We start from the raw sequence: 126,916 nt of genomic DNA on the forward strand, positions 1-126,916 counted from the left end.
ATCAGGGTAAAACCTATCGTCAGGTGCAGGAAGAGACTGGAATTCCTCATAATACAGTATCCGACATAATGAAGAAGTATAATTTGATCGGAACAACAGCCACAAAAGAAGTCCAGGGTCGCAAAAAAAAGACTTCTAAGTCTTTTTTTTGCGACCCTATCGCTTTTTTTTACTAAGCGATTTTTCTTGACTTGTAATTATACAAGTCAAGAAAAATCGCTTCATTTCTGCTCGAAAACTGGCTGAGCAAGCTGAAGAGAATTATGGAATCAAATTATCCCATCAGACAATCAGAAATCGTATCCGAGACCAGGGATTTCAAGGACGACTTGTGCGTAATAAACCATATTTGAGTAAGAAACACATGAAAAGAAGATTGGAGTTTGCTAAGAAGTTCAAAAACATGCCGTTAAGTTTCTGGAAAAATATCCTGTGGAGCGACGAATCGAAATTCAACTTAAAGTCATCTGATGGAGCCCAAAAAGTTTGGAGAAAAGCCGGAGAAGCCTGCAAATTAAGCTGCGTGAGAGGAACTGTCAAGTATGGTGGCGGTAACGTGATGGTATGGGGTTCAATGGCTCGGAGGGGTGTTGGAAAACTCCAATTTATTGATACTATAATGGATCAGGTGCAATACAGAAACATATTAAAGCAAAATTTGAAGTCATCTGCTCGAAAACTTCGGCTAGGATCTGATTTTACATTTCAGCAAGATAACGATCCCAAGCATTGTGCCACTAAAACAAAGGAGTGGTTTGCTGAAAATAATGTTGAGGTCTTGGAATGGCTTGCACAATCACCGGACCTTAATCCCATTGAACATTTGTGGGAAATTGTAGACCGAAAAATTGGAGATCGGTCATTTTCCAAAAAAGAAAACCTCAAAGTGGCAATTGAAGAAGCCTGGGAAAAGATTCAATCAGAAGAAACAAAATCTTTAGTCAAATCAATGCCTAGACGTCTAGAAGCTGTAATCCAAGCAAAGGGAGGCCCAACAAAGTATTAAAATAATTGTTTTGTTATATAATAATTTATTATGGAACAAATAATGCGTTTGGTCGAATATTTTTTTGACAATAAAAAAACGACCTAAGTTCATTTATTTAAAGACTGAAAACTTTGTGATTCATATTTTACATTGAAATAAAGAAAATCTATTTAAAAACAGATTTTTTTGAGACACTGTATGTACTCTAGAAGATTAGTTGTGCAAGTTTTGCCTTTTGTAAAACCATGCTGATTAGAAAATAATAAACTATTAGCCTTTAAATAATGTAAGAGTTGGTTAGGTATTAAAAGTTCTAAAGTTTTACAAAGAACTGAAGTTAAAGAAACCGGCCTAAAATTTAAAACTTTATTTCTGCTGCCATTTTTAAACAACGATGTTATGTTTGCTGTCTTCCATAATATAGGTACTACACCTTCGTAAAGTGATTTGTTAAATAATGTTAATTGATTAGAAAAAGCATTTACACATTCTTTTAATACGAAAGGATGAATTCCATCTGGTCCGATTTTCTTGTTTTTAAACCATTTATCATATTAATAACTTAATTTGAATTAATACTAATAAACCGTAGTAAATTTTAACACTTTTTTTAAAGTTTGGTAAAATATCGTTGTTATCTTCAATAAATACTGACTGAAAATATTCATTCAAAGTATCAGCAACCTGCTTTTGGTTTGTAATGGTACACGCATTAGAATCTTTAATTAATTTTAAAATATTTTTATCTTTTCGTTTTCTTTGATATAATTATGCATATTAACACTTAAGTAGCAAGTTTTGTATGAGTCCGTCAAAAAACTACCAACTCCCCCTCTCCCCTAATAGTGTGACGTAATTAATGGACGACCCCTAACTACGTAACGTGCGTGTATAATGATATATAATGTATAATGATATATGATGCATAATGATATATGATGTATAATGATATATGATGTATAATGATATATGATGTATAATGATATATGATGTATAATGATATATAATGTATAATGATATATAATGTATAATGATATATATATATATATATATATATATATATAATGTATAAAGTAATGATATAAATAAAATAGAAAATTTTAACATATATATAAATGACATTATAAAAAAAAGCATTAATGAAAATAAATTATATTATTTAATAGGTGACTTAAACTTGGATTGTTTCCGATACCACACTAATTATGGCATTAAAAAAATTTATAATGATTTATTTGAACATGGTGCTTTTCCCATAATTAATAAACCAACAAGAATAACTTCTACGTCAACAACTCTAATTGACAATATTAGAGTTTTTGACGGAGGAGTTGACAATAAAAAGGTATTATTAAAAGTGACATCTCGGACCACTTTCCTATTTTTTTCTCTATTAATATCAACACAGTAAAGGTGTTGCAACAAAAACAAACGTTTAAAAAACGATCCTTTTCTGCTGCTAATTTAAAAACATCTAAAGAACAATTATTTTTTCTCCATTGGAAACAAATAAATACCTGTGCTGACGCTAATGTAGCTTATAATGCATTTTTCAAAACGTTTTATGAAATATATGATGCTAATTTTTCGAAACATACAGTAAATAGAAAAACTAAAAGTGTAATGTCACCATGGATCACAAAAGAGCTATAAAAATCCTCTAAAATTAAACAAAAATCGTACATAAAATATTTAAAGACAAAAACTGAACTAAGTAAAGTTCTCTATAAAATTCACGCCAAAGAATTTGAAAGACAAAAAAAAATACAAAAAAAAGATACTATTTCAATTTGCTTGAGAAAAAAATCCTAATTCAAGACGTACATGGGAGATTCTTAGAGAACTCACTAGCATGCAAAAATTGAAAACGAGCGCATTGCCTTAAGCTATTAAAATTAATGAAGAAACATCCTATGATCAAAGTGTGAAAGCTGACGAATTAAATGTTTTTTTTTGTATCAGTTGGTCCTAATCTGACCCGAAAAATTCCTGCACCGACAAATAAAATAAACAATTACGCTTTTCCAATTACTTCGTTTTTAAATTCTTTTGAGGAATTTCCTTAAGGAATTTGAACGTTCTTTTAAAATGCTTAAATCTAATAAAACTGGTCATGAAGATATTAATTCCAATGTTATTATCGACTCGTATGAAGTCATTAAAGATATTCTATTTCAAGTTTTACATTGTTCGATAAAACAGGGTATTTTTCCCGACAATCTAAAAATAGCTAGAGTTTTACCAATATTTAAAGGTGGAGATGAAACCAGTGTCTCAAATTATCGCCCAATTTCAATTTTGCCTGTTTTTTCTAAAATTTTAGAAAGAATATTATGTAATGTAATTTTCAACCATTTATCTTTAAATAATATATTAGGGTTGTTCGCCATAAACAAAAACTTTGGAAAATTTCGCATTTTTATCTTCCGTATTTTAAGTTGTTATTGCGGAAGTTGTATTTGCGCAAATTCACCTTCCTTAATGCATTAAACGAAAAAAATAAATAATAATAATTCCGTAAAAACCATTTACGAAAAGAAACTTGCGAAACAAATCATTTCGAAAGAATACTTGCGCAACAGTTCCTTACGGAAGGAGCGTTTCGGGATGTGCGCTTACGGAATAGACTCGAAAGCATTCATTAAACTGTTATACAAAAAAGTGTTATTACTTATTATTTAAATAAAATAATGTTGTTTAATGATTCTTCAATAGTTTATATTTATATATATGTAAATATATATATATATATATATATATATATATATATATATATATATATATATATATATATATATATATATATATATATTTATAAATATATATATATATATATATATATATATATATAAATATATATATATATATACATATATATATATATATATATATATATATATATATATATATATATATATATATATATATATATATATACAAATTAGTAAAAAACACTTATCTAACTTTTATATATATATATATATATATATAAATTAGTAAAAAACACTTATCTAACTTTTATATATTTATATATATATATATATATTTTATATATATATATATACAGAGACGTATTTGAACTTTTGGCGCCCTGGGGGCACTTTTTCTTTAAGCGCCCTTTTTTTAAAGTAACTGTCAACTTTGATATGGGTGATTATTAAAAAACAAAAACATTTTTTATACAAACATATATCAAGTTATATTAAACACTATAGAAAATTATAATTTTCTATGCGAGTTTTGTTTTGCAAATGTATTTATAATGTCATTGAAGTTCATATCTATGGTAAGTGCAGATTCTATAGATAGAATTGCTAACCTATTAAGACGATCACCTGTCATTCGTGACCTCAAATAAGATTTAATCCTCTTTAATGCTGAGAATGATCTCTCGGCTGAACAATTGGACGTTGGACAACATAGATATATTCTTAATGCTATATCTACGTAAGGAAACAGCTCTTGAAGTTTTTCAGTTCTGATCATTTTATAAATATCTATTATAGTTTTAGGTCTTACGCTTTCAGTTAAACTCATTAAATAACTTCTAAATTGTACACACTCGTTAGCAAATGAAGATGAAAGATCATTTTTATATATACTTTGAAGTATTTCTGCTTTTTTGTAAATTTCTGATGGCGATAGTTTTATTATTTGAAATAAATGTTAAATTTTTTATTGGCTTCATCATAGCACAATTTTCTTCATTCTAGCTCAGAATGAAGTTTATCAATAATAGCATAATATGTGTTAATTCTGAAAGAGTCTCGAATTTCAAAATTTTTTTCTCCTTCTCTTTTTTCATCTGCAGTTAGTTTTCTTTTTCTATTTCGTATTTTTCGATATGTATTGTGTCCCGACTTATTAATTGCTCTCTCTTCATAGATATCAAACATACTCCTTAAATCTAATACATATCGAATTAAAGATTCGTATAAACTTACAACTGTTTCTAAATCAATCTCAACTGACTGCAATTGTTTACTAGTTTTGTGAAATCTTTCATGTATATCGCCCCATAATGTGGCCATTATAGCTGTTTCAAGACTGTCTAGTTTTAAATATAGCCCGTTAGCTTCTGATCTTATAATAGATTTTTCTGTTTTATCATCTTTGATAAAAGACAGTGCATTAATTATTTCAATCCAATTTTTGTTTAAACTAATACTTGCATCAGATCTTGCTGACCACCTGGTATCTGATAGTTTTTTAAGTGATATATTTTTTGTTTTAATCAAATTCTTCCGAAGTATTTCCCATCTATATGTAGAGGCACTAAAAAATTTGTAAATATTTTGAAGCAGAATAAAAAATTCAAAAGCATAAATACAACAGTCCACAGCGCATTCACCAACAAGATTTAAAGAGTGTGCCGAGCATGGTACAAGTGTAGCGACAGGATTAACTTCTTTAATGCGAGCTTGAAGTCCTGTATATCTACCAGACATATTAGACGCATTGTCGTAACTTTGACCACGACAATTGTTAATATCTAATCCATGCGATTTTAAAACTAAAAATACAGCATCTGCTAATTCTTCAGATTTATGCCCAGAATTGGGTAAAAATCCTAAAAATCTTTCTACTGGTCAACCATTCTTTTGAACATACCGAAAAATAAATGACAGTTGATCTACATGGCTAATGTTTGAAGTAGAATCAATACTGATGGAAAAGTATTTAGCTTCCTTTATTTCTTTTACTATTTGTTGAATAACATTATCTGCCATTATACTTATGAACTGCTCATATATATTAAATGATAGGTACGATGTTGAACTTTTCCTTTATTTCCAAACTTCTCAATGTGTTGTGCTAAAAAAGGATCAAACTGAGTAATAAGCTCTAAGCTCATCATGAAGTTCCCATTATGAACAGATCCAAAACGGTCATCGTCGCCTCTAAAAGACATTCCACGAGAAGAAAGGGATTTCACAACAGTTACAACTCTTGTCAATACATTTTTCCAATAATATATTTCCGTTTCTACTTGATTCTTTAGCTTTTGATCAACTCGATTTAATACTTCTTTTCTTTCTTTCATATTCATTACACACAATTTGTGGTGTTGTGAATTTTCATGACGCTTGATTTTTTCTTCTCCTTTTTTCCAATCTGAAAAACCAACTGTGGCAAACGATATAGTCCCACCAAATAAATAGCAGGGTGCACAAAATATTGATCCTTTACTTTCTGAGTAAATCAAAAATGTTCGGTTAATTTTTTCACCATTAACAAGAGTAGATACAAAAATTCTTTTTGACAAATATCGAAAACGAGTGCGTCTTTCCCCACCAATTATTTGAGTGTAAACTCTTTTTGACTTTTGGAAATTATTGTTCTCTGAATTTTGGTTAAATCCATTGATTGATAAATAATCTATCGTTTCTTGATTTTTTAGCCAATTGGCAGGATCATTTCTAAAGAGAAAATATGTTTATTTAATATACAAAAACCAAAAAATATTATTCACAGTTTATAACAAATTATATAAAAAAAGTTTTACAAAAAACATTCAAGCATTAGATAATAGAGATAAATGCATAATATAACTGGAGAATATAGGTATCGTTTAAAATGTACAGAGTGTAATATACTTATTATTAATTTATTTTCTTACACAATTTCACATAACAAGCGACTAAAACAAACAGACTACCTATGTACATGTTTATAATTGTAACATGCCATAAAAAAAATTTAAAAATTTAAAAAAGCTTATTCAGGAACAATACATTGTTTAGGAAGACTGTTATGTTCATCCATTGACAAACGTGGTGTATCGTTTATTTCTTCCGATACTGTAGACAATAGAGTTTTATTCGTTTCTGTAATGCTGACATTTGATAATAATAGATTGTCTGGATTTTATAGATTATCTTTATTAACAGTGAATCTGTGATCATTTTGGTTTCTATACAGAAAAATATAATAAATTTTATATAACATGCATGTACCAAAAGATATTATTTAAAAATTATATTAAATTTTAAATAAAGATTTTACAATAAACATTCGGGTTTGTTATGTTCATGCATGGACAAACACGGTGTATCATTTAGTTCTTCAGATTCTGTAGTCAATAGAGTTTTACTAGTTTCAGTACTGCTCTTACTTGATAATATTAATATTAGATCGTCTGGATTTGATAGGTTATTCTCATTAACAATAAAGCTGTAACCATTTTGATTGCTTGTATTATTTACTACATTTTCAACTGAAAACATAAATAACGGTTACTACGCATATCTACATTTTAAATATAAATTATTTACATTAAATAATAAATAACATAACAATATGTATTTATATGTATAATATATTTGCAAAATTAATGAAACGTATGGCTTTCTAGCAAAATAAACTTACTTGGCGATATGTGAGGCTCTTTATCTGTAAAGCTAAAATATGTTTCTAACTTAGCAGTCTTTAAAAGTATTTTCGCTTGAGCTTCATTTTTTGCATGAGATCGTTTTCGGTTTTCTGCGCCGCTAAGCTTTTTAGTATAAACACTCATCGCTTTTTAAAATAAGAATCCTAAAAGGTATGAGTTATTATAAGTTTATACCATGATGCAATAAGCATAATTTTGGATAATATTAAAGATTATATAAAAAACTCACTAGACTCAGTAGGCAGAATACAAGTTATATATGATAACAATAATGTTAATACTAAAACTAAAAAGAATAATCGAAATACAAATATTTACCTTTTTCAAGACTGTATACTGTAATACAAGGCATTAAGCAGACAACATACTGAAGAGCAAATTACTTCGGCCAACAATGAAAAAAACTGACAACAATCTTTAAAATTCCAATTATAATTACAATAATAAAAATATAAATTATATTGTGCACACGCGGTATATACAAGATGGTTACCAAAAGAAAGTATCCCTCAAAAGGCGATCAAAATCCAATTGCTAATTTAATATAATTAATGCGTAATTTATTCTGCCTATTACTTCAAATTATATAAAATAAGATAAAAGACAAACTGATTAGGGCATATTAGCACTAAGTTTATTGAAAGTTTAAAGTATTTTTGAAGAGTTTTTTTTTTTAGAAAATGTAAAGAAAATCTTTGAAGAATTATTTCATTTTTTAAAACTAAATAGCTGAGTCTATGCCTATTTCAATTAATAAAGTTAATTAAGCGTAAAATGAAAATAATAGGTAAAACCCACCATTTAATAATTTCTAGTATGTTATTTACTAATTAATAAATAAGGATCAAATATTTAATCAATAAAAATTAAAAAGCACTTATTCTAAAGAAATTTAGAATTGGTATACTAGTGTGAACAGATCTCGGAACACCGGCGCACGAGAGTAGAACTTATCCATTACACTGTCGGATCATGTTCAGGAGGCATATTTATAATAAATAAATTGTTTTAACATGTTTTAACATTTTAACAGTATTAACCAAGGTTTTTGGATGAATAATTAGCGCATAAATATGTTTAATTTGCAAGTTTATGATTTGGTCATAATAATAATAATATAAAATTTGATTTATGTATGGCCTAAAATATATTTATATATGGTTTATGATTTGGACATAACAATAATATAAAAATTTTTGTGAAACGATATAAAATGACTATTTTTTGATTTTCTAAAATTTTAGCATACAAAAAGCAGGCGCCCTGTCAAAACGTGGCGCCCGGGGGCCAAACCCCCCTGCCCCCTCCGCCCTTAAATACGTCTCTGTATATATATATATATATATATATATATATATATATATATATATATATATATATATATATATATATATATATATATATCTATATATATATATATATATATGTATATATATATATATATATATATATATATATATATATATATATATATATATACAGGACGTAAAAAAGACGTCTTTTAAACGTCTATTGAACGTTTTGGACGTCTTTTGATCGTTCAAAAGAAGTCGTATTTATGTCCTGTGCCCACTGGGTCCTGTCATGCCTTTACTTTTTATTGACAAAGTTCAAGTTAAGAGAGAAATAACTACTAACTTTTTAGGTATCTATATTGATGAAAACCTTAGTTGGAAATATCACATTGATTTATTGTCCAAAAAAACTGCTCGAAATATAGGAGTTTATAAATATAGGATATATAAAGCTAGAAATTTTTTAAATAAGCACAGTTTAACACAATTATATTTCTCTTTAATCCACTGCCACATAAATTATGCAAACATTGCCTGGGGTAATACCAACAAATCTAAACTGCAACCTCTTTATCGTCAGCAGAAGCATATTGTAAAACTAATGCATCTCCTGTTTCTTTTCATAACTTATATACCTTATAATATAACTTAAGAAATGATAATTTAGTTCGGCAACTTTTTTCAATCACTGATTTTGTAAAGTCATGTATCGCATTTAGAGGAGCTTTTCTTTGGAACAAAATAGTTTTGAAAAATTTTGATTTTTCCCATGAATGGAATTACATTTCATTCACAAAAAAACTGAAAGAAATAATTTTATCTTTTGAAGACTTATCTTTATATTTTTAACATTTTATGAAAATATGAAACTTACTATATAATGTACTTAGGTCGTTAGGAAGTTCGTAGAACTTCATCTGTAAAGATACAATGAGACAGGAAATAATTAAATATTTATATATCATTTTAAACTGCGTTTAATTATGAACATTTTAAGTACTTCTTGAAATATTTTGAATGTTTATTAAAAAAGTTATTTAAATTTTATTATATACGTTAAAAAAAAAAATTTTAAAATAGAAAAATTTGAATATCGAGCATACATTAAGACCCGCGCTCTACTTGGAGTTTCAGCACAAACCATATCCGATGAGTTGGTTTTAGTTCATGGTAACCAAGCTCCAAAATATAGTACAGTTGCCAAGTGGGCTACTTTATTTAAAGATGGTAGAGAGAGTCTCGAAGATGATCCTCGCTCAGGGCACCCTGGACCACGTATACAGCTGAGAATATTGAACGTGTGCGAGCCATTATTGAAGAAAATCCGCATGCAACACATGATATAATTGAAGCCCTGACATTGATTAATTGTTTTACAATCAACGAAATCATTCACAACCCACTTAAAAAAAGGAAACTAACATCACGTTGGATACCCCACGAGTTAACCGATCAAAATCGCAAGAATAGAGTTGAGGCATGTAAGGAAAATTTAGCCCTTTTCAGAAACGGCCCGTGGAGACTATGTGATATTATAACAGGGGATGAGTCGTGGTTTTATTTGAGACAAGTTGGACACAAGTCGGCTAATGCTAGTTGGGTCGGTGAAGGTGAAAGTCCAAGAACTATAGTAAGATGCGACAGGTTTTAGCCGAAAAACATGTTCTACATCTTCTTCAAAACAACAGGCGTTGTTCATTTGGGTTATGCTGAAAAGGTAGACACCATTACTAGCGAATATTATATAAAAAATTGTTTGAAATCTCTTATATGCGAATTAAATAAGCAAAGACCTAAAACAGGCACTCAAAATTTCAAATTTCTCCATGATAACGCTCGACCCCATCTGACTGAAACCGTCACAAATTGTCTAAACCAAGCTGGAATTACAATAATTCACCACCCACCATACTCACCAAACTTAGCTCCATCCGATTATTGGCTATTCGACTTGATAAAAAAAAAATCTTGATGACGATACTGACGTCAAAAGTCAAAAAACTCGCATAACGAAGCTACTTCAAAGTATACACAAAGAAGAGTATAAAAAAACGTTTGACAAATGGCTTGAAAGGATGCAACTTTGTATAGATAACGATGGACATTATTTTGAACATTTGATAAAATAAAATTTAAAAAAACTCTTCTTTTTTTTTTAATAGGGAGTTCTACGAACTTTCCTAACCACCTAAGTAATAGGGAGTTCTACGAACTTTCCTAACGACCTAAGTAATATACAATAATATCGGATTTACTATTTATGTGTTTAAGAAATAAGTACTATTTAATACAAACTTTGTATTTACATATAAGAATCAATTATAATTTCTTTACAAATTTATATATTCTTACGAAATTTATGTTTTTCGCAAATTATTAATTTGACATTTTTGTTTATTCTTTATTAAATGTTATTATAATGCAACTAAAGTTCACGAGCGGTTCTCGATGATAAGACCTAAAGGTCTTATGCGAGTCTCTGCGTTTTATTTATTATGTTTTTATTTTTATACTTGTATATTTTATTATATTTGTTATTGTATAACGATTTTTTAATTGTTACCGTATAACGATTTTTTTAATCTTAACTATCTTATTGTATAAATTTATTTAATATTTAAGAAAAGAACAAAAAATTCAAAAAAAAAAAACAGATTTTTTGAACAGATGACTTTATTGACATTTTTTGAACTAAATGTATATAATGTTCTAAGTTTTATGTATTATAGCAAAATGCAAAAAAGTCTTTCAATTTTCTATAGTCTTTACAAAACCAGAAACAAAAACCAGAGTATAAATATTTATTGCATACATATGGTACCCTAAATTTTAAAGTATAAAAATTTAGATTCTGATTTTTATAAATCTATTCTCTGCAAACTTATTGAATAGTTTCTTGTTTTTTATTATATATAAATATATTTTCAACATTGCATTAGTAATAATTGTGCAAATATTAAAAAAAAAACGACATTTGTATAAATATATTTGTGTACTTGTCATCCGACGTTTTTAATACCATAACAATGTAATGATTTTATGTAAAAATTTTGTGAATATATTTATGGCAATGTAAGCGGTTCTTGATGATAAGATCATTTGGTCTTCTGCAAGTTTTCCTCTTTTTGTTACAGCGTTAGAGTAAATTTATTATTTTTGTAAAACCAATTTGCAGCAATTTTGTTTTATTTATATATCCACTATTAACGATTAATTATTATGTAATTACGAATTTGTAATATTAAGGAAACAAAAAAACAAACTTAAAAAAATAAAATAAAAATTGAAAGCTATACGTCCAGTCTTCGACGTTTTGTCACTAAAAAATAGGCTGATCAAACACACCCTTAACTCTTAGTAACAATTTTTATAACAGATAGCAACAAGAAACGCATAACAAATGTAATGTATTTGAAATTTTTTTTTTCATGCTGACACTGAAATAGATGAGATAAATGTATAATCATCTAAAATCAAAAAATTGAAAGGGAAGTGGGGGAGGGGAGGGGGTAGAAGGGGTGTCGAAAACTGGAAGCAATTTATTATGTTTTCCAGTATTCGACAAAAAAAAAATTATTATTATTACTTTATCATATAATAAGGGTTCTGAGTCACACATTTTATGCAATTTTGGCCAGAGATGTTTGAACAGAGATGTTTGAACCAGAGATTTTGGCCAGAGATGTTTGAAACAAACACTTCTTTAAGTTATTGAATTTTATTCCAGTCTTCGACAAGACCGCATTCTTGCCATTGACGGAAATTTTTTCTTTTTTATTGCTAGGTTTTTTAGAGATTTAGTATAAAAAATATTACTTTCTGGGTTGTTATGATTGTTAAACAATGGACTTTTTAAGGTTTCGTAAAGTTTAGAATTATTGATGTTTTGTAAAGTTCTATTTGCACAATCATTAACGATTGCAGGTTGCAATCGTTAATTCGTTGATCGAATGATTTAGAAGAATATAAACACATTTAATAACAATAGAAATATTTATTTATTTGAAAACTCCTTGGTTCGGAATTAATCTCCAAGGGATTAACAGTATTACAGCTGGATACATAGTTAATAAATAAATCTAATATCAATCTTATCTTTATTTTAATCTGTCTCGGCTTTGTTTCCTACTCTGTGTTTTGACATTAAAATTAATTAAGTTAAGATAAAATAAAGTTGTCTAAGATAAAATAAAGATGTCTCCTAAGATAAGCAGTTGCTCCAGAATGACGTCAAGATCACGATATACTGAGGATGATATTGACAACGCAATAGAAGATGTTAAGAGGTAAATTGGACATTTTAAAAGTCGTATTAGTTAATTCTATAATCAGTTTTTACCGTAGTCGAAGCCGTGCTATAACTTTTTGAATATTTTCTGTATAACTTTCTGTATACTATTCAGTAAAAGAAAGTCTATTTCAAAAGCAGCCAAATTTTACAACATTCCTCGGATTTCTCTGCATGATAAAATTATTGGCAAAGCCCCAATTGTTGAAAAGATGGGTCCGAACACATTCTTGACTGGTGCAGAGGAACAAGTGCTTCATATAGAGACACCCAAATATAGTCACACACACCAGCGAATCTTTGAGTGCAGCAAGAATGAATGTTAGCAAGCAAGTAGTGCAGCAATGGTTTGCGGACAGAAAAGCATACTTGGCAGAAAATGATATTCTTAACATAATAAAATAGACAAGCAGGAGTTTTAATATAAATGAATAGTGTTTTCAATTTTCAACAAGAATTAAAAGGGTTTTGGCAGAGAAAGGCTCTAAAAATGTCCACTATGCAACATCAACAAATGCAAAAGAACGCGTTATGGTGCTTGGTAAGTTTAGCCTACCTATTAAATCCCTGTTAATATTTCTCTTATTATGCTTACAGTAAAGCATAATGCTATGGCCTATGTCTATTATTATCTTCACTATGCCAATTATTTTATTAAAATACTGGACATTAAATTGCATTCAACTAGATGCTCATTCTAAAGTCAGACAAACATGAATCAAGAATGAATTATCAACTTGTGAAGCAGCTAGCAGATCTGCAAATACATTTTATCTTGCTTCCTCCAAATATTACTCCCTTCATCCAACCTCTCGATGTTAGGATATTTGTCCCATTAAAACAGGCATGGGACTTGTATGTTAAAGAATACAGAGTAAAGAACAATAATATGTACATTACTAAGGAAACATTTTCTACAGTTTTCTTTCCTCTTTATTGTTCAAAAAGAAAAAAATCAAAAATTCATTTAGAAAATCTGGCATCTATCCCTTAAAACCAGAAGTCTCAGATTACAGCAAACTAACAAAAGGGGTTGAGCCTTCAAGCGAGGCGTTTTTGTTTAAAGGTGATTTGCAAGATCTAAAGGTGGAGCGAAGCACGCAAGTAGATTCCATTCAGAAGATAAATGCTAGCACTCAAACCTTATCTGATAAAAATTGCATAAAAGGTGCAGACCTCATATTGTTTAATAAATAAAAATTTATTAAACAATATGAGGTCTGCGCTTCTTATGCAATTTATATATTTTTTGGTTGCAATAGATACCTAATTTTGCATAACAACAACATATTTTTGGTAGTTGCAAATTTTTTATGTATGCCATATACACTAAATTTAGCACGAATACCATTATGAGGCCTGTGCCCTTTTATTAATATGTTATACTTTTTAATTGGTTGCTATGAATACCATTGAATCCGTATTACATAATAAAATCCTTTACAACATGTAAAATCCGTAGACTTATAAATTCAAAGTCTAGATAACAATATATATATATATATATATATATATATATATATATATATATATATATATATATATATATATATATATATATATATATATATATATATATACATGTTTCGTAGTCTTACTACATTTTCAAAAGATTTAATTTACAATTAAAACTCTGGTAAATAAATTTAAAAACTGAAGACAATACAGAGAAAAATTAATGGACAAATAAACTTGTTACAAACCAATTGAAAATTATATTACAAATTATGACAAAATAAACTTCCTAATATTAAAATATTAATAATAATAAAAACATAGTAAGTTAGATAGATAAATTTATAATATAATGAGATGTTTGTTTATTTAAAGAAGGATTTTCCCATTTAATATGAAGTGCTTCTTTTATTTTTAATTAGTTAATGGTAGAGGCAGTATCTAAAATCTGAAAGCAATCATAATTAGTGTTTTACAATTAATGAATGAATTTAAATGTTTAAAAATATGCGATTGCTTGTCATTCGTAAGATGCTCATTTATCCGTGTTGTCAAATGTCTGGAGTTTTCTCCAATATAACTGGCGTTACAGCCAACGCAAGAAAATTTGAAGACAACGTTAGATTTAAGCATCTTAGGAAGTGGATCTTTTATGCAAAAGTTGTTTTTTAATTTATCGGTTGTGAATATAAATTTGATTATTACATTTTTACAATACTTTTTAATAATTTTATCAATTTTAGTTTTAGTGAAATTTGAGTAAAATCCAATAAATGGAAGCTTAAAATATCTTATATTAGTATTATCAACAGTATTTATAACAGGTGGATTAATCTTCTTTTCAACATATAATTTAATTTCAGTGTCGATAACATTTTGCGGAAATTGATTATTTTTTAAAACTAAAGAAAGATTTTTTATATCCTTATCAAATCCAAACCACGTGTTGTTAATTTTATATGTTCGATCAATCAAGCAACGTATAAGACCAGTTTTGTAACATGAAGGGACAAAACTAAAGAAATTTTGTAAAAGACCCGTGTATGTTTTTTTGTGATAAACTGATGTAGAGAGTGAATTAGACTTATTAATAAGAACATCCAAAAATGGAATTTGGTTGTCTTTTTCTTTTTCCATAGTAAATCTTAAGTTTTTGTGTTGTCTATTGAGATGTTTAAAGAATTCTTGCGCTTCAAACTCTGAATTAAAAATTGCTATTATGTAATCCACATAACGTTTATAAAAAATCGGTATGGAGGATGAGCAATTATTAACTCACGTTTGTTCATGAAAACCGATGAACATATTAGCTAAAATTGGTGCTAAAGGAGAACCCATTGCAACGCCATCTAATTAATCATAAATTTTTCCGTTAAATAAGAAATGAGCCCTGACGTTGAAATTTGAAGTAATTTTTTGAAATGAGTTTTACAAAAATATTTTCAGCGAGTTTCATCTTTAAAAAACAATTCTGTTGCTATATCTATAGTTTCATTAAGTGGAATGTTAGTAAATAAGTTTTCAACATCATAAGAAACCATAAATTTGTTAGTTACGTCAACTTGTTTTAAATCTTCAACGAATGAAAATGAGTCAAAAGTGGTATAATGTTTTGGTGAATATGGAGATAATAAATCTGAAAGATGTTTAGCAAGTTTATAATTATATGTGCCAATAGTTGAAATAATTGGTCGAAAAGATGGTAGAGAAGAATCTTTACTAAGTTTGTGCATCTTAGGTAGAGCATAAATTCTTGCTGTTTGTGAACCAACAGGATAAATTTTATTGTAAAAAAGTTTTTTAAGTTTTCTAAGATACCCTTGTAAAGATACTTCTCTTTTTATAGTTGGATCATCTTTTAATTCTTTAAATTTAGTTTTATCACTTATAATATTATTAAGAGAATTTATATAGTCAACTTTATTTAGAACAATTATACCATTCCCTTTGTCTGGTCTTGTTATTACGATGTTTTCATTCTTCCTGAGTCTTTTTATTATTTTGTGTTTTCTCAGACAACCTTCAGACGGCGTATATTTGTAAACATAATTATTTGCTAAATGTGAAAGTTCACTTTTAGCTTGAGGTTCCGAATCCTTGTTTCTAAGTTTGGTGTTGAGAAATTGTGCAACGCTATCAAATTGAGCAAAAACGTCCGTCTCTTTTATAAACGCTGGTGGTAAAGCAAAGTTAAGACCATTATTCAATAAATCCAGTTCATGGTGTTGTAAAGTGTATGAAGACATATTTTGTACGAAGATTTTATTTTTATAAGGAATGCTAGTAAATTTAGTGAGTGAACATAATTTTTTCTCGTGGGTTTTTATAATTCAATTTTTCAATTTTTTCAATTTTTAATTCAGAGTTTGAAGCGCAAGAATTCTTTAAACATCTCAATAGACAACACAAAAACTTAAGATTTACTATGGAAAAAGAAAAAGACAACCAAATTCCATTTTTGGATGTTCTTATTAATAAGTCTAATTCACTCTCTACATCAGTTTATCACAAAAAAACATACACGGGTCTTTTACAAAATTTCTTTAGTTTTGTCCCTTCATGTTACAAAACTGGTCTTATACGTTGCTTGATTGATCGAACATATAAAATTAACAACACGTGGTTTGGATTTGATAAGGATATAAAAAATCTTTCTTTAGTTTTAAAAAATAATCAATTTCCGCAAAATGTTATCGACACTGAAATTAAATTATATGTTGAAAAGAAGATTAATCCACCTGTTATAAATACTGTTGATAATACTAATATAAGATATTTTAAGCTTCCATTTATTGGATTTTACTCAAATTTCACTAAAACTAAAATTGATAAAACTATTAAAAAGTATTGTAAAAATGTAATAATCAAATTTATATTCACAACCGATAAATTAAAAAACAACTTTTGCATAAAAGATCCACTTCCTAAGATGCTTAAATCTAACGTTGTCTTCAAATTTTCTTGTGTTGGCTGTAACGCCAGTTATATTGGAGAAAACTCCAGACATTTGACAACACGGATAAATGAGCATCTTACGAATGACAAGCAATCGCATATTTTTAAACATTTAAATTCATTCATTAATTGTAAAACACTAATTATGATTGCTTTCAGATTTTAGATACTGCCTCTACCATTAACTAATTAAAAATAAAAGAAGCACTTCATATTAAATGGGAAAATCCTTCTTTAAATAAACAAACATCTCATTATATTATAAATTTATCTATCTAACTTACTATGTTTTTATTATTATTAATATTTTAATATTAGGAAGTTTATTTTGTCATAATTTGTAATATAATTTTCAATTGGTTTGTAACAAGTTTATTTGTCCGTTAATTTTTCTCTGTATTGTCTTCAGTTTTTAATTTTATATATATATATATATATATATATATATATATATATATATATATATATATATATATATATATATATTAGGGATATGACTTTTTTGCAACCTACTAGGCCTGTATCGTAATTCAATGAACTTTTATGTAAAAAGAACGAATAGATGTTTCATTTTGACATATTTTGAAAAAAGGTCACCCCAAAACCAAAAAATCGAATTTTCAATAGGTACACTTTTGTGCAGTAAATGAATATTAAAGGCTGAAGATGTTGTAAGAGTCATACTCCTGTTGTTATTTTATTTATTTATGCAACATGTACTGTGATATAACAAAAAACATTATGTGATATATAATTATACAAGTATTACAAAATTAACAGTATCAAAGCGTCTAGTACAACAATATACATAACTGTCTGTGTCTATAGGCCTACTGTGTTTAGTACATGGGTCACATGATGCTCACGTCTCATAAAGAGTCTAGCGCTTATTACTTAGAATGAATCGAAGTTGCAGTTTGTCTTTCTTTCTGCAGGAAGCATACAGGTCTTGCATCACCTTGATTGCACGTTCAGCTATCTGATTACTTCGTGGTATGTCGATGACGGATGGCTCTTTCTTCCAGTGATTTTTGAATGACTGCAATGCCTTTTTGTAAGGCTTCAATACATCAGATAAATTCTTGAAGTCATTGTCATTGTACTTTTGACTACTAAACCAATGTTCTGCCCACTCATATGAAATGAACCTGCAAACCTTCTCCAAATTCTTTCTCGCTTCAGGCATAAGAATGAACGCCAGAATGGCGAGAATGGCTCTTGAGTTCCATCTGGCATTGCTCATATTAGGAATGTTCTGAAAGTGAATCAGAGGGAAGTTTCTTTGTTTTTCATAGAACCTAAACACTCTTGTTAAATGGTACAAAAACTTCATATCGTCTCTCCACCCTGATTTATCAAGAATTTCTACAGTTCCATTCACAAACTTATCCTTCAGTTCATCATACTTATTCAACAGTTCAGGCACAAATGGGTATTCAATGTTTGGAGATTTGGTATCACCCCCAAGTTCTTCGTCCATCACCAGACGGAGAATCCTGTCTAGTACGTGATGCTGACAACCGATAAATTGTGGTATTGTGACACCCTTTAATTTAAACATACGTTGCAACTTCACAACAACTCCATTTCTCTTCCCAGTATTGACGTTTGTTGTATCAGTGATGATCATCTTAATTGAATTCCACAAATTGTATTCATCAATAAGTTTGGCAATTTTTTCAGCAACAGTTTCAGCTTTGCCATCTTTTAAACGCAGTGCATCAAGTTTCACGTCAGTTCTTTCATTCTGAAGTACAACTACCTGATATTCCTTATCATCTATTCGTTTGCCGTCAAAGTGTAAGGACCACTGTTCCATTTTAAGTTGTTGTATCATTTCTTTTATTAATTTACCTGCCTCTTTGAATATGGACTTGTAAATTGCTGATTGACTTGGAGTTGGAATATCAATACCTTGTTGTGATAATACATTGCATATTTTAGCAGCTTTCTTTGTGGAAACTCCACTTGATGTAACCATACTTACAGCAAATTTACTTTTGTAGTGCTTTCTAGTTTTTTTCTGAGTGTCCTCATCATCGTCTTTATCACCGTCGTCGTCTTCATCATCTTCACTCTTACTTTTGCAGTTTTCAGATTCAGTACCACTGTCTGTGGTAGACAGGACTTGTGATGTGGAAGGTATTGCTGTTCCAGACCGGACTTTCCTTCTCTTGGAAGGGTGAATGGTTTCTTTACTTGCCACTTGTCCTGTTGAGTACCCCACCTGTCCTTTACTTTCTTTTTGTAGGTGGTATAGACGTTTATCTTCCGAGGATAACCACTGGCCATTCACTTTCGTGATGTCAAATAATGCATTGAGAACATCATATTTTCCACGCTTGATACATTCATCATAGACCTTCAGCACCTTCATAAGCTTTGCTCTTATCACTTGATCAGACACACGTGGAAAATTCAGTTTATTGTCCCACAATTTTGTAATTTCCTTAGAAATTTGGTCTATTCGTTCTTTTCTTCCTTTAACATATGCTCCGAGAAACTGGTATCTTCCTACGATCTGCAATTGAAGTGGTATTCTGGATTTTTCATCGAGTGAATGTTCTTCTACAGCCACGCTTCCTCTTCTTCTGTGTGACTCTTGAAATCTCACCAAATTTTTAGTCCAAGTCTTCTTGTTCTTTGTTACTGTGGTATGACTTTTCTTGTGAGACATCATATAATATTGTTACGACTTTACGGATAGCTGAGCGTAAATATCCGTTTAATAAAGTCGTTTAATTAATAAAATACTTTAACTGTATAGTAATCCAATTATAGTTCAATAATCCAGTCAATGTTGATAACAGTTCGATAATCCAGTCCGTATCCTAACGATAATGCTACAACTACTTATACTTCGTACACTTACAGCGTCTTTAGTTCGCTACAGTAGTTCCTTATTAGCTCAGTTACACGCAGAGTACTTCATAGAACTATTCACATTATCAACACTGAGCTCTGACAGCAGCTCGCTTATATAATTATTTAGAGCTTCCAGAATGTTCTACTAAGTTCTATAATCTTCTACAGTCTGTTACAGTCGTCTATATCACCGTGGTAACACAATGACGTCATCACATAACAATTCCAAGTATTTGCCGGCACACGGCCGTTTCGTTGCCATGGTAACGTGTGGCGTTATATTTATAAATTCATAACAAAATAATGAAATAAATAGAATTAAGCTGAGAATTAAGCTTAAGATTAAAACATCGGTCAAAAATGAATGTATAAAAATGGTAAATCAAATTTTTATTTTAGGGGTGACCTTTTCTTGTTGCAGAAAGCTATTTGGGCCTTTTTTCATGATTTTAGGTAAAAGTTCATCGATTTATGATACAGGAAACATTTTATTTGAAAAAAAATTAAAAAGTCATATCCCTAATATATATATATATATATATATATATATATATATATATATATATATATATATAAAATTTAATTTATTATTGCTCTGTTCTTTTAGAACATTGAGCACTCTGTTTGTTGAATACACTAACATAATTTATATATATATATATATATATATATATATATATATATATATATATATATATATATATATATATATATATATATATATATATATATATATATATGTATATATACAATATAAAATGAAATTTTATGATACAATGTGTATATATAAATATACACATTGTATCATCAAATTTCATTTTATATTGTATTGTATCAAAAGTGTTCAAAAATATTTTCAATTGAGAGAATGAAATTTTTTATTTATTTTTGAAGACTGGAAATGTAATCAACAATTCATAATTTGGCAAAATAATTCTATTCCAGAGATATGAACAACGATATGAAATACAAAATTTATTAAATCTTTTTTTACAAAGCGGTTCATTTACAAAATTATTATTTCTTAAGGTGTATTTGTCTTTGGGTTTCAAAATAAATAAATCTTTAAAAACTAAAGGGCATAAATCGTTTTTCCACATATAAATGAAACATAAAACATTAAACACATTTAATTCGTATACATCGACTATTCTCGTTTCCATAAAAAATATTTCAGTGAGAATCGATCTGCAAAATTGATTAAACGCACGGCGTGTTTCTGACGGCGGTAAAGATGTTTTAGCTTACTTTTGCCCGTACTACCCCAGGTAGTAGTTGTATAATTTGTATAACTGTGAACATATGAGTAATAAAGTTGCATTAAATTTTTTTTTATTTAAATATATTCTGGTCTTCTATAAGATTCCAATACTTTTAGTCACTTTAGCGCTAATGTAATTAATATGTTGTTTCCATGTGATATCCTTATTTTTTTGTTTCAACTTGATCAATAAAAATTTACGGCATATTTGTGGGCAGAGACGTATTTTTTTTTGGCGCTCTGGGGCACTTATCCTTTAAGTACCCTCTTTCACAAATAACTGTATGATTTGATATGGGGTGATTATTAAAAAAAATAACATTTTCAATACAAACATATCTATTAATTAAAACTCACCTAAAATTAAAAAAGTAGATATAATTTTCTACGTGAGTTTTTTTTTGCAAAGTATTCATAATGTCAATAAAGTTCATATCTATGGTAAGTACAGATTTAATAGATAGAATTGCAAACCTATTAAGACGATCACCAGTTATTCCCAACCTCAAATAAGACTTGACCTTCTTTAATGCTGAAAATGATCTCTTGGCTGAACAATTTGACGTTGGGTAGCTTACTAGTAGATTTAGCATTAAGGATAGTTATATAGTTCTTCAAGTTTATCAGTTCTGATCATTTTACAAACTTTTATAGTTTTAGGTCTTATGTTTTCAGTTAAACTTTTGAATTGTATACACTTGTTAGCAAATGAAGTCGAAAGATTATTTTTATATATATTTTGAAGTAAACTGCTTTTTTGTAAACTTTTGATGGTGATAGTTTTATTATTTGAAAGAAAAAGTTAAATTTTTTATTGACTTCATCATTGCACATTTTTTTTCTTTCTATTTCAGAATGTATTTTATCAATAATAGCATAGTATGTATTAATCCTTAAAAGATTAATACATATTATCTCAAATTTTAAAATTTACTTATTCGTCTCTCTTTTTTTATCTAGAGCTCATTTTCTTTTTCTTTAGCGTATTTTTCGATACGTTTTGTGTCCTGATTTATTGATTTCTCTCTCTTCATAGATATCAAACATACTACTCAGATCTAATCGAATTAACAATTTGTATAAACTTACAACTGTTTCTAAATCAATCTTAACTTACTGCAATTGTTTACTAGTTATATTGAGTCTTTCTAGTATACCACCCCATAATATGACCATTAAAGCTGTTTCAAGATTAGTTCATAAGTTCTGATCTTGTGATTGACTTTCCTGATTTATCATCTTTGATAAAAGACGATGCATTAATTATTTTGCTCCAATTTTTGTTTAAACTAATACTTGCATTAGATTTTGCTGACCACCTAGTATCAGATTTTGCTGACTGCCTAGTATCGGATTTTGCTGACCACCTAGTATCGGATTTTGCTGACCACCTATTATCAGATTTTGCTGACCACCTATTATCAGTATTTGCTGACCACCTAGTATCAGATTTTGCTGACCACCTAGTATCAGATTTTGCTGACCACCTAGTATCAGATAGGTCTTTTCTTGTTTTAATTAAATTGTTCTGAAGTATTTTCCATCTATATGTAGAAGCACTGAAATATTTATTTTGAAGCAAACTAAAAAATTCATTTCTAATACAGTCCACAGCAAATTCACAAACAAGATTTAAAGAATGTGCCAAGCATGGTGCAAATGTAGCTAAAGAATTAACTTCTTTAATGCGAGCTTGAAGTCCTGTTTACCTACCAGACATGTTAGACGCATTGTTATAACCACGGCTATTGTTTATATCTAATCCATGCAATTCTAAAACTAAAAATATAGCATCAAATATAATTCTTCAGATTTATGACTAGAGTTGGTAAAAAATCCTAATAATCTTTCTACCTAACAGCCATTCCTTTGAGCATACCGAAAAATGAATACAGGTAATGTACACATGGCTAATATCAGAAGTAGAATTAATACTGGTGGAAAAATATCTAGTTTTTTTGTATTGTAATAGTAGAAAATTTTATAGAACTATTTGTTGTATAAAATTATCTGCCGCTATTTCTATGAACTGCTCATATATATTAAAAGGTACGTATGATCCTCTAAAAAAGATAGTATCCTCTAAAAAAGGATCAAACAGAGCAATGCGACTTTTTTTTACCAAATCAACGTTTTTACATAAACAATTTGCGCAAAGTTATGTATAATTTGCAAGTGAACTATTATCGCCTTTTAAATAATACTTTTTTCTGCCAACCATACAAATTTATAATTTGTATGGTTGGCAGAAAAAAGTTAATATTAACGTTTAAAAAAAGATACACGCCCGTATTCTTGAAGGTAGAAAAGCAAATAATTTGGAGATATTTAGTCGGACCATGAGTCGATATATGATTTGGACATGATAATACAAAATTTTTCGTGATGTTAAAAAATAACTATTTAACGACTTTTTAAGATTTTACCATTTTGATGGCTCGCATCCTATCAAAACTTAGTGCCTGGGGCCAAAGCCCTCCCGGCCCCCTCCTCCCCCGTAAATACGTCTCTGTTTGTGGGTTTTCGAAGGAACGTTTTTGGAGAGGGGATGAAAGTGAATCCATATTGTTTTGCTTATGTTTAGGGTTAGTTCGTAAATTTGAACCAATTTAATACTTTTTGCAGTTCATCATTCATATTCGAAAAGAGTTGGTAAATATTATTATTAGAGAGAAATAAGTTGGTATCATCTGTAAACATGATACTTAAGAGATTCGAGGCTTTATAAAAGTCATTTACGTAAGTCAAAAACTAAAGTAGCCCTAGAATAAACCTTGCGGAACAACACAGGATATTTCTAACAATTTTATTTTAATATATATCATTATAATAGACAAATTACTTTTGATTTGATAGCATTAAAACCATTGTAAAACTCTGCTATTTATTCCGTAATGTTTAAGTTTATGGAGCAAAATATCGTGATCTACAGTATCAAACGCTTTTGATAGATCAATAGTAGTAGCAATATATTTAAATAAGTCCTCTTAGATAACATGACAAATAATTAAAAAACAAACAAACAAAACCAACAAATTATACAAAAAGTTATGGTTCGTGAAATATAAACTTTAAGTAAAGAAAAAGCATTTGTTATTTTATTGCAAGTAAGTTGATATCAAAATTGAGAAAAAGAGAAAAAAGATTGCTTTCATTTAATTAAAGTTTTCATCTATGACAAATAGTATCTAAAAAGTCAATATTTGTAGCTGCTAAAGCACGAATTAATAAACGTGCAGCTCATCTTTAGTGAAAAATATACTGTTTGCAGCTGTAGAAAAAAAAAACTTTTCAATTCTATCCTTAAATGCCTTAACTGACTGAGCCTTTTCGCATGCTGACGGCAAGTTATTCCAATCATTGACAATACGATTTGTAAAAAAATTGTGACGAGCATTATTATATGTGAATTCACGCATAAGGACGTTGGAAGATGATCTGCGAATTGGTGGATTATGCCAATTGACACTCTCAAAATCGTTTCCTAGCTTATACTGTTGGATTAAGACGTCTCCTACGAGTTTCCAAAGTAATAAAATTGAGCCGCCGACACCTTTTGAACATAAGGTAATTCTATTAAATCATGAGGTACTTTTGTTGCTTTGTACTGAATTTTTCAATTTCTTTGATGTCACCTTTTAAGTAAGGACATCATACCGGAACAGCAAATTCCAGATGCGGCCTAACATACATAGTGTATAATTTACTTCAAAGCTTCATATCTCTTGATCTAAATGTTTTTTTTTTTAATTGACCAAGTATCATATTCGCATTACGTGTTGCAACCTGTATGTGCTGATTCCATTTTAGATCATTAGATATAAAGATACCCAGGTCTGTATTTCCATCATTCATTACATATTCATGATTACTATTTCATAACCAAGGTGCATAACTTTACATTTTGGAACATTTAACTCCATTAGCCATTCCTTTGACCATACTGTGACAATGTTTAAATCGTTTTGGGGGATCAAGTAATCAGCATCGTGATACTCAGGTCTTATTTCTTGTAACAGTTTAGTGTCGTCGGCATAGATTTTATGAACTGATTTTAACTTATCATTTAAGTTGTTTATATAAATGATAAATAATATTGGACCAAGTACTGACCCTTGAGGAACTCCGCTTAGAACATCGGTTCAGTCGCTAGAGTGTTCACCTAAAACAGTTCGCTGTGTTCTCCTAATCAAAAATGAATCAATCCATTTTAGAACATTGCCATTAATTCCATATGCTTTCAATTTATGAAGTAGTCTACGGTGAGAAACTTTATCAAACGCTTTCACGAAGTTTAAAAATGCATTATCGACAAAATTTTTTTACTTAACGCTTTCATGATGTAGTCGACACTCTCCAATAAGTTAGACGTGCATCCTTTTTTGGACATAAATCCATGTTGATTATGTGAGATGTAGCTCGTTTTTTCAAGATATTTAGTTATCTGTATCCTGATAAACTTTTCCATTACTTTACATGGAACTGATGTGATAGACACTGGTCTATAATTAGCGGCAATAAGCTAACTTCCTTTTTTAACAACAATGCGACGTGTGCCTGTTTGCATGCTGAAGGTGTTGAGCCTTCGGACAGTACTTTATTGTAAAGTAAAGTAAAAGGGTAAGTCATTCGAGCTGCACATTCTTTAAGTACCTTTGAACTAATGTTATCAGCACCAATAGATTTATTCGGGTTCAAACCTTTCAAATAAGCTAGCGTTGCTTCAAAATTAATAATTATATTGCCCAAGCCTTCTTGATAATGTCTTCTCTCAAAAATTGGTAATTGACTACTTTTACTATCATCAACAAAAACTGATTTGAAGTCTCTCTGTTAACGTTTAACTTTTTGCATCAGATATAGCACTAATAGATACATGAAGATTCTGTTGCGCCTAAGCATAAGCGTGCACCCTTTTAGGATTACTTTTATCTGATGCTAGTTGTGCTTCAAATACTCAAACACGACGTTTACATGTTTTCTGCACTTGGCTTTTAGTTTCCTATATTCACGAATGAGTGTCGCTGATCGCTTAGTCGCAAATAAGTAATTGCCCAGTTGTTTTCTTTTGCTTTATCATAGCTAATACCTCCTTATTCATCCACGGCGCATTATGAGTGGTATGGATTATTTTTAACGGATTAAATTGCTTGCTGAGTTTATCATATTTATTGCAGAAAAGTTAATAGCACTCATTAGTGTTTTTATTTTCAAATAATTGCTTCCAGTTAGATTCCATAATCTTTTTACCGAAATTTATGTAGTCAGCTTTATTAAAGTCATATTTTTTGTTTGAGAAATTAGTCTCATTTTTAGAAAGGACGACATAATCCCAACTCAGTATGCGATGACCTTGTGACGAATTACCTAACGGCAGAGAGCTAGATAAGTTGATTACTCTTGTTGATAAGTCTGTAATATTTAAATCCAAAATGTTTTTTGCTTTACCAATAGATGCTTCGAATGTTGAGAAATCAACTAATTGTTCTAGGTTATGATTAGCTAAAGTATTAAGAAGAACACTTGCCGCACTATTTCGATCACTTAGTAATTCAATCCTGTCATCATCGTGTCATTTGATATCCGGAAAGTTGAAGTCACCTGCTAGTAACATACAACTATACGCTTTTCTATCAACAGCTTGCTTAGCCAATATAATTGTTTTATTTATATCATTTATATGCAATAAAGGTGGTCTACAGACACAACCAATAAGAAAAATTTCGTTACCGATTTTAATTTAACGCCATATTTGCTCGGAGTTACTGTTGTTTAAGATCTCTCTTAAATGACGATCAGATACCTCATTCCCAACCAGATCACGCTTGATGTAGATAGCAACATCTCCACCGTGACCAATTCGATTTTTCTTTACTGGTGAGTAGTTGCTCAATTGAGAAGCAGATATTTCAGTAAACCATATCTCAGAAATAAAGATTAAATCATACATGTTTATGTCACAGAGTGCAGATAATTCGTTCTTTTTATCTGCATTAAGAGAACTTGCGTAAGTATAAAAATATTTTTAAAATATATTTTTAGGGTTAGATTTAGCAGATTTTATTTTTGTATTTAATGCATTTAAATAAATATTTACAGCTAAACATTTTGATTCATTGTGTTTTTGCAATTCTGGCTGCTTGTGCATCTCTCTATTGATGAAAGGATACTTTTTACGTCCATTGATTTCAACTTCCTGTGAGACATCAATGCATCGCAATTTATCTCTGCGGATGACAAATCTAAAGGGCTTGTCAAGTTTTCTAAGCTTGTCAAGGTCAGAATTAGCTGCTTTTCTTTCTGAGTTTAATTTATTGAACTCACTTTGTTCTGCTGCTGTGCGGTCAGGGCGTATAAATATATCTTTAAAAATAAAAATAATGCGGTCAGGGCGTATAAATATATCTTTTTTTTTTTTTTTACGTAATAATATTATTTTTTCTGTGTTATAACAATTTATTTATAATAGCAATAATAAATCTTTTCGGAAAAAAAAAAAAATAATATAATAATTAATTTTCCGAAAATATATATAATCACAGATTAATAATGATTAATATATTAAGTATTTTTTAAATTGTCAAAAGCGCAAAAGAGAAAGAATAAGATATATAAAGATCTGAAAATGTTCAAAATTATGAATAAACAAGCAGATAAAAAATCAGGTGCAACGCAACTATTGATGGTAAGTTAAAAAACTACTAGAAAAGAAAATATTAAAACTAACTCGTTTGAAAAGACTTTAAAACTTGTCAATACTCTATAAAAATATAAGCAAGCTGAAGCATAAATATTTGCTTATAAATATATTTTTTTACAATAATTTATAAAGTTGTATATAATAATATATAAATATGTGTATATAATTAAAACAAAAACAAAAAAAAAAACTATATTTGAATAAATAAAGACACGCCGAATCGGATGTAGATAAAATAATATATGTATTATAATGAAATAAAGTAGAAAAGTAAAGAATAGTAAATAAACTTATAAGATGAAGCGAATTGCATATGAAAGTTTAAGTAGATAATAAAATAAATGGAATAAACGGAAAAAAAGATTACATTAAAAAGATTGCGAAAAAAAAAATCACCGAAACTTGCGCTTAAATAAATACGTCTTATTGACTCAAAAGCATGATCTAGAATATAAATTTAAATTGAGAATTTTTAAAAGAATTGGAGATTTTGCGTACAAACTGAATAATTGCATGTCCAGTTGATTTTTTTTTAATAACCAAATTGATTTTTGTATAATAGATTATTAATATTGAAATAGTTAAACATTCTATTGTACATAATTTTTTCTGAAATTTTTAAGAAGATAGAAGGGACGGAAATAGGGGGGGGGGGGGTAATTACTAATATTAGTTCTACCATCTTCTTTAAAAATTGGAATAATTTTGGCAATTTTTAATTGATCAGGAAAAATTCCTTGATCAATAGTTGCTTTAAAAACTTTAAATAGAATAACTTTTAACTTTTCATAACACTCTATATTTATGTTTCCATTAATTTCATCAGCGTTTCATCCTACTGCGTTGTTTTTTTTTAAAGAGATTTTAAAGAGATTTTTTAAAGAGATTTTAAAGAGATTTTTTTTAAAGAGATTTATAGGCTTCTTTAAACTCTTCAAAGGATAAATCAGAAAATAACTTATTAGGATAAATCCAATTAACGAGTCTTCAGGTGCAAGACATTTATCAAAAATTCACAAGGTTAGAATTTCTACAACAAACAATAATTTCAAAGTCATCTATTTCCCAGAAGATTAAAGTTGATAACGTCTGTTCACAAAAAATCCGGACTGATTTCAAATGTACACAAATTGTTCTAAATTTCGAATTTTCGATTTGAAATTTTTAAATTTAATCGGTCAACAACAACAGTTTCATTTTGTGGCAAAATTGAGTTTAAATAATTAATTCAAATAAACATGGAGCATCTAAAAGAGAACGATATTAGAAATGTGATTGGAAATTTTTATAAACAAAACATAAACAGTGGAAATAAAATTTACAGTGGATCATTTTGAGAAAATGGGAAACGCTAAATCTACAATTTATGACATAATTAAAAGGTCTGAAAATAATTTGCCAATGAATAGAAAAATCGGTTGCGGCAGAAAACCTTTTAAAATTACACCAGAAAAGAGAGAGTCCATGATTGCAAGAGCAGAAGAGAGAATCGGGATTTCGCAAAGAAAATTGGCACTAAAATATAAGATAAGCATTTCATACGTAAATAGATTATTAAGTATGCATGGACTAAAGTATACCAAAAGAAAAAATGCACCAAAAACAACAGAAAAGCAAGAAATTAAACAAAAGAAAAACTTATTAAAACTTTCAAAAACTTTTTTCAAGCCATCAAATGAGTTTGAAATCATCATGGACGATGAATCTTATTTCTGTGTAAATGGTGCAAATTGTTCACAAAACTCTGGCTACTATACAAAGGATAGTTCTCAAACTGATCCTAACATTAAATTCAACTTCAAAAAAAAGTTTGACGAGAAAGTTCTCGTTTGGATTGCAATCAGTCGTTTTGGTCATTCATCGCCTTATTTTGCTGTAAAAAACTGTGCACTGGATGCAAAAACTTATTCTAAAGAATGTATTACAAAAAGACTTCTTCCATTTATAAATTCCAAGCATCAAAACATGAAAATTTTATTTTGGCCTGACGGAGCGAGATGTCATTATGCAAAATACACATTAGAAACTTACAACACTTTAGGTATTAACTTTGTCGACGCTAAAGATAACCCCCCAAATGTACTGCAGTTAAGGCCAATTGAAAATTTTTGGGCACATTTAAAAGCAAAAGTTTATGGAAATGGATTTACTGCGAAAAATCTTGACCACCTTAAGAATAGAATTCGATTAGAGTTGAAAAAGTTTGATCCAGACTACTTTTTCAACCTAATGGATTCAGTCAAAACTAAAGTTCGAAAAGCCGCTGATTTAGGACCACTTTCGGTTATAAAATAGTTAACAATGTCCAGTCACTCATTTTAGTTAAAATTTTTGTCAAAAATCGATTAATTTTGTATTCAATTAAGAACAATTTTTCATTCCGGATTTTTTGTGAACAGACGTTAACTGAAGCTCATATATGCTTCAGTTATCAACTTTAATCTTCTGGGGTAAGGAGTTTGAGAATGGTTTTTGTTTTTATTTTCTTTTATTATTTCTCAAGTGCGTTGGTAGTTATTTTTAGCTTTATCAAGATGTTTTGAGTAATAATTTTTATAACTTTTTCAAACAAATATTTGCAGTCTTGGTATGCTTTTTCACGCGTGGTTGATTTTTTTAAAATATTATATGTATAATTTTTGTTTTACTTTGGATGATTTTTAAAAACCTTTAGAAATCCACGGTGAATTTAAGTTTTTTGGGCTTAAAGTCTTTTCACAAATCGAAAAAGTGTGCGTCATAAATGGAATGTTTAAAAAAAATTTTCGTAAATAATGTTTCCATTGCTGCTAAAGTCTATTTGCTTCCAATGCAATAACATTAATTGTTCTTTAAACTGTTCTAAATTAGCGTCGTCAAATACACGTTTATTAATTTTTTTGTGCTGAATTTTTATTTTAGAGCATGATCGAATTGCTAAGAAAATTAGAAAATGGTCAGATATATCTGTAATATATAATCACGCTAGTAAGGCGATTGATCAAGGGTACAGCACGTGCTGTATCCTTGATCAATCGCCTTACTAGAGTGACAGTAAACTCAGCGACTCTACTAAATAACATCATCACAACAAATATCATTAACAATGATATTCAAAAAGAAATTTCACAAACAGATATATCTGACCATTTTCTAATTTTCTTAGCAATTCGATCATGCTCTAAAATAAAAATTCAGCACAAAAAAGTTAATAAACGTGTTTTTGACCACGCTAATTTAGAACAGTTTTGAAGCAGGTACCTGCTTCAAAAGTCAAATTTTTTAATTTTGAAGTCGTTGTTATAGTGAAAACAGTTCATAATAAAATCTCCGATAAGAAAATACTTTTTTTTCTTTTATTCCTTTCTTAAGAAGATTTTGTTGATAAAAAAATGCTCAAGTTTTCACTTACCCCGTCAGGTGGTCCATAACAACAGCTTAATAAAATATTTCTTGTATAATTGTTTAAAATTTCAAAAGTTAAAATTTCTTTAAATCGTTCTGAAGGCAATGCGCGACATTTTCAATTACAAAGAAAAGGACTCCACCACCGCGTTAATTATTATGCTTCTTTAAAGTGAATAATTCAAAATGAGGAAGATGTAAACTTGCGTTATCAAAATTTTTCAAATTAGTCCAACTTTCAGTTAAACAAATTGTATTAAAAAGGTTTTTAGTTTCTTCAACTAGACTGAAAAATTTTTCAGAACTATGACTTAGGCTTGTTAATGTGGAGGTTATGACTTAGGCTTATTAATGTGGAGGTTATGACTTAGGCTTATTAATGTGGAGGATTCTTATCTGATCATAATTTTTGTCATTTTCTTACACAAAAACCTTTTCTCATTCGATAGTGATTCGATGAATCAATATAGTAAATCATGATAGTAATTTAAGTCTGGGTCTATGTTTTCATCCGATGAGAAATAATTAGTTTCTGAAAAGTTCAAGGTTAATTGAATCAAAATATCAGTTATTTCCGACATTTTAATTAGCTTAAAATTAAAATTTTTGTTATTTTTTTGAAATTCTTAACTTAAAAATTACTTTTTATGTTACCTACAAAAAATTGTGTCAAATTTTAAAACGCCATACTTATCTTCTTTTCGCAACTTTATAACTTCTTCCCATAATTCTTTTCGAACTTGAATAGTTTCCTAAGCAAAGTCTTCATTAACGTAAATACCTGTAGATATTTTGACTTGAGGATAGAGTTTAAAGCCATGCTTAGAACATGTATCTTGCTGGCTGACATTTATTTCAGATGGCTAAAAGCTTAGCTACTTGACCAACTAGCTGATACTGGCTGACCAATAAGGTTGCTGGCTTCTGGCTGCGCAAATTGCTCTAAATAATAATTAGTATTATTTTCGACAAAAAGAAAACAAATTTAAGTTTAAATTAAGACAACTTTTATTTTTCAATTAAAATTAAAAATCAAATTAGACTGATATTGTCAATAAAGAGAGCCATGTTCATGTTGGACGAACTTAAATTGTTTCTTTTTGAGTTCAAAATCAATCCAGTTAATAAATAATGGGCTTCACTGATACACTCGAGGTTGGTATACTAAAATAATCTTTTGCAAGCACTGTTTATTGTAGATACTTTGCATGATGATTTCGGCAAAACAATAAGCAATCCAGTTCTTCATCTGTCGCAGGTGTATGAGAGATAAATTGCTCTACTTCAGAATCAATTTGATAATTTTTTTCTGCAGAAGTAACACTTTTCTTCATTTCTGCAGACTTCTATGCTGTCTTTTTATGAAATTATCATCAATTTTTTCTTTACAAGCAATATCTAAATTGTTTGCTTCATCATAAATTTGAATGGGAAATTGCTGCTCTAAATCATCAATGTCTTTCACTTTAGCAAGAATTCGAAGATTATTGTATAATTTTATGTCTGCTTCACGTTGTGATTCCTCTAAAAGTAAAGTTGACTTGAAGTTCAGGCAGATTACAATTCGTCTGCATTATTCTAACAAACATTTTGTTTCAGTACAATTGTTTATGCCATCACATGTCAATATTAAATGCAAGATATGAGCCAGACAATGTTGTGGATCCTTTGAACATAAAAGTCTAGAGGTTTTCATCATATTCGCTGCACCATCGTGCACAGTATGTAGCCTCATATCTCTACAATGCCTCTTAAAAATTCTTGAACAATGTCTTCGATAAAAATACGACAGTTTTCACTTGTATGACTTTTTAAATGCAAACAAGCCAGAATAAAAAATATTTTATGCCAGTTTTCATTAATAATAGAACACTTCAGACCAATATAATTAACTTTTTTGTACTTGTCAGTCCAACCATCAAATAAAATTGTTGCTGTATCAATACTTTTTAAACTTTCCAATACAGATCACCTTAAAGATTTATACATATCAGGTAATGCAACTTGATTCACGGCAGAACCTGTGGGAAGTTTTAACCCAATGTTTTTTTTCAAAAAAAACTTTTTAAATCCTTCATTATCAACATGAGAAAATGGCAGTAGATCTGTAGAAAACCAAAGAACAAGATCACAACTTAAATCATATTTTGATGAACAAGCTATAGAGCTACTGCACCATTTACGTAAAAGTTGATAATTTTTCATTTCAACGGCCGGTTTGTCTGTTAATATTTTATGAACAAGAAATAGATGACTTTCAAATTTTTGTTTGATGTAGAAATTCTAACCTTGTGAATTTTCGATAAATGTTCTGCACCTGAGGACTCGACTTTTTGTTTTTCTATCAAAAAACATTGGCTGCAGTAATAATGTTCATTGTCGATAACTTTACATCTTTGTGTCAATATTTGACCATAATATTTCCATACTAATGATGAATCTGCGGTTGTTTTTTTAAATTAGCTACACAGTTTAATATTCAAGTATTTTAAAGAACTGTTATGTGAAATACGAGATTCTTCTTGATCCACTGCTAAGTAATACAAACTCTGTTTGTGTTTAATTTAGCTAATTTAAGTTGAAAAATGTTAGAGCGATAAAATAAATTTATAAGCCAAGAATAAAAAACGCAGTATTTAAAATATGAAAGAAGTGGCGGACGTTCATGTAATTAAATAAAGGAGGGGGTGCTTTGTTATTATTTCATCTCAGAGAAAATTTACATAGTAAATTGAAAAGCTACTCAAACAAAAAAAAGAGCTCCAAATAACATGTTGCTTTTAAGTTATACAAGAGGACTTTAGGTTATTAAACTCTTCTCTTTTTTTTCCTGCCAACAATAGTGACTTTGAAATTGGCTGCGGCTGAACATATTGCTCGATTGGCGGCTTTGTAGTTGCTAATAACGCAAAGTGGGGGCTGTAAAAGTAGTGCAACTAGTGGCGGCTTCTCGCTAATGGCGGCGGCTTTGACCTCTACTTGAGGAAGATAGTTTGTTTGCCGTTGTATTTTAATAGTTTTAAAACAATTGTTCGCTCTTTTCCTGTTTTTATTGAGCCCGATCTGTGCGCTCTCTTTAAATAACAATTTCTTTATTAGTTTGGCGTTTTTCTGTAAATATGTTTTTAACGATATTTTTACAATCTTCCCAAGATTCACCCGGTAGTTCTTTAACATCATTAATTTGCAAAATTATTTCTTCGGGATCGATCAAGATCATTTTTTTTTTTTTTAATATCTTAAAAAATATTTGAAGTGTTTTTTCATTTCAAAATTTTTTAACTTCGTCTATGCGTTTGTTAGTTTCTGACATTTTTTCATTGAAATCTCTCCTTGTAAATATATATTATATTTTAATTCAATAATATCCTTTTGCATATTTTTTATTTCGTCGTTGTTCAAATCGCTTTCAATTTTTTCGAGTTTTATTATTTTCATAAATCTTAAATACATGGGTGTTTTTTTAACCGTTGAAAAAAAGGAAATAAAGAAAATCAAAAACTGAGTTAATTCTCAATTGTTAAAATAAAGAATTCAAAAATATCAAAAGAAAATGAAGTGTAAAAAAAAACAAGTCATATTATAAACAAAGAAACACTTAAAAAGTAACTACTCAAAATTAACACTTAAAAAAAATAACAAAAGAAAATACGAACATTGATTTGTACTAAGTCGCTACCAACTTTTCTACACCTTTTCTTTTCACCGAAAATAACAAAAATTTATTATTATTATTTTTTTTATTTTGTAGAAGTTTTTGTGTTTTCATTTTCGTTTTGTAGTTTTTGCTTTCATTTTGTAGTTTTTGTGTTTTTTGTCTTTTCGCTTGCGTAAAGTTTGTAATTATTAGTGCTGTTGTTGCTAATTATTTTTATTGATGTTCGCTGTTTTTCTAATTTACTGATTTTTCAACACCTTTTTTTTTCGCTAAAATAACTAAAGATTGTTTTTAATTTTATTTTTTAATTTAATGTAGTTTTTTGTGTTTGCATTTTCATTTTGTAGTTTTTTTGTTTTGCCTTTTCGTATGCGTAAAGTTTGTTTTTATTTGTGCTGTTTTGTTAATTGTTTTTATTTTTGTTTGTTGTTGTTATTAATTGAGTGTTTTCATATTTTTTGTCTTATTATTTTATTTATTATAGCTATATCGTTATTATTTTTAAATTAATTTAATTTACGCATGCTTTTATTTATTATTATTATTTTTGTTTGTTCATTTTATTTAGGTGTCACTCCAATGACTAGTTTTCAACTATATGAGTGACACCTAATCTAATTTTGTAAAATTATAATAAAACTTATAATTTTTCAATTTTTGGTTAAATAAATGGATAAAAAACAAAAAACAAATATAGTAAAATCTTTTACAGCACGTAAAATTATATAATACAATAATAAAAAAATAAAAATAAAAATTAAATTTAGTTTCTATATTCAGTAATAAATTTCTTGAACTACATCATGTCAAAAACGTAATAACGTTTTCAAAAAATTAAATTTTTGAAAAAAAAAAAAAAACTGTCTTAGTCTAAAAATTAATGAAAGAATGCGGCACCAGGCATTTCCATGCTAAGAAGACTCAGTTAACCTCTCTTATGAACATACTCAAATTTTAGTTTGGTAATATTTTCAACATGCTTTTATTTTAAATGTAAAATCAACTTAATTTCAGTTTCTATTGGTGATATATACTATCACGTAATTAGCCCAGATCTAATAAACGGGGGTCGGGGCCTTAATAAAAAGGTGGGACTTTTTTACAAAACACGAATAAAATAGTGTAGCTTGCGGTAAAATGCGCATTTTTTTAACAGCTGTTTCATCGTAATTTTAATAGGATTTAATCTGGATATATAAGTTTTATATTATGGTAAGAAATAAACAAAAAATTAATTTTTGATATAACCAGATTTTTCAAATATTAGTCAGGCTTTAAGCTTGGAGTGGCTGGGATAAATTTCCAAAAAATTATAAACATACCCTCCCGTGTATTAAGCATCTAAGAGTATTCATGTAAAGAAAAAAGTAAATATATATTACGAAATAATAATTTCTATACGACAACCAGAATTTAAAAATATTTAAATATTAGCAAATTTTGCATTCCATTTCGTAGAGCTTTATGTATAACAAAGTAGTTTTAAAATTTTTTGACTTAACTCGTGAATGAAGTTATTATTCCTTTAAAAGAAAACTAAAAGAAATCATTCCTATAAGTGAGAATATATTTCTTAAAATTTTTTATCGCTTCTTAAAATATAACAAGTAGAAAGAAATTTTACTTTAACACTATATTTAACCAATGCTGATATTTATGTTTGGTGAAGCCAATGTATACTTTTACCTTGTTAATATATTTTTATTTAACATGCGAACGGCTCTCGATGACAAGAGCAAGTGGTTTTCTACGAGTCACGCGTACAATATTTAAAAATACATTCTTTAATGATCCTTTTTTTATTTTATTTTTGATGACAAGTCCAAGTGAATTTACGAGTCTCCGCATTTTTTATATTAGGGCATTTCAAAGAAATCACGCACGGAAATTCGTATATACGAGTTTCCGTGCGTGTACGAGTTTCCGTACTCGTATATACGAGTTTCCGTGCGTGATTTTTTGGAAATAATAGACAAAACATATATATGTTTTGTCTATTATTTTCATAATAATAAAACTGGCAATATCCAATTTGCTCTCATTTAATTTTAATCTATATAAATATTTTGTAAACAAAAAATGTAATATATTAGTTATGTTAACAAAGAATGAAATAAGTTTGAAGCGGAATCACGCACAAAACAGAAAAACTCAAGTTTACTAAAACTAGTTACTACATAGTTAAACTTTAATGTTAATTTCATGTATATATTTTTAAGAAAATAAATTGCTTCGAGTATTTTAAGTGAAATATTATACTTCTACGACTCATATTTAATATATTTATTTTTATGAAAATAATATGCTTGTGAGTGTTTCAAGTGAAATATTATACTTCTACGACTCATATTTTATATATTTTCGATGAGAAATGGCAGTCATCAATTATTTCTAGCTAAAGGATAGCGATATTATTACGCAAAAAAAAATTAAAATGATCCAAAAAATATATATTTAACTTACTCAGGTAGCCTAAAATATGACAAAAATAATTTTGCTTTAAATGTTATTAGAGAAAACCATAAAAGTAAACATATTGGTTTAAGTCCCAGCTTCTAGTTGCTAAAACAAAGAAAATTAAATAATCACGCACAGAAACGGAAATGTCCATTAAGATTTAATTTTAGTAATTCTGTAACATAAAGGTTTAAATATTTATCTTATATAAAAGCTTCAAGAGCAAATGAAATGAAAAGAATACTGATATAAAAAAAATTCTTATTCTAGCTGTTGTTGAAAGAGTCCAGGAAAACAACTATTATCTTGCTTAAATCATAAAACTGAATAGTTATAGAGAGTTGGTTTAAAAATATCGTGTTTTTATATGCTGAGGATATTGAGACATTTGCCTCTAATCTGATTCTGAACTTTCTTTAAAATGAAAAATTTTAATTCTCTTGGAATGAGTAAACGGATTGCAGAAAATGTTAACGAAAAAACAATTTTTTTTTAAAGTTATCTAGGAGCACCAAGACATATCGGTCTTATCACAGAGCACTGCGGAGGAACATTTTACTAGGAAACTCATCCCATTTTCCTTACCAATATCGCATATTGGGCAAGAACCGGCGTTCAAAATGGTCATAAATAATTACATCAAAAAATATTTTGACTCGATTTTGATTTAACCAGACAAACGCAAACATGAAAAGTTTGGAAGCTTGCTTTATGTTATTCTTTCTTCGTGCAAATAAAATGCCACCTAAGTCGTTCAGTTTCAGTTTGGTAGACAAAAAGTGTAGAGATAATTTTCATCAAAAAATATTTTATCGACTTAATTAGACACAGCAAAGTTATGTCTAATTAAGTTTTAATTAAATCTGGAAGTTTGCCTAATATCTGAAAGTTACTTTTCTCTCAACACTAATAAAGGACGTGTATATATATATTTATATCCATGGATTGATGTATGTAGTTATATACTAGTAAGATAAAAATAAAACATCGACTGAAAATAAAAATAATTTAGAGAATATTTTAGTAATAAAAAGCAAAAAACAACAAAACAAAACAAAATCAACAGATAAGAACGACAGATAAAAATAAGCCATAAAAGTAAGTTTTCAGAAAAAATATACAGTTGATCTCATTGTTAGCAGGTTAGATACCATATCAATACAGAAAGAAAACAGAATACCATAAAAATAAAGTTTGTTAAAATCCTAATAGTTCGTTAAAATAGATTAAAATCCTTATCTTTAGTTAAGTATAACCCTGCTGAGTAATAAACATGGCAAACAAGTTAACCTAGCTTGGCTAGCTCTGTCGTATATACACCAATGCTTTCCATATCATAGAGAACAAAATATATCTGTTTCAAAGACGATGAAACGACAGTAACAAAGTAATTTGATATTGCTTTTAAGATCGTCTGGGCAGCTAATTGTTTCGGAAAGCTATTACTAAAAAAAAATTTAATTTTTCATTAATTAACTTGTATTCTTAAAACCAATATAAAAATCGAAAATTCATGTAAATGAAAAAAGCTAGAAAAAAAACACTTACATTCCGCTACCAATAGAAGGAAAAGCAATGACTGAAACATTTTTTTCATCAGCTAGAGTAAGAGCATTTTTCACAACGTTCTCAAGATCTTCCTCAGAGCTACCTCCACTAACATAAGTGGGACTATGTACATGAATTATATGTTTAGCTTTTAAGTTCACACTATCTCCAAGTAAAGCTGAATTAAATAAAAAGAATTATTACACAGAGTCAAAGTTTAAACTAATAAAGTTGACGTTGATCAGTATCAAGTCTCACACTTCACCTACATTTTTGTTAGCTCATTCCTAATTCTTCTCACCTTCCCTTTTCTTTAAGCTCGAATAAAAATAAACACAAAATAGAAAAATATTAAACCTGATGACATTGCAAGGTCTCCATGAGAACTATGCAAAGCACTAATTGCTTTTTTCAACTCTTCTCCACCAACTTTCAATAAAGCACTTCCTAAAATAAAATAAAAATTAAGTAATTACAAGATGAAAAAAATTAAAAAAAAATAACAACTCAAATAACATGAAAAATAAAAATAAACTTTATGAAAAATAATTGAATAATATTAATATAATAAAAAGAAGAAAGAATAATAACTGATATGAATCGAACCAGTCATTTCAAAAAGGGTACAAGTCCATTTATTAAAACTTTTAAAAATTAACAAAAACATGATTTTTAAAAAAATTAAACATAGAAGGAGATAAATCAAGAACGTAACTTATGTAACTTTTATTTTTTATAAAAAAAATATAAATCATACAGAAATTTTAAATTTAAATTTACTAACTATTAAAAGTTTTGGACTTGTGCCCTTTTCATAATGAAAGGTTTAATTGTTAATAAAAAAGTATCATGTTATAAAAGTATATTAAACTATACCACAACAATGAAAATACAATCAGAAACATAAAATACAAAATTTTTATATTAAAAAACACGTCATTCTTACCTACTTCCCCAGTTGTGTTAAAAGTAGCATTAGTTGGATGAATGAGAGCATCACACTTCATTTCAGCAATATTACCTTGAACAACTGTCAGCTGAAAAAGTTTATTAAAATCAGTATAATTGTGTATAAAATATACACAAACATATAGAATTACGAACCTACCATTAACACCATTGGTATCTATCTGAACCTTACCATTATGAACCGAAAATCAGAATAACTAAGTCATATAAAAAAAGTTCTACAACAAAAATATACATAAACTGAGAAGTTAGTACATGTTTAAAAATGGTAAAATTATGTAACGCCTTATAAAAACTTGGATGTTTGGTGATAGGACGATATCAGTATGTGTATAATCCAGCTTTTCAAATTTAAAGTTTTAGATTTATATTTAAACTACCTTTTGACCAAGATAAAGATTCTTCTCAGATAAAACAGCAAACACTGGATCAGACTTTGCATTTGTTTTTTTGGGCTAAAATAAAATAGTTTAAAAGATCAATAACATAACTAGTATAACCTATATAGTCTCAGCTAAAGACTCAGCTATAGACTCACCTATAGTCTCAGCTAAAGACTAAAATGTTTTTGATTTAAAAAATCTTTTTGATACAAAAATAAATATTTTATTTTAGAGGTTATCTTTATTACAAAAACTTTTCTACTCATACAGAGTACGAGTTGAAAAGTTTTTGTAATAAAGATTACCTCTAAAATCTTTTTTTTTTTTACTATTTGACCATGGGTGTAATATATTTTAAAAATTTGAACATTTCTAAAATGCAATTAAAAAACTAATCTAGACTCAACATAATAAAAAATTAAATGAAAAAAAATGAAAAGAACTTAACTAAAACTAAAACAAAAAATTAAAATGCACTCAACTAAAATAAAACTAAAAAAATTAAAATACACTTAACTAAAATAAAACTAAAAAACTTGAATGCTAAGATTATTTAAATGAAGTTTTAAATTTGTTTGAAATAAAAGATGAACCAATTTTATTTACTTATGTATTTATAATATTATTGGAACCCCTTTTAAATAAAGTAACAACTCACTTCCATAGATCATCCAGATCATATTTCCGTATAATTATTTGGGTAAAATTGGGTAATATGAGCATACTTAAAGATTTCTTAGATGTAAGCAGTGAAGTAAAAGTTGCTAAGTATTTTTTGAATCAACTTTATGTGGTGATTACAGGAATCAGTACAATTAGCGTTAATCTATATGCAGTAATTAGCGGGTATCATCTAATTAAAACGCTGTCAAATTTTTTGCGTTTTTAAAATAATATTATCACGCATGAATAAATCCGTGGCGCGAAATTTTGGTGCTAAAATAATGAAATTAATTTTTTCATAAAGAAAAATATGTTAGCTAAAAATCCAATCCTTTTTGACTTGAAAAACAATGCATAGAAACATTTAGTTTTGACTTTATTTAAAGATGCCATTTTGGTGTAATATGAGCATGCTCAAATTACCCAGTAATTTTTATTGAAATTACCTAGTTTAAAGTCCTAAAAATGCGGTGGTTTTAATTGGTTATTTGAATAAAAATAAAATATAGTAAAACTTTTTAATATTTTAACAATACTAAACACCTTTCTGTAATTTAAATTCAAAAAAATGGAATTTTTATCGTTCAAAGATTTGAGTTGATAAAATTGAAAAAATAACGAACTTTTTTTCTTGCGGAAAACATAGTAGTATTATTTCAACAAAAAGTTGCTTAAAATTTGATCTTTTAATGATAAGTTTTGTTAATAACGAATCATTATATTCCAAAAATTAGTTCTAATTGTCAGGTTGGTATTTTTTTTACAAAATTAATGTTTTTTTTGTGAGCTAATTTAAAATGCTCATATTACCAAGTGGTCTGGGTAATATGAGCATTTTTGTGACTTTTTTAAAACCTCTGTGTTTTTAGGAAAAAATTTTGGGTGCCCAAATATCTAAGTGGATCATGAGAAGGGATTCCTAAATATTGTTTATTCGCAAAAAATTTGGATCCAGCTTATTTATTTTTGAAATTATTCCAATTTTTGCTTAAGATGCTCATATTACCCTAATCTACCCTACTTCTTATGATAATTCAATATATAGGCACATTTAATAAAAATTAGTTTTTTTTTTACTAATTTCAAAATATAAAGTTTCTATATAAATACTTGCTAGTAAATAATTATGCATATGCAAAAAAAAAAAGCAAATTTAACTCAGAGCTGCTCCAAGAAGAAAAGGGCAACAGGACAATTTTGCCCTATGTTCTGATGAGGACCCTCCAATTCTATTGATTAAAAAAAAATCTTTAAATAAATTCAAATTGATAGAATTTAAAAAGTCACTACATTTAGACAGATATGTTTTATATTAAAACTCAGTAGCAAAAATAAAAAACATTAAATAACATTTTTATAAAATAAAAAATGTTAAATAACATTTTTATGAAATAATATTTTAATGTTTAAGTACCTTAGCCAATTATTTAAAAAGTTTTCAAGTCGTGCAGCTACGTGAAAACATTTGCATAAGTATTTTATAATGATGTAATGATATTTTAACTATTATTAATGATATTTTAAGAAAATGAAAAATTTTACTGTATTTAAATTGGTTTAGGTCAAATAGAAACTCAATTCAAAACAATATAATTGATAAAAAACATTAAGTTACAAATTATTAGCTAACGAAAAACCATTAAATACCTTAAATAATAATAAACATGCAGAACAGCTACAAAAAGTAATGAACACGCAGTTCTTTGTTTTCTTCAAGAAATTTTTGAAAATGCTAATGACACAACGTAATGAGATGTGCGGGAAGTTAAAAATTAACCTTGGTTAAAGTATAGAGTAAGTTAAAGGAAATAATACCCATGACAATATACTTTTTCCGGAATGCCTCATTGAAAATAATTCTAACCACTTATCAGTATTTTTTTCATTCAAATAAGTAATGATCTAGGAACTTAAAAAACACTTACATTTTGAGATTGTGAATATTTAGCTGCATTTGGTCCACTTAGTACAGCATTAAATTTGTCTTGTGATGAAGGTCATCATCACAGTTTTCCTGCCTCAAATTTTAAAAAAACTTTAATAAATGCAGAAATCATCCAATGGGATTGGCTTGTGTATTGGAAAAAAAGCTTTATTTTGCTATTTGCATTTATATTTTTGAAGAGAGATATTTTGAAGATATAATACGATTTCTACAAAAACCTGACAAATACAATGTTTGTCAGGTTTTTGTAAAAATGGTGTTGCAAATAACTGGAGACAACTTTACAACACAGTCGTTAACCACAAAAGCAATCAAAAATACTTAGAAAAATATTTATGGAAGGACTTAGTGAAAGCAATAAATCATAGAAAAGGCATTGACAATTTTGTATTATCACAGAAAAAGAAAAATGGAGAAAAATTCTTTGTACATTAGTAGATATTAAAATGCTTTCAGTAGAAAGTAATTTGCTATTTAGAAGAGCACACTCGATGATTGATCAAGAAGACTGACGACTTTTTTTTTTAATAAATAAAAAAAACCTATATTATGCAATTATTTGAAACTGTACTCCAGATGCTGTATACAGAAATCGATTGGTATTCAAAGTAATATGTGTTTTTTGTGAATGATAAAACCTGGTATATACAAGAAAAATTTGGTTAACTATGAAAAAAAAACAGGCGCTGATATTACAAAAAAAATAGAAGAAATTTCAGTAGTATGCAACTTAGATTTATCATTTTCAAGGATGCAAAAATGCATCAAATATGCCTGGAAAATACAATGGTGTGACAGGTAAAACAATTGAGAAGTTCTCGTAAACTTTTTTTGCTCCATACAGTGCTCATTCCTTGAACTTATGTGAAGTGCACGCGATGAAAACAAGCCCAGAAATAAATTATTTATTGCAAACATTCAAAAGCTACTTAAATTTTTTCTTATTTTAAATTTTCTTATCTTGATGGAAAATTTTAAAAGAAAATACTTATTGTTCAATTTACACAATATCAACTACTAGAGGGAATGTCTAAATCGATGCTGTTTGCCTGTTGGCAAAAATTTGTAAAGGGATTTTAAATTTAGTTGTATGTATAAAAAATGAAGTGAATTCAGCAGCAGATAGTCACGTGGAATCTGTTGGTCTGATTGCATAGTTACAATCTTTTGAATTTACATTGTTTTTATAAAAACAATAAACTATTCTTGGAATGACTTATTATATATTATCAGCCATTCCAAAATTCATGTTAGCAAGTTTAGAGTTTTTACATCCGCATTAGGTAGGCTTTATCAGATTCAAGTAATATATAAATATATACATATATAAATATATCAGGGGTGTACCCTCACGATTGTCCAGTGGCACAGGACGATTCATTTTCTCTAATGGCGTCTTTTGTCAGATCAGGTTATCCTGCTACTGGTAACTTGTAACCCAGTACAGCCTGCTTCATGCCCTGCTGCCTTGTAGGATATGCTTTTTTAGGCAAAGACTAGGAGAAGCAAACTCCGAATTAAAACACCCCCTGCCTTGGGGCTCTTGGTTGAGTAAAAGTTAGAGATGGTGTCTCGATAAAAATACTCATCTTGGGCAGATGTTAAACGCATCCGGCTACTGTCTTGTAGAAGGCCACCTAGGCAAAGACTTAATGGAAAAACAGATTCTATTTGTTGACCAGCCTCGCACCCCTTCTTCATCTATTAGGCTGGCGCAGATGTATTTTAAATACATTCTTTCCAGTTTCAGATGTTAAATGCTGGATCTTCCTAACTCAATGCATGGGTTTTGCTTGTGTCTTTGTTTTTATGACTAGGCAACTCATTCTCCTAATGAGGGTACAGCTCTAAAACTCAGTTTTATGGTTCTGAGGCCGGCTGGTAGTCAGGTTTCCCGAAACTCTGTGGTAGCTCTCAGAGAGGCTGATTCCATCAACAGCTGAAAAATATCAGAGTACTAACAGTGCCATGTTGCGCACGGATGGTGCCTCTGATTGTACTTTTGGTGTGCATTGTTGAGGCCACATTTAAAGCTCTTTGTTACGACTTAGGGTTTTTTAATAGTAATGAAGCATTTGCTTGGACTATTAAATAGTGTACTGAGTACTGTCTATGCCTTGAGTCAAGTTCTTTAAAAATTTTAAATGACTAAAGTACCAAAAACTATAAAACACAAAAAACCATTGTCATCACTAAGTTCTCTAAACCTACCATTCACTAATATTCGTGGTCTTTAAAGTAACTTTTTTTCTATTGAGTCTTATCTCATGCAAAGTTCACCAAACCTACTGGCTCTTTGTGAGACTAATTTAAGTTCAGCTATCTTATCATGTGATCTTAGTGTTTATGGCTATCTATTACTTATAAAAGTGTGTTTATTAATAAAACTATATTTGATCTATAAAAATTTTATTCCTTGCAATTATTTAAATGATAACTTGAAAAAGCATTTCAAGTAGTTGAATTAAGCGGTTGAATTAAAGTGTTGAATTAAGCAATTGCAGAATACAAAATCAGGAAAAATATCTGATCTTCAAAATATTAATTTATACAAAACCGTATAATTTGTTTTTTAAGGGGCAAATCAACTTAAATTTGATAGCTAAAAAGTTATAAAATATAAAACAAACTTATGACTACAAAAGTAATAACACTCTAGTAACAACAAAAGTAATAACACTATAATAGTGTTATTACTTTTATAATTCATTCTTTGTTCAAACAACATGATCCCAAATTTTAATTGAAGTAGAAAAGCATCTAGAAAAAATGAGCAGTTATTCAAATAAAATTTAAAACTAATTAAGGAAATTAAACAGCTTTATTAGAACATACTGTATAAAAAGTTTAGCATTATGAAAAACGTTACTAATGGTCCATAAAAACTGAAAAAATGAAGATTTTCTAAAACTGTAGTAAATATGCGGTAGTGTTGTGGTAGAGCACTTGCTTTGTAAATGATAAATTCTGAGTTAAATCCCGGCCACATTCTTAGTAGCACCATGCTCAACCTGTTTCACTGTGCAACAGACTTAATCATTAAAGCTTGTGTATTGAGTTAAAGGGTTGCAAAAAGTTGTATTAGCTTAAAAAAAATATATATCAATTTTGGTCAACATAGATACATGCAAATTGAATAACTTGTGGTACTTTGATGGTAAAATGGTAATGCAATCTCAATTTTTTGTGACAAAAATACATACTTAATTGAACCTTTTTTTTAAAAAAAAAAAAAAATCAAAACATGTTTGTTTTAATCATTTTAATGTTTTAAATTTTATTGAAAAACTTTATATTAAAGGCTGCATTAAAAAAATTATCATTTATGTACAATATGAAATTCTACGTGTCAAATTTTAAGCTGATACCTCACACTATTAAATATTTAATGATTAAAAAAATCATAAATCAGAAAATTAAAACATAAAGAACTGTTGAGAGATGGCAACTAAAACTTTCAGACTTTTTCTACTTTTTATAATTGTAAATTGTTAATATTAGTATTTTGGATATTGTGATTGTCTTGTTAATTTAAAAAAAAAATAAAAATAAAAAAACTTATTAAATTTCTTTTTTCATAAACATCATCTTTAATTACAAACATACAAATTTTCTAAAATTCTATTCATTGCTTGTATTGCTCAAAACTAAATTTTTTTTTAATTATCTTTTTCATAAGTTGTATCAATGCATTTTCCTTCTTTTTTTTTTTTAAACTATAATACAAGTGAAAAGACTTTATTTATTTGCAATGCTTAAAAAGCTTTGACATTACACAAGAAAAAATACTATGACAATGTCTCAAATATTTTAAACAGAAAGTATCTTATATGTTCACTACTTAATGTAAATAACTGTAAATGTTAAACTTCTATAACTTTTTTTATTTATATTTTAAGGAAAGAAACTAAAACTTAGTTTAAAAAAAAACAATAACTTCTTTTTAATTTTTAAAACTAGGATTTTATCCTTTAAATAATAATAACAGGATAGGATTATTTTCCTTTAAATAATATTAACAAAAGTAAAATAAAAAAAAACAAAAATAATTCTAAACGCACCTTTTCAACTTTTTTACTTGTTGATGCTTCTAAAGCCTTTTTAGCTGCAGTCTTAACAAATTCAGCTTTCTCAATTTTCTTTTTTTTAGGGATTCCAGGGCTTAATGGTTTAAGCACTTGAGGCTTAAATTTCTCTTGATTAGACACAACAAACTTGCCACCATCCTTTTTTTTAAGTAATTCAGGTTGAATATGAGGCATTACACCACCAGATGGAATTGTAACATTTTTCAAAAGCTGTGAAATTTAAAAATTTTAAATAAACCAAAATTTTTCTTTTAATATTAATAGGGCAAAATTGTTTAAAAAAATCATTATTAAAAAATGTCTAAAATGTTAAAGAATAAACTTTCTAAAGGAACTTTACTAAAAACTTTAAATACCATGTCTAATCAATTTTATTTTCAAATAAAAATATTTAGCACCTAATAAATATTGTTAAAATATTAACCAAGTCTTTTTTTTTTTAATTACATATAACAATTACATATAACTGTTTCACTACAGGGTTGCCAGGTTTTTTTTCCTGCAACAAGCCAAAAATAAATAGAAAATAAACCAGAACCAAAAAAAAAAAAAAAAAAACTTGGTTTCGCATTCTGTTTCTCTGTTTACTTTTCACATAGGTGACCTGTGAAAAAAATCAACAAAACAGTCAGAAACAGGAACACATAGATAAGCAAGCCAGTTGCCGGAAATGTTGTGGAAAGTAGGATGTCCAAAAATGTCAACATAGTCCTCAAAGCTATCCAGAATTCAGCAGTATTTATAGGAACTTCTTTTTCTTTAAAATTTTCAGACTCAATCCATTCAATGATACTGATATTTCTGTATTGGTTTTCAATTTCATGACTTTTGTACTCATAAGATGAGGAAAAGGTAGCTTTGAAAATCGAACCTTTTTAACTTGGAAAAGAACTTTCATTGGAGACAGATTTGACAAGCTGTGAAAAATTGATCTGTTCACTGGAAGTCTTTTTTCAAACTCGGTTATTGCCTTCTGAAAAAAATCATGACAGCAAACTTTTACATTTTTTAATGATTCTTCAGCATTCAGTTTTGCATTTGAAGGTTGCCCTTGAATGTAAATCTGGCACTTTGAGGAGAATTTGGCTCCAAAATCAACATACTAAAGAGGGAGTAAAAAGCCCTTGCTATCACAACACACTGCTTCAAGCTTTTTAAACGAGTACTTAGCTCATTCATTAGATTTTCTGGATCAACATTTGATCCTTGAAAGAGAGAGTTAAGATGCTCGAACTCTTGAATAACTGGAGTGAGAAAAACAACATATAGGTAAAAAGGTGCTGTATTGAAACACTTTGCTCATTGAAGAGATTTTGTAACTAATCTCACCCACTGTGAGCCCCATGTAGTCTTTTCCATTTAGCCAGCACTTTCGTGCTTAAGTCTTTTTGCGCTTGCCCACACGCCAGCTAAAACTTTGGCGAGTGCATAAAAAAGCGCTCGCCAAAAAAATAAAAGCGTTTTGTTTAAAATTACCTTTTTATAATAAAAAGCTTAAGATCCATGCAGAATTCCCGCATAGCCACTGGTGCCGGCACCCCACTGGGTGAGGCTCCTAAGCTGTGGTAATTTCAACGTCCCCAGAATAAGATAAACTCTGAAATAAAACCTATAATTTAATTAAGAGTAAAGGTTGGAAGGTTCAATCCTTGTCCCTATACTCTTTTTAATTTACATTAACAATCTTCCAGATATTCTCACATCTAAGGTGGCATTGTTCGCTGATGGTACTACCATTTATTTTTGTCATGATAAGAAGCTAACACTCTCTGATTGCTTGGAGGGGGCATTTCAGTTTGAAAAGGGTCTCACTTCTGCTACAGCATGGGGCTCACAATGGCTGGTGAACTATAATTCAGATAAAACTTTTTAAAAATTTTTTCTAGCCAATCGTTATCGTGATAATTAAGATTTCCTATATTTATGAACGGTAATGTACTCGATGAGTTATCTATCCTTCATCTTCTAGGATTAACTCTTACTTTTGATCTTTCTTTGAAACTGTATATCAAATTCATTGCAAAATTAGCATCTGCTAAGATTGCATCTCTTTATCGCGCTCGGCTACAGCGACTACCATTTCTAATAGTGGTTGCTTGCAGCCTTGTTGGAAGCAAAAATGTTAAAATATATATATATATCTTAATCATGCTACGGCATGGGCAGTTTTCTCTGTTTAAAATTTAATGCCAATGCACGAAATAGTGCTGGTAGAATTGTATTTTTTAAGTTAGCCTGCAGGATTTAAAAAAATCACTTTTTTCTGCTGTTTAAATTTAAATAAAAATAGGGAAAAGAATGCTTTGAATAAATACTAAATAAATTATTTTAAATAAAAATCTAATAAAAAAAAAGCATTTTTCATAAAAGTTGAACAAATGAACAAAAATATTTTTTGTTGCCTTTTAGGAAAAAAAAAATTTACTACATTTTTTAAACAATCAAGAAATTATTTTTCATCCACTTTATTTATATTTTCTTAAACTAAATTCTGTTATTATCTGATTCAAAGTGTTAATTTTGGTCACTGTTAGATTAGTCTATTAGATTGTTAGATTAGTCTATTAGAAATCGAAGTAAACAAGTGTTTTATAGAATTTGTGAACATTAACTAAAATACTTGCCACTCTATAAAAAGACATAACATACCTCTTGTAAATACATCTTATAAATGTCTACTTATGACTTGTTTTCGGCAAAAATACTAGCAACTATTGAAACTAAGAACATTGTTATTACACAAAGTAAAGGGATATCACTTGATGTTGAAACAACCCTTACCCTAGAACTATTAAAGAAGATGACTCATAAATGTGAAGGGAAAGTATTGCTCAAGAATATAAGATTTGTTTAAAATTTAGAGAAATTTGAGGACAGAGACTTTAATTCAAAAACAGTCAAACTTGCAAACGCACACAAAAAAGATTTGTCACACTTAGGGAAATGTTTAAAAATATTTTTAAAACATTTTTTTTTGGCATTGAAAGTTCTCACCATTATCTCGTGAAATCATTTTATGACAAAAAAACTTCAAGAGATTTTTGCAAACATCTATTTGAAAATTATTTTGGCAAACTCACGGCAAAAAAACAACATAACAAAGCACAATCTGTCAAGATTGCTTAAATCAGCCATTCCCAACTTTTTGAAGCTGTAAACCCTTGATATTATCATTAATCTATAGTAATCAAACTTGCAAACGCACACAAAAAAGATTTGTCACACTTAGGGAAATGTTTAAAAATATTTTAAACATTGATACTATTATTATTACTAACCCCTATATGTTATTATAAACCCCTTGATGTTATTATTGTTGGGATCACTAAGTTGTGGCAATCCCAACAATAAAATTAATGAGATTGGTCCAAAGCCACTGCATTTTTACTGCAGTTAAAATGATAAAGAAACAGTTAACAGTTAAAATAACAAACAGCAGTTAACAGTTAAAATGATAAAGATTGGTCCAAAACCACCGACTTGCATAAACAAATTATTTTCAGAAGGTCTAATGGTGACCCAATGCAAAGTGTCAAGCACCCCTGTTGCGGTTGCAATACACAGATCGGGAGTTACTAGCTTGAATCATCATACCATTTTATTTATAGAAAATAATTAAACAGGGCTTGAATTCGCAAAAAAAAATTTTTGAACTTCCACCCTCCTTCTGTTTAGCCGGTTTGTGGTATGATGGGGAGAGAGGAGATTGCATTAGTATAAAATAGTATCTTTCGTACATTAGTTCATAATTGTTATTTTTTTAACATATCTCTCATATTTAAATATTATCTTATAATTTTTTTGTTTGGCAGAGTTTAATGTAGCATAAGTTATTGTTATAGTTTACAGCCTATGTTATAGTTTAAAGTTTAAGTTGCAATTACAGTTGAACGAGCAATGTAATGTGCAAGTATGGTATTTAATACTATTAAGACATTACTTTTTAGTAACTGTTTTTACTTAACATGTTAAAAAAAATTAAAATGAAAAAGTTAAAATGCAAATATTACAATATTTAAACCACTTTAATTAGTTGAAGAAAACTACTGGTTATGTTCATGCTGACGATAAAACATGTGTTATTTTTAAAGATTATTAAACTATTACTGTAAAACAACAATAAAACAAAACTGAAAAACTGTTTTGACAATATAAACATTTTATTACTTTTTTTTTTTTCACTTTTTTTTTAACCAAAAAAAAAGTTATCAAGTTCAAACAATTTTTTAAACTTTTTTTTTAAGAAATTTTTTTTTTTTTTATTATTGATTTATTACCAAAATTTGGATTATCTTTTCTTTCTTAGCTATTAATTTTTCTTTTCTTTCTAAAAAGTTAACCATCGCAGAAAATTTGATAAACAAAATTGGTAAAGGTGAATCCAACTTGTGTTTTGTTAGAATCTAAGCAAAGTTATCATAAAATCAAGAGATAAGATTGATAAAGAGTTTGTGTTAATCTAAAACAATTTCGTGACGCTGTTTTATTGCTGTTTAATACAGTTTATAACATAAAACGCGTTTAAAATAAAACGAAATAAATAAACTTTTTTAATTAATAAATTAAAACATTGTTGTCATAGAACTTTAAATTTCATATTTGCGCAAAAACACGCTATATATGGTTTTTAAGTTGACATTTTCATTAAATTTTTTCGTTCAAATTGTTTCGTAATAAAAAGTGAGAGAAAAAATTTGGTTTAATAAATCAAATTATATTTCCTTTATTTTATTTGGAATGAAATTATTTTTTTCGGAAAAAAAAGCTTCCACGCAGAGAATTAAAGTAATTTAAATTCTAAAGCGCTTTATGTTGAATGAAAATCTACGCGCAAGAGAGCGAGTGATGATCATACATGTGACATACTTTATGACCCCTAATAAAAAACTTTACTTTTAAGAGTGGCCAAAAAAAAAGCTAAATTAAAAAAAAAAACTAAACTTAAAAAAAAAGCGAAAATATTTTTTTAAAGAAAAAACTAATCGCGAAGGTGTGAAAAGCAAAAACGCTTAATTTGAACCTTGACCGCTATTGAGTTGGAAGTTACTAGAAAACAAAGAATAGTGTTAAAAAGCAATGAAATAATTGACAGAAGACTCAAAATTTTTTAATGTCATCTTATCATTTAAACATATTTTTATTGATTTTTAGTTTTAAGTCCTTATAGAATTAACATGCCAAGAGCATTTAAAATAGCAAATGGTATACTTAAATATAACTTTCTTGTTTAAAATATTATTTTTAAATGATGTTATAATATAACTTTTTTTTGACAAATAACAATTTAGGACCAAAATAAAAAAACTTGTTTGGTTGAAAAATCTAACAGGTCAAAATAAAAAATCTGCAAAAAATTTTTTTTGATGCAAAATAATTCTATCCCACTCCTCTAAAATAGTGCGAGCAACCATTAGAGAGGGATTAGCCACAAAAGACCCAGCACGGGGCCTTGTTTTTGAATGTGGGGCCCAATGGATTGATGTTGAATTTTATAAGAAATGACTATTCAATTACCTACATGTAAACTTTATAATGTAAAAAACTTTAATTAACATAACACAATATATTATACATTAAATCTTATTTGAATACCTTATTAAGCTCCTCATCATTTGCAATAGCAAGAAGAATGTGTCTTGGTGTAATTCTGTTTCTCTTATTGTCACGTGCAGCATTCCCAGCTAACTCAAGAATTTCAGCAGAAAGATACTCCATAACGGCTGCTTGATATACTGGAGCACCAACTGCAACTCGCATCTTAGATGTACAGCCTCGCAAATATCGACGAATTCGAGCAACTGGAAACAAAGTTCCAGCACGACTAGACATTGTCATACGCTGAGTTTTATTTTTACCTCTTCCAGACATTTTTATGAATTGTAATTTGCTTACTTAAAATATGTATATATATATATATATATATATATATATATATATATATATATATATATATATATATGTATATACAATTTTATTGATAATAAATTATATTCATTTATATAAATACTTTTAATATTAATTTATACATATATTTCTAAAATTAAAAACAAAGTTTGAAATAATACTTCTGTCGCATTTATGCTATATATATAGAATTGATGTAATAGCGATATATTATCATTATATATATATATATATATATATATATATATATATATATATATATATATATATATATATATATATATATATATATATATATATACATATATATATATATAAATATATATTTAGATACATACATATATATATATATATATACATATATATATATATATATATATATATTATATATATATACATATGTGTATATATATATATATATATATATATATATATATATATATATATATATATATATATATATATATATATATATATATATATATATATATATACTATTTATATGCATATACACATATGTGTATATGCATGTATACCATACTTTAAATTTAAACATATAGTATTTTCGAAAGTGTAATAGTTCATAGTGCAATTGTACAACTTGTCACGGATCGGGTTACAAATCCAACAGGTACCATACACCAAACTTGAAATTTAAATGAATGCGTGCGCATGTTTCTTTTTACATTTCATTTTAATCAAAAGAAAGCTGAGAGGAATGTGAAAGAAAGCCGACGCTACATTATACACGATTTTTGCATCTTTTTAAAAATGGCGACTTCGGTGGGGAATGTAATTCGCGCTTCAATAATTCAAAAACTCACGGAAGCGTTAAAGGTTCTACAATTAAGATTCTGAAAAATACTTTAACGTCTGATATTTTTAAAATAATTGTTTTACTTTATTTTAACCAAAAAGGTCATAAATTTATACAAGCCATATTTACTTATTTATGTCCCCGGTTTTCACTACAGATTACATTAGATCTTTATTCAAAATTATAAAAATAAAAAATTTATCCAAGCCCAAATTAATTTACATAAGTTTTAAAAAATTTAAAATTTTTGAAATTTTAAAATTTGTCAAATATTTATTCTTGAACGATTTACCTTGTACTATTTCATTATTATAAACTTTTGAGTTTTATTTGATTAAAAATCAACTTTTCAAAATTATATTGCCTGACCACAAATTATTTGCCCACCAGACGACCTTATGAGATTGAATATATTTGAAATATTTCCATTAATTTCCATCGTCATAAATACTTTTATAGATTAAATACTTACATTTTGAATGTTCTTGGTGGACAGTACTAGTTTTTTCACTAGGTGATAATACCTTTTCACTAGGTGATGATACCTAGGCTAGACTAGTCTAGGACAATAGTCATTAGTGTCATTGTGAAATATAGTGATCGTATTTAAAGCATGGTTGTCTTTCAGGTCTACTCATTTGAAATAAATTAATACTTGTTAATGTTCCATTCAGTTAAAATTTAGTTTCAAACTTGTTAAAAAGAAAGAGGAAGCTTTTAATTTTTTTGTATATGCGAGGAGATAAATTGTTCTTCAAAGTTAGGTTATTATATTTGTCATTGTTATGGTATTATAACTGTTAAAATTTAAATGATATTTTTGCAATATTAAACCAATCATTTTAATTTTCGATTGTCACTAAATTAAAGTTTGTTTCATTAAGTTAAATATTATTGCCAATGATAATTAACTTTATGAAACTAGTAAAATGCATTTATGATTAACTACAAAACCAATAATAATGGTCTTGTAGTTAATCTTAAATGCATTTTAGAAGTTAATCTTACATTAAGAATCTCTGAATGGATTTATGTGATTTTTAAAAGCAATTAAATGATACTAGTCATGAACTAAATTATTGTAATTTAATTTCAATTAATTTATTGTAGTTAAAGTGTTTAGATTAATATATCTCCATAACACTTCATGACATCACAAAGCACTAGCAGTTATCTGTTGCTAAAGGTAAAGTTAAAAAAGTAGTTAAAGTATGAGGAGCATATTTCAAAAGTATGTGATGTAATTGAAGCAGAAATTAAGCTTATATTTCCCCAGACCGCAACTGTTGACAAAAGAAATACAATGATCTAGACAAATTAAAGCAGAAATAAAAGAAGGACTACTTGTTTGTGACAAAAAAAACCTCAAAATCAGCTAGTAACATTCACACCCAAGTCTCGGTCAAGATTATATGCTGCCAAGTATTTAAATGTTATTTAACATAAAATTCAAAAAGCATGTAAACTAAAAAAAAGTAAGATTATTTTTGAATTTCCAGACACTAAGGTTTTTTAAGACAAAAAAATATTTTCTGAAATAACATTAAATAGGGTCAACAAAATATTTAATGATGACAAATTTAATAGGTCAATGCCTAATAAAAAAAGGTTAGTTGAGTATTGGTAGAAACTACTACATTCAAAACTGTGTGGTTTTATGTAATCTTGTTACTTTTAAAATTAATTGAGTAAGGTGATAATTAACCCCCTTGTCTTAGTTTCAAATTTTATCACTCGCTCATAAAAATAAAAACTTAATACAAAGGTTTAATTCTTAATGATGATTTTATTCATCATTATGATTCATAAATCAGGTTTTGTTGACCTATAAAAAATCTTGAAACTCTCGGTTTGTCAAAAATTAGATTTTGGTTTCATTCTCACCATAATATAAAATGGATATAATCATATTAAATACTATTAAAATTATAAAACAGCTATTGAAAAATGTGCATTTGCTTGCAAGCCATAGTAGAATTATATTATTTTATAGGTGTTCTGTAAAATTTCTCACCCACACTTGACATTTTTTTAATTGTTTTAGTAAAGGTTCATTATAGTGTTTATTATTTTATAGTATTTATTTATAATTAATTAATCTAATAATTGTTAATTAATCTAATTATCTTAATATAATTTTAGTAATAAATAAATAATAAATAGTTAACGAAATAATAATAATTTAATAATTTAAAGTTATCAGACTTGAAACCTCAAAATAAATGTCTAAAATCTGAGGGGAAAAGGGGGCCCAGGTAATATATGCAATATTTCGAAAACTTTTCAGAGTTAGAGGTTGAAACTTTTTATGGAATTTTTATTTCGTTAAGTAATTTTGTCTTAATTGTGTAAAAAATAACAAAATCTGAGACATTTCATTGCATCATTTAAACTTTCTGGATCATTTGGCATGAAGTTATTCCAGTATTAATGTGTTGTTTTTTTTCAATTTTTAAAATTCCAACTTTAACCTAGACACTTTTCAGTCATAAAGAAATAAAAATTTAGGATTTTTTTCGTTTTAAAATGTCTTTTATATGTAGCTCATCTACTGAAAAATTGCATATAAAAAACATTTTATGACAAAATTAAGTTTGTTCACAACCAAACCCTTAAAGAATGTGTTTAATAAAATTTTAAAAGTATAAAATAAAACAAATGAAAGAGCATGAAATCAGTTTACAAAATATCAATTTGCAAATAAACCATGTAAAAGTTTCAGTTTAGTTTATAATATAAACTTTATATATACTTGGTTGCTCTCTCCAAAGTTTCTGAAAATTTTTTTTGGAAAATCACCAGAATGAAAATTTTGGAAAATCAGCAAAATAATATATATTTCAAAATTATATATATATTATTTTATACTATAATTATACTTTAAATTTATATTATAATCATATTTTGTATAATAATTATATTTCAAAATAATCTATAAAAAGTATAGCAAGTTTTGATTTCATCTTTTTTCTGAAAATCTTCAGATCATAGTCTTGTTATAAAATGGTGTGTTACTATGGCTACTTTTTTTTACAAATTTTTTTTTTCAGTAAATTTGAGTTGTAGAAATTTTTTCTTGATTTCAGCCATCATACTTAGATGTTATTAATGAAAGCTTCATGCATAATGTTCCAAAAGGTGATTTTATTTTAAACAATTGTGTTATATATATATATATATATATATATAATATATATATATATATATATATATATATATATATATATATATATATATATATAAATTATGTTAGTGTATTTTACAAATAGAGTGCTCAATGTTCTTAAAGAACAGAGAATAATAATTTAGTAAAAAACACTTATTTAACTTTTTTCTTCTAATATATATATATATATATGTATATATATATATATATATATATATATATATATATATATATATATATATATATACATATATATATACATATATATATATATACATATATATATACATACATATATATACATATATATATATATATACATATATATATATATATACATATATATATATATATACATATATATATATACATATATATATATATATATATTTATATATATATATATATATATATATATATATATATATATATATATATATATATATATATATATATAAAGACAGGGGGTGAAAAATGACACTTGTCACATTTTCTAATTATTTGAGTTATGTCCTCTACTACATAAACATAAACCTGAAGGTTACCAAATTATAAAAGTCCGACCCAAAAAAGGCCTATGTAATGCTACAAAATCACCCAAAAAAAATACAGTAGAAACAAACATAGCAACTTTCAAAGAAAAAATTTCATTTATCTCCTAAGTGAAAATGTGTGATATGTGCCTTTTTTCCCTTTTAGTCTTCATATATATATATATATATATATATATATATATATATATATATATATATATATATATATATATATATAATATATATATATACATATATATATATACATACATATATATAAATATACATATATATATATATATATATATAATATATATATATATATATATATATATATATATATATATATATATATATATATATATATATATATATACATATATATTTACATATATGAATTATGCTAGTGTATTCTACAATAATAAATTAGTAAAAACACTTATCTAATTTTTGTCTTCAACAGCATGTTTCTCCATCAGGAAGCTTCCTCATACAAAATTCTTCATCAGGAGCTTCCTGATGAACCAACTGATGAAGACATGCTGTTGAAGACAACTAAAAATTAGATTGTGTTTTTCCTAATTTATTATTGCTCTTTTTTTTTTTTTTTTTTTAAACATCTTTGCTTCCAACAAGGCTGCAAGCAGCCACTAATTAAGGTTGAAAGTTACTAAAAGTGAAAAGATGAAGATTGTAGAGCAAGATAACAATTGACGGATGACTTAAAGGATTGCAAATTATATGAATCAGGAAAACAAGATGAAGGAAGCGAATTTCAAAGAGCTGATGTTCGAGGAAAAAAAAAGACGAATAAGCGTTTTTGGAGCACTTAGGAACAGTCACAAAAAAAGGATGAGACTTAAATAAATGATGAGTAACACGAGAATGAATTTTAGTTGATGGCACAAGAGACGCTAGCTCTTTAGAGCAGTGCTCATTATAGTATTTGTAGAAAAGAGAAAGAGAAGCAACATTATGACGATGTGATAATGGTTGGAGGTTGCCTGCAAGAGCAGTTCCAACTATGTTTACAATGCATTTTTGCACCTAGTCTAAAAGAGAAAGGGCATCGTTAGAAGATCCGCCCCAGATATGGCAACAGTATTCCATACAAGACCAGATTTGAGATTTATAGAGATAGAGAATAGAATCCGAAGTAAGAAAGTGACGAGCTCGATAAAGAGATGCAACCTTAGCAGATGCTAATTTTGCAACTGATTTGATATATGGTTTCCAAGAAAGATTGGAAATAAGAGTTAATTCTAGAAGATGAAGAGTAGATGACTCATCAAGTACATCACCATTCATAAATATAGGAAGATCTAAATTATCGGGATAATGATTGGCTGAAAAAAATTGAGTTTTATCTGTATTGAAGTTCACCAGCCACAGTGAGCCCCATGCTGTAGCAGAAGTGAGATCCTTTTCAAGCTCAAATGCCCCCTCCAAGCAATCAGAGAGTGTTGGTTTCTTATCACCACAAGAATAAATGGTAGTATCATCAGCAAACAATACCACATTAGATGAGAGAATATCTGGAAGATCGTTGATGTAAATTAAAAAGAGTATAGGGCCAAGGATAGAACCTTGAGGAACCCCTGAAGTTACAGAATAAGAAGAAGAGTGCTGTCCATCAAGGACAACTTTTATGCTACAATTGGAAAGGAAGGATTCAATAATCTTAAAGATGTTGCCAGACACACCATAAGAAGAAAGCTTCTGGAGAAGACCAGCATGCCAAACTTTATCAAAAGCTTTTGAAATGCCAAGAATGATGGAAAACAAGACTCCGATAAGCATTTGTTAAATGGTTTTGAGAATATAGATGACAGCTCCGGAGAACACTTCTGCAAGACAATAACAAGTATGTTGTCCGAGCCACAAGCTGTAGAAGAGTCTAGGCAGGAAATCACTTTAGATACAGAAGCTGGAGTGATACGAATGTCAAGTAATGGATAAACCTGTTTGTTGGCAATATCAGGTAGAACGCAACTAGTGGAATCAAGGGATGATATTGATGAAAAGTTTTTAGGAAACAATTCAGCTTTGTCTTTAGGTGAGGTGACAAAGTCTGAACCATACAAGAGAGGTGGAATTAAAGATTTACCCTTTTATTGATACTATTAAAGATTTTCCAGAAGTCACGAGAGGCTAATTTTTGAGATGACATACAAGATTTCATGGCATGAGAATAGCGGGCTTTGGCATTAGACAAAACCTTTTTACAATGGTTTCTAGCAGTAATAAACAGACGTCTGTTTTCTGGAGAATTGTTTTGCTGATAAATATGGAAGTAACGGTTTCGATTGGCAATCGCAGCAGCACAGTGTGAGGAAAACCATGGAGGACAGTGAGGCTTGACCTGGAATCATCGAGAGGGAACAAAAGATTCCATGCCAGCCTGAATCCATGAAGTTATGTAAGATAATGGTTTTAGAGAGATCAAACTGTGATCAGAAGCACCTAAGGGTGAATGTGGAGAAACTGAACACTGACTAGGATCAGAAACAAGGCATAAGTCGAGTAGAGAAGGTAAATGATTCGGGTTGTCAGGATAGCAAGTTGGAAAGTTGACTATTTGAGTTAGGGATTGTGAAAGGCAAAAGTTGTGGGCTTTAAAGCCTGCAGAGTCACTGACACTAGAGCCAAGCCATTCAGAGTGGTGAGCATTAAAGTAACCGACAACAACTATATTGCCTGATAGATAAAGAGAGTGGGCTTGGTCAATATGATCAGAAATAACATCAAAAAGAGTGCAGTCTTGAGATGAAGGAAAGTGGTATAGATCAAAATAAAGTCAATAGAGTAAAGTGGTGCTGTTAGAGTCTTTACGAATTAAAGGAAGATAACCATCAACACTAAGATCGCAAGATAAGACAGCTTAACTAAAATTAGTCTTACAAAGAACAAGTAGGTCTGGTGAACTTTGCAAGAGATAAGAATCAACAGAAGAAAAGTTACTTCGAAGAATGTAGTGAATGATAGGTTTAGAGAACTTGGTGATGATCATAGTTTATTGTGTTTTATATCTTTTGGTACTTTATTCATTATAAATTTAGATTGAAGAACTTGTCTCAAAACATAGATAGTACTCAGAACACCGTTCAATAACCCAAGTAATTGCCTCATTACTACTAATAAACCCTAAGCCGTAACAAAGAGCTCCAAATATGGCCTCTGCAATGCACACCAAAAGTACAAACGGGGACACCATCCATGCATAACATGGCACTGTTAATACTTTGATATTTTTCAGCTGTTGATGGAATCGGCCTCTCTAAGAGCTACTACAGAGTTTGGGAAACTTAACTTCTAGCCGGCCTCAGAACCATAAAACTGAGTCTTAGAGCTGTACCCTCATTAGGAGATAATAAAATGAGCTGCTTAGTCATAAAAACAGAGACACAAGCAATACCATGCATTTAACATCTGCTTAAGATGAGTATTTTTATCGAGACACTAATTCTAAAAACTATTTAACAAACTTGATAAAACTTTATAAACTCGGATTTGCAATTTTTTAGTTTCAAATCCTATAACTTTTTAATATTGTGGGACTGAATAACAAACTCTTCTGGTTAAATAAACTAAAAAAAATTGATGCAACAAACTTTAAAAATAAAAATGTGCACTTCAGAAAAAATGAAAATTTATCACTAGATTTGAAACTCTATTATCGATATTGTATAATATATTTGAAATATATAGATAAATTTATAGAAATATATAGAGAATATAAATGAATATATAGATTTGAAACTCTATTATTATTATTATTATTATTATTATATGCCCACAACGTTTTGAATAAGTCTTTAGATTATTTATCATCTTTGTATATAAAAATGTATTTTTTTATTTTTATTCTATTAGCCGCACATTCTGGATGAATAATATTACAACGTTTTTATTATTATAAAGTCTACTGAGTTCTAAAGGTACTATGCAAATAATCAACAGGCACTCTTCATTTGCCACTATTTTCATTTTAACTTACCTGTTTGTAAACACTATATCCTGTAGCACCATTAAAACCAGCCTTGCATCTAAACATCAGTTTAGTTAATTCCTTAGCATTATGTTTTGTATACCACATTGCTTTTTAAGAGTGTGTTTTAGAAAATCTAGAAAAGAAAATTTAGAAAAGCGGTATTTGTACTGAATAGCCATCCATTTTAATGTTCTTGGAATAGCATTTAGCTTTTGAAGATACTATACTATTATACAAAGGAGATATGTGGCAGCCGTGTTATGAATGCTTAAGCTTCATCGAATGAATATATCTATGCAGGTTTAATGGGTATTTATTTTAAATAATAAAAATTTTTGTGCCAGTTTTGTACTTAAACTCACTTCTTAGTTTCAATTTTGTTGCATGTTGCATATTGCATGTTGCATGTTGAAGTAATTTATGTCTAAATAAAATATTAAAAACATTGTTAAGCTTATTCTTTTTGTTTTGTTACAAGCTTTTTCGAAAGAGCGACATGGTTTCCCAACTTCATTAACTGATGATGTAGCATTTAATGAACTGTAGGTATATTGAAAATCTTGAGCTAGCCAGTTTTCATTACTTCTCTCAAAATGAGTTTAATATCTGCAGAAACTAGAATAGTTAATTTCAATGAAAAGAATGGTATATCATAAAAACTAGTTGATTTTGTTGTATAAGTCCGTAAATGTTACCAATTCTTATATTATTACTATATAAAAAAACAAAAAAATTGTTAGGTTAACAGTGCAATTAGTATTGAATAAAATAACAAACAAAATAACATGTATTTTTGTTTACGAGAAATAAAAGTTGATTTCAAGCAAATAACATAAGCTACAAGTCATTATTTTAAAATGTTAAAGAAACCCAAAAAGGGAAGTTAGGGGCAATGTATATAGTTCAAATAGGTTGTACACATATTACATTTACAAGTTCAAGCATTCAATATAGGTTCTCCTCAGTTCCCTAAATTACAAGACACTTTTACTTTGAAAACTTACTTCGAAAAGCTTAAATAAAATAGTGTTAAATATTTTAAATATATAAACTAATCCCGTAAGCTCATAAAACTTACTGTTTACTATAGCTATGCATAAAAAATAAAAATTTCATGCTTTTTTTAAAAAAAAAAAATTTTCATTATACATGAAACCGCAATTGATTTTTGTGGTTTTAAAAGATACTATTATACTCAAAACAATTTTTAAAATTTTAAACGAGAGTATTACAAATATGTTTTGTTATATAGTTTTGAATATAATAAACATTTATTTTTTAGGTTTTGTCCACCACCTGGCCCACTGTGCAGTGGTGTGAAAAATATTAGAATCACATATTTAAAAAGCATAAAACAATGGTTTTGTGTAAAATAATTTGTAAATTCTTTATATTGCTTAAATCAAACACATTCACACTAAAAAAAAAAGGTAGAAATTTCTACCTTAGGGTAGGATATGTGATATACCCTTAGTAAGGTATAATTTTCTACCTTTTAAGGTAGAAAATTATATTAAAAACAATTATTTGTCATACAATTTTCTAACTTAAAGGTATAATTTTCTACCTTATAAGGTAGAAAATTATACCTTACTAAGGGTATATCACATATCTTACCTTAACTAAAAATTTCTACCTATATTTTTTAGTGTGTTGATGCACCTTTTAATTTTTTTTTTTTTTTTCTTGTGTTATTCGCCATTTCTTTAAGAACATTGAGTAGAATACACCAACATGTTCTTGTTAGTGTATTCTACTAAATGTTCTGTTCTTTGAGAACTATTTATAGAATATACTAACATGTTTTATATATATATATATATATGTATAATGTTAGTGTATGCGGTAGTGGTGTAGTGGTAAAAGCGCCCGCTTCATAAGTGAGAGGTTCTGAGTTCGATCCCCACCACATCTCTTGTAGTACCGCGCTTAACTTGTTTCTCCGCGCAGCGTCCTTGTTCCTCAAGGTTCGTGTTTCGGAGTTATAGAGTTGAGAGAGAGTTATAACCACTATTAAGTAGCCTCCTCACCTGTAGTGGCCTTCTCGGCCTTGAGGAGGTGAATAAAAAAAATATATATATATATATATATATATATATATATATATATATATATATATATATATATATATATATATATATATATAACCCCTAACTGGTGTCAGAAAGTTTTTCTGTATTTTATTGACACAAAAAAAAAAAAAAATGTAAGACCAGAATTTTTTATTTTTTTTAATTGATAGTCTGCCTGCCCCAACCAAACCCTCAGTCAATGTAGCAGCACTTCCTTGCATGTCAGATTATTAATTAGTCGATGTAGCAGCACTCCATTGCGAGTCAGGCTATATGTCAGTCGATGTAGCAAAACTCCGTGCATGATTTACAGTAAAAAAAATAATAATAAAAACATTTTATTAAAAAAAATAAAAGTAAAAACATTTTTTATATTATTAAGAACATTTAATTGACCAGAATGTTTTTAAAAACATTAGAATGTTTTTAAAAACATTAGAATGTTTTTAAAAACATTAGAATGTTTTTAAAAACATTAGAATGTTTTTAAAAACATTAGAATGTTTTTAAAAACATTCTGGTCAATTAAATTTCCGTTTTTACAGTTTTTTAAAAAAATGATTAATTTTAATTAAATTAATGGTTTTAACTCTCTGACAACACGGAAATGTTGGACGAAAGTCAAAAGTAATTAAAAGTGACGTATTTGTTGGCAAAAGAATCATTTTTTACCTTCCGTACTCCCAAATGCAACAATTTATAAAACTATATATATATATATATATATATATATATATATATATATATATATATATATATATATATATATATATATATATATATATTCCTAATCAATTTCTGGGGTAAAACGCATTGTTCAATCCGTAAAAGTTAATATTTACCTAAGTTCATGGTGGAGCAAGTGTTTGTCTTACTTTCCCAACTTTAAATTATGGTTTTTTAGCCTCACATAAATGTTGTTTAAATGATTTAAATTATATAATTTTATAATACTTATATTATGTAGTACATATAGCGTATAGTATATACTATATTATATATAATTATATAGTATTTTATATTATTATTTAATTAAATTATATAGGGTTTGATGTAAATCAGTTTTTAAAATAAATTTTTTTAGGTGCTGCTTAGAAATTTTTTAAACAGATTTTAATAAATTTATGCTTATCAAATAGATTTTTTAATTATTAAAAATGAATTCTTGAATCACAAATATTGTAGCAAAGTAATTATTATTCAAGATAAGATTCAGGCAACCATTTGTGAGTTTTCAAGGAAATAAAGAAGCTATGTATAATAAATACTTTGATATATATGAAGCTATAAAATAAAGATTTTTACTGTGTTCTCCTTCGTAAAAGCCGGATATCTGGCAACACTAATCTTATATCATATTATATATATCATATATACAATAAAATTATAATTTCAGACGCTGAAACTCATTTTAAAGTTGTTGTGGTATCGAAGGAATTTGATGGAAAACCTTTAATTCAGGTATAAAAAATATACAAAGTAAATTGTTACAATGTGCATACGAATGAAACTATAGAAGTTTTTTGTCTGCAAAAAAGTTAATTTTTGAAATTTCAAGAAAAAACTTTGTTGATATTTTTCAGCTGTTTCCAGCCTTACTTATTTGGTTATAAGAGATATTACCAATATTTTTTTGCGATTTTGTTACTAATTTGTTGGGCTTTTTTTCTATTTTTGGGTGGTTTTTTTTGTTTGTTTGATTAGGATAATTTGTTTCTAATTTATTAATTGTTTTGCTTGTGGTCTCTTTGTTGACTTACATAAAGCATTTGTTAGTGTTAACTACTCAATCCTTCTTGGTAAAATGAAATACTTTGGTATCAGTGGTACACCAATGATACTAAAAGTGTTATTTTAAAATAAATCATTCCTCTCTTGGGCTTTATTTTTTTTATTTGCTTATAAAAATTACAAACAAATTTTCATTAGTAATGGTTTACTGGCTCTCCTAGCGCTCTTTGGGCTCCTAATTCTTATGTTCTACATGCTCTTTCAACTACTCTGCTTTTTCTGCTGTGTATTTTTGTATGATATTGAAACTCCATTTCCACGGTATAGAAACTCCATTTCCATGTGATTGAAATTGTATTTTTTTAAGTTTATTTATTATATAAGAAATGATTAGAATGTAAGAAATGATTGGAGTATAAGAAATGATTGGAATGTTTCTTATTTCTTAGGAATCAAAGAAAATATTTTTAAAATATTAAAATTTTTTTTATTTTAGAGGCATCGTTTTATTAACGATTTGCTTAAACAAGAACTTTTAGCTGGAGTTCATGCTTTGTCAATTCAGGTATTTGTTTATTTGTGATAACTTGTGCAGGAATTCTTTAAAATGCGTTTCCACAACTGCTTTTAGAGTTCTGGTAACAGGGTTGCCACCAAATCAAGAAAAGTCAAGGAAATTTAGAAAGGATTGGAGAAAATTAGAGGGAGAAATTTTGATTTAGTTTGAAATCAAGGAGTTTTAAATTTTGTACTATTTTGTTTTAATGTTTTAAAATGTTTTATAGTAAATAATATTTTCTTTATAGTTTACTAATTAAATATTCATAAGGCTGTTAAGATTATTTAATTAATGTTGGATAATTATAATTGAAAATTAATCTTATTCTGGTCATTTAACAGTAGTTTTACAGTATAAACCAAACAAAAAGTTTATGCAAAACATTTTATATAAGTTTGAGTGGAACCATATTTTATAATTTAATTATTAGGTGCTAATTTATAAGTATAATTTATAAGCATAAGTAATAATTTAATTATTAGGTGTTTTTTTATGAAGAAATAACTACAACATGTGATGATTTTCAAGATATTTTCTAACCATATTGTATTTTCATTTTCTTTATAAAATAAATAAAATATTTAAATGGCAACTTATTTCAATTATAAGTGGTTAAGTTATCCATTTTTTGGAACATGGCTTATTTAATTTTACTGTTCAAATATGGGTCAGAAAGAAGTAATAAGTCACAGGAGGGGAAATGTTCTAAAGTCAAAGCTAGTATTTAGTAAAAAAATTCCAGTTTAGAGATGGTGTCTCGATAAAAATACTCATCTTGGGCAGATGTTAAACGCATCCGGCTACTGTCTTGTAGAAGGCCTCCTAGGCAAAGACTTAAGGGGTAAACAGATTCTATCTGTTGACCAGCCTCGCACCCCTTCTTCATCTATTAGGCTGGCGCAGATGTATTTTTAGTACATTGTTTCCAGTTTAGGATGTTGAATGCTGGATCTTCTTGACTCAATGCATGGGTTTTGTCTTGTGTTTTTATGACTAGGCAACTCATTCTATTATCTCCTAATGAGGGTACAGCTCTAAAACTCAGTTTTATGGATCTGAGGCCGGCTGGTAGTCAGGTTTCCTGACTCTGTAGTAGCTCTCAGAGAGGCTGATTCCATCAACAGCTAAAAAATATCAAAGTATTAACAGTGCCATGTTGCGCATGGATGGTGCCCCTGTTTGTACTTTTGGTGTGCATTGCGGAGGCCACACTTGGAGCCCTTTGTTATGGCTTAGGGTCTATCAATAGTTATGAGCCAATTCCTTGGGCTATTAAACAGTGTACTGAGTTCTATCTATGCTTTGAGTCAAGTTCTTCAACAAAATTAAAAATGAATAAAGTACCAATAACTATAAAACACAAAAAACCATATTCATCACCTTAGGTGCTTCCCAAACATTCCCAAACCCAACATTCATTTATCACCAAGTTCTCTAAACCTATAATTCACTAATATTTGTGGTCTTTGAAGTAACTTTTCTTCTGTTGAATCTTATCTCTTGCAAAGTTCACCAGACCTACTTGCTCTTTGTGAGACTAATTTGAGTTCAGCTGTCTCATCTTGCGATCTTAGTGTTGATGGTAATCTTCATTTAATTTGTAAAGACTCCAAAAGTCACATGCTTGGCCTGGGCATATACATTCGTAAGAATTCCCCCATTTGTCATGAAACTAGGTTTGAATCCACAGACTATTCTTTCATGTGCTTTCGCTTAGCACCACTTCACTCTATTGCCTTTCTATTTGTTCTATATCACTCTCCTTCATCTCAAGACTGCACGCTTTTTGATGTTATTTCTGATCATATTGACCAAGTCGTCTCTCTTTATCCATCAGCTAATATAGTTGTTGTCGGTGACTTTTATGCTCACCGCTCTGAATGGCTTGGCTCTAGTGTCAGTGACTCTGCAGGCTTTGAAGCCCACAACTTTTGCCTTTCACAATCCCTAACTCAAATAGTCAACTTTCCAACTTGCTTTCTTGACAACCCGAATCATATACCTTCTCTACTCGACCTATGCCTTGTTTCTGATCCTAGTCAGTGCTCAGTTTCTCCACATTCACCCTTAGGTGCTTCTGATCACAGTTTGATCTCTCTAAAACTATTATCTCATTATTCTTCATCATCTGAATCCCCCTATCATTGTACCTCTTACAACTACCTTGGAGCTGACTTGGACTCTTTCTGTGATTTTCTTCGTGATGGCCCTTGGGTAGAAATCTTTCATCTTCCTATTGACAAATGTACTTCTTACATAACTTCATGGATTCAGGCTGGCATGGAATCTTTTGTTCCCTCTCGATGATTCCAGGTCAAGCCTCACTCTCCTCCATGGTTTTCCTCACACTGTGCTGCTGCGATTGCCAATCGAAACCGTTACTTCCGTATTTACCAGCAAAACAATTCTCCAGAAAACAGACGTCTGTTTATTACTGCTAGAAACCATTGTAAAAAGGTTTTGTCTAATGCCAAAGCCCGCTATTCTCATGCCATGAAATCTTGTATGTCATCTCAAAAATTAGCCTCTCGTGACTTCTGGAAAATCTTTAATAGTATCAATAAAAGGGTAAATCTTTAATTCCACCTCTCTTGTATGGTTCAGACTTTGTCACCTCACCTAAAGACAAAGCTGAATTGTTTCCTAAAAACTTTTCATCGATATCATCCCTTGATTCCACTAGTTGCGTTCTACCTAATATTGCCAACAAACAGGTTTATCCATTACTTGACATTCGTATCACTCCAGCTTCTGTATCTAAAGTGATTTCCTGCCTAGACTCTTCTACAGCTTGTGGCTCGGACAACATACCTGTTATTGTCTTGCAGAAGTGTTCTCCGGAGCTGTCATCTATATTCTCAAAACCATTTAACAAATGCTTATCAGAGTCTTGTTTTCCAGCCTGCTAGAAAGCAGCATCCCTTATCCCTATCTTCAAAAATTCTGGAGAGCGATCTGATTCATCTAACTACTGTCCCATTAGTCTTCTTCCTATCATAAGCAAGGTTTTTGAATCTTTAATTAATAAACACTTAATTTCTCATCTTGAATCTAATAACATACTTTCTGACCATCAATATGGATTTCGATTTTCTTTTTCTACAGCTGATTTGCTAACAATAATAACCGATAGGTTTTATTGTGCATTAGATAAAGTTGGAGAAGTTAAGGCCATCACTCTTGGCATTTCAAAAGCTTTTGATAAAGTTTGACATGCTGGTCTTCTCCATAAGCTTTCTTCTTATGGTGTGTCTGGCAACATCTTTAAGATTATTGAATCCTTCCTTTCCAATTGTAGCATAAAAGTTGTCCTTGACGGACAGCACTCTTCTTCTTATTCTGTAACTTCAGGGGTTCCTCAAGGTTCTATCCTTGGCCCTATACTCTTTTTAATTTACATCAACGATCTTCCAGATATTCTCTCATCTAATGTGGTATTGTTTGCTGATGATACTACCATTTATTCTTGTGGTGATAAGAAACCAACACTCTCTGATTGCTTGGAGGGGGCATTTGAGCTTGAAAAGGATCTCACTTCTGCTACAGCATGGGGCTCACAGTGGCTAGTGAACTTCAATACAGATAAAACTCAATTTTTTTCAGCCAATCATTATCCCGATAATTTAGATCTTCCTATATTTATGAATGGTGATGTACTCGATGAGTCATCTACTCTTCATCTTCTAGGATTAACTCTTACTTCCAATCTTTCTTGGAAACCATATATCAAATCAGTTGCAAAATTAGCATCTGCTAAGGTTGCATCTCTTTATCGAGCTCGTCACTTTTTTACTTCGGATTCTATTCTCTATCTCTATAAATCTCAAATCTGGTCTTGTATGGAATACTGTTGCCATATCTGGGGCAGATCTTCTAACGATGTCCTTTCTCTTTTAGACTAGGTGCAAAAACGCATTGTAAACATAGTTGAAACTGCTCTTGCAGCCAACTTCCAACCATTATCACATCGTCGTAATGTTGCTTCTCTTTTTCTTTTCTACAAATACTATAATGAGCACTGCTCTAAAGAGCTAGCGTCTCTTGTGCTATCAACTAAAATTCATTCTCGTGTTACTCGTCATTTATTTAAGTCTCATTCTTTTTTTGTGACTGTTCCTTAAGTGCTCCAAGGAAACAAGATGAAGGAAGCTCTTTGAAATTCGCTTCCTTCATCTTGTTTTCCTGATTCATATAATTTGCAATCCTTTAAGTCATCCGTCAATCGTTATCTTGCTCTACAATCTTCATCTTTTCTCTTTCAGTATCTTCCAATTTTAATTAGTGGCTGCTTGCAGCCTTGTTGGAAGCGAAGATGTTTAAAAAACTAAAAGTTCAAGCCTGCAATTTTTTCAGTAAATTAATCCAATAATAATTTTTACAGATCTATTCTATTTTGTATGTATACAAAATAATTTCTCATTAACTTATATAATGAGAATGGCCTACTATATGAAGGTGATGTAATGCTATTGAATACTGGATAGCTCAGTTGGTTAAAGCGTCAAATGAAAAGTAAAAACCTGGACTGTTGTGTGGTATGAGTTCAAATCCTGCTACCACCAACTCAGCGCTTGAGTAGTACTTGGATTGGCAATAATGTCGGTCAATAACAGGCACTACTTTGGATTAGTATTAATGACTCTTTGTGGCTGTTCCTATGCTAAGCCAACAATATCTTTTGAGAGCATTGAAAAATATAGCATGAAAATTCAAATTAAAAAAATATTTAGTCTAACAAATTATTGGTTTTCTATATAATACAGAAGTATAGAAATTCCTGGAAAGGTACAACTTACTGTCAGACAATCAATATGGTTTTTGATCCTCTTGCTCCAAGGCTAACTTGCTATCTGCTGTGACTGAATTTTATGGAGGCGGAGAGGCTAGGGCTATTGCTTTTGACATATTTAAAGCTTTCAACAAAGTTTGGCATGTTGGTCTTCTCCATAAGCTTACTTCATATGATGTATCTGGGAAAGTTTTTGAGATAATCAAATCATTTCTTTCTAACCACTTTATTAAAGTCATTCTTAAAAGCCAACACTCTTCTTCATTTCCTGTTTCTTCTGGGGTACCTCATGGTTCTATCCTTGGTCTGTTTTGTTTCTTATCTACATTAATGATCTTCCTGACAACCTTACATCTAAAGTAACTTTTTTTGCTTATTAATCAACTTTATCCTCCTTTCTTGACAAAAAGTCTTCTCTTTTAAATCACTCAGAACAGGCAGTCCATCTTGAATCTGACCTCACTTCTGTAACAGATTGGGGCTTGCAGTTGCTTGTAAATTTTAACTCTAACCAAACTCAGTTATTTACTGCAAACAACTACCACAATACTGTCAGAATTCCTATATTAATAAATGGCAACCCTCTCACTGAAATCTCTTCTTTAGGTCTTGGATCATCGTTTACTACTGACCTTTCATGGAAACTATATCGACTGTAAAGAGCACAAACGTAATATGTCCAAAAACCAAAATATGGAGAAAAATGGATTTCAATTTTCAAAATATTTGCTAAAATCAAGATATTACACTTGTGTTTTGTGTTATATCTAATGATGGATATCACTTGTGGACATATTACAAATGTCCTTTACAAGCTTATGTTACTGCCAATAAGAATATAGTAAAACATTGATTTCATAAAAATGTGGACATACTACGTTTGTGCTCTATACAGTCGATATATACAATTGATTACTAAATTAGCATTTGATAAGGTTGCTTCTCTTTATTGTGTTTGGCATTTTCCTACTCCTTTGTTCCATTCTCTACCTCTACAAATCTCTTACTCCTCCCTGTATGGAAAACTATTTTCATATTTGGGCAGGTTTTTCTAATGATGCTCTTTCTCTTCTAGACAAGGTTCAATAACACATTGTAAACATAGTTAGACCCGTTCTATATGCTAAGCTTGAGCCTCTTTCCCATGATAAAGTTGCATCTCTTTCTCTTTTCTACAAATACTATCATGGTCGCCGCTCAAAAGAGCTATTATCTCTAGTTCCATCAGCTAAAACTCATTCTCGCTTGACTCATCATTCAGCTAAGTCTCATTCGTTTACTGCATCTGTCCCGGCATGCATTTAAATTTTTTATTCCTCTAGTTTTTTTTCCCACACTTCAATCCTTTGGAACTCTTTCCCATTTTCATGTTTTGCCTGACTCATACAACCTACAAAAAAAAAAAATTTACATTTTTAGTTTTTTATAATCTAGTTCATTTTGGAAAGACTTGTGAACATTGTGAACACAACACAACACAAAACACAAAAAGTGTGAACATTGATTTAGTGTATAATGTCTTCAGTTATTGTGTTGATGTGGTTTCCATGTTTGCTTCATCTTTCTTGTCTCTTGGAGCAGGAGCTGCTTTTAACTGCTTGCAATTTTTGAACAATATGTCCAACCTTTTTTTTACTCACACATAAGGAACAAAAAATTTTTCATACCTTAAATTTTCTTTTATTGTACACAAGAGCATGAACATTTTAAGTTGTTTACAGAGGTACTTTCTGTTAAGAAATGTCGTTATTTATTTTCAGAACTACTTTCTTTCAAGTTAGAAATCTAGGCACTTGTAATAAAGGCATAAAAATTATTTAATCTCAGGCCACTGTTTTTGGTGACAAATTCTATATGTTGATTCAAATTGTCAATGCTGTTGTTACTCACATCATGACAATTTTTTTTGTATTAAATAAGTTTAATACCATACTATAATACTGTTTATGACAGGGATACTGTATATGGCAGAAATATTGTATATGACAGAAAAACAGTATATGACAGAAATAACAGTATATAACAGGATAACAGTATATGACAGAAATAAGCGTTAAAAATGCTCCAGAGAACCAGTATTTATTTCAAAATCACAATAAAACTTGCTATGTAAACAAATGGGTGCTGCTTGATGGGGTGAAAACATAAAAAATTAAAAACATTCAGTGCAAAAAGGATCAAACTCTAGAGCAAACTTTTTTTTGCACCTAAAAGTAAGAAATTTTTAAGTATCCAAGATGTTTGAATCTAAATTGTTTTTTCACCAGCGAGTTCTTCTTTTAAGTACTAATAATCCAATTAAACCTTGCCAAAAGTTGATTTGCATCTTTTTTTCAATGGTGTCTTTTTTTACTATAGTAGTATTTTTCTTTTTCCTTCTCTTTCAAAAAAAAAATTAAAAAAAAAAAATATATATATATATATACATACATAAATCATAATTTTTATTTTATTTTAAAACAAGGGTTATAAAATTATTTTAACTTATATGTTAATAATTTTAAAAAAAATCGTATAGAAAAATTAAGTTATTTGTTTCATAATTTTAGCTATATTTAATCTTTGCGTTTTATTTTAAAATGTTTCTCATAAAAGCATTCAATTTATTTAAATTTAGGCAAAGACACCTGAACAATGGGCACAAAACTGCAATGTATCGCTATCTCCTCCTTGTTTAGGTGGAAGTAAAAAATAAAAGAATCTTCAAATTTAATAAAGGTTTACGTCAGTTTTTTTTTTTTGTTCATTTGGAATTTATGGAGTAGTTTTTTCATATTCATAGAATATGATTATAAATCTGGTGGAAAGAAGAGATTTAGTATTTAAAGTTTCTTTTAAAAAGAATAGATTTAGTAACAAAAAAGAAAATATAGAAGTGGTAATTTTTTTTTGAAGTGTTTATTTATTTTTTTTTATGTATTTTCTTTATGGCATTTCTTTTTTTTTTCAATGGTGAACCTATAACTGCTTTTTATAAGTCTTTTGATAGCTTAGTGGAAGTCTTTTGATAGATTAGTTGACGTCTTTAACGGTATTTTTATATATGCATTGCATAAGGCTCTCTCATTATTATTGTTAACGACCTTGCAATATAAATTTTTTAAACAGTACATTTTCAATTTAACGAACAATTATTTTATGTTATATTTGTTAAGTAAATGTGTGTTTAGTATAAATATATGTGTGTGTCACAGCCTGCTATGTATAACATGTCACATTTTGCAGCTTTTTCTAATAGGTTGATTTTTTAAGTAAACAAAAAAAAGTTTTTATAAGAGGTAACTTTTAGTTAAAGCTCAAAACTTATTCATGCTCAATTAAGCATAGTTCATTAACTTATAAATTTATGATTTAAACTGTATGGGGTCTTCCATAAAGTACGTACGCAGGTATAGGGGGAGTTATCAATAAACGTGAGAATGCGTACAAAGGGGAGGGGGTGTTAAAGACAGAGTACGTCCGCAGTTTGACTATCTCTTCCTCTCAATCTCTTCTTAAACTTCTTTCTTTTTTTAACACAAGCATTGAATTTCGCAAGTTTAAAAAACAAGTATTACGTTATATAATAATGTTTTGAAAAAATGTTTGCGTTTAGGAAGGAGGGATTGGTAATAAATATTGCGTACGTACGCAGATGGAGGGGTTTCGTTGAAAGACAACGGTGCGTTCAAGGAGGGAGGGGATCCTAAATCTGTAGTTTTACTCCGTACGTACTTTATGGTTACCCCTATTATAATTTTATTAGAAGTTATAATTTATATTGCGAATTTGTAAAAAATAAATTTTGTTGTTGATTTAGGAAAACACGTTTTTTCTTTAAAAGATGATGTTTATTCAATTTTTTTTTTTTTTTTAATCAGAATATTCAGAATTTCAATTTTTTTTTTTAATATTCAGAGATGAAAAATCAATGATCAAACCACTTGCTAAAGGCTTTATTAATTTAGCAATATTTTAAGGATATTACCACTTAAAAGAAACAGTCTAACTTGCTCACATTTGTTAGCTGAACATCACGTTCTTTTACAAACCAAGAGCCAATGGAACTTGTTTGCCATTGGATTTGAGTTGAAGATAAAAATTTTTATATTTTTTACTTTTATCGATTGTAACTATCGAGTGACATTTTTTCAATTTTATTTACGCGTTTACTATGCGTAATTTAATAAATTTTAGCGGTATTATAAACATCTTTTGTTACCTGCTAAAGCCACTATGATCTCTAAAGTACTTAGATGATCATCGTCTCTACCTTTGCTAAAAGCCTGCCTTTTTTTAAATAAATTAAACATCCCACGAATCTAGAAAAGTGTTGAAAAAAAAACAGCAGTCAGGAAAAAGTAAATAATTTGTGATTGGAATTATTTTAACTTGTTTTTTATTTGTAAAAAATGGTTATAATTTTAAAAATTTTATTTTTTAATATTTACTGATTGCGGCGGAACTTATGACCTTAGAGTCATTCATTCTTTATCTTTATTTCTTGCTTTACTTTTAAATAGTTCAAATTTACCAAAATGTTTTTTTACTTTTTGCCTTCAATAACGTCATTATATCAAGAAAAAATTGTAAAATAATGTTAATCAAGTCTTATACAGTTTTATACAGTTTTCAGTAACTTGTGGGCTAATTTAATAGACACTTTAAAATGTCTCTCTCCCTTTAGGGATGAGGGTGCAAATTAATTTAAGCCTCAAACAAAACTTGCTAGGACACTCTTCGTCAGTATACTAAAGCAAATAACAGGATGAGATATTTAGCAAATTTTCAAAACAATTTCTTATAGTTGCTACTTACAATAAAAAAATTTAACAAAATACCTAATAAAGTGTTTTTCACAGAGGGTTTTGGGATCTTCTATAAAGTACTTACGCTCGGAGGGGAAGAGAGGGTCTGCAAATAGCGTATATGAGATGGGAGGGCAGTGGTTCAATTATAAAAGAGAGGAGACTAAACTAAAAAAAATATCATAAAATGTTAGATAAATAGTTTAAAAGCGTTGGTACTTTTTAGGAGGTGGAGGGTACTCAAAAAAGCGTATAAATAAATTCGGGGGGGGGGGGGGGGTTGACGAAAAAAAAGCGTACGTACTTTATGGACGACCCCTTTTTAAATTGTTTATAATCTGCCTATATTTATATAAACTACATTTACATCCCTAGCAATAACTTAAGACTATTCTTTGTTTGACTGCGCTATGCGCTAAATTTGCAAAGTGCTAAATTTGGTATTTTTGGGAAAATTGGGTAAAAATGCAAAGGCGCTAAATTTGTAAAGTCAAACTAAGGACCGGCGGAGTCAACTTTTTAAGACTCGAGTTTAAATAAAAGATGAATTTAGATCATATGCGTATACCGAATTTAACTGAAAGACGAATTTAAGCCGTATATGTAGCTCGAATTTAACTGAAAGACAAATTTGGACTTCTAAACCGAATTTAACTGAAAGCTGAATTTGGATTTTAAAAACACATTTAATTAAAAAAAAATTTTAAGTGCTTTAAAAGTTATAAGTTTTAAAAAAATTTTGTTTTGTTTTTTGTTTTTTGCTTTAAATGTTCCAAAGAGACGGTTTTGCCACGGAGTACATCAGAAAAGTATTAACTACGTAATAATAAAAAGTAATAACTACGAAGTTCAAACCTCCTATAGTTACCGATGGTGCGAATATGCCCAGAGCTTGCTTCGAACCCTAGGTCTCTTGCTTCTAAAGCGAGCGCTCTAACCACTGCGCCGCGGTTGCTGTATAATCATTTTTATAAACTAAAATTGTTATTTTTTAGCTTGTAATTAACCATAATTTAAAACATGACATAAAGCAAGTGAAGCCAAGTAAATTTTAATTTTTTAAAAAATATATACGCTTACAAAAAACAATTTGCGTCAAAAGAAAAAATCTAAAAATTCAGTAATAATGAGAATTTAAGTTATGTAATCTTTACAACTTTTACAAATATTTTTGAACGAACACGAACAAACATTTGCAACGATTATTGAAAAATTTTGATTGTCAATTTTATGAAGAAAAGAGTTCGTTTAGAATATTAGGTTAAATATTCACCTGTTTTTTACCTTAAGGATTTTTTAAAAGCGTTAAATAAGATTTAACAAGTGATGAATAGACTTTGCGCCTAAAAAAGACTTTTCGAATATTGACTCTGTAAGACAAATTTATTTCCAACAAGTTTTTTTATTAATTGTCCATGGATCACAAAAGAAATAAGAAAATCTTCAAAACAAAAACTTTGAATTAAAAACAAACCTAAAAAATCTTGTTATACCAGACACAAAAATCCAATAAAAATGTAAAAATTACATGGGACATGAATGAAATAATTTTTAAAAAGGAACCTAATTCTAAAAAAATGCCTTCGAGAACAACGGCTAATAAAAATGATTTATATGAAAAAAGTAATATCTCTAATTGTATTAATATACAAATCAGAAGATACATAGTTTTAAAACATTTATAGGCTAATCTCATTCTTTCCCGTATTTTCAAAACTTCTTGAGTAGGATAGGCTATAAAAGAGTATATAATTACTTGAATTCTAACAAAAAGCCAATGCGGTTTCCAAAAATGACACTAACCAGAGCATGTATTCCTTGATTTTGCCAACAGAATTAACAAATCAATAAAATGTTTACATTGGGGATCTTTATTGATTTGTTAAAAGCGTTTGACACCGTCGATCAAGAAACTTTACTAAAAAAAATGCAAATGTATGGTATACAAAATCAAGCCAGACAACAGTGTGTTATTATAGATAAAAATAACAATTCAAATTTAATAAAAACTATATGTGGTGTACCCCTCAAACAATTTTAATGTTTGCACATGATACATACTTATTCTACTTTTCAAGAATAATCGAAAATCTATTTAAAAGAACAAATATTGAGCCAAAAAAAACCAAACATTTTTTAAATAAACAATTTTTTAACTAAACAGACATAAATTATCACTAAATATAGAAAAAAATAAATTCATGCTGTTTCACTCCAATAAAAGAAACAAGATACTTAATTCTTTCAACAACTAATATAAAAAAAATAACTCTTGAGAGAACTCAGAATGCCAAATTTTTACGGGTTTTGATTAATGAAAATATCTCTTATTTTTATGGTTTTTAGGTTTTGTACTGTCTCTTATACCTAAATTCTGGCATGGTCTTTCTCGATTTTAGAGCGGAGCGAATAAATCTGTCCCGTTTAGAATGTCCACACTCTTTCTTGACTTGACTCTTAACTTGATCCAAGTATCTGAGTGATTGAATTCATTTGTAAAGATGCCGCGCTCCATCCTTAATTGAATGATGGATTTTGATGCGAAACCGAAAAGGTGCATAAACTCTTAGAACAAACTCTACTATGGTTTGTAAGTTGGTTGCGGTGGAAACATACAATCCTAATATTCTGGGGGTTGTTGTCAACCAGCGTGATATGTTTAGGGGCCTGGATCTCGCTTAGCAAGACCTTGAGAACATGTGCCTGATCTAATGGCGAGAGCAATATCCCTCAAATACCTCTGGTCCTTACTCAAATTTGGTATGTTAACTGATGGTAAGGTGCAGTTTACTGGCTCAAATGTTACCACTGGAAGCAGCTCACATGCCTTTAAAGATTTTTCAATGCAACCGGTGTAGGAAGTTGGTCCGGAAGTTAAGTAGATCCTGGTTCTTTCACCAATTAATAGTGCTCCTCTATAATTTCTCTTTGGTAGTATTTATCCTTCTCTTTTTCTGTTGACAATGTTTTGTCAGGTCGACCGTCGAAGCAAAGACCCACTAAATTATCCTTATCAGTGTTTAAACTTTGACTTTTAAGTTCTTCCATAGTTTGATACCTCTCTACAGAAATTTAATTCTTATCAATCACTAAAGATGTATCCAATTTACTAATTAGGCATACGTTGTGTAAAACGCTAGTACCTATGACAGCCGTGGCTTGAAGCAATACCTCAAATCTTTGACTTATTAAGGCGGTGGTAGTAAGTTTCATACGCATTTGCGAAAAGGATGAAGCCGACGGTCTGAGATTATAGTTGTAGTCATCAGAATTAGGTACCTCATCCTCATCCATTGTCTCGTAATATTTACAAAAACTTGATGATGATGAAGGCTTATCTCCATTAGGCTGTGATAGGCTTTTGTCCTCCTTTCAGCACGTGCTTGGAGCTTTTTAGTTTCTTGCAAATCATGCAATCCAATGCACATTAAGCGCTTTGTTCTCTGATCAGCAAGAAATGTTTGTTCTTTAAAGGGGACCTTGGATTCTTTTGGGCAAATGCAGTCTGTAACCGGAGAACACTTACAAGCTGCTATATCAAAAAGAAAGCGTGATTCTTCTTTAAACTTCTCAACTCGTGCTTTAGTTGCCATGTTTTTCTCTATTCTTTTATAAACAGACCTAATATTGGTCTAAGATTTGTGGTATGCACCAATCATATCAACGATTGATATGCATGATATACATCAATCATATCACACGCTTCTTTGAAACTGTCGGAATGGAAGCATCAGAATACAGCAGTTGCAGCTTTTCACAAACGAAATGTGATATGGAAAAAATTTGGGTTCCTTATTACCAATTGTTTTAGATCCACATTTCGTTAATTAAACATTTAATAACATCTTATTTTATTGGAAGCATCCTAGCAAAATCTGTCGGTGATCCGAAAATTGGGCAGTCTAATGCTCTTCGCTTTAAAAATTTCGAAGATTTTGCCATATTTTGTTTCTCACTGCTGTTTTCTTTCTTACTTACGACCTAAAGCAATAATTTACAATAATTTATTAGTTGCGGCCGTGGCGCAGTGGTTATAGCGCTTGCTTTATAAACAGGTCCAGATGGTTATAGCGCTTGCTTTATAAGCAGATTGAGGTTCGAAACGAGCTTTGGACATATTTTCGCGTCACGGTAAGGAAGGAGGCGTGAACTTCCTGGTTAAATGCACTTCCGCGGTGCTCTGTGACAAGACCGTGAGGTCTTATTGGGGCACCTAAATAACAAAAAAAAAAAAAAAATTAGTTGTAAATAATTATTGGTTTATTAATTAATAATGATAATCTGGAAAAAAATCTGGAAAATAATAGTTATTACCGTTTATGCTTGCGTATAAGCCAAGAAAATTTCAAGACAAAATAGCAACTTCGACTTGTGCAAGGATCATAAAAAATACAAATAAACTTTTTAACTTTAATTTTATAATGTTAGCGTACCGTATACTTGCGTATAAGTCAAAAAGTTACTGCCTCAAAAGATTAACAATATTAGAACAACAGAAATCGAAAAAAGAATAGAAACAGCTGCACTTATTCCAATTGAAATATGTACTTGGTTTTGAAACCACGTTTAAAAAATTGGCTAAAAAAATAAAAGTATAATAAAACAACAATGAATTTTGTGGGTAATTTCAAGCTTTTAACAAAACCAAACATAGGTGCATTTTTTGCACACTACCACAAAGTGCTGTGACGTTTAAAAAATATTTTTTTTAATATATAAATATATGGATATTTTAATAAATTTTTGAAATTTCATGTTCCTTGCCAGAACAGAAGACATTGTACTAGAGTGACGGAATTTTGCACAGAAGTTACTTATGTGTAGAGACAAGTTTTCCGCTCTACACCGAAAACATTATGAAAAATTTTGTTTTTTCGAGCCCCCCCTACTAAATAGTCCTCAAATAATTATTTATCAAAACAAACTGTTTATGTCTAAATACAAACTAGGTTTGGTGTCAGAGCATTTTATGATAAACTTTTTTGAAAAACATTTAAACAAAAATATTTTTTTAAACTACTTCCATTCAAAACAAAAATATAAACCAAAAACCAAAATGTAATCTAAATTAAAAAAAAAAAAGAATAAAAATAATTTGTAAGGAAAAATATTAATAATAAATATAACGATAACATTAACAGCAATAAAAATACCAAATTAAATAATAATAATAATAATAATGGAAAAAATTTCTAAATGATATGTAAATATCATTTATGTGAACTGACTTGTTTATGTGTACTTAACGTCTAGTCATCGAGTATAAAGGTACTCGATGACAAGACTGATTTCAGTCTTCTGCAAACTCCCTATGACTGCGTATAAGTAATTTCAATCTAACTTTTTTTCTCTTCTAAAAAAAGTATGGTATTTAAAACAGTCTGATAAATTAATACTTACCAGATATCACAAGATGCAGAAATATTTTTATTTATTTATTTTTTATTTAATATATTTCCATAATATAGTTTACATTTTTATCTTTATAACTTGTTAGTAGTGAAAATGTTTACTTGCAGAACTTGCATGTCTTTACTTAGAAATTTCTATTTCGAGTTTTTATATCCGGTTATAATTTTGTTCAAATCTCAGTTAGTTTTAGTTGTTGAACATCCAAATCTTCAGTTTTTTAAGAAATTAATAATCTTTTCTCCTTTCATCGCAATGTTCGTTTTTCAGTTTTAATAAAATAACACTTCATTTTTTTTTTTTTTTTTTTTCTTCTTCTTCTTCTTATTCTTCTTCTTCTTCTTCTTCTTTTAAATCGTCTTGAGTTCTTGACAATCAATAAAGACGTAGATACTAAGAAGTTGCTGTTTTGATCAATGTGATCTGGTCTGATAATTTTTTTTTTTTTGTTTTTTTTTTTGTTTGTATGTAAACACATATATAAATACACACACTTACACACATGCATATATATATACACACATACATACATACATTTTGTATGTATAAATTTATTTTTTTTTTTTTAATATAAAGTTTTACATTTACAAATATTGGAATTTTTATACTTTTAATAAATTATAATAGAGAATATAATCACCACATCAATAAGAATAAAAATAAAATAACAAAAAAGAATGTTTAAATAAAAACTTGGTATCTGATAGAAGATCTAATGATCTTGTCGCCAGAACCATAAAACGTTATAATAAAATATAACTTAAGCAATTAATAAATATAAACAAATAAAAATGACAAAATACAAAAACAAAAGAGCGTGTTTATATAAATTTCTTGTTTTTAAAAGTATTTCAAAATATTGTCATTAAAAAGAATGAATTCTTTTAATTTCTTTTTAAAGACTGGGAAGGTAATTGATAAATCAAAATTAGGTAAAATGATTTTGTTCCAGAGATTAGGTGCACTATACTGAACTGATTGAATTTTGTTCGACAAAAGGGTTCATAGAGTGAGTTATCATTTTGTAGTGTATACTTATTTTTTGTTTTTAAGGAAATAAAAACTTTAAAAATGTGGAATGACGGATTGATTTTGCATTGAAAAATAAAACATAATATTTTATATACATTCACTTCATAAATATTAAGTACTTTTATATTTTTAAATCAAAACCTTGAATGTGTAAGTTGATTTTCAAAACAAACTAAGCGTATTGCGTGTTTCTGACGATGATAAAGAGTGCGCAACTTACTTTTGCTTGAACTTCGAGCAATATTTCCATAGTTAATCCCAGTCGGCATATCTAGTATTGTAAATACTTGGAGTATTGATCGCGTATAACATACCGCCATTGATACCAGAAAAATACGCATTTAGTTTTAAGTTTCGAATTCGAGTTCAATACCACTTATTTATCAAAAATACGTATTTATAATATTTGATCGAAATCGGATATGATATCGAACCTGATTTTGATCAAATATTAACAAAAAATGGAAAAACGAAAATCTTTGCTTTTAAAGCGCATGCTTAAACTGAAATTGCGAAAACAAAATTTAAATTAAAAAGGTTTCTCTTGAGAAATTTAGTAAATTATCTCCAGTACAGTTACAGTACTTTATTGCACTAAAAGAGTTACTAAAACTTTATCATAAAAATATTTATTACTACTTTTAAATTTGTTAATTTAGTTTAATGAAGTCCTAAATTAATATAATTCAAATATACGTTAAATCCTATCATTTCATACCTTGCTTATTTTATTCTGTTGATTATTATTTTATTATTATTATTTCTGTTATGCTATTAACTTTTTTTGTTCTGTCTTAGAAAAGTTAGAAAAATAAGTTAAAATTTTGAGCCAACACTGACATTTTAATTGTTGCTAAACGTTATATTTTGTTATTAGGATTGCAGTTCTTTTATCTGTTTTTTTGTTCTTTATTCAATAAGTATTTGATTTAAATTAAATATGATTATAATTTGATATTTTATTACGAGATATATGTCTTTATATATAAATTAATATGAATCTTTTAATCTCTTAATATGAATTTTTAGATTTTTTCATGATATTTTTAAATTTTTTGTTCACTCAATTCAATTTATATATGTTTATAGTTTGCATATATGTTTATATTATGTTCAAAATTAAAATGTTTTTGATAAATATATGTATGTGGTAATATGTGTTATATAATTGTTTTCTAAATGTATTTTTATAATAGTGTAAAATGTATCAATTGTGTATATAAATATTATAAGAAGTGTTTATATATGTTATATAAATTTAAATAAATATATTGTGCTTTATAGTTAGTATATATGTTTATATTATGTTGTTTCCATGACATGGAAACAACATAATATAAACATATATACTAACTATAAAACACAATATATTTATTTAAGTTTATATAACATATATAAACACTTCTTATAATATTTATGGATCATGTTTTCAAAATGTGTGACTTGGCAAACGTGTTGAGCAAGATTTTGCATAAAGTTGTTATTTATGTTACTAATGTTGTTACATTTGGCTTACCTTTATGTTGGTGTCTATTGTTAAAAATTATAAGTGGTTTTATTATTGAAAGTCACTGCTTTTAATCATTCACTAAAAGCCACTCAAGAAAAATCATTTTGCCATATATATATTTTGTTTATATCTTAATTTGAATTTTTAGAACCATGACGTACCAACATGAATTGTTTTCTAAAAGCTAACATGAAATAACAATATTTAACAACTACTACTCTCTTATCATGACATCTTATCTCTATCTGATATTTTGATTTGCGATTCATATATGATGTTTTTCTTTATATTTACTTATCAATCAATCAATCAATCAATAATTTATTTCTGAAATAAGATTTTACACTCAAGGAAGTTTACAAATAGTAAATTTACTAATATAAAGTAAACACCTGCTAATGTTAATAATATCTAATTCAAATAAATATAATGCTAATTTTCATAATATATAATAAAAATAATAAACTTTATAACATAAAAATAACGATGTTAATAATAACTTTATAACATAAAAATAACGGTGTTAATAATACCACTAATAATAATAGCAATAATAATGTAATAATAATGATAATAACAATAATAACAAAAATAATAATAATAATAATAATGATAACAATATTAATATTAGTAGTAATAGTTAAAAGTAGTTAATAATAGTAAAATTAGTAAGTATCCATTACATTTTTTCATTTCAGATTTATGATATGATGGATTTATGCGATATAAGAGCACAAATATATGTAAATCTTTATGAATTTTTTAAAAACATCTGCTAATAATTAGTCCAGTCAACGTTCAAACTTCAATTTTGCATATGTCATCTTTAAGTAGTTTCTAGGCTTTTCTAAATGTGTTTCTTATTCACATGGTTTTACAAGCAAGGTATGCAAGCAAATTTGAGCTGAAAATTTTTTTTTTTAGCCTTTAAGGAGAATTGGTGTTACACTTTTTTAAATTTAATTTGTTTAAATATAGTAGTTTTAACAAATAAATGTTTGTTTGTTCTTTGTTTTTTTACTTATTTGTTTTCTTAAGAACTTGGCAACTTATCTAAGTAAGTTTTTTTTTTCTTTTTAGTGCAATTGGAAAGAGCTGAAAGTTATTTTTTAGAGCAATTGAAAAGAACTGAAGTGTTGTTTAGTTACTTCACACGGTATAACTGATCCTGATTTGAGTAAGTTTACTATTTTGTTTTATTTTATATTGGATTTATTTGAGATTTGGTTTATGTTATATTAGATATATATTTTATGTATTTAACATGGAAAACTGACTGTAATTTGTTGACACAAAAGTTTATAAACATAAATCTGCCAATCTTTCAGTATATTTTATATTTCTCTGTATCTATATAAATATTCTTTCTTAGAAAAAATAACAGACTAGAAAAAATAAATAAATTCCTTTTGAAAGTAGTTGAAAAAATGATGATGTTTTTCCATATTTCATTGTGTAAAGTGTAATACCACTTTTTAAAGGTATGTGAATAGATATATAGGGGAACATGGGGCAAGATGACAACTGTTTCGAAAAACGCCTGTATCTTAGTTGGTGATGTAGCGATGTAATAAATCAAGTCAAACAAGGATAAAAAAATTTTTTCTCAATGTCGGAAAAACTTTTTTAATACTTAGCTTTCGTCACAAAAATAATATTTAAAAAGAAACCATTGATAAATCTAGTAAAATTAATCTTCTTCCCTTTCAGCTAAAGTCAACTGTTATATTTAGTTTTGCTTAAGAGATAACTGTAGGTCGTCATCTTGCCCCATTTGTCATTTTACCCCATGTTCCCCTATATATATATATATATATATATATATATATATATATATATATATATATATATATATATATATATATATATATATATATATATATATATATATATATATATTTAAATAATTAATTTAGAGTAAAATATACTGATTGACATTGCTTCATTTTTTTATACAAGATTGTGCATTTATTATTTTTGTGCATTAAGGTAAAAATAATTTTGTGCATTGTAGTCTAGATTCTTTTTTAATTAAAAATAATTGATGTAAATAAATGTTGTTTAATATTTTTGATAAACGACTAATGTATGTAAACATATAAAAAGATATGGATTTCAATAAATCTTAAGTTTAAATAAAGTCTTTAATTAGAAAAGATCACAATTTGTAAGATTCTTTTACGTTCATTTATTCAGTTGCAGCAATAGTAAGATTACTGGTAATATGTTTAATGATAATAGTTAAATTGAAATAGATAGTATTAGGCTCAACGAAGTTATTAATGTAAATGCTTATAGGCAACTTGAAAATAGTAGTCAAATGAAAAAAATAGATAATTTCTAAGAAATATTTTACAATTTGCTTGCTATTTTATGGTATAATTGTTTAAATTGTTTAACTATAATTGTCTCACGATTGTTCAAATATTGTAATTAATAAAATCTTTTCAGTCCAAGTATTTAAGTTAATAAAATATTTTATTAAGTTGTGGTGTTATTTGCCAGTGTTACTACATTGTGTTGCCTAGCCTTTTTATAATCTTTTTTAATTATTCTGTAGTCACGGAATATATATTTTTTGTTATTATTATCCTAATTCTACTAACAATAAAATGCAAATTGTACTTTTGTAATTAAAAATTGTAATTTTTTTTTAATTTCATTTTTTTAGGTATTTGCAGGCTTTACTTGACTTAGCGTTTCTGGTACCTGTGTTGTGACAGATTTTAAAAAGAACTCAACTGATGTTAATGCGGTCTTCGTCGTTAACTATAAGCAATGACGTTGCTGATAGGGAGTCAAAGTTAAAATATTTATAGATAAATTTGTATTTAATTTTTTAGATAATATATCAAGTTGTTAATGTGTTTTTATTGTTATTAATGATTTAATAACTCATAACCCGTATTACGGGTTGCTTACTGCAAGTCATTACCATTATGTTATGAATTCATATTAGTTAATAAAATTGTATTGAATATTCTCTGGTTATCGTGTTTTATACGTGTTTAAATGCGAGTTTGATACTTAGTAGGCGTCGTATTGTATACCTGTCTTTTTACGCATCTGATGTCTATTTTTAATGCGCGTTTGACACGATAAAATGGCTAACAAATATTCGTAAATAATGCGTATTCTGGAAAGTTTTAAATGCGCATGTAATACCAGGAAAATATCGTATTGAATATTCTCTGGCTATCGTGTTTTATACGTGTTTACAAGAGTTTCAAATGCGAGTTTGATACTCAGAAGGCGTCGTATTGTATACCTGTCTTTATACGCATCTAATGCGTATTTCTAATGCGTATTCGACACGATAAAATGGCTAACATACATACCACATCGATACGTATTTAAACGAGTTTCTAATGCGCATTTACAACTAAATTTGCCGACTGGGTAGTTACATCCCAGTCGCAATATATATATATATATATATATATATATATATATATATATATATATATATATATATATATATATATATATATATATATATATATATATATATATATATATATAGGGGAACATGGGGTAAAATGACAAATGGGGCAAGATGACGACCTACAGTTATCTCTTAAGCAAAACTAAATATAACAGTTGACTTTAGCTGAAAGGGAAGAAGATTAATTTTACTAGATTTATCAATGGTTTCTTTTTAAATATTATTTTTGTGACGAAAGCTAAGTATTAAAAAAGTTTTTCCGACATTGAGAAAAAATTTTTTTATCCTTGTTTGACTTGATTTATTACATCGCTACATCACCAACTAAGATACAGGCGTTTTTCGAAACAGTTGTCATCTTGCCCCATGTTCCCCTATATTTATTCACATACCTTTAAAAAGTGGTATTACACTTTACACAATGAAATATGGAAAAACATCATCATTTTTTCAACTACTTTCAAAAGGAATTTATTTATTTTTTCTAGTCTGTTATTTTTTCTAAGAAAGAATATTTATATAGATACAGAGAAATATAAAATATACTGAAAGATTGGCAGATTTATGTTTATAAACTTTTGTGTCAACAAATTACAGTCAGTTTTCCATGTTAAATACATAAAATATATATCTAATATAACATAAACCAAATCTCAAATAAATCCAATATAAAATAAAACAAAATAGTAAACTTACTCAAATCAGGATCAGTTATACCGTGTGAAGTAACTAAACAACACTTCAGTTCTTTTCAATTGCTCTAAAAAATAACTTTCAGCTCTTTCCAATTGCACTAAAAAGAAAAAAAAAACTTACTTAGATAAGTTGCCAAGTTCTTAAGAAAACAAATAAGTAAAAAAACAAAGAACAAACAAACATTTATTTGTTAAAACTACTATATTTAAACAAATTAAATTTAAAAAAGTGTAACACCAATTCTCCTTAAAGGCTAAAAAAAAAAATTTTCAGCTCAAATTTGCTTGCATACCTTGCTTGTAAAACCATGTGAATAAGAAACACATTTAGAAAAGCCTAGAAACTACTTAAAGATGACATATGCAAAATTGAAGTTTGAACGTTGACTGGACTAATTATTAGCAGATGTTTTTAAAAAATTCATAAAGATTTACATATATTTGTGCTCTTATATCGCATAAATCCATCATATCATAAATCTGAAATGAAAAAATGTAATGGATACTTACTAATTTTACTATTATTAACTACTTTTAACTATTACTACTAATATTAATATTGTTATCATTATTATTATTATTATTATTTTTGTTATTATTGTTATTATCATTATTATTACATTATTATTGCTATTATTATTAGTGGTATTATTAACACCGTTATTTTTATGTTATAAAGTTATTATTAACATCGTTATTTTTATGTTATAAAGTTTATTATTTTTATTATATATTATGAAAATTAGCATTATATTTATTTGAATTAGATATTATTAACATTAGCAGGTGTTTACTTTATATTAGTAAATTTACTATTTGTAAACTTCCTTGAGTGTAAAATCTTATTTCAGAAATAAATTATTGATTGATTGATTGATTGATAAGTAAATATAAAGAAAAACATCATATATGAATCGCAAATCAAAATATCAGATAGAGATAAGATGTCATGATAAGAGAGTAGTAGTTGTTAAATATTGTTATTTCATGTTAGCTTTTAGAAAACAATTCATGTTGGTACGTCATGGTTCTAAAAATTCAAATTAAGATATAAACAAAATATATATATGGCAAAATGATTTTTCTTGAGTGGCTTTTAGTGAATGATTAAAAGCAGTGACTTTCAATAATAAAACCACTTATAATTTTTAACAATAGACACCAACATAAAGGTAAGCCAAATGTAACAACATTAGTAACATAAATAACAACTTTATGCAAAATCTTGCTCAACACGTTTGCCAAGTCACACATTTTGAAAACATGATCCATAAATATTATAAGAAGTGTTTATATATGTTATATAAACTTAAATAAATATATTGTGTTTTATAGTTAGTATATATGTTTATATTATGTTGTTTCCATGTCATGGAAACAACATAATATAAACATATATACTAACTATAAAGCACAATATATTTATTTAAATTTATATAACATATATAAACACTTCTTATAATATTTATATACACAATTGATACATTTTACACTATTATAAAAATACATTTAGAAAACAATTATATAACACATATTACCACATACATATATTTATCAAAAACATTTTAATTTTGAACATAATATAAACATATATGCAAACTATAAACATATATAAATTGAATTGAGTGAACAAAAAATTTAAAAATATCATGAAAAAATCTAAAAATTCATATTAAGAGATTAAAAGATTCATATTAATTTATATATAAAGACATATATCTCGTAATAAAATATCAAATTATAATCATATTTAATTTAAATCAAATACTTATTGAATAAAGAACAAAAAAACAGATAAAAGAACTGCAATCCTAATAACAAAATATAACGTTTAGCAACAATTAAAATGTCAGTGTTGGCTCAAAATTTTAACTTATTTTTCTAACTTTTCTAAGACAGAACAAAAAAAGTTAATAGCATAACAGAAATAATAATAATAAAATAATAATCAACAGAATAAAATAAGCAAGGTATGAAATGATAGGATTTAACGTATATTTGAATTATATTAATTTAGGACTTCATTAAACTAAATTAACAAATTTAAAAGTAGTAATAAATATTTTTATGATAAAGTTTTAGTAACTCTTTTAGTGCAATAAAGTACTGTAACTGTACTGGAGATAATTTACTAAATTTCTCAAGAGAAACCTTTTTAATTTAAATTTTGTTTTCGCAATTTCAGTTTAAGCATGCGCTTTAAAAGCAAAGATTTTCGTTTTTCCATTTTTTGTTAATATTTGATCAAAATCAGGTTCGATATCATATCCGATTTCGATCAAATATTATAAATACGTATTTTTGATAAATAAGTGGTATTGAACTCGAATTCGAAACTTAAAACTAAATGCGTATTTTTCTGGTATCAATGGCGGTATGTTATACGCGATCAATACTCCAAGTATTTACAATACTAGATATGCCGACTGGGACGGCTTTCATCTTTACCTAGATACAGTTTAATACTGAGACAATATTTAGTCTTTAGATCAGCTAAAATCCAGAATTTAATTCCAAACTTGTCCGGTTTATTAGGCATATACTGTGTAAAGTAACACCGAGCTTTAGTTAGGAACAACTGCTCATCAATTGTTAAAGATTCCTCAGGTATATACCATTTTTGACTGTTTTCATAATTAGTCTAAATGCATCAATAGGTGTTAAAACATTACGACAATAAGAAGTTGTTCCGCTTTTGGCAGTGAACACATTCTGAGTTTGAAACCTTCCAGTTTCTCCTCAACTTTTGACACAACAGTCCATTTTACATCACCTCTACGAGTTTTAACAGTTAAATTATGCATGAAGTTTCTTCTACGTCATCATTGCTTCTACTTTCTGAACTGTAAATAAAAGTATTACTTTCATCGTCATCAGAAAGATTATCTTTAACAACATCAGCCTCGTCATTTTCTTTGGTTGAATCTGATTTATCACTACTGTCAATTTCCGAGAGTTCTTGTAATATGAACAGATACTGTTCATATTACAAGAACTCCAATGATGGTGCTTCATCATCAAAAACCTCTGCTGCAGCACCTCTTTCAATTGACCAATCATTTAAATTGTAATATGAACAGTATCTGTTCATATTACAATTTAAATTGACCTATCATTTAAATTGTAATATGAACAGATACTGTTCATATTACAATTTAAATGATTGGTCAATTGAAAGAGGTGCTGCAGCAGAGGTTTTTGATGATGAAGCACCATCAGCGTTTGCTGAACTTAAGATTTTCATTACAATATCAATAGCTTTTATGTTATTTTTTTACAGGTCAATATAGTAGTAAGTTACATACATTAAAGCAGTAATATAAGTGTTGTTGTGGTGGCAGCATATTTACACCAAATATGCGGAAACAATATTTTACTTTATTCGCTAATATTTTCATTTTATTTCATTTTTTTTTTCGGTTTATATAATCTGTATAAATACGCGGGTAATCCAGATTTAGGCAAATCATGCTACTAAACGCCTACTTAGAGTAAAACGCGCCGTAATTTGGGCATAATTTACATCAAAATCAACATTTTAGCTGTTAATTTCATACATTTAAGCAAGAAAATAAGTCTAAATGCCTATAAATATTAAGTTGAATTAATTTATCCACTTTGGGGTTTCTAGGTATACAAAAAACCTGGGGCTTCTAGTGTTAAAATGGTTTTGTTTAAATAATTTCATGACTTATAGAGGACTCCTATATTTTTAGAAACTTTAGTGTAAATGTAATCAATATGCGGTTTCCATGTAACATTCTCATCAAGATAAATGCCAAGAAAACTAGTAAAAGCTTCCTTTTTTATTTCAAGTTCATCAATAAGAATTTTTGGCATGGTTGTTGGTAAAAAACGTTTTTTAGATATAGGGTGAAACAGAATGTATTTTGTTTTATCAAGGTTTAAGGTTAATTTGTTATATTTAAACCACTCAGATACGCATATAAGTTCTTTATTCATATATAGGTATATATTTTATATATACCTATATTAAGGTGGTTCTAAAAACAACTTTTTCTGAAAATGACTGCTGGCACCCCCTGAATATGTTGCATATAATTAAAAAAATGCTAGATTTAAGAAACTTTTGAATAAAAAATATTTTAAGGGGTTGCTACCAACCCTCGAACATTATATAGGTCCCTAATGTTATTAAAAAAAAAGTTTTTCAAAATTATGTCATGTTGGGTCTCAAATGAAGGAAAATTATATAAAAATTTTAAAAATATTAATCATTTTATAATTAAATTTTTATTTTAGATTTTAGTAAACAAAAAATTACGATTTTTAAATAAAAATGAAAAATAGAGAATTTAACAAGATTTTTTGATTTTAATTTTTTTTATCTATGTTTTTTTATAAAATGATTAATATTTTTCAGAAATACAACTTCTCTCCCTCATTCTCATTCTCCCTTATTTCTATAATAGTTATGAGAAAACTAAAAAAAATGAGACCAAAATAATATATATAATGATAACCAAAATTGGACAAGAATAACCCCCTGCAGTAATTTTCGGCTAATATTACTTAATATTGAGGGTAATCAAAGAAATTCGATATTAGATATATATTTAAGTCCATGCTCTACTCCGAATTTTAATGCAAACCATATTTCTAAATTTTAGTAATGGTATTTAGTTCGAATTAATAATATTATTTATAAATTAGCAATATTAGAGCTATATTATGTAATGCAGTTTGTAATAATATAAATTAATCGAATATGGTTTGTGTTAAATTACGATTTGAGCATGGATTATATGCTTATTTTTACGATTTGAAGTTTTTACGATTTGAAATTTCTATGATTTAAAGTTGAGGTTTGAGCATGGATTATATAACTTTTTCTGTTTAAAATATTTGTGATTTGTTTTAAGTTGTTACTTATTTTATTATAAGTTATTTTATAGTTTGAATTTAGCTTTATATATAAATTTATAAAAACTAATTTTGAAAAAAACTTGTTTTTTAAATATTATTAGCATAAAAGTATTTCACTATATTTCTTATAATGTTTTGCATATAAATAAGTTGCTAAAACTATGTATGTCTTTATGGACAGCTTAATACTTTGCTATGCTTTCTAATACTATAATAATATTGTACTAATACTTCGCTTATTATATTTCAGTAAATAGAATGTTAAGATATAAAACAGATCATCTATTATTTGGGTATTTTTTTTTTTTTTTTAGGTGCCCTAAGAAATCCTAACGGTCTTGTCACAGAGCACCGTGGAAGTACATTTAACCAGGAAGTTCGCGCCTCCTTCCTTACCGTGACGCGAAAATTTGTCCAGAGCTCGTTTCGAACCTGGAACTCCTGCCTATAAAGCAATCCCTCCAACCACTGCGCCACGGCCACACTAATCAAAACCACTCTTTGAGGTGCAACTGCCAACGGACTAGATGTGATGCAGCATATGCATCACATCTAGTCCCGTCCCGTAAGCAATCTATACTGCATATTATTTCTCAAATAATAGTACAATTAAATATATATTATAATTTTACAGAAATCTCTTGAAAAAACTAAAAAAATAGAGTAAAGCAGCTTTAACAGCAACATACACGATGTGCAATTATTTACATCCTTGACAAAGAGAGTTTAACATTTTTGAGCAAAGCAAAAAACTCTAACTGCTGACAGAAAATAAAGTAAATAAAATTTCAGCTCTATAAAGACAGACTAGCCAAACTGATTGATATATCTGCTTACCAATGCGAAAATCTTAGATAATGCTGTTATGCCAAAGTTAATATGGTATTAGCTATGGAGAAAAATTTCCTGAAAGATACAAGAAGCGAACTTAAAATTGGCTATTGGATTAATAGACAAAGCAAAAAAAAAACTGCAGAGTATTCGAAGCAAACAGAACTCAGACCTTAATGATGTAGTGCCACTAGATTCTATCATTTCTGCTACACCTATGACATCAGCTGTACTTGGAGATATTGGCATTTTTTCACATGATGACAAACAAAGTTATTGACTGAAGCAAGATAAAGCGTGAGCGTTTGAAGGCCAGGGTTAGCTTGAAAGTTAGTGATGTTCAGGTAAAGGCGTTGTACTTTGATGATAAAAATGACCGGACTTTCAATAAAGAGAGAACTATAGTGATGGAAAAACATATATCTTTGATTCAGAAACCTTGATGAGGTTTTTTGAGACACTGCACTTTTTTAGCAAAACCACTCAAGCATTAAAATCTCAAGTTCTAGAGGATTCTAAAGAACACAATATCACTTTGAATGATTTGCAAGTGCTAAGTGGTGATGGAACTAATAGAAGCAATGGTGGTGTTACTTGATAGATTGAATTAAACTTCAACGGCGTCTATAATAGGTAATTTGTTTGCTACATGCAATTGAGCTTCCACTACGTCATATGTTTGTGGAGTTGAATGGGCCAATTTATGTAGAAACGCCAGAAGGGGGACTGAAAAATGCTCATTACAGATCAGATTTGACTTTTTGACATCTGTACTAAGTAACATTGGTTATGCCAATCTAGCCCTGGAAAACTGCCTCAATCTAGGTGACTCACCACTGCCACCAGGGTCCTCAGATTATATGTTTCTACCATAATTTCGCATCAAATTTGGTAACTGTAGCAACATACATTATGCGTGCTTAAGCCCTACGTGGTTCATTGTCAAAAAGGAGACTTTTATCCTATTTGGAAGAAGGTAATGATTGAAGAAAAGATTAAAATACATTAATAAAAATGACAATAATTTCTTTTTTTGTCTATAAACTGAACGTAATTCGATAAATATATATTGTATATATTGTATATATATATATATATATATATATATATATATATATATATATATATATATATATATATATATATATATATATATATATATATATATATATATATATATATATATATACAATATATATACATGTATATATTTTTGAAATAATTCGAAATTAAAATGATAAAATTTCTGATGCAATATCATAAAATATATTAAAGAAAATTGTAGGTAACTTCAAAAGTAAATATTTTCAATGAAAGTCTGATAAAGACATTGAAATTCTTAATACCGACTTTGCTCTTTTGTTAATGGATCTAGATTTTTTAATTTATGGTGCTAATTTAGTTTAATAACCTCTAAAAGTGACAAAGAAAATCTAGACAAGAAAAAAAGCATTAAAAAATGAAAAAATACTACAAATTATTACCTAAAATAAAAAACGTCAAATATGGCAAATTCTGAAAATTGCCTAAATTGGCAAAAAGTTGCGGATAAAACATTTCGGGCAATTATGCTAATAGAGCGTTTTGCTGCAGCGAAAAAAAAGTCGAATACATTTCAACTTTGTGCGAATCGCCATAAGCAGAAACCAATCAAGTTTTGAATATTATATCGCGTAAAAAAAGTAAAAAAAGGAAAAGCACGTTGTTTTTAAAGTGGCAAAGAAACAAAATTCTTAACCTGGCGTTCTTATTGATTTTCTATGAACTCACTCTGAACATTGGCAAGTAAATTCATCAAATAAGGAGCAAGACTTAAGAATTTCCAAATATAATTTTGCACACTGTCAATTCCGAAAAGTTACACATCATAAGACGGTTTATTTTCAAGTGGCCACACGAAGATAAATCTTTTTGTGAAAAACCCTTTATGTTGATAAACCTGCTGTTCGTTCTTGCAGTAACAGTTTTTTAACAGAAATGCTCATACCAGAATTATGCATTTTCGTATACTTTCTCATAAAAAACATTATATTAAACCTTATAAAAAACCTTATACCACATATTACATACAAAGGTAGAAATAGTGCGGCCGTGGCGCAGTGGTTAGAGCGCTTACTTAGTAAGCAGGAGGAAATTTTACACATGCTTCAAAGTAGAATATATGTTAAAAATGTATAAACTGCTTTTAGTTAAACATTATTTATAAACTTATAGGTGCCAATTTTATTGCTGACAACGAAAAAAGAGTAGCGCATTAAAAAGTGGAAATCAAAACGGCGTTTTGACATAGCGAAAAAATTCGCTTTGCGCGAATATTTATTGTTTTGTGGAAAACTTTAAGAATAATACTTTTAAGTATTCCTTTTGTTGAATGAAGTTAAATTATTTTTTGCATAAATGAAATGATACATAAATCGTGTATCATTGTTTTTTCCATTATTTATATATCTTATACTTATCCTATTTTCAAAAATAACTTGAAAAACTTTTTATTGACATTTTATGCAGCAAGTTCACGCAGAAGAGGCTCGCAAGGTACAGTTTAATCAGCTGCAAATTTAATTCTGCACGCGTGTTTTTGTTTACTGTACAATTTTTTTAATTTTGTATGGCTTGTACTTGCCATGCAACATCACAGTAAATCAAATAACAATGTATGAAAGAAAAATATAAACTTTTTAAAGATTTATTGTTTAGAAATGGTTTAGCCTTATATATCATGGCAATGTTTTTTGATTTTTTTTTCTTAATACTTTTTAAAAGTTCACTCCAACATAAAAAATCTAGTATTACGCTCAAAAAGTTTACTGAAGTTTCTCTTTTAATTTTAGCGTTATTGATTATTAGATTTAACAGTTAAATGGAAATATTGTCTAATTTATTTACTTGAAGAAATAGAATAAATTTGATTTTATCCACATTTAGAGAAAGTTTAATACTTATAAGGGATTTCGTACGCACTAGGGAGCTCCAAAAAAAATTCAGTAGTTGTGCATCTTTTTATTTATTTATTTTTCTTTTTTCTTTTTCTTTTTATGATTATCCAACAATATAACAACTTTTTTCATTTATATACTTTAGTTTAGCTATGCCAACAAGTCATTGAAAAGTACGAAAATGTCGAATATTTTACCGTTTTGCAAATTATTTAAGTAATCAATTACAAATATTATATAACAGTCCTGGAAAAGTCTTGATGGCTTACAGTTCCGAAAATTAAAATGCTTACTCATAGTACAAACAACAAAAGATGTGTAATATGCTAAAATTAGGCCCGAGAATCACGCAAAGTTGTCTTCATGAAATTTGAGATTTTACGTCGGTGCTTTTCAAATATTTCTTATAGACTTGTTTTTTTCTTTAAAAAATTATGTTGACGTTTAAATGGAAATCATAGCTATGTTTCAGGAAAAGTGTACCATATAGTTTGAATTGAGCCTTATAGTTCTATCTACTTATTTATAAATGTTGAGAAAACGTCATTGTAACAGTATTTAGTGTTATGTCATCAATCAAAATAGAATCAGTATCGGGAATATACCCTATAATTAGCTCTATTTTTAAAAATATGAACGGTCCTTTGTAATTGTGCTTGCAAAGTCTGTGATGAACTTGATTGCTCTCTCAGCCATGTCATTAACAACTGTAATTGTCAGAAAAACATGGCACCTTCATTATATGCTGCATCAGTTACGAATTTTTGCCGGTTACAAGTTCATCTAACTGTTGTCAACTTTCCCAGAAGTATTAGCATCAGCTCGACAGTTTCCTGAAATTCATCACGAGACATTGCATTTTCTAATGCATCATCAGATTTAGGCACAGACGGCAGTTCACTAGAAAAGGCAACAGTACTTCTTGGGTGACATTTCAGTATACGGTTACGAATGTAAAGCGTTTTGTATGTCGATCGGTGACCAAGGAAGTCCCAATGTTGCTGAAAATCCCCAAGTTCTGGTGTATCTGGGCTGGATATTGCATCGAATAATGTCTGCCGAATTGCACTTAAAATTCCTTCCAATATGGGGTCAACAAGCGAAATATAAAACTTTTATGCCCAGTAATGTCTCCAACTTGACACTGGCTCCATTCTTCCTTCCAGAGTTATTTGCAGTTGTGTAAAAAACTAGAACTACAATGGCGTTTTCAACGCACCACTCTTGTATCACAGCATAGGTAAATCTGTCTGAGTTGTCCCAGTGTCATCAGCTAAGACTGGAACATTAGCCAGTTTTCTTTCTCCGTGAGTCTCTCATTGTCAATGTTGTTCTCTAACTAGCTGACAAATTCAACCTTTTGGCCATCGTAGATATTTTTGGCCATCGTAGATATTTTTTGCATTTTTTTACGGGTTTTTCAAAAGCCGAGAGTTACCATGTTTTTTTTCTTTGTCGCACTTGTCAAATTCTTCTCTACTACAGGACATTAAAACTCCTCACCTGCTGGTAAATTAAAAGAACTGCTATCAACCCTGACCTGAGAAGTGACCAATCTTTTGCTTGCGTTGCTTTAATCCATTCTTTTCGTCAAGAAGACCTTAGTTCTCTTTATTTTACGCTTTACTTTTTTTGTGTAGACCTTAATCTTGTGTACCCAGATACACCTTTTTTTTAGTTTGAAGAACAATCAGGAATTTGAGATGTTTGTCATTCATTTTTTTGGTACGAAGTCTTTCGGTTTCTATCTTTGCCTAGGCATATTGGTGTGCTATGAAAATTGGTGATTGATGGTGTGCTATGTAAAAGTACTATTTTAACTCTTTACTAAATATTTTTTCTTTTTCTTTGTTTGATTTGCACCCTTCCTTCTTCTGCGTTGTCCTATAGTTATCATACAGATCAAAATCTTAGCTTTTACCTTGTGTTTACAAGGTAAAAGCTAAGATTTAAATGTGCATTTAAATAACAGTTTTAGCCCACTGCTGCTGAACTTCAATAACAACTTTGTCTGCCTCAGCACTATTACAACTTCTGTGCTTCTCGTGCTTCATTAGCCCATCTTTCAAATAAAAGAACAAGCAAATAACATCTCCTTTTTTGTTGGGACTCTGCATATATAGTTTAAATATTGTAGTATTTAATTTCAACCGAAAAATTAACTATTTAACTTGCATGCATAAAAGAATGGGAAAAAGAGCAGGGAGCAAGTTTTTTACAAACTTTGTTTTTTACTGTTGACTTCTGGAGCACCCTAATCTGCACAGATGATATTCATAATTGAAAACCTCCTATCACATTCTGTGTTGCTTACATGTATGATAATTTATAAAGAATACAGACAACAAGCAGGAAATTGCTTATCCTTTCATAAGAGTTTCTGGAAAAATTTTGGAAAATTTGTATCTCATTTTTTAAATTTTTTTGCCATGAATAAGGTTCAAACCATTGCAATTATTGGGTTAAGATTTATGATGTAATTTTCGTTAACATTATGCGTGACTTAAAACTTATCACCAGCTTCTATTAGAAAGTGACCTGATCAATTAAAGGTTGAGTTCTACTTTTTTATATATTCAAATCTGGCCATGGAAAATACCATTTTCATCTTAAGACCTCCTCCAAATTTTCTCCAACCAAAGAGAGATATAAGACGAGAGATAACGTGAATTGCTATCGCGAGTGTGACATTCTTTAATTGGAAAACTTTTGAAGTTGATTTGAATTCTTCCAATTCATTATACATTAGTTCCAGGTTTTTAAGAAATGACACACTTGCACATTTTATTTCAAGGTATTCAAAGAAGGGGACAAATCAATTATTAGTAACTATTGTCCTATCTCTGTTCTTTCCACATTTTTATAAATTTTAGAAAAAATTATATATAACAGAGTATACAAATATTTTCATAATAACAAATTACTTTACATTAATCAGTTCGGTTTTAAAAAGGATAGCTAAACTGAACATGCAATTATCCAAAATCATTTGAAAAATTACAATATACGTCAAGACTTTTTATTAACCTATCAAAAGTTTTTGATACTGTCGATCACCAAATTTTAATCTATAAACTTAAACACTATGGAATAAAGTTTTAAAAGGGTTTGAAAGTTAATTGTTAAATCGTAAATAGTTTTTTCCAAGTGATGATCGTGTGACGGTTATCCAAGTGACGGTTATCACACCACTTGTCTTTCTATAACTTGTGGAGTTCCACAAAGCTCAATTCTTAAGCCACTCCTTTTCCTAATTTATATTAATGATTTAAATAAAGCCTCTAAACTAACAAATTTTATGTTTGCAGATGATACTAACTTATTCCTATCTAACAGTGATATCTTTGAACTCTTTAAAACAATGAACGAAGAACTTAGACACGTATCGAGTTGGTTTATGTGCAATAAGTTAACTCTAAATAATAATAAAACAAAGTGGACCTTATTCCATTCGCTTTCAAAAAAGCGGTTTTTGTCGTTAATCATCATCATTTTTTGTCAAATTTTTATTGATCAAATCGAAATAAAAAGGTGTTTATCTTAATGAAAATATTACTTAGAATCATCATATCGATTACATAAGCACTAAAATTTCAAAAAATATAGGAGTTTTATATAAAGCGCGAATCTACCTCAATGAGAAAATTTTATTCAAACTTTATTATTTATTTATACACCGTTATTTAGATTATGCTAATATTGTCTGGGGTAGTACAGAAAAAAGTTGCAACGCCTTTATTGCCGTCAGAAACATGCAATCCGTTTAATCTGCTTTGCAAACCACTTTTCTCACACAAAACATTTTTTTATTGAAACGATAATTTTAAATATATACGAGCTAAATATATATAATGTTTTATGCTTTGTATACATGTGGAAAAATGACTTGTCCCTATCTATCTTTAAAGATATTTTTATTCCAAAACCTATCAATTTGAGAAATACTAATTTTTTAAATGAACCTTTTTGTCAAACGAACTTCAATTTATTTTGTGTTGCCTATCAGGCACCACACCTTTAGAATAAAATTGTTATGCCGAATTTTGATTTTGAACTAACGATTATTTTTCGCCTTTGTAAAAATAATTTAAAAACCCTAATTTTTTCATTAGATGACGAATTATGTTGTTATTAATAATATGAATTAATAACTTTGCCTTTACATATTTACATTTATAAAAAGTTTACTCTTATCTATTTTGTTGATTTTTATACTTTTTACTTAATATCTTATTATATTTTGGTACGTATACGTTTATATAAATATTTTGGTACGTATACGTTTATATAAATATTTTGGTACGTATATATAAATATTTTGGTACGCATACGTTTATATAAAATATTGGAGAGCAGACACGTGTGATCCTCTCTTTTAATTATCAACAACAACAATAATATTAAACTTCTACAAATTTCCAAAATATAATAAGTAAAACCGTAAAATATAATAAGTAAAACCGGGTCAAACCGCACACTTATCAATAAAAATTAAATAACTTTTTTATTTTTTATTTTTTTTATTAGATAGGTAATAAAAAACTACATATGATAATGTAAATATATGCTAAAAAAAATTATTGAAAATATTAAGGGTTAAATGCAAGAAGCGAACTTGAGTCAAGTTAGTGCGGCCGTGGCGCAGTGATTAGAGCATTTGCTTTATAAGCAGGAGATCCAGGTTCGAAACAAGCTCTGGACAAATTTTCGCGTCACGGTAAGGAAGGAGGCGTGAACTTCCTGGTTAAATGCACTTCCGCGGTGCTCTGTGACAAGACCGTTAGGACTTCTTGGGGCACCCAAAATAAAAATTAGAAAAAAAAAGTTCGACTTGAACTTTACATTGTAACCAATAGCGGCAGAGTATGGGTTTTCCCCTCAAAAAATACTCTGCCGCTATTGGTTACGATATAAAGTTCAAGTCGAACTTGACTCAAGTTCGCTTCTTGCATTCTACCCTAAATGTAAAGAAAAAATCGTGCGGGTTTAGGCGACATTCTGATAAAACCGCGCACTTGAAAAAACAAATGTACGGTTTTTGAAAAAGTGACATTTTTAAATTTTAACTTTTTTTATTCTTTTTTTTAACACAACTTATATTTAGGAAACTATATTAAAGTTTTTAGACTATTTGCAACAAAAAAATTTAGTTCCAACTACATACTTTTGTGGTAAAACATGTTTCTTTGCACAACCGTTCCCGACACATCGAATCTTTGCATTGCAATATTTCTGTGTGTAACTTTACATTTTTACATTTTGCAACTTTTAATCGTTTTTACATTTTGCATTTTGCAACTTTTTACATTTTGCAACTTTTTACATTTTGCAACTTTTAATCGTTTGGCTGCTGGTACTTGTTTTTCATTATTGTTTTGCTGAAGTTACTCAGCATTGTTATGCTAAGGCATTTAAACCGTGAAATTTGCAAATTTTTAATTTAAACAACATAATTCATAAGGCATTAGCAACCACACAAACGTTTAATCTACCTTCATCAACGTTAGAAACCTCCGCAGCACGGCAAAGCCGTGAAATTTGCAAATTTAGCAACTTTCACGGCTTACTTTGTTGCTTTTTCTTCATCATTTCGTTTGAGGAGCTCGATCACATTTTCTTCGGTAATACATTTTCCGCCAAGTTTTGACATGTTGCACTGCTTCGATTTCTTAAAATGCGATTGATTTCTTGCTTGAAAAAACTGCTTCAACTCTATCTCGATACTGTTTATGCAACGCTCAACACATACTTGATAGCTATCAAAATTTAAAGCTGGTGTAGTTGAGAAAAATAGTAATCGGTGTGTAGTTGGAGTAGGTGCTGCGGCGGCTGTTGAAGATGATGAAGCTGTGTCTTAGCAAGATATCTTGCTAATAGATATCATAAGATATCATAAATCATAAGGCATTAGCAACCACACAAACGTTTAATCTACCTTCATCAACGTTAGAAACCTCCGCAGCACCTACACCATATGGTGTAGGTGCTGCGGAGGTTTCTAACGTTGATGAAGGTAGATTAAACGTTTGTGTGGTTGCTAATGCCTTATGAATTATGTTGTTTAAATTAAGTGGAAATAAGCCAGTGTACTGGAAACCAACGATTGCATGAAAGCTTGTCAAACATTTACCACTTTCGTACAGCAGTTTGAGGAGCGGTGGAAAAACTTGTTTATCTAAATACTTACATTTTGAGTCTTTGTTATACTTAGAGATGTTCGGACTGATTGACGTTTTTCTGTTCGCCCGTGTTCGTACGGTCCGAACCACCGAACCGGTCGAACACGAGCAACAATAATTTTCTCAAACAACCCGGACAACTCAGACACCCCAAACACCGGATAGAAAATCTAATGTCGAACCGAACACCGATCGACCACCGAACAGTCATTGAACTAAAAATCTCGAACGCGGTCGGACGTCGAACATGCAAAAAATGAAAAATAAAAGATGACACAAGAATCGGACAATTTTTTGTTGTTGTTGTAATTCTTCATATTTATTGGTATTTCATATCTACAGGTTCGTAGTAATTTCTAGTACAGATTTAAGTGAAGTATATACCGGTAGTAAATTAAAAAAAAAGTTGAGTAAGTTTTCAATAAGTTTTCTTAGTGTTTGTCCTTGGCATTGAAATGGGAATTTTGCAGTTCCTTGTTCATTCGAAGTACCATCAAGGCTTCAATTGTTTCTGGTGCAAGATTGGCTCTCCTGTCATTAGTAATCAGCTTTGCAATGGAATTCATTCGTTCACTTGGGGCTGAGGTAGCAGGAATGGCAAGAACTAAGCTAGATAAAATTAACAATACTGGAAATGTCTCTTTATTTTTTCCCCACCACTTTAGTGCTTCATTCCCAAAATTTTTTAAATATTGAACATTTGGTGCCACAACTTCAGTTCTACTATATTGTTCAATTTCATTATTCTCAACAGGGGCTGTTGAGTCAATAAAGGAAGAAAGTGAAGGCAAAATGTGGTTAGAAAAAGGCTTGGTAGAGGAGTGCTGCTTTTTCTGAGGTGGAGAATTGGTCGGTGTTGAGTTTGTCTTTTCAAAATTACATTATTGTATAAGACGTCGCAGGTTTTCCTTTGTTTCTTTAAGCTTGGCAGAAGCATTGTGTCCGAAGACTTTGAAAGACTTGCAAAAATGAATAAGAAACAAACCAATGCAATGAATATGATTTATTTTGAATTTATCAGACAAAATGTCAGTTGCAAAACTTGACAAGTACGTAATAATATCTCTTTGGTTTTCATAGCCCTGTGTGAAGACCTGAGAATCATATTGAGTTTCAAAGTCAGAATCATTAACCCAACGCAAGAAGTTTTCAACTGGAAGAGTGTTTGCCAAGTCAGTGTCATCATCAATTACATAAGACTCAGGATTGCCTGATTCAGGAGTAATGTTTAAAGGAATCGGTGCAAAAGATGAGGAGAAAGACTTCAAGTAATCTTGCATACTAAAATTTAACAAAATTGGCATATAAATTGTTGGATGGGTTGACCCTTCCAAATCATCACTTGCAGCTTTGAAAACTTTTAAAAATTTAACCAAAACCTCTAACTGATTTTTGTCGATTGCCTCAATTGCTACCATTTTATTAGTTCCTCGTAAATGAATTAACAATTCATCATACATTAGAAGGACTCCTTTAAAGAGTGCCAGATGTGAATTCCAACGTGTAGCTACATATTTTTTTAGAGTCCGGCTTAATTTTGCATTCACATTTCCACTCTTCACGAATATAACAACTTGATAACAATTGTGAAGAAGATCATGCAAAGATAAGCAGTGAATTTTCAGTTCAGATGGTTTAAAAAGTTTTGTCCAAACATTGTTCAAGATGTGGCTGCTACATGAAATTCTTGTTGATTGCAAGATTTCTGGACGAATGTCTATATCTTCTATTGCTACTACAAAGCCACCATCTTTGAAAGCACTCAAAATATTAGAACCTTGATCAGTAGTGAAAATTATTCGTCTCAGTCCGCCAGCAGTATAGGCATCTACCTTTTTAAAATTGTCAATGAGACAGTGGCAGTTTTTGAAATAGAAGGTAACACAGAAAAAGCCATTGCCACCTCATGTACTTGATTATTTTCAATCCAATGCAGCGTCATCAATAGATATGAGTTTCTGTGAAAATCATCAGTCCAAATGTCAGTAGTTATGCCTACACCACTTCTTTCTAGTTTCGTTTTGAGTATTCGGTTGATTGTGATTCTAGACTTTGAAACACTAGTTTTTATGGCTTCAGCAACTTTGTGTTTGGAAGGAAGAATGTCTTTAGCAGTAATATGTCCCCGATAAGTAGCACCAAGATGAATAGCAGTGTTCATGACAGATTCAAATCCTTCCCCATAAATTGTTACAAATGGACGAAGATCAGTACTAAATAACGCAAGACATCTATTCAACATCGCATTCTTGTGGTTTTTATGAACTTGCACAGATGTTTTGGAGGTAAAATTTTCCTTTTTTATTACTGGCAAAATAGACTGTGAAGGATCTTGAGCTGTTGGGGCATGTGTTTTTAAATGTCTGATCAAAGTAGTAGTGCTACTTAGCTTTTGGTGAACAGCTTTTTTACAATTGTTACAAACTGCAATATTTTTGACAGGTTTGGTAGCATGTAATTTGAAGAGCAAAGAAAAATTCATCCAAACTTCTGACTTGCCTACACCAGTAGATTTCGCTTTTAAAAGAACAGAACCACTGGAAATTTGTTCATTTAAAATTGCATTAAGTTCAATGACTTCATCTGAAGTCTCATAGATATCTTTTATAACATGCGCCATTTTGTATTTTTGCGTAATAAGTTCTCGAAAATGTGTAACTAATATTCACCAATACCCTGTAGTCCAAGGAGAATGAAACTTTTAAAAGTCTTGAAATAATTGAAAGCTGTGGTGAATAATCGAAAATAAAACCACAAACAAAAAATAATTCCCATGAAAAAAAGCATGAAAAACACACCTGGAGAATTACTCAACTTTTCTGCGGTCACATCACTGATCTCAAAATATAACTGGATAGCTGGTTCTATTGTTTTTTCCGAAAAAAGTTGAAGCTAAAATTGGCCTCCCAAGATAGCGGCGATTTTAGTTCCTCGCGGTGAAACCGATATACAATTTAAATGGCTGTATCAAATTACTAAAAAAATAAATAAATAAGCTTATAAGTTTGTTAAAAATATAAAAGAAAACAAATGTATTTTATAAATATTAGAGAAAAAAAGAAATTATTTTTTTGTATAATTGAATTTATTATTAAATGGCATTTACAAATTTAGTTAATTCTTATGTATAAGTATTGGGAACTAAAAACTATAAGTCTTATAGTTTTTAGTTCCCAATGCTGTATGCCAGAAGGTTAATAACATAACAGTATGATAAACGGCAATCATTTCTACCCTCTATATTCTCTACTACTATATTTTCTATTTTTTGTAGTAAGATGCCATTTTGTACAAATTCTACACGGATTGTTAATTGAGTGCTGTGAGTATACAAAAACTAAGGGATTCCTTCTAGAATTATATTATACTTGAATTATATTATTGCATAAATTATTTGAATAAAATATTATTAAGTGTCACTTATACTGGTAAAAAAACCCAGGTCTGAATTATAGTTATTTATAACAACTTTTAAAACAAATAAAAAGTAAATAATAGTTTCTTATAGTTTGAAGGATAATCACTCAATACAATTGAAGAAACAAATGTATATAAAAATACATTTGTTTGAAAAAAATTTATTTATATCTTTATATAGAAATGTTCAAAACATTTCCTCCTCTTTGAAATATCTCCTTAACTTTAATTAAATATCCTGCTTACCTGCTGTTAAGTATTATGGTTATATATCACAGCTTGCTGACTTTTTTTTATATTAATGAACTGTAAATAGCTGTTAAATAATTTTATAAATATGTTGTTGAGTTTATTTGCATAATAGATTGATTATATGACATTAAATTCAAGAAAATGATTTGCTAAAGAATATCATTAGTCTTAAAGAGATTACTGCTACACAAATGATCTTGTATAATCGAAAAACTGATTTCGTTGGATATTTAGCAGCAATTAAATCTGCTCAAAGTATTTCTTGACTGGGTTGAAAAAGAAGGTTCACCATTAAATTATTTATTATCATATAAGCTAAGTCAAAACCAACTAGAGCTCTTTTTGGTGCTGTGAGATCTGCAGAAATGTTTAACAGCAATATTAATTGCCAACAATTCACATATAAATAACTTTTTATGCAAAGTACCGTTCAATTTTCAAATGAAAACTGCAGGATCAGAGATAAAACTCATATATATGTTTTAGACGATTCTTTTTGTGATTTTAGTACTAAAATATCTTTTATTGGAATTGAATTAATAAGAAAATATTATTTGTTGGAGAGAGAACCAACAGTTAGTGATCACGATAATGCAGATATTCCAAATTGCAACAATCTATTTGAATACAAAAAAACTTTGATCCCATATATTGCTGGATACGTAGATAAAATGACTTCAAAAAAAAATCCATTTTCATTTAAAACAAAATAGCTTTTTAAAATTCAAAGACAGGAGGTTTGATTAAACCAACCATAAGTGTTATATGCAAAGAAACAGAAAGGTGTTTCCAAATTAATTGGTTGTTTTAATAGATTGCCTCTTTCCAAATGAAATTGGAATTCAAAATGCATTAGCAAGTGCTGCTTTGAGATCAGTCGATTTCTTGAAAATAATAATTGATCTAAGCTCCTCATGTTTGACTCAACTATAAGTGATAACAATATATTTTCCTTGTTTTAGCTCATTTGGCAGTTTGGCTGCCAAATTAACTAGAAAAATAAATATGTATATATATATATATATATATATATATATATATATATATATATATATATATATATATATATATATATATATATACATGTATTTATATATATATATATATATATATATATATATATATATATATATATATATATATATATATATATATATATAATAATAATAATAAAATAATGACACAAATAACTATATAAAAAAGTTCTAGAAGGAACCCCTGAGTTGTGTGTACTCCCAGAGCTCAGCTAATAGTTCATGCAGCATTTGTAAATTTGTGATACCTATTTGAAAAACTAATTTCATAATAGTTTATTTTAAAAAGATATTTAGCTGCCTACCATGCAGTTATGTTATTAACCTTCTAGCACACAGCATTGGGTAATTAAGAACTAAAAGGTGCATAAATTGTATTATAAACAATATTAAACAAATAATTTATAGTAAAACTAAAATTAAAAGAAAGTACTTAAATGAAAAATAAACAAAATAAGAATAAAATTATTTCAGTTTTTCAAACTTAAAATAATTATTCGAAAGTTGTTTGGAAATTGTTAACTTGTATAACTACTAGTTCCTTATTTGTTCTTTACTAATGTTAAATAAACTAATTCTTAATTAAAAAAAACTAAAATTTTTTATCTTATTTAATAACATTTATTTATCTTTAAAAAAGCAAGATATTATACAAACTTGTTTAGAATATATTTTGTTAAACAATAGAGAAATTTACGTAAATATGTAATATTGCCTTTTTTTTTTTAATTATTGTTATGTAAAACCAAAAATTATATTTGAGGCATTTACATTTTATAATATTTATATATGTAAATGACATATAAGTTCGTAACAAAAATTTCTTTATTTGTAATCAACCGAAACCGTCGCCATCTTGGGAGGCCAAAACTGGCTTCAAAAAATTTGCCGCATACGCTATCCAGTTATATTTTGAGATCAGTGGGTCACATACAAAGCTATGATGCGTATATAGAACAATAGACCATTAAAAGTTTACAACAAGATAACAATAGAATCGAAATAAACAAAATACTTAACGTTTATTTGTGCGCACGTTTCATGCTCTTCAGATATCTGTTCACAAGCAACAAGAGTACAACCGTAGCATAGTTTCGCATACATCGCGATTTTTAATAAAAAAACTTAAACAAGGATAAAACAAAGGTTTAAACGATATCAACTATAAACTATAAACTAAAATATACAGTAACCATAACTTAGAATCTCCTGAAAAAATGAATATTTCCACTATAACAATTAACTATTAATTGAAACGCATTTATTTTCCGGTAAACGTCAACTAAATAATCACCCCAGAAACGTCAAAACACAATAATCAAAACAACGTACAGAACACTTAAAGGACACTTACTGTACACAGAACTGGACACTGAATCATATTCTCCTCTGAAATTCACTTCTCAATACTAGACACCTGTCTGAATATGGTAATTTACCTTGCACTCTCTAGCACTTATGTAAAATATCTCTTCTCTTCCCTCAGAACTACAACGGCCTGATGTGTTCCAAATAAGTGGTGGAACTTTAATAGCTTCCACTGCGAAACAATAGCAAAAGTCTTGAAATAATTTAAAGCTGTGGTGAATAATTTGGATTAAAATGGAATAAATTCAAGAGAGATAATAATGCTGAACAAGTCGCTCAACCGAACAGTCAAACACTTTCGGAAAAGTCAATCAATTTTAATCGATTTGGCCCAGAAATGCCGGCCCGGTCGGACGCCGAACATGGCGGCCATAAAAAAGTTGGACAATGGCGGACATCGGACAAAACATTCTTCAATCAGAACCGAACATTTCGATCACGGACACCGTTGAAAATTTTTCAATTCAAACCGATCAATCATCTTGTAAAATTTTTTTGACTCGGTCGCACATTGGATACAATTTGGCCCATGTCCGACCATCTCTAGTTATACTTTGTAAGAATTTCTTTCCATGCTTGTTTGATATGACAATAGACACTTCTATCCAATGGTTGTAGAATATGTGAAGAATGTTCTGGTAGACAAATCAAGATTATATTGTGTTTTTTGCACAACAATACCGTTTTCAAAGTTATGTGATTTGTATGCCCATTTAATACTAAAATATGAATAACACCAACTTTCTCAGCTTCGGATATAAATACTTTTTTCAGCCATTCAATAAACGTATCGTGCTCTATCCAACCTGATTTTGAAATTGAATATTTGGTGCCAACTGAATCACCTCTTGCCCAGTAAAGACAAAAGTTTCTTTTGGCTTTGTATATCACAAATGGTGGTGCAAAATGCTCATCAGCGTTGCCGCAATTGTTTACAGTATAATGAACTTTTTCATTATTGCCAGTAAGTTTAAATGCACGTGTTGTCCCTTTTCGACACACTACGGTTGCTTTGCTTTGATCACCCAAAAAACCTGTTTCATCACAATTCCAAATATGCGACCTAGAAGTTATACCAGTCTGTTGATATTGCTTGGCGACGCATTCACAATAAAGATAAATTACTTTTGGCGTACAAGAAACGGCTCTTTTAGATGCTAAGTTATCCGCTTTACTTGTTGAAATTTCTTTTGACCATCTCTTCAATAAGGCATAAAACCAGTTATTACCAGGCTTGCCGTTTTTGAATAAGTGCAATTGATCTTCGCGTTTAAGCTAGCCACATACAATTTCTAGGATTTCATTTGGGGTAAACCATAACCCAGGCACCAAGTAATTGGAACACATGCACCATAAATCTTTCTGCTTCATTTGAGAGAACCGTTGTTGTACTTGAGCCCTGGAGGCTTTTGTTGTTGTTTAGTTTTGCGATCTTTGAGCGTTGAGACTGGAACGCCTTGTTTGAATGCAGCTTTTCTCAGTCATGTTTTACTTTTTTTCATATCAGTTAATGTGGCTAGTATATCGTCTTTCTTGTATGCTTTTGTTTTTTTAGTTGATATGTTGGTGAGTGAGTTAAATTGAATTGAGTGAGTTAAATTGAATTAAGAGAGTGATGATTATATTGAGAAATAATATAATAATTGGTTTTAATAAATATGAGATGATTATAATAACAAATAACACTATAATTCATTTTTAATTAAACCGGAATTAACACTAAGTAAATTAGATAAAGATAGGCGCTTAGTCACTTGCAAAAAACTCTAAGTAATAATTAATTATTAATCGAGTGTGCGGTTTTATCAGAAAAAAGAGTTTTTTTACTTTTTTGATTTTTTATTTAGCTTTTTGTTCTAGCTGCATAAAAATCATATCATCCAAATTAAAATTCAGTTTCCAACAAGATAGTGCTAAAATTATTTTTATATCAGTTTCGGTTCAAGCGCTATTTTGTTCGCAACGATAAAAAATATATATAAAATTTTAACTCCCCGTTGAAAAAAAAAAAAATGAAATTGAATTGGCATATGATTTTATCAATTCTAATAGAAGAGATAGTTCTGTGTTTGAATCTATTTTTAATTTTTTCATAGCCGCATCCGTTTAGTTTTTATTTGATTATTTCGATCAGTGTGCGGAATGATATGGTGTGCTATTTGACTCGGTTTTACTCTATATTTTTTTAATTGTTTTTAAAGTAATAAAATCTTATCAAATATGTTCAATTATTTATAATTTATAATATATATTTTGGAAATTTGTAGAAGTTTAATATTACAACGAAGTTGTAATATTAAACTTCTACAAAAGTTTAATATAAAAACGGAGACAAAATTTAGTATGTCCCGATAATAAAGTTTTTTACGGTATCCAATTAAATTTATTGATTTTCGGATTCTCCATGTTTTTATGTTTAGTATATATATGTTCTTAGTTTGATATCTCTAAAATATATTATACTTTTAGAATGTTAAATAAACGTAGTGCAATTTTGGAGTTGTTTCGTAAAGGAATGCGTCAATGTGATATTGTTCGCTTGCTTAATGTGCCTAAGCAAACTGTGTCCAAGGCCGTCAATCGTTTCAAGGAGCTCGGCCACGATGGTTGCCGTCCAGGAAGTGGTAGAAGACGCACCGTCAACACGTCCGCCAACCGCCAGATCATCAGGAAGCGAGTCAAGGGAAATTCGAGGGTCTCCATGCGAAAAATCGCCCGTTAAACGTGAATCGGTGCGACAAATGGCAAAGAGGGAGCTTAACCTCATGCCTTACAAGCTCCAAAAAGTTCAATTGCTCACCAATGAAAACAAACGTGTGCGGCTCCAGAGATGTCGCCAACTCAAGCGTCGGACCGCTGTTCAGCGATGGGAGCTCATCCTGTTCACGGACGAGAAGCTGTTCAGCGATGGGAGCTCATCCTGTTCACGGACCCATTTTCCGGACTTCATCGCGTCTTCGGAATGGCCGCCCTACTCGCTGAATCTCAACCCGATGGATTACAGCGTGTGGTCAATTTTGGAGGCCAGGGCCTGTGCTACACGCCACATAAGTTTGGAGTCGCTGAAACAATCGCTGCGCCGGGAATGGGATCGATTGTCGCCAGAAGATCTGCTGAAAATTTCAAGACGCGTTTGGGCTTATGAATCGCCGCGGGAGGAGGCCACTTCGAAACCGGCTGAGTATATTATTGCGGAACGTCCATGTTGTTGTTATTCATCGTTGTTTTACTTAGTTTTTGTTGGTTTATTAAAAAATGATTAAAAATGTTTGTCTCCGTTTGTTCTGGTCACCCTGTATTGTTGTTACCTTTGTTAAATGTTTGTTTAAACTTATTTTAGGTTCTGAAAACAAGATCTTTTGATCTTCTTTCAGATACCATGTTTTATATTTGTTATATCGTTTATCAAAAATTTGAGAAAGTTTATTATTCTTATTTTTTGCAATATATAATTGTAACCCCAACAACAATTGTAAAAAAAAATAAAAAAAATTTGACTCTCTCCTTTGAGTTCCGTGTTGGATCAATTGAAGCATTTATGAAATACAAATGTGAAGCTTTAAAGTTGTGCAAAACAGCCTTTTCAGTTGAAATTGATGAGGCAGCCTAACACCAACCCACCGTGTACTGAGAACTCTTCTTATCTTAAGAAGAAAAACTTCTCAAGGAAAATGATAAACAAAAAATGATATCAAATTGCAGATTCAGTTGCTCTAAAACCCAAAAGGAAACAAACATCATTTTATATTTAAATACGGTAAACTAGTAGTTAATATTAGAGTCCAACAAGCGACATTGGCAAGAAAGAAGGCGTGAACTTTCTAGTTAAATGCTTTTTCACGGTGCTCTGTGTTAAGACCGTAAGGACTTATGGGAGCCTCTTTATAACCACACTAAAAAAGAAAAATTTCATTAAAAATATATTTATAAATAAAAATCAGTAACTTCTTATATGAAAAAACTCCATCATCTGCAATAGTTCTTAATTTTACTTTTCAATTTTTCATAAGCAATTGTAAAAACTTTAAATAAGTTTTTTTTAGTTTTAATTTGATGATATCAATCAAGACTTTCTATGATGAAGATTTCTTGATATCATCAATCAAAATGATGATTCATCATCTTAATTAATTAAGATGATAATTCATCATCTTAATTAATGACGGGTAGTATATTATTGATTTAAACTTTTTTAATCAAAAAAACAGCAGCTGTGATGTAGTGGTTAGAGTTCTGGATGCAGACTCGAGGTTTTTTTTTTTGTTAATTGTTTATTTTGTCGTTTAATAATAATATATACAGTTTCGAAGCATATAAATAAAAATAAATATTGGCGGGGCAAGAAGAAGACTTATTTAGCCTTATCACCGAGCCCCATTCTCACGTATTTACAAAAACCGTAATATTTAAATACATATAGTTAACAAACTATTTATTAAAAAAAATATAAAAGTAAAATAGATAACAATTTGTTGTCATTTAAAGAAAAATTTAAAGAATCAAAATTTAAGGAAAGAGTAAGATCAAGTGAATAAGAAAAAATAAATAAGATTTAATCATTTGCTTAAAACTTAAAAATTTAATCTAAGATTTAAAAACAAAAAGTAAATAAATTAATATACACCATAGAAATGACATAAATAAATTAATATACTTCATGGAATAACGTAAATAAATTAGCAAACGCCATAGAGGTAATACCATAATTAAGGTAACAAAAAAAAAAAAAAAAATGTTGGTACACTCAGTGACCTTTTTGTATTTATTATTTTTTTGTATCTGAGTTTTAATTTAAAAAAACATTAAAGTCGGATTTATTAAAATCCATAAGTAAGAATGCCTGTTTTGATTCATTTTTAAACTGCTCTATACTAGTTTTATGTGTATTTACAATCTTTGGAAACATTTTCCAAAAGTAAGGTCCACGATAAAAAACTGAATATGAAGTTAGTTTTGAATTATATTCTGGGAAAACAAACTTATTATTTGAAAATTTTGTTGGATATTTATGAACTATTTTGTCAAAATAAAATTGAAATATTTTAGAAGATAATCCTATAATTGTTTTATACATGAACATTAAAACTTGGTGTAAGTTGATTTTATATATAATTAATGCTCCAAGTATACGCAGATGAGGTTCACAAAAAACAGTTCTATCAGCTCCAAAAATTGTTCTATCAGTTCCAAACAGTTCTAAACAGTTCTATCAGTTCCAAAAATTGTTTTTGTATGCAGTACAATTTCTTTAATTTTGTATGGTTTCTACTTGCCCATGCAATATTGCAATAAATTAAATAACGATGAATAAAAGAGAAATATAAACTTTTTAAAGAATTATTGTTTAAAAATGGTTTAGTCCTATATACCATTAAAAGAGAACACTCAGTTGGAGTTTACATATAAAAAGTATTCAAAATAAAATATCAAAAAATATAAATTTTTTGATATTTTATTTTCAATACTTTTTATATGTAAACTCCAACTGAGTTTTCTCTTTTAATGTTAGTGTTATTGATTATTAGATTAGGCAATTTGATGGGAATATTTTTGATTTATTCACTTTGTGGAACAAAATAAATTTGGTTTTATCCACATTTAGAGAAAGCTTATTACTTATAAACCACTCATTAACTTTCGATAATTGTTCGTTTGTTGTTTCAAATAGTGTATTAATATCTCTGTGGGAATAAAAAAGTTTGGAGTCATCTGCAAAAAGAATACAATTTAATAGGTCTGTTGCTAAATTTAAATCATTAATGTACACTAGGAACAACAGTGGTCTTAAAATACGGAATACGGGAATGTTTGTTTTTGTTCATACACTATAAATTGTTTTCTATCGGTCAAATATTTTTTGAACCAAAGTAAATTGTTATTTTTTACTCAAGAGTTTTCAAGTTTTTTTATTAGTACATTATGGTTAGCGGTATCAAAAGCTTTTGGCAGATCAATGAAAACTCCTAAGGTAAAGTAATTACTAATAAATGCACTTGATATTTGATTGATTAGTTCAACCACTGCATGTTATGTACTTTTTTTTTTTGAAACCAAATTGTTTTAAATACAACGTCGTTTTCTGATATGTGATTAAAAAGCCTATTGTACATTATTCTCTCAAGTAATTTTGAAAAACAAGGTAAAATAGATATAGGCCTATAATTAGAGATATTTGAGGTTCGTGGTTCGAAGCCGGTGTCACGAAATAAATATTCCCCATTATAAAAATTCTGCCCGGCCGAAATATACTTACTTGGTGGAAAATTTATTTCAAAATATTATTTCCCCTCTCGTGTAATTTTTTCCTCCATCTGCGAAATAAAATTTCCTCCATTACATTAGTTCCCCTTAGATACTTTCTTAAACATACAAATTGATATTATTGCGCAATAAAATGTTAAAGAATGATGTAATTAAATACCAAATCTTAATAAATATAGTATCTCTTTAAATGCTAAATTAACCTACATAAAAAGCAAAGTTTCAATTGAATCAAACGCGTCAATAAAAAAAAAAAAGAATGAATGTCAGATAAGTTTGAACTCGGTTTCTTTAAACAAATTGATAACAATAGCTAAATTATGTTTGATTAACCATGAGCGAGACTAGGTTTTTTCAAACCGAGACGAGACCAAGACGAGAAGTTAGTACTTCTCGTGAGACCGAGAACGAGACGAGAAATTTAACAATTTTTGGAAACGAATTTATTAAAATCCAAGTAAAAAAAAAAAATGTAAACATGGTTTTGACAAATAGACACAAATGACATTTGTCAAATGTTAACAACTTTTTCAAATATTAATTCAGAATTTTTTAGCCAATTTTTCCAACAAGACAATGTTTTCTCTGATTAAGATGATTTGTTCTACTTATGCTGGGTGTAAGTTGTGTCTGGATGATTGGACGATATTTCCACCTGAGCTAAAAACTCTCTCTGATTTAGTTGAACTTGCTGGAATAGCTAAAATTTGTCTAGCTAATGAAGAGAGTTCTGGCAATGTATTTGAATGCAATTTCCACCAATCAAGAATCGGAAAGTCTTTTTTTGGCATCAGGGAGATATTCATACTGGCACATTTCGCTCAAAATAGGATTCACTTCAGATGTTGGCTCTTGTGTTTCAAGTCTGACGTTTAACTTGCGCTTCAGTTTTGAATTAGGGGACAAATCTGCTGAAAGGACTCTGGCAACAGGTTGGCACTCAACATTATCCTTAACCTGTGAGGCTAACCATTCTTTTGTTGTTTGAAATTTTTTGAAGAGCCTTAAGTGAAGTCTCTTTAAAGCAGGATTTAAGTATTTTACTGCAGCACTCAATAAGTTTCCAGTGTGACAAAGAGGAAATCTTTTCTCAATGCAGCTTTTCAAGTTTTTTGCATACAAGACACCGTAGCATTTTTTCCACCCGTCTCAGTAAATTGATCAATTTTGTCATAGATTAAATAAAGAGAATCGGCGGCAGTGTTAATTGTTGGAATAGACTCAGCCGACCACGTTTCTGTAGCTTCTTTAAGTGGTGCCAAAATTTCTACTGCTCCCTCGATTGATTTTCACTGTGATGCACTAATGGTCTTTGAAAAAAAATATCTTCATTTGCACATAGGCTGATAATTGCACTCTTTAGATGTAGGACAGAAGTCATGCAATCCAGTTCACTATTCCATCTTGTGTCAACAGATTGGCGTAACTGTCGAAAATTAATTCCTTGAGCGTCTGACTCTGATTCAAGCAACTCAGCTGCAACTGTTGACTGGTGAGTTAAAGAAGCCAAATCTTTGCATGTTTGCAACGCATCATCCATTCCAGCAGTCATTCCAAATGAGTCTCGAACTGCACATTGCAAAATATGATTGTTGCACAATTATTGGTCAAAGCGCTTTGACAATTTGACTGCAAGTTTCTTGTTGCTTGCCTGGTCGCTCACGCAGTACATTGGCAAATCATCAGGCAAATTTAGTTCTTCTAAGAAAGAATCCAGCTTTCCTTCAATTAAGATACCTGTGTGTCTGCCTGGGAACTGTTGGACATGGGGTGTCCAGTGATGTAATCTCCAATTTTCGTCAATAGCATGAAAAGTCCAAGAGATGTAGCTGTTCTGAGCTCTAGAAGTCCAAAGTTCAGAAGTAAATGCAGCACTTTTTAGATTTGGCGTAATCTCCGTTATTATGCTCTTCATTCCAGCTTGATTTCCTCTTGACCGAATTGAAAGCTTTCTTGAATATGTTGTTCTGTGATGAAAGCTCAGTTTAGGGTTTGCAATGTCAAACAATTTCTTGAAACCTCTTCCTTCGACTGTTGAAAAGGATGCCAGATCAGTGCAAAAGTAATCCAGCATTGCAGAGTTAAACTGTTTTTGAATGGAATTGTCTTAGTCATATTTGGATTTTGTTTCAAGCATTTCGACCATGGTACGTTGTTTCTTCTTAGGAGGAGGAAGAAGAGAGTCGTCAGTTTTTTTCAGAATACTCAACGTAATCTTGGCTGTGTTTTTTTTCGAGGTGACGATTAAGTCCGCTTGTGTTTCCATCTTTTGTTTTCAAAGACTTTTTGCACGCTTTGCATTCAGCACCGTCACTTGTTTTTTGAAAATATCTCCAGACTTTGTTTTTTCTTGATTACATTTTTGATCGTTAAAATGAGGCAAGAATATTTCTTTTCAATATGAACAATATGTGTCAAGTTGAATTCCACTGGTAAACTAATGAAATTAAGTCGAAAGTGCACCATTTTATACAAAAAGTTTTTGTATTTAAAATCTAATTAAAATTTTTTAATCAAATTTAAAAAAAAAATCTAATTAAAAATCTAATTAAAAATCACGGAGTCAAAGTATTAATTAATTAAAAAAACAAATTATTAAGCATTTTGTAAATTATAATAACTTTTAATTTGGAAAATAATATAATATTTAGATCTCGTTCTACTTCTCGCGAGAATTTTCTATTTCTCTAAGAAAAAAACTTAATAACTTAAAATCTTAAGTCATATTAGAAATTCTACTCCGATCATATCATAAATATTGGCAAAATGAACAATCCCTGAAAAATTCATAATGATAGCATGTATACTTTTCAAGATTTTTTTACCGGCGTGTTTAAAAAGCAAATTCTCAGAAAACGCAAAACAAAAAATAAAATCATAAATTATTGTTCATTTCATAAATATTTCTTTAAAAAAATTACTTTTTAAAAGAATATTTTAAAAACTACCAGATTCATAATATTCCTTGGCCTTTTCTATTGACTTTTGGTGATCATTCTTTGACAATATTTGACGTCGTAACAACTTTCGTTTAATCTTAAAACTTTCACTCGATTTAAATGATGATAGATTTATTTATTTTTTGTTTATGAGTCTGCAACCAGCTAATGTAAAATGTCCTGGTTTCATATTTAGTTTTTCATAAATTAAAATAACAAACTTCATACCAATGTTATAATTTGAAACAGCATGTACGATGCTGTTGCATCGTACATCTAAGAACTCTAAGCTGGCTAAACCAACATAATTACTTTAATTTTTCCCATATTCAATTATTAAAACTCTCATTACAATTCTGGGTTTTGCCATGCAGACACTTTACTAATTCAGAATCTTTACTTAAATCAGCATATATTAAATCAGCATATATTGGCTTGATTTTGAGAATAATATCAACAGACATTCCTGGTCCAGTTTTTGTTGCTATTTATGTATAGTTTTTTGGTGTCATGGGTTTAGGCATATTCATAAGCTGAGTAAATTCTTCAATTCCAGTAGGACCATGTCCTAATACTCTCATTGCATATATTGTCCTGTTTTAATATCAAACCCTTTAAAACAATTATCTGATGTATAAAATTCATATTTATAATCACAAGATAGTGTAGTATACTTCAAATATAGCAACGATGCTAGTCCATTCTTTTTTTTATGGTGATAACCTAGGTACAGTGCACAGTTTTCACATTGAGGACACATTAACAATGAAAGAACTTTAGATAAAATTTCAGTGTCTATAATACTGTAACCACTAATTTTTTAATGTTTTTACTTGGTTCATTAGTAATGAATTTAACTTTCTTAGCAGATGCGCCTAAAATATTACTGCCATTTAACTCACATCCACTTACATTACATGCATTTTTATCTTTCTGCACATTAAATACTCTTCTTTTTTTGTGGTACTTTGTTCTCTGCTTTACTTTATCATTCATTTTTGTGTTTCTAATAACATCCAAATCATCCAAAACATCTAAAGGATTTTATCATATTTTTTTGTTTCTGCTGTTAGATAAATTAGCTTTGATAACTTGATAAAATCGCAATTGTAAATGGCCTATGTTTGAATATAATAAGGAACAGAATATTATTTAGCAAAGAAGATATAAATCAAAACATATATATGAAACAGTATTCCAAAATAAGTTCACCAACAAAATAATCACCCCCATAGCAACGCGTTGCTATGCAAATATTTTTTTACTTGGGTTCAAAAAAACATAAATTAAGCAAAAACTTATAAAGAAATCCATAACTTTTTTTGTAGATTCAAAATCTACATAAAATTTTGGTCAACAATTACTAGAAAAAAAAAATTCAATTTTTGAAAAAATTTGAGGGTAGTTGCCCCTTAAAAAGCAAAGGGTTGTTAGTTTTCAATTTTTCGCACTATTTATAAACTTAATAATTCAAATCTGTATGAGTATTTTGTTATGCTTAGTAAAAAAGTTTCATAAAATTGCGGATCATTTTTATGAAATAACTTAATAACAATTTTTATTTATTATAGTTATTTGCTATCAGTAAAGAACAAGAATATTTGTGAACATTTATTATTCAACTAGTTACATAAAAGTACAAAACTTGCAAATATAAGTTGTTTTGTTTTATTAGAAACAAGAATATGGAAAAAGAAGAAAGTGAGGTTCTGGTTATATATCTCGGGAAAAAGGAATATCCATCGAAGTATACGAAAGACGATAATTAAAAACTTCGAAAGAAAGAAGAATCCTTCCGGTTGGTACATGGAGAATTATTTCATATCGGAAATGAAAAACGACTACAACGAGTTGTAATTGGAGAAGAAGAGCAAAACCGTATAATACGAACTCTCCATAGCAACATAGTTGGAGGATGTCACTTTGGACAAAACGCCACGATCAAAAAAGCAACTGAGAGGTATTGGTGGAAGTCGATTTCAAAAGACATACACGAATTTGTCGGATACTGCCCTGAATTTCAACGTGCGAATCCTAACAGCAAACCATCACCTGCGACGCTACATCCAATCCCATTTCATGACATTTTTCACCGTTGGGGAATAGATCTAGTTGGTCCGTTGAAAGAAACTAAGAACGAAAAGAAGTATATTGTAGTAGCAACAGAATACCTGACTAGATGATTATATAGAAGTATACGATAATCAACGAGTTATCAACGGGAGATTTGGCTGAAGTTGACTCGATTGCGGACAAGAATGCTTTGATGAAGTAAAACAACCTTTATTATCGCTTACTTCTATTTAATAATCTTTTACAAAATTACATTAACATAAACATAGTTTTCTTAAAATATCCATTGCGGAGCACATTCTTACATCTTCCCCTTCTTCTTTAAATAAAATGTTTTACTATTTAAGTTCGGGAATGTTTTAATATTTCCTCAATAATTCTATAGGACGTCTTTCTCTGTTTGGATATGTTTTCGGATTCGGTTCTTGATAATGGCTTCGTTGCATCGGCATAATAGTTTTTATTTCCTTTTCTGGTGAAACTGATTCGTTTTGAGAATATTCCTCGTCTCCCTTTCATTTAATTGGTATCGGATTGAATTGTATAATCTTTGGTATTTTCTTCATGTGTGAAGCATTCCGAGTTTTTTGCGAGTTATTAACGGGAGATTTGGCAGTAAACATTGTACCGTTTTTTGTCGTAATTGTGTAGGGTTTAAACTCAAATGGTGCCGTAGTTTTGTTATATCTTTTTTGTTTTATCAGTACTGTATCTCTAATATTTAAATTTGGATTTTTTGCGCGGTATTTTGAATCGTGGTATTTTTTTCCGTGTAGCTTAGCATTTTCTTGTCTCATCTTGGCTTGATCAATATTTGTATCAAACCTTGTCTGAAATGAGGGTATTGTGAAACCTGTAAGGCGATTGAACATGAGTGTAAATGGTGGTATCCGAGTTGTGCAATGGGGAGTGGTACGGTAGGAGAACAGAAAGTTTTATAACTGCTTTTTCCAGTCTCTTTGTTCAATGTGTGGTGCTCATATTGTTTTCATCAGTGGTTTCATGAATGATCCGGCTTGTGAGTTAGCTTGCAGCCAAAGCGGCGTAATTTGTTTATGTTCAATATTCAGTTTGTTAAAAAACATCTTTTTTTTGAATGAAGTAAAAGGTGATCCATTATCGCTGATAACTTTTTTCGGTATTCCATATACTGCGATCGTTTTCTGTGGAAAATCAATAAGAAGGTCAGCGGATGTATTGTTTATAATATCGAAAATCGGAAATTTTGATGTTTGGTCTATGAGAACTACCAAATAAAATCCGTAAGGTAAAGGACCAAGGTAATCTATGTTAAGTGTGTCCCAAACTTCCGATAGTGTTGATGTGATTAATAGTTCGGCTGGTGAATTTTGTTTACCAAGTGCTTGACAAATTATACATTGTTTTATATATTGTTCTACTTTAGTGTCTAGGCCAGGAAAGTAAACTTTCTGTCTAAGTAGTGTTTTGTTTTTCTCGAGTTCCATGTGACTATTATGCGCCAGTTGTATAACCGTAATCTCTAGTGATCGTGGAATTATAATTCGATTTGCTTTTAGGATAATGTCTGATGTTTGATTTACTGTAAGTTCTTGGCTAATCTTACGGTAAGCAAGTAACTCTTGTTGAAACTCTCTTATTTCTGGAGGACAATTCGGATGTGTTAGTTTATACCAGGTATTAGTAGCGACTAACTCTGTAAGTATTCGTAAAATAGGATCAACTTTGGTTTCTCTGTGAAAATCTAGTTGTGAAAGGGCTTTAGAACATGCGTATTCAGCAGTAAAGTTGACATATTTTTCTAGCTTTTTGTTGTCACCGGGTTTACCGGGTGTCGACTTGGATAATCAGATATATCATGTTTTCCTTGGACGTAGTGTAAATCAAAAGAATATCCCTGTAATCGTAAATTCATACGCTCAATGCGAAGTGGTACTGTAGCATTTGGGTTGTTTAAAACCTTCACAATAGCTTCGTGATCGCTGTACATTTTAAAGGGTGTCCAAACAGGTATGTCCTGTTGTGTTCGCAGGCGTACTCTATAGCTAAACATTCTCTTTCCTGCGTAGAGTAGCGTTGTTGTACAGGTGACAGCGCTTTTGAATTATAAGATATGAGTTTAAAGTCTTGTTTATTTGGCGTGTTTTGTACAATGATTGCTGTTATGTCTACAAGACTTGCATCGGTGAAGACTGTAGTTTCTTTGTTGGGATCAAACTATCCAACGCATGAGATTGATGTCATAGTGTTTTTCAGTTTATTAAACGCACGCTGGCACTCAAAGTTCCAGTTCCATGATGAATTTTTATGAAGAAGGTTTCGTAAAGGACAAGTAATTGTACAGTAGTGTAGAATGAAACGCTTAAAATAGTTCATAAGTCCGAGAAAGCTTTGGAGAGCTTTAGTATTTTCTGGTATAGGCATGTTTTGATACAATCATGTTTTTTAGGATCTGGTTGCATTCCTTCTTTTAAAACTATAAATCCAAAAAATTTGACTTTTTATTTTCCAAATAAGCATTTTTCAAAGTTTAGAGTTAAACCTCTCTGTTTGAACCTTTCTAACACTTTGTGTAATATTGAATCGTGTTGTTTTGCATTTAAAGCGAATATTAAAACAATATTAGGAGTTCCTTCTATATCTTTCAAAACTTCTCGTAAAGCGTTTTGTAGTTCCTCCTGCGCAAAATTTACTCCAAAATTAAGTCTTGTGAAACGTTTAAATTGAGTTTCGGATTGAAAAGTAGTAATTGATCTGGCGCAAGTTCGGTTTAATCGATTCCGGCGCAAGTTCGAGCTGGTGAAATGCCTTCATTAAATCTAGTTTTGAGAAAACGGCTGAGTCTTTAAGTTTTATAATAACATCGTCTAGGTTTGGAGTTGGGAAATGCGTTCTTCCAATAGCTTTGTTAGCGGCTCGCATGTCTACGCAAATCCTTAGGTTACCGTCATTTTTTGGAACAATTACCATTGGACTTATCCAGGGTGTCGCTTCGTCCGTTACCGTTTCAATTATTCCTTCTGCTTCAAGCTTGTAAGTTCATCTTTAACTTTTTCTCTAAGTGCAAAAGGAATTCTCTTTTCTCTTTGTGCGACTGATGGTATACTTTCATATTTTCCCGCTAAAAACAGAATTTTTAACACAAACATTAAGTTTTTTAATAATCTGATAACTTGTATCAGATTACTATAACTTCTTAATAAGTATATCCAATACCTTGTATCAGATGTTTATCAACTTTGAAAAACAAACTACAAATTGATTTTGAACATGCAACATAAAAAATGGATATTAATAAATATAAATGAGAGAAACACAGTTTTTTAAGATATACACCAACATTTGTATGAAAAATTATTAATATAGAACATTTAAATCTATAAAAATAGAAAACTTGTGAACACTGCAGTTAATGTAACATATTCAAATTGTCGTTTGAATATGTTACATTTAAAAATAGCTGTTTATACATTTTATTCACAGTAGTACCAGTCTTTACATTTCTTACATAATAAAACTGTTGTAATCAATATTAAACTTGTTTATCAACTTAATAAGTGCTTAATAATAAGTTAATAATATGCAACCAAGTAAAAAATTTATCCTTCATAAAAATATTTAATAAAGTTACAATTTGTTTACAAAGTATACAAAAATGTAGAATAAAATTCAGACAATTTTGAAATTTAATGCACATAACTTTGAAATTCATGAATACGAAATAAAATAGAAAACAAAACAAAAATATAGAAGTAAAAATAATAACTAATATAAACAATTATGAAGGTCGAATGATAAAAATATAAAACTTGGAACTTCAAAAACTTTTTTTTCTTTCTCACAGAGCCTTCTTACTGAGGTAAGTTATAAAATAGGCTTTGCAAATAAAATAAAAGGTAATATTTAGTTTAAATATTCAAATATTAATATTTAGTGTGTTTAAATATCCTAACAACACAATAATGTTGCATAAACATAAACTTACTTTCAAAATCTCTAGCTAAAAAGAAAGATTTTAATGCAAGTATCAATTTCAAATATAAACCTGTGTGTATACAAGAGGTAACATAGTGGTTTATCGAGTGGTTTATTCGTAGACTTATTTATTATGATTAAAATAATGCGAAGAATGTGTAAAAATACATATATTCTTCCATGGACAAAAAATATAACTCCTATTTCAACATATTAACACATTAAAACATTCAACTTTTGACCAGTTAAGCCATGATCCTTTGTTACTTGACCGCATGTTTTAGTGTAGACTGAACCAAACATAAAAATATTCCAGTCTACACAACATTTAGTTTTAATAGTCGCGCGAACAATTCGCGGTAAAAGATTTTTGGCCAAAAATTAACGCCGTAGTTAGAGTCAAAGCTAATCGAAAAATTGATAAATATGCAATTTCAAAACACACTTCCCGGTAACTTAACCTAAATTTTTTTTTTCTTTTCTTGTTTAAATCTTTAAACTTGCCATAATACTTGTGAATGAGGAGAAGAAGTTATTTTTCCAAACATTCATCATTATATATTGGTGTGTTGTACTGATTGCTGCAGCCTTGGAAGAAAAAAGCGATGGCTCAGACATACCACAATTTAAAACGACAATCCACTTTTTTAATTTTTATAGAAATTTCTTTTTTTTCCGCAAAGTAAACACTTTCTGGGTTTATTTGATATCTGCGTAGTATTTAGAATTCCAGGCATGTTATCACCTACAAGAAAAAAACGCTTTTTTATCATAGACGAACGCGGCTTTGTATTATAGAGCTGATTTACAAGTTTTAAGCCTCTTTTTTTTCTTTTATTTGTTGTTCAGTGTGTTGAAGAGTCTTTTCTTGTTTTCTGTATTTAATATTCATTTTTTTATAATTGACAATTAATTGTCGATTGACTGACCCTTTTCGATTGTTGTTTCTTTAGATTGAATTTTGTGCTATTACTCCTTTTTCGAAATGATTTTCGATTTCACTTTTTTTACGTTATGATTTTTACAAAAAAATATTTGATACGTTTCGAAAAAATTCTCGTTTGTTGCATTTAACTTCATTTTTGAAAAGATTCTTGTTCTGCTGCATTTAATCTCATTTTAATAAAAAAATTTTCTATAATAATAAACTTTTCATTGATTTTTTAAACATCAAAAAGTTTAATTGAAAAGTTAAATTAAAATTTGTCCAATAACTTTTATAGTCCAATCAATTTATGCATCACCAATAACTTATAACAATAACTTATAACAATAACTTATAACAATAACTTATAACAATAACTTATAACAATAACTTATAACAATAACTTATAACAATAACTTATAACAATAACGTATAACAATAACTTATAACAATAACTTATAACAATAACTTATAACAATAACTTATAACAATAACTTATAACAATAACTTATAACAATAACTTATAACAATAACTTATAACAATAACTTATAACAATAACTTATAACAATAACTTATAACAATAACTTATAACAATAACTTATAACAATAACTTATAACAATAACTTATAACAATAACTTATAACAATAACTTATAACAATAACTTATAACAATAACTTATAACAATAACTTATAACAATAACTTATAACAATAACTTATAACAATAACTTATAACAATAACTTATAACAATAACTTATAACAATAACGTATAACAATAACTTATAACAATAACGTATAACAATAACTTATAACAATAACTTATAACAATAACTTATAACAATAACTTATAACAATAACTTATAACAATAACTTATAACAATAACTTATAACAATAACTTATAACAATAACGTTATGCATCACCCGTTAAAATAAGCAGCACAAGTCTTGAATTTTATCTTCATAACAATGTTTTCGGTTAATTTGCTTGGACAATATTATTTGGAGTCGTCTTTTTTACTGTGTTGTCTCAGCAATTTTTTTTATATATATGTATGTTCGTGTTCTGTTAAAAACTCTGGCGCGGTGTTTACTCACCCGTAAGTTACTTTATGCATATTTGTGTTCTGTCTGAACCTCTGGTGCAGTGTTGGTTCGCCCGTTAGGTGCTATATGTTTTTTTGTGTTTTTCCTCAACCTCTGGCGCGGTGTTCACTCACACGTAAGTTACTTTACGTATGTTTATGTTCTGCTTAAATTTCTGTTGCAGTGTAAGCTCAATAACCAACTCCCGCTAGAAATGCTACGCTAATCTTAATTTCAAGTATTCTGTTAGATGTAATGTCATTTCCTAATGCATTTCCAAAATATTCTCATCAATGTTTCAAAGTACCGCTTACAAGAAGTAACTTCTTCTATTAACTACTCCAGGTAAGATCATCACGATAAATCAGCTACTGGTATCATGTAACCCAGTACTAACTACCCCATGCCCTGCTGCCTTGTAGGGTTTTCTTTTTTCAGGCGAAGGCCAGGAGAAATACATGAAACTACAAAAAACATATTGCTAGAGTCAATAGCTGGATCAATCTGACTCCAGAAGCTGTAAACGCACGAAGCATGAATATGTTTAAAAATAAAATCCTTCAATTTCAAAAAATACTCGCTCTATAAAGTAACTCGCTCTATAAAGAAAATATGTCCAGAGTTCGTTTCGAACCTGGATCTCCTGCTTCTAATGCAAGCGCTCTAACCACTGCGCCAGGGTACTGCTGGTTGAATCGAGAAATTTATTTAAAATTTTCATAACAAACACCTACTTCAATCAATGCACCGGTCATAAAAATACTAATTAATTTGTAAACTATAATTTTATAACGTTAATGTACCGCATATACTCGCGTATAAACTAAAAAGTTGTTGTCGCAAATGATTAAAAATATAAGAAAAATAATTTTGAAAAGAAAGAACAGAAAGAGCTGCAGTTCCTACAACAGAAATATGTGCGCGGTTTTAACTAAACCTTCAAAAATATTTATAAACTTATTATTTTTCACAATAAAAATTTGTAAACTTTTTTGAATTTACTTATTTCGACTCATACGCGGTTTTCTAATTTATAACA

The 126,916-nt window shown here is 29.0% G+C and overlaps 6 protein-coding genes and 2 long non-coding RNA genes across 10 annotated transcripts; 3 read left to right on the forward strand and 5 right to left on the reverse strand.

The window, feature by feature from the left end:
• Window positions 1–5,723: 5,723 nt before the first annotated feature.
• On the reverse strand, window positions 5,724–7,505 carry LOC136079483 (zinc finger MYM-type protein 5-like). The gene is made up of 3 exons (XM_065795222.1): window positions 7,358–7,505; window positions 6,995–7,205; window positions 5,724–6,408 (listed from the first exon to the last, which is right to left on the reverse strand). Exons 1-3 carry the CDS (start codon window positions 7,503–7,505, stop codon window positions 5,724–5,726), a joined length of 1,044 nt encoding a protein of 347 aa, XP_065651294.1.
• A 7,356-nt stretch (window positions 7,506–14,861) lies between these two features.
• On the reverse strand, window positions 14,862–15,557 carry LOC136079484 (uncharacterized). Its single transcript, XM_065795223.1, has one exon. The coding sequence runs from the start codon at window positions 15,555–15,557 to the stop codon at window positions 14,862–14,864; it is 696 nt and encodes a 231-aa protein (XP_065651295.1).
• Window positions 15,558–15,862: 305 nt separating this feature from the next.
• Window positions 15,863–16,666, reverse strand: LOC136079485 (uncharacterized). The gene has a single exon (XM_065795224.1). The coding sequence runs from the start codon at window positions 16,664–16,666 to the stop codon at window positions 15,863–15,865; it is 804 nt and encodes a 267-aa protein (XP_065651296.1).
• Window positions 16,667–16,845: 179 nt separating this feature from the next.
• Window positions 16,846–17,541, forward strand: LOC136079486 (uncharacterized). The gene has a single exon (XM_065795225.1). It carries the CDS (start codon window positions 16,846–16,848, stop codon window positions 17,539–17,541), a length of 696 nt encoding a protein of 231 aa, XP_065651297.1.
• Window positions 17,542–38,692: 21,151 nt separating this feature from the next.
• Window positions 38,693–53,204, reverse strand: LOC100211949 (core histone macro-H2A.1). The gene is made up of 7 exons (XM_065796552.1): window positions 52,889–53,204; window positions 47,270–47,506; window positions 40,598–40,672; window positions 40,195–40,285; window positions 39,606–39,695; window positions 39,249–39,426; window positions 38,693–39,145 (listed from the first exon to the last, which is right to left on the reverse strand). The coding sequence occupies exons 1-7, from the start codon at window positions 53,162–53,164 to the stop codon at window positions 38,986–38,988; spliced, it is 1,107 nt and encodes a 368-aa protein (XP_065652624.1). The 5' UTR covers window positions 53,165–53,204; the 3' UTR covers window positions 38,693–38,985.
• A 673-nt stretch (window positions 53,205–53,877) lies between these two features.
• Window positions 53,878–75,046, forward strand: LOC100200883 (bolA-like protein 1). Its single transcript, XM_065796553.1, has 6 exons — window positions 53,878–54,037; window positions 57,104–57,155; window positions 65,176–65,240; window positions 66,007–66,075; window positions 73,476–73,576; window positions 74,756–75,046. Exons 1-5 carry the CDS (start codon window positions 53,972–53,974, stop codon window positions 73,551–73,553), a joined length of 330 nt encoding a protein of 109 aa, XP_065652625.1. The 5' UTR covers window positions 53,878–53,971; the 3' UTR covers window positions 73,554–73,576; window positions 74,756–75,046.
• Window positions 75,047–84,310: 9,264 nt separating this feature from the next.
• LOC136079884 (uncharacterized) lies at window positions 84,311–86,459 on the forward strand. Of its 3 annotated transcripts, none has more exons than XR_010638306.1 (3): window positions 84,311–84,481; window positions 84,677–85,077; window positions 86,268–86,459. It is a non-coding gene; the product is annotated as an uncharacterized LOC136079884 (long non-coding RNA). The 3 variants fall into 3 exon arrangements; XR_010638307.1 differs by having other exon boundaries at window positions 84,312–84,481; window positions 84,677–84,773; window positions 84,969–86,459; XR_010638305.1 differs by having other exon boundaries at window positions 84,314–84,481; window positions 84,677–84,773.
• A 1,278-nt stretch (window positions 86,460–87,737) lies between these two features.
• Window positions 87,738–88,193, reverse strand: LOC136079885 (uncharacterized). The gene is made up of 2 exons (XR_010638308.1): window positions 88,030–88,193; window positions 87,738–87,834 (listed from the first exon to the last, which is right to left on the reverse strand). It is a non-coding gene; the product is annotated as an uncharacterized LOC136079885 (long non-coding RNA).
• Window positions 88,194–126,916: the final 38,723 nt, after the last annotated feature.

This window comes from Hydra vulgaris, chromosome 04, assembly GCF_038396675.1.
Source record: "Hydra vulgaris chromosome 04, alternate assembly HydraT2T_AEP".
NCBI lineage: Eukaryota > Metazoa > Cnidaria > Hydrozoa > Anthoathecata > Hydridae > Hydra > Hydra vulgaris.

What these genes read in the sequence shown, in the direction of transcription:
- LOC100200883 (XM_065796553.1), top strand. Translation starts at nt 53,972, where the DNA reads ATGGCGACTTCGGTGGGGAATGTAATTCGCGCTTCAATAATTCAAAAA. An exon ending in CATGCATAATGTTCCAAAAG is followed by an intron (nt 57,156 to 65,175) that starts GTGATTTTATTT and finishes TTATAATTTCAG; the next exon opens with ACGCTGAAACTCATTTTAAA. An exon ending in ATGGAAAACCTTTAATTCAG is followed by an intron (nt 65,241 to 66,006) that starts GTATAAAAAATA and finishes TTTTTATTTTAG; the next exon opens with AGGCATCGTTTTATTAACGA.
- LOC136079483 (XM_065795222.1), bottom strand. Translation starts at nt 7,505, where the DNA reads ATGAGTGTTTATACTAAAAAGCTTAGCGGCGCAGAAAACCGAAAACGA. An exon ending in AGAGCCTCACATATCGCCAA is followed by an intron (nt 7,206 to 7,357) that starts GTAAGTTTATTT and finishes TTATGTTTTCAG; the next exon opens with TTGAAAATGTAGTAAATAAT. An exon ending in AACAAACCCGAATGTTTATT is followed by an intron (nt 6,409 to 6,994) that starts GTAAAATCTTTA and finishes TTTTCTCTTTAG; the next exon opens with AAATGATCCTGCCAATTGGC.
- LOC100211949 (XM_065796552.1), bottom strand. Translation starts at nt 53,164, where the DNA reads ATGTCTGGAAGAGGTAAAAATAAAACTCAGCGTATGACAATGTCTAGT. An exon ending in ATCTTTATCTTGGTCAAAAG is followed by an intron (nt 40,286 to 40,597) that starts GTAGTTTAAATA and finishes AAACTTTTTCAG; the next exon opens with CTGACAGTTGTTCAAGGTAA. An exon ending in TAACACAACTGGGGAAGTAG is followed by an intron (nt 39,696 to 40,194) that starts GTAAGAATGACG and finishes ATTTTATTTTAG; the next exon opens with GAAGTGCTTTATTGAAAGTT.
- LOC136079485 (XM_065795224.1), bottom strand. Translation starts at nt 16,666, where the DNA reads ATGTCTTCATACACTTTACAACACCATGAACTGGATTTATTGAATAAT.
- LOC136079486 (XM_065795225.1), top strand. Translation starts at nt 16,846, where the DNA reads ATGGAAAAAGAAAAAGACAACCAAATTCCATTTTTGGATGTTCTTATT.
- LOC136079484 (XM_065795223.1), bottom strand. Translation starts at nt 15,557, where the DNA reads ATGGAAAAAGAAAAAGACAACCAAATTCCATTTTTGGATGTTCTTATT.